Consider the following 144,179-nt stretch of genomic DNA (forward strand, 5'->3'; position numbering starts at 1 on the left):
CCCAGTATCCCTGTAGGGCCGGTAGAGAGATCTCGGTCCCATCTCCACCTGCCATCTGTGGGTCTTCCCAGGACCAGTCTGTGAGGTCCCTCAACATTTGCGAGTAAGGACCACCTGCGTCCACACCTGGCAACTTCGGCTGCTGCTGAGGGTCTGGGCCAGCTGCCCAGCATCCCGGTGGAGAGACCTCGGTCCCGTCTCCACCTGCCTGTTGTGGTTCCTCACAGGACCAGTCTATGAGGACCCCTACTTTGGGTTCCTCTGGCCGCCTCAAGGGGAAACGGCTTACCTCCTCGGATGCAGCCTCTGCTCGGCTGCTGTAACACTCCTTCCGCTGGGCAATTTCTCTCTCTTTCGCCAGTCGGAATTCTCGTTCCATCCTTGCGTGTCGCTTGGCTGTGACCTGGTTCCAGATGGCCTGGCATATATCCATGGACACATTATCTCCATACTGGTCCACTCGCTGCCTCACCTCGGCCAGCCAGTCATCTTCAGAGCCTTCCATACTTGTCTGCTCTAAGTCGCTGGATACCTCTGCTCCCAGAGGCGCTGCACGAGTGCTAGCGTTTGCCCTCAATTTGTAACTCCACACGTTACCGGTGTCTCTGAGCTGCTTCTCCTCGCACTAGGACGCCATCCCACTGCTTGCCACCAATGTAACGGATCTCCTGGCACCCCGACTGAGTACCTCCGTTGCTGGATGCTCCTAGCGTTTCCTGAGATCTCCAAGCACTCTGGCAGACACCACAATCACCGAACCAAAGCAGCATATAAATCCTCTTCAAGCCTGAATGCTGTAGACAGTTGAATAGGAAACCATATGAATAGGTTTACACTCCTAGCAGTCAAACTGGGACAGCATGCAATAAATCCTCCCCCAAGAATGAGACAACACTTCACCTTGAGGGTAAAAACAGGAACTCCCTTTATTTTAACACAAGCATTGATTTATACATATCTTCCAACAAGGTACCACCCACAGGCTCTGCAAAACAGCCAATCATATGTATCTACAGTATTTAAACCTTCCCAGCAATTGTACACAAAATCCCCTTCCCTCTGTCTGTAATGCAATAAACAAAACACAATGAGCATTGTCTGAGATGTAATTAACCAACACAATAAGCATTGTCTCAGACGCAATCCACAAAATACAATTATCAAACGTAATGGACTAACTTGAACCCTGGCATACACATATACAATTCAACCGAACACATAATAACATGCATAGTATTTAAGACAGCCTGAATGCAATCTGCTACACAGTCTTAAAGGGGCATTGCTCCTAAAAGTCAGACATGTCCACGGATGGCCATTAAAGGGCCAGTAGCAGCAATATAAAATACCACATGCCCAAATATTGCATTCAAACGTACCAAATCACCAGGGGCCATAGTCAGCAGGTAGGAGGCGGCCAGCCAGGCCTCTCCAATGCCCAGTGGCGAGGCGGGTTCCGCCACACTGTGCACAATGTTATTTTATATATGGTAATATTACACAATCGATGGTTTTATACAACTATAGATTTATTTATATTTACACTTTTTTAAAACAATCCATTTTAGTAATGTTATATTTATCATTTTTTATTCCCCTAACATTCCTTTCCCTGTAGCGTTCTCATTATGAATTATAATCGGCAGCTGCCTGTTCCCGGCATCACTGTTGCCCTGGCAACACCAGCGTCTTGCGATTCATGTCTCCTGACATGTGATCGGCACACAGGACCGACGCTGGTGGCCATGTGATCCTCCCCCGCCCAGACACCGGAGAACTCGCTTCTTCTGGCGTCTGGTTGCCTAGGCCGCAGTGCGGCAGACACGTGGTTTGCTGGGAGCAGGCGCTCAGTATCTGGGCGTCTGGCTCCCATGGAAATATGGCACGTGACCTGCTAGTTGCAGTCATGTCACCTTTGCAATTCGATGTAATCATGCTACCAGTGTGATTTCCTTTATAAATAAGCACACTTTTACAATATATAAGAGAAGCCTCTGATTAAATATGTTCAATTATTTTTATTGAGGATGTTTTTATGTATTTTTATAGGGATTTCTCTATGATCAGGGACCACCCCCTCCTCCTTCCCTTTTGACCTTTTTGTTTTAGGCTATTTTTCCATTTGAAATGTGTGTGTGTGTGTGTGTGTGTGTATATATATACACTCACCTAAAGAATTATTAGGAACACCTGTTCTATTTCTCATTAATGCTATTATATAGTCAACCAATCACATGGCAGTTGCTTCAATGCATGTAGGGTTGTGGTCCTGGTCAATACAATCTCCTGAACTCCAAACTGAATGTCAGAATGGGAAAGAAAGGTGATTTAAGCAATTTTGAGCGTGGCATGGTTGTTGGTGCCAGACGGGCCGGTCTGAGTATTTCACAATCTGCTCAGTTACTGGGACTTTCACGCACAACCATTTCTAGGGTTTACAAAGAATGGTGTGAAAAGGGAAAAACATCCAGTATGCGGGAGTCCTGTGGGCGAAAATGCCTTGTTTATGCTAGAGGTCAGAGGAGAATGGGCCGACTGATTCAAGCTGATAGAAGAGCAACGTTGACTGAAATAACCACCCGTTACAACCGAGGTATGCAGCAAAGCATTTTTTTGAAGCCACAAGATGCACAAGCTTGAGGCGGATGGGCTACAACAGCAGAAGACCCCACCGGGTACCACTCATCTCCACTACAAATAGGAAAAAGAGGCTACAATTTGCACGAGCTCACCAAAATTGGACTGTTGAAGACTGGAAAAATGTTGCCTGGTCTGAGTCTCGATTTCTGTTGAGACATTCAAATGGTAGAGTACGAATTTGGCGTAAACAGAATGAGAGCATGTATCCATCATGCCTTGTTACCACTGTGCAAGCTGGTGGTGGTGTAATGGTCTGGGGGATGTTTTCTGGGCACACTTTAGGCCCCTTAGTGCCAATTGGCCATCGTTTAAATGCCACGGGCTACCTGAGCATTGTTTCTGACCATGTCCATCCCTTCATGACCACCATGTACCCATCCTCTGATGGCTACTTCCAGCAGGATAATGCACCATGTCACAAAGCTCGAATAATTTCAAATTGGTTTCTTGAACAGGACAATGAGTTCACTGTACTAAAATGGCCCCCACAGTCACCAGATCTCAACCCAATAGAGCATCTTTGGGATGTGGTGGAACGGGAGCTTCGTGCCCTGGATGTGCATCCCTCAAATCTCTATTAAATGCAAGATTCTATCCTATCAATATGGGCCAATATTTCTAAAGAATGCTATCAGCACCTTGTTGAATCAATGCCACGTAGAATTAAGGCAGTTCTGAAGGCAAAAGGGGGTCCAACACCGTATTAGTATGGTGTTCCTAATAATTCTTTAGGTGAGTGTATATCTGTCCTAATCAAGTTATTTTAAGCAACCTTTCTCACCTGAAGAAGGGGAGTTTTGTTTCCCCAAAACGCGTTGTCAATCAATAAACCTAGAAGATTGCTACTAACTCCAACTGGCTGGTCAGTTTTTGCGCCAAAGGATGATCCTTTCTGTATTCGCATAAAACTGTCCTAGGAGAGTTATGCTCTGCCTCTGTTGGAACTGCTGTGTGTTCCTCTCGTCTCCCCTCCTCGGTTGGCCAAGGAACTACGTACTCTGCAGCCAGCGTTGTCAGCTGGAAATTTTTGGAGCAATTTTTCCACAAGGACCTTCTGGTATTGCACCATTTTGCTCATCCTCTCCACCACAGGACTGATAGATGAGAAGTTCTCTTTGAAGCGGGGGTCGAGAAGGGTGAACAACCAGTAATCGGTGTTGGCCAAAATGCGTACAACACGAGGGTCATGGGAAAGGCAGCTTAAAATAAAGTCAGCCATTTGTGCAAGAGTACAAACAGACAAGACTTTGCTGTCCTCACCAGGAAGATGACTCTCAATCTCCTCATCCTCTTACTCTTTTTCTACCCATCCATGCTGAACAGATGGAATAAAACTTCCATGGGTACTACCCTCTGTAGCGGAGGCAACCGTCTCCTGCTCCTCCTCATCATCATCTAAATCGCTCTGAGAAGAAGATCTAAGGGTGGCCTAGCTATCATCCTGTGTACTTTCTACCCCGATTTCCACCTCTTCCATATGCAAAGTGTCTGCCTTAATTGTGAGCAGCAAGCGTTTGGGTAGACACAGAAATGGGATGGTTACGCTGATAATAGTGTTATCGCTGCTCACCATCTATATTTATTCCTCAAAGTTGCGTAAAACCTCACAGAGGTCAGACATCAATGCCCACTTGCCACTTGTTAAGAGTGGAAGCTGACTGGAAAGGCAACAACCATGTTGCAGCTGGTACTCCACTTCTGCCCTCTGCTGCTCACAAAGCCTGGCCAACATGTGGAACGTGGAGTTCCAGCGAGTGCTCACGTTGCACAACAGTCAGTGAGCTGGCAATTGCAAGCGCTGCTGCAGAGTTTCCAGACCGGCAGAAGCTGTCGATGACTTGCAGAAATGGGCACACACGCTGCTCACCTTCACAAGTAGCTCAGGCAAATTGGGGTAGGTTTTGAGAAACCGCTAAACCACTAGGTTGAACACGTGGGCTAGGCATGGTATGTGTGTGAGCTTGCAGAGCTCCAAAGACGCCACAAAGTTACTGCCATTATCAAACACAAGCATGCCTGGTTCTAGGTTTACTAGAGAGACACAGCTCTGGTCCCTTATCCCTTGCCACAGCTCTTCGGCGCTGTGCTGTTTGTCACCTAAGCAGAACAGTTTAATCACGGCCTGTTGCTGCTTCCCCGGAAGTGTAGGTAATAGATACGCGGCACTCACCAGGGTCGATTAGATGCTTTTATTTTGCGGTACAGCAAAGTAGACTTGTGTGCACTGGCTGGGGAGCGGACAGGTCCAGGTGTGTCAAGCGGTGACGGCCGTTTTGCGCAAGTCGCGCTTCCTCGGACCGCTGCGGTCCGAGGAAGCGCGACTTGCGCGAAACGGCCGTCACCGCTTGACACACCTGGACCTGTCCGCTCCCCAGCCAGTGCACACAAGTCTACTTTGCTGTACCGCAAAATAAAAGCATCTAATCGACCCTGGTGAGTGCCGCGTATCTATTACCTACACTTCCGGTCTTGTACACTCGCATCACGCTGAGCACCACGCTGTCCGGGTCCTCACAGCCGCGGGTCGCAGGAGTTCCCGATCACTAGAGGTACGAGGGTTTTGCTAAAAGGAGTAGTGCCGCTGTTTTCCTCTGCTTTCCTCCTCCCCATTAGCCTGTTGCTGCTTCCCCACTGCAGTGCTACACTGCTTCTAGCTACTGACTAATGTCTGACTGGTGCTGCAAGATGATAAATCAGAGGTAAAAGTGGAGGAGGAGAATGGGGGGGTTGCAGCCACTAACATAGGTGGTGGCGGAAACCCTAATGGAAGTAGGGCCCATAATCCTTGGCGTTGGCAGCATCTGTGCCATCCCAGGGTATGGCTTGATCCTGGCCTCCACAACATTCACCCTGTGTGCCATCAGGGAAATGTAGCATCCCCGTCCACAAGCACTTGTCCGTGTGTCAGTCGTTAAGTGTACCTTCCCAATAACTGCATTGGTCAGGGCACAGGTGATGTTACTGTACACATGCTGGTGCAAGGCTGGGACTGCATACCGTGAAAAATATTGGCTGCTGGGGACAGAGTACTGCGGGACAGCCACCGCCATAATGCTGTTGAAAGCCTCAGTGTCCACAATTAGGGATGAGCGAACTCGAACTGTATAGTTCGGGTTCGTACCGAATTTTGGGGTGTCCGTGACACGGACCCGAACCCGGACATTTTCGTAAAAGTCCGGGTTCGGGTTCGGTGTTCGTCGCTTTCTTCGCGCTTTTGTGACGCTTTCTTGGCGCTTTTTGAAAGGCTGCAAAGCAGCCAATCAACAAGCGTCATACTACTTGCCCCAAGAGGCCATCACAGCCATGCCTACTATTGGCATGGCTGTGATTGGCCAGAGCACCATGTGACCCAGCCTCTATTTAAGCTGGAGTCACATAGCGCCGCCCGTCACTCTGCTCTGATTAGCGTAGGGAGAGGTTGCGGCTGCGACAGTAGGGCGAGATTAGGCAGATTAACTCCTCCAAAGGACTTGATTAACTGATCGATCTGCAGCTGTGGATCATTGAGCTGCTGATCCTCAATTGCTCACTGTTTTTAGGCTGCACAGACCGTTTGTCAGTCTCATTTTTCTGGGGTGATCGGCGGCCATTTTGTGTCTTGTGGTGCGCCAGCACAAGCTGCGACCAAGTGCATTTAACCCTCAATGGTGTGGTTGTTTTTTGGCTAAAGCCTACATCAGGGTGAAGCTGTCACACCAAGTGCATTTAACCAGCAATAGTCTGTTCATTTTTTGGCCATATCCCAGTCTAATTCTGTCACTAAATCCATACCGGTCACCCAGCGCCTAAATACTAGGCCTCAAATTTATATCCAGCTAAATCTGTCCCTAGTGCTGTAGCTGGGCGAGTTATTTAGTGTCCGTTCAAGCACATTTCTTGTTCTGGGTTGAAATACAATTCCCAATTTAGCAATTTCATAATTTAGTGGTTCCTGCTATATCAGAGCTATTTGAAATCTATCCCAAAAAGGGTATATAATATTGAAGGTGCACATTGGGTCATTCAGAATAACTTCACACACACCCGCTACTGTGTATTTCCAAGTCTAATTCTGTCACTAAACCCATACCTGTCACCCAGCGCCTAAATACTAGGCCTCAAATTTAAATCCCTCTAAATCTCTCGTTACCCACCGCTGTACTGTTGTTGCTGGGCAAGATATTTAGTGTCCGTCAAAGCACATTTTTTGTTCTGGGTTGAAGTACAATTCCCAATTTAGCAATTTCATAATTTAGTGGTTTCTGCTATATCAGAGCTATTTGAAATCTATCCCTAAAAGGGTATATAATATTGAAGGTGCACATAGGGTCATTCAGAATAACTTCACACACACGCTTCTGTGCATTTCCAAGTCTAATTCTGTCACTAAATCCATACCGGTGACCCAGCGCCTAAATACTAGGCCTCAAATTTAAATCCCTCTAAATCTCTCGTTACCCACCACTGTACTGTTGTTGCTGGGCAAGATATTTAGTGTCCGTCAAAGCACATTTTTTGTTCTGGGTTGAAGTACAATTCCCAATTTAGCAATTTCATAATTTAGTGGTTTCTGCTATATCAGAGCTATTTGAAATCTATCCCTAAAAGGGTATATAATATTGAAGGTGCACATAGGGTCATTCAGAATAACTTCACACACACGCTTCTGTGCATTTCCAAGTCTAATTCTGTCACTAAATCCATACCGGTGACCCAGCGCCTAAATACTAGGCCTCAAATTTAAATCCCTCTAAATCTCTCGTTACCCACCGCTGTACTGTTGTTGCTGGGCAAGATATTTAGTGTCCGTCAAAGCACATTTTTTGTTCTGGGTTGAAGTACAATTCCCAATTTAGCAATTTCATAATTTAGTGGTTCCTGCTATATCAGAGCTATTTGAAATCTATCCCAAAAAGGGTATATAATATTGAAGGTGCACATTGGGTCATTCAGAATAACTTCACACACACCCGCTACTGTGTATTTCCAAGTCTAATTCTGTCACTAAACCCATACCTGTCACCCAGCGCCTAAATACTAGGCCTCAAATTTAAATCCCTCTAAATCTCTCGTTACCCACCGCTGTACTGTTGTTGCTGGGCAAGATATTTAGTGTCCGTCAAAGCACATTTTTTGTTCTGGGTTGAAGTACAATTCCCAATTTAGCAATTTCATAATTTAGTGGTTTCTGCTATATCAGAGCTATTTGAAATCTATCCCTAAAAGGGTATATAATATTGAAGGTGCACATAGGGTCATTCAGAATAACTTCACACACACGCTTCTGTGCATTTCCAAGTCTAATTCTGTCACTAAATCCATACCGGTGACCCAGCGCCTAAATACTAGGCCTCAAATTTAAATCCCTCTAAATCTCTCGTTACCCACCGCTGTACTGTTGTTGCTGGGCAAGATATTTAGTGTCCGTCAAAGCACATTTTTTGTTCTGGGTTGAAGTACAATTCCCAATTTAGCAATTTCATAATTTAGTGGTTTCTGCTATATCAGAGCTATTTGAAATCTATCCCTAAAAGGGTATATAATATTGAAGGTGCACATAGGGTCATTCAGAATAACTTCACACACACGCTTCTGTGCATTTCCAAGTCTAATTCTGTCACTAAATCCATACCGGTGACCCAGCGCCTAAATACTAGGCCTCAAATTTAAATCCCTCTAAATCTCTCGTTACCCACCACTGTACTGTTGTTGCTGGGCAAGATATTTAGTGTCCGTCAAAGCACATTTTTTGTTCTGGGTTGAAGTACAATTCCCAATTTAGCAATTTCATAATTTAGTGGTTCCTGCTATATCAGAGCTATTTGAAATCTATCCCAAAAAGGGTATATAATATTGAAGGTGCACATTGGGTCATTCAGAATAACTTCACACACACCCGCTACTGTGTATTTCCAAGTCTAATTCTGTCACTAAACCCATACCTGTCACCCAGCGCCTAAATACTAGGCCTCAAATTTAAATCCCTCTAAATCTCTCGTTACCGCTGTACTGTTGTAGCTGGGAAAGTTATTTAGTGCCCGTCAAAGCACATTTTTTGTTCTGGGTTGAAGTACAATTCCCAATTTAGCAATTTCATAATTTAGTGGTTCCTGCTATATCAGAGCTATTTGAAATCTATCCCAAAAAGGGTATATAATATTCAAGGTGCACATTGGGTCATTCAGAATAACTTCACACACACGCTTCTGTGCATTTCCAAGTCTAATTCTGTCACTAAATCCATACCGGTCACCCAGCGCCTAAATACTAGGCCTCAAATTTATATCCCGCTGAATTTGAATACAATACATTGGGCCAAATAATATATTTGTTGTTGTGGTGAACCATAACAATGAGAAAAACATCTAGTAAGGGACGCGGACGTGGACATGGTCGTGGTGGTGTTAGTGGACCCTCTGGTGCTGGGAGAGGACGTGGCCGTTCTGCCACATCCACACGTCCTAGTGTACCAACTACCTCAGGTCCCAGTAGCCGCCAGAATTTACAGCGATATATGGTGGGGCCCAATGCCGTTCTAAGGATGGTAAGGCCTGAGCAGGTACAGGCATTAGTCAATTGGGTGGCCGACAGTGGATCCAGCACGTTCACATTATCTCCCACCCAGTCTTCTGCAGAAAGCGCACAGATGGCGCCTGAAAACCAACCCCATCAGTCTGTCACATCACCCCCATGCATACCAGGGAAACTGTCTCAGCCTCAAGTTATGCAGCAGTCTCTTATGCTGTTTGAAGACTCCGCTGGCAGGGTTTCCCAAGGGCATCCACCTAGCCCTTCCCCAGCGGTGAAAGACATAGAATGCACTGACGCACAACCACTTATGTTTCCTGATGATGAGGACATGGGAATACCACCTCAGCATGTCTCTGATGATGACGAAACACAGGTGCCAACTGCTGCGTCTTTCTGCAGTGTGCAGACTGAACAGGAGGTCAGGGATCAAGACTGGGTGGAAGACGATGCAGGGGACGATGAGGTCCTAGACCCCACATGGAATGAAGGTCGTGCCACTGACTTTCACAGTTCGGAGGAAGAGGCAGTGGTGAGACCGAGCCAACAGCGTAGCAAAAGAGGGAGCAGTGGGCAAAAGCAGAACACCCGCCGCCAAGAGACTCCGCCTGCTACTGACCGCCGCCATCTGGGACCGAGCACCCCAAAGGCAGCTTCAAGGAGTTCCCTGGCATGGCACTTCTTCAAACAATGTGCTGACGACAAGACCCGAGTGGTTTGCACGCTGTGCCATCAGAGCCTGAAGCGAGGCATTAACGTTCTGAACCTGAGCACAACCTGCATGACCAGGCACCTGCATGCAAAGCATGAACTGCAGTGGAGTAAACACCTTAAAACCAAGGAAGTCACTCAGGCTCCCCCTGCTACCTCTTCTGCTGCTGCCGCCTCGGCCTATTCTGCTGCTGCCGCCTCGGCCTCTTCCTCCGCCTCTGGAGGAACGTTGGCACCTGCCGCCCAGCAAACAGGGGATGTACCACCAACACCACCACCACCACCTCCGTCACCAAGCGTCTCAACCATGTCACACGCCAGCGTTCAGCTCTCCATCTCACAAACATTTGATAGAAAGCGTAAATTCCCACCTAGCCACCCTCGATCCCTGGCCCTGAATGCCAGCATTTCTAAACTACTGGCCTATGAAATGCTGTCATTTAGGCTGGTGGACACAGACAGCTTCAAACAGCTCATGTCGCTTGCTGTCCCACAGTATGTTGTTCCCAGCCGGCACTACTTCTCCAAGAGAGCCGTGCCTTCCCTGCACAACCAAGTATCCGATAAAATCAAGTGTGCACTGCGCAACGCCATCTGTAGCAAGGTCCACCTAACCACAGATACGTGGACCAGTAAGCACGGCCAGGGACGCTATATCTCCCTAACTGCACACTGGGTAAATGTAGTGGCAGCTGGGCCCCAGGCGGAGAGCTGTTTGGCGCACGTCCTGCCGCCGCCAAGGATCGCAGGGCAACATTCTTTGCCTCCTGTTGCCACCTCCTCCTTCTCGGCTTCCTCCTCCTCTTCTTCCACCTGCTCATCCAGTCAGCCACACACCTTCACCACCAACTTCAGCACAGCCCGGGGTAAACGTCAGCAGGCCATTCTGAAACTCATATGTTTGGGGGACAGGCCCCACACCGCACAGGAGTTGTGGCGGGGTATTGAACAACAGACCGACGAGTGGTTGCTGCCGGTGAGCCTCAAGCCCGGCCTGGTGGTGTGTGATAATGGGCGAAATCTCGTTGCAGCTCTGGGACTAGCCAATTTGACGCACATCCCTTGCTTGGCGCATGTGCTGAATTTGGTGGTGCAGAAGTTCATTCACAACTACCCCGACATGTCAGAGCTGCTGCATAAAGTGCGGGCCGTCTGTTCGCGCTTCCGGCGTTCACATCCTGCCGCTGCTCGCCTGTCTGCGCTACAGCGTAACTTCGGCCTTCCCGCTCACCGCCTCATATGCGACGTGCCCACCAGGTGGAACTCCACCTTGCACATGCTGGACAGACTGTGCGAGCAGCAGCAGGCCATAGTGGAGTTTCAGCTGCAGCACGCACGGGTCAGTCGCACTACAGAACAGCACCACTTCACCACCAATGACTGGGCCTCCATGCGAGACCTGTGTGCCCTGTTGCGCTGTTTCGAGTACTCCACCAACATGGCCAGTGGCGATGACACCGTTATCAGCGTTACAATACCACTTCTATGTCTCCTTGAGAAAACACTTAGGGCGATGATGGAACAGGAGGTGGCCCAGGAGGAGGAGGAGGAGGATGAGGAAGAGGGGTCATTTTTAGCACTTTCAGGCCAGTCTCTTCGAAGTGACTCAGAGGGAGGTTTTTTGCAACAGCAGAGGCCAGGTACAAATGTGGCCAGCCAGGGCCCACTACTGGAGGACGAGGAGGACGAGGATGAGGAGGAGGTGGAGGAGGATGAGGATGAAGCATGGTCACAGCGGGGTGGCACCCAACGCAGCTCGGGTCCATCACTGGTGCGTGGCTGGGGGGAAAGGCAGGACGATGACGATACGCCTCCCACAGAGGACAGCTTGTCCTTACCCCTGGGCAGCCTGGCACACATGAGCGACTACATGCTGCAGTGCCTGCGCAACGACAGCAGAGTTGCCCACATTTTAACCTGTGCGGACTACTGGGTTGCCACCCTGCTGGATCCACGCTACAAAGACAATGTGCCCACCTTACTTCCTGCACTGGAGCGTGATAGGAAGATGCGCGAGTACAAGCGCACGTTGGTAGACGCGCTACTGAGAGCATTCCCAAATGTCACAGGGGAACAAGTGGAAGCCCAAGGCCAAGGCAGAGGAGGAGCAAGAGGTCGCCAAGGCAGCTGTGTCACGGCCAGCTCCTCTGAGGGCAGGGTTAGCATGGCAGAGATGTGGAAAACTTTTGTCAACACGCCACAGCTAACTGCACCACCACCTGATACGCAACGTGTTAGCAGGAGGCAACATTTCACTAACATGGTGGAACAGTACGTGTGCACACCCCTCCACGTACTGACTGATGGTTCGGCCCCATTCAACTTCTGGGTCTCTAAATTGTCCACGTGGCCAGAGCTAGCCTTTTATGCCTTGGAGGTGCTGGCCTGCCCGGCAGCCAGCGTTTTGTCTGAACGTGTATTCAGCACGGCAGGGGGCGTCATTACAGACAAACGCAGCCGCCTGTCTACAGCCAATGTGGACAAGCTGACGTTCATAAAAATGAACCAGGCATGGATCCCACAGGACCTGTCCGTCCCTTGTCCAGATTAGACATTAACTACCTCCCCATAACCATATATTATTGGACTCCAGGGCACTTCCTCATTCAATCCTATTTTTATTTTCATTTTACCATTATATTGCGATGCTACCCAAAGTTGAATGAACCTCTCCTCTGCCTGTGTGCTAGGCCTAAATATATGCCAATGGACTGTTGCAGTGGTGGCTGACATGAAGCCTGATTCTCTGCTATGACATGCAGACTAATTCTCTGCTGACATGAAGCCAGATTGTCTGTTACGGGACCTCTCTCCTCTGCCTGGGTGCTGGGCCTAAATTTATGACAATGGACTGTTGCAGTGGTGGCTGACGTGAAGCCTGATTCTCTGCTATGACATGCAGACTGATTCTCTGCTGACATGAAGCCAGATCGTCTGTTACGGGACCTCTCTGCTCTGCCTGTGTGCTAGGCCTAAATATATGCCAATGGACTGTTGCAGTGGTGGGTGACGTGAAGCCTCATTCTCTGCTATGACATGCAGACTAATTCTCTGCTGACATGAAGACAGATTCTCTGTTACGGGACCTCTCTCCTCTGCCTGTGTGTGTGCTGGGCCTAAATATATGCCAATGGACTGTTGCAGTGGTGGCTGACGTGAAGCCTCATTCTCTGCTATGACATGCAGACTGATTCTCTGCTGACATGAAGCCAGATTCTCTGTTACGGGACCTCTCTCCTCTGCCTGTGTGTGTGCTGGGCCTAAATATATGCCAATGGACTGTTGCAGTGGTGGCTGACGTGAAGCCTCATTCTCTGCTATGACATGCAGACTGATTCTCTGCTGACATGAAGCCAGATTCTCTGTTACGGGACCTCTCTCCTCTGCCTGTGTGCTAGGCCTAAATATATGCCAATGGACTGTTGCAGTGGTGGCTGACGTGAAGCCTCATTCTCTGCTATGACATGCAGACTAATTCTCTGCTGACATGAAGACAGATTCTCTGTTACGGGACCTCTCTCCTCTGCCTGGGTGCCGGGGCCTAAATATCTGAGAATGGACTGTTCCAGTGGTGGGTGACGGGAAGCCAGATTCTCTGCTATGGAACCTCTCTCCAATTGATTTTGGTTAATTTTTATTTATTTAATTTTTATTTTAATTAATTTCCCTATCCACATTTGTTTGCAGGGGATTTACCTACATGTTGCTGCCTTTTGCAGCCCTCTAGCCCTTTCCTGGGCTGTTTTACAGCCGTTTTAGTGCCGAAAAGTTCGGGTCCCCATTGACTTCAATGGGGTTCGGGTTCGGGACGAAGTTCGGATCGGGTTCGGATCCCGAACCCGAACATTTCCGGGATGTTCGGCCGAACTTCTCGAACCCGAACATCCAGGTGTTCGCTCAACTCTATCCACAATCCTAAATGGCAACATTTCCAGGGCCAGCAATTTGGAAAGGTGCGCATTTAGTGCTATGGTCTGTGCGTGGGTGGCTGGGTATTTGCGCTTCCGTTCAAAGGCCTGGGGTATGAACATCTGTACGCTGCGCTGGGACACAAAAATTGATGTGCTAGCTGATGGTGCTGGCAAAGATCCAGGTGCATGGCGAGAGGCATCCGGGGCCTGCGTCTTGGACAGGGGATTGGCCAGCGCATAACACAGAGGAATAGGAGGCAGTGGTGTGACCTGCAGACACTGGTTGTGGACCCAGTCTTCGGCCCACCTATTAGAGTGCTTTGATGCCATGTGGCGGATCATGCTGGTGGTGGTGAGGTTGCTAGTGTTCACACACCTGCTCATTTTGGTACGGCACATATTGCAAATGACAATTCTTCTATCGTCCGCACTTACCTTAAAAAAGCGCCAGACTGCGGAACACCTACCCCTTGGCAAGGGAGATTGCCGCAAGGGGGTACTCCGGAGAACAGATACGGCCTGATGGGTGACCCGCCTTCTTCCTTTTGCCACACCACTGCCTTTTCCAGCTTGTTGCTGTGCTGCGGATCCCTCCCCCTCTGTACTTCTGTCCTCGCTCGGCATGCCACCTTCCCAGTGCCTCATCCACCACCTCCTCTTGCACTTCCTCACTCTGGTTATCCTCTTTACCTGTTGACCTAACAACAACCTCAGTTATTGACAACTGTGTCTCATCCCCATTATCAACCTAATGAGACACTAATTGCGGTTTACTTATTAGCAGCTGTGTCTCATCATCATCATCCACCTTGTGAAACACTAATTGCCGTTCCCCACCATCTTCTTCTGACTGTGGATGCTCCAGAGTTTGGGAATCAGGTCACAAGATCTCCTCATGTCCCTCTTCAAGCGGGCTTGGCGAGAGGCCTAAATTTATGGAATGGCAATGAAAACAGCTCCTCGGAATATCCGAGTGTGGGATCACTTGTTTGCCAAGACTCTCCATGGTGGGTGGAAGGAGTATCAGGGTGAGGATTCTGTTGACCAGACTCTTGGCTACTGAGACTGGACTTTGTGGAAGACAGGGTGGTGCTTAACCAACTGAAAGCATTATCTGCTGCAATCCAACTGACCACCTGGTCGCACTGGTATGACTTTGAGAGTGGTGTCCTGCGCCGCCCTGCAAACTGGGACATGAAGCTAGGTATCGTGGATGAGTGTGTTTATTACGCGCTGGCAGCAGACAGTTTTACCGCGCCCAGGGCCACGGCCTCTGTGTGCACCATCAGCAGCACGGCCACTTCCCTGTCCCTTACTGCTCTCCTTGCGCATACTAAATGGTATATGTGCTTGCAAGTGTGTCACACGTACAGTAGCGCAGATTTTGTAAGTGCATGCACAGATAAAGTACACAGAATGTCACAGATATTTTTAGGATGCCTACACGTTAAACAGGAGGTATAGCACAAGTAATGTCGCTGTCACCACTGCCTAATAAAAAATTACACTGAATGAATATCACTGATAGTTAGGATGTGCAAACGTTATACAGGAGGTATAGCGCAAGTAATGTCGGTGTCACCACCGCCTAATAAAAAATTACGCTGAATGATTGTCACTGATGTTTCAGATGGGCAAACATTATACAGAAGATGTAGCGCAGGTAATGTCACTGCCACCAGCAGCAAAAAAATGTGACTGAATGTCACTGATATTTCGGATACGCAAACATACAGGAGATGTAGCGCAGGTAATGTAACTGTCCACAATGGACATTGTCTGCAGAAAAAGTACACTGGATGTCACAGATATTTGTAGGCTGTGCACACGTTACACAGGAGATGTAGTGCAGACAATGTCGCTGTCACTAGCGTTGAAAAAAATTACACTGAATGTCACTGATATTTTGGATGCGCTAACGTTATACTGGAGATGTAGCGTAGATAATGTCGCTGCCACCAGCAGCAAAAAACTATTGACTGAATGTCACAGATATTTCACATATGCAAATGTTATACAGGAGATGTAGCGCAAGTAATGTAACTGTCCGCAGCAGACACCGTCTATGGAAAAAGTACACTGGATTTTACAGATATTTTTAGGCTGCGCACACGTTAGACAGGAGATGTAGTGCAGATAATGTCGCTGCCTGCAGCGGCCAAACAATTGCAAGCTATTTAGCGCAGGTTGCGCTAAAAATATATATTTCTGCCAGATACATCTATAGTCCTTAAAATTACTTTTGGGTCTCTAATAAGTTTTAGCAATTTAGTGCAGGTTGCATTAAAAATATATATTGCTGCCGCACACAATAGTTCTTAAAATCATTTTCCAAAATACTACCTGTACCACGGGCCACACAAGAAAGGCAGCGGGAGATTAGGGAGATTAACAAGTGGCTCAAGAACTGGTGTAGGAAGGAGGGGTTTGGGTTACAGGCTCTATCGTAGGGACGGGCTGCACCTCAATGGGGAAGGGGCAGCTGTGTTGGGGAAGAAGATGGCTAAAAGGTTGGAGGAGTGTTTAAACTAGGGACTGGGGGGGAGGGTAATTATGTTATAGGATGGGATGATAGTGCAGCTAGAGACCGGGGGCAAGGTAGTGGGACTGGGGGAGGAATGGAAGGAGGGACTAGAACAGTTCAGATGGAAAGGTGTAGGGTAAAAAATATACATAAACCTCTCAAATGTATGTATACTAATGCCAGAAGTCTGACTAATAAAACTGGTGAACTGGAATTAGTGATGTGTGATAGGACTATGACATAGTGGGAATAACTGAGACATGGCTGGAAGATAGCTATGACTGGGCAGTTAATGTACAGGGTTACAGTCTGTTTAGAAAGGATCGTCAAAACCGGAGAGGGGGAGGGGTCTGCCTTTATGTAAAGTCCGGTCTAAAGCCCACACTCCGTGAAGATATAAGTGAGGGACCTGAACATGTGGAGTCACTGTGGGTAGAGATACATGGAGGCAAAAACAATAATAAATTACTAATAGGAGTTTACTATAAACCACCTAATATACCAGAGTCCACAGAAAATCTACTACTAAATGAGATAGACAAGGCGGCAAATCATAATGAGGTGGTTATTATGGGGGACTTCAACTACCCAGATATAGACTGGGAAACTGAAACTTGTATATCTCATAAAGGAAACAGGTTCTTGGCAATAACCAAAGACAATTACCTCTCCCAACTGGTTCAGGACCCGACTAGAGGGACGGCCATACTGGACTTAGTATTAACCAATAGGCCTGACAGAACAACAGACGTGCAGGTTGGGGGACACCTGGGAAATAGTGACCACAAAGTAATAACCTTCCAATTATCATTCAAACGAGCGTTTCTACAGGGAGGAACAAAAATACCAAACTTCAAAAAAGCTAAACTTAGCCAACTAAGAGAGGCCATAGGCCTAACTAAATTGGATAAAGTCCTCACAAATAAAAATACAGCCACAAAATGGGATATCTTTAAAAGCATCCTAAAATCTCATTGTGAGAGGTACATACCGTATGGGAATAAAAGGTTAAGGAACAAAAAGAAAGCAATGTGGATAAACAGAACTATAAAACTAAAACTAAAAAAGCATATAAAACACTAAAACAGGAAGGTAGCACGGAAGCACTGAAAAACTATAAAGAAAAAAATAGAACATGTAAAAAACAAATAAAAGCGTCCAAACTAGAGACCGAGAGATTAATTGCCAAAGAGAGTAAAACTAACCCTAAAATATTCTTCAACTCTATAAATGTTAAAAAGTATAAATCGGAAGGTGTCGGCCCTTTAAAGTGTAATGAGGGGGGAGTCGCAGAGAGCGACGAGGAGAAAGCAAAGCTGTTAAATATTTTTTTCTCCAATGTATTCACTGAGGAAAATAAACTGTCAGATGATATGCTAAATTCCCCATTAAAAGTGTCCTTTCTGACCCAGGAAGAAGTACAACAACGACTTAAAAAGATTAAAATAGACAAATCGCCAGGACCGGATGGCATACACCCCTGTATTCTAAGGGAATTAAGTAATGTCATAGCCAGACCCTTATTTCTGATAATTGCAGATTCTATATTGACAGGGAATGTCCCACAGGATTGGCGCATGGCAAATGTGGTGCCAATATTCAAAAAGGGTCCAAAAACAGAGCCTGGAAACTATAGGCCGGTAAGTTTAACATCTGTTGTGGGTAAACTGTTTGAAGGTTTTCTGAGAGATGCTATCTTAGAGCATCTTAACGGAAATAAGCAAATAACGCCATATCAGCATGGCTTCGTGAGGGATCGGTCATGCCAAACTAATTTAATCAGTTTCTATGAGGAGGTAAGTTCTAGACTTGACAGCGGCGAATCAATAGATGTCGTGTATCTGGACTTCTCCAAAGCATTTGACACTGTACCACATAAAAGGTTAGTATATAAAATGAGAATGCTCGGACTGGGAGAAAACGTCTGTAAGTGGGTAAGTAACTGGCTCAATGATAGAAAACAGAGGGTGGTTATTAATGGTACACACTCAGATTGGGTCACTGTCACTAATGGAGTACCTCAGGGGTCAGTATTGGGCCCTATTCTCTTCAATATAGTTATTAATGATCTGAAGGCTTGCATAGTAAAATATCAATTTTCGCAGATGACACTAAACTGTGTAAAGTAATTAACACTGAAGAGGACAGTATACTACTACAGAGCGATCTGGATAGATTGGAGGCTTGGGCAGATAAGTGGCAGATGAGGTTTAACACTGACAAATGTAAGGTTATGCACATGGGAAGGAATAATGCAAGTCACCCGTACTCATTAAATGGTAAAACACTCGGTAACACTGACATGGAAAAGGATCTAGGAATTTTAATAAACAGCAAACTAAGCTGCAAAAAACAGTGTCAGGCAGCTGCTGCAAAGGCCAATAAGATAATGGGTTGCATCAAAAGGGGTATAGATGCCCGTGATGAGAACATAGTCCTACCACTTTACAAATCATTAGTCAGACCACACATGGAGTACTGTGTACTGTTCTGGGCTCCTGTAAACAAGGCAGACATAGCAGAGCTGGAGAGGGTCCAGAGGAGGGCAACTAAAGTAATAACTGGAATGGGGCAACTACAGTACCCTGAAAGATTATCAAAATTAGGGTTATTCACTTTAGAAAAAAGATGACTGAGAGGAGATTTAATTAATATGTATAAATATATCAGGGGACAGTACAGAGATCTATCCCATCATCTATTCATTCCCAGGACTGTGACTGTGACGAGGGGACATCCTCTGCGTCTGGAGGAAAGAAGGTTTTTACACAAACATAGAGGATTCTTTACGGTAAGAGCAGTGAGACTATGGAACTCTCTGCCTGAGGAGGTGGTGATGGTGAGTACAATAAAGGACTTCAAGAGGGGCCTGGATGTATTTCTGGAGCGTAATAATATTACAGGATATAGCTTCTAGAGAGGGGTCGTTGATCCAGGGAGTTATTATGATTGCCTGATTGGAGTCGGGAAGAAATTTTTTATTCCCCTAAAGTGAGGAAAATTGGCTTCTACCTCACAGGTTTTTTTTTTTGCCTTCCTCTAGATCAACTTGCAGGATGACAGGCCGAACTGGATGGACAAATGTCTTTTTTTGGCCTTATGTACTATGTTACTATGTTATATAGTGCATTTGTATTGTACAGCACTTGTGTGCGGTTCTGCTGAGATATCGCAGCTATACAGAGGGACAAACGCCATTGGAACAACTAATTGCAACTGTTGTGATATACCAGTTGCACTTGCCACCAAAAAACTGATTAAAGGGGTCTCTATACCTGCTTCCACAAATACTGATCTTCTATAGGGACTTTGTCACAGGGTCATTTTGAAAATGACAGGCAGAAGAAGAGGCAGGCCATTCCGCAGGGGTGGTAGGGGTTGGGCAGGTGCACCAGACCAGAGCCTAAGTGGGAAATTAGAGAAGGTGTGTGTGATTACGTCAAAGGTTGCGCCAGAAATGGTTGAGTGGCTCACTCAGCCTTCCGCTTCTGCACTCTCCTCATCCTCTCTATCTGCACCCTCCTCACTCTCTGCTGTGTGCACTCCCAAATACAACACCACCACCTCCACTCGGGTGTCATGCCCTGCTCAGGTGATGTGCGGAGGTCTGGCAGGTTAGCAGCAGTGTATAGTTTTTTGTTGGTTTTGGGTTTGGAGTTGAGCTGTATCTGCCTCCCTTCAGGTGCACTGGGTGGGGTCGTTTGTGTGCGTTTAAATTACGCCCCTTACCAGTGTCCTGTGTGGGTTATAGCTCCTATCTTGCTCTGAGGAAAGGTGGAGTTGCTGTTTCTGCTCAGCTACAAGATAAGTTGGTTTTTGTTTTCCCTTTTGTGTGTTCTGTCTAGGCTGTTAGAGAGACACCTGCCTCCTCCAGGTCCTGAGGAAGCAGGCTGTCTCTTCCCCTCCTTTCCACCATCGTAGGGACTTTAGGGAATCAACAGCCTTAGGCACAGGGGCACGTTTATTCCCATCTTTAGGGTCTGAACGTGGGCACAGAAGTCCAGGGAGAATTGGTTGGGAATTGTCAGGAGGTGACCTTTATTCCCAGCTTCCAGCCTAGACGCTTGTTTTGTGGTTTACTGTGTGTTTTTGTATATTGTATCCTACCCAGTGTGACATTATAACCCGCCAATAACTAGACTGCCATTTCTCAGCTGCTTTGAGATGGAGTCAATTGATGCGTTAGTTGATTGCATGCAGGGATTATCCCTAGAGGTTGTGGATTTGCGTAAATCTGTCGCACGGTGTCAGAATGCTCTGGCATCAGGTGCTATAGGAGGAAGTCAAATTTATGGAGAGCCTAGAGTCACTCTCCCTGATAGATTTTCAGGGGGTGTGGATGACTTTATTCGCTTTAGAGAGTCATGCAAGCTTTATTTTCGGCTGCGGCCGTCTTCATCTGGTGATGAGAATGAGAAAGTAGGGATAATCATATTGCGCAGTCCTGGGCCTTTTCTCTGCCGACCAGTTCTCTGGCTCTCCGGTTGGTGGATGAATTTTTAAAAGCCTTGGGATTAATTTATGATGACCCAGATCGGGTCTCGATGGCGGAATCTAAGTTGCGTAATTTATTACAAGGAGAACATACTGCAGAGGCATACTGCGTTGAGTTTAGGAGATGGGCTACAGAGTCTGAGTGGAATGACCCCGCGCCACGTAGTCAGTTTTGTCAGGGGTTGTCTTAGATATTGAAAGATGCCCTCGCTTTTCATGAATAGCCTGATACGTTGTCATTAGCAGTACGGTTAGATAGATGCATTAGAGAGAGGTGTAAGGTTCTTTCTGCGCGAGGGATCCCTTCTATGAGTGGTTTCGTCTCACCGGTTCCCCAGGGTAATATGACATGTAATTCTGGGGTAGGGGAGGAGCCCATGCAGCTGGGTCAGGTGTCTTTCCGTTCTGGTAATAGGAACTTTAGGAGGTTGTATAAGCTATGTTATTACTGTGGAGAAAGTGGTCATTTTGTTTATGCTTGTCCTTTTCTTAAACCGCATGTTGATGATAAAGAACCACAAAGAGGTTTACATAAAGAGAAAAAAAAAATCCCTGACTCTTGGTAGTGTGAATGGGGTGTAGGAGCAAGCAGGTATGCAATCTCCCTGCAATACTCGTTTTCTCCTTCCAGCTATGGTGGCACTAGACTCAGGAAAATTTAATTTTGAAGTATTCATTGTGGTGCTGGGGTAAACCTTATTTTTATCTTGAACTACTCTACCAAAACCTTTGACCGATATGACTAGGAAAGGCGTCGACTTCTCTGTCTGGTCGGATAAGGCATTGCAGGCCTTTTCGGCTATTAAGGAATGTTTTGCATCTGCTCCCATTCTGATGCAGCCTGATGTGTCTCAGCCATTCGTGGTGGAGGTGGATGCATCAGAGGTGGGGGTTGGAGCAGTGTTGTCGCAGGGTTCATCTCCTGGCAAATGGCGTCCGTGTTTTTTTTTTTCCAAGAAGCTCTCGGTCGCTGAGAGGAATTATGATGTAGGAGATAGGGAATTGCTGGATATCAAACTTGCCTTTGAGGAATGGTGTCACTGGTTGGAAGGGGCGTCTCATCCTGTTACGGTATATACTGATCATAAGAATTTGGCTTACCTGCAATCTGCCAAGCGTCTGAATCCTAGACAGGCTAGATGGTCACTGTTCTTTACTAGGTTCAATTTTGTGGTTACTTGTCGCCTGGGGGTTAAAAACGTTAAGGCAGATGTATTGTCTCGTAGTTTTCCTGGGGGAAGTGATTCAGAGGATCCTGCTCCGATTTTGGCTGATGGAGTGTTGGTCTCCGCTGTGTACCCCGAGTTGGAGATGGAGGTGTTGGGAGCCCAGGAGGGGGCTCCTGATTCTTGTCCCCCAGGGAGGTTGTTTGTTCCTGCTAGACTGCGATACAAGGTATTCAAGGAACATCACAATACTGTCCTTGCTGGACATCCTGGTGGCAAGTCCACCTTTGATCTTATTTCTCAGAGGTTCTGGTGGCCCGTGTTACGTAAGAGTGTTGAGGATTATGTAGCAGCTTGTGAGACCTGTGCACGGTCAAAGGTTGCTTACACTCGACCTTCTGGTTCACTTCTTCCTTTGTCTATTCCATCTCATCCTTGGATGCACTTGGTATGGACTTTGTTACTGATCTGCCGAGTTTCTCCGGGAAAACTGATTTTGGTGGTTGTGGACCGTTTTAGTAAAATAGCTCACTTTGTATCGTTAGCTAGTCTGCCCAATGCTAAGACTCTTGCTCAGGTTTTTGTTGATAACATTGTGAAATTACATGGTATTCCCTTGGATGTGGTTTCTGATAGGGGCACGCAGTTTGTTTCCAGGTTTTGGAGGGTGTTCTGCTCTCGTCTTGGTATTCAACTTTTGTTCAGTCGAATGGGCAGACAGAGCGTACTAACCAAAACCTGGAGACCTACATGAGGTGTTTTGTGGCTGAGAACCAGGAGGACTAAACCTGGAGACCTACATGAGGTGTTTTGTGGCTGAGAACCAGGAGGACTAGTCCTCATTCTTATCCTTAGCGGAGTTTGCTTTGAATAACCATAGACAGGAGTCCACGGGTAAGTCGCCATTTTTTGGCGCATACGATTTTCATCCTCAGTTTGGTACCTTTTCTGAGACTGGTTCCTCTGGGATGCCAGAGGAGGAGAGATTTTCTTCTGCCTTATCTTCTATTTGGTGGAGGATTGAAGTAAATTAGGAGAAGATGGGTGAGAGGTATAAGCGAGTGGCTGACAGGAGATGTATGACTGGTCCGGACCTGTGTGTGGGTGATCTGATGTGGTTATCTACTAAAAATATTAAACTGAGAGTACCATCTTGGAAACTGGGACCAAGATTTATTGGACCTTACAAAATATCTGCGGTTGTCAATCCAGTGGCGTTTCGTCTGGATCTTCCACAGACCTGGAGGATCCATGATGTGTTCCACAGGTCTTTACTGAAGAAATATGTGAAACCATCGCCATTGCCTCCTCCCCCTGTTCTGGTTGATGGCAATTTAGAGTTCGAGATCTCTAGGGTTCTCGGCTCACGTGTTCTTTGGGGTTCCCTTCAGTACCTGGTACACTGGAGGGGATACGGCCCCGAGGAGAGGATGTGGGTTCCGTCTGAGGATGTTAGTGCCAGCCGACTGGTGAGGGCATTTCACAGGGCCCACCCGGATAAAGTTGGGCCGGAGTGTCCAGAGGTCACCCGAAGAAGGGGGGGTAGTGTCATGCCCTGCTCAGATGATGTGCGGAGGTCTGCCTGGTTAGCAGCACGTGTGTAGTTTTTTGTTTGTTTTGGGATTGGAGTTGAGCTGTATCCGTTTCCCTTCAGGTGCACTGGGTGGAGTCGTTTGTGTGAGTTTAAATTACGCCTCTTACCAGTGTCCTGTGCGGGTTATAGCTCCTATCTTGCTCTGAGGAAAGGTGGAGTTGCTGTTTTTGCTCAGCTACAAGATAAGTTGGTTTTTGTTTTCCCTTTTGTGTGTTCTGTCTAGGCTGTTAGAGAGACGCAGGCTGTCTCTTCCCCCCTTTCCACCATCGTAAGGACTTTAGGGAATCAAAAGCCTTAGGCACGGGGGCAAGTTTATTACCATCTTTAGGGTCTGAACGTGGGCACAGAAGTCCAGGGAGAGTTGGTAGGGAATTGTCATGAGGTGACCTTTATTCCCAGCTTCTGGTCTAGACCCTTGTTTTGTGGTTTACTGTGTGTTTTTGTATATTGCTTCCTACCCAGCTTGACATCGAGTCAGAGGAATTATTTTCCCATCAATTCTAAGACATTTCTGATGTGCAGCCATTCTTGGCATCAGATGAGGAAGAGGAGGTAGCAACGGCCGCCACCCAGCGGTCTGACGACAGTACCCAGATCAGCCCAAGAAGGGTGGTCCCCTCTGTTGCTGCCTACTCCTAGATCTCTAATTTTAGTGGTGGTGAAGGTGACAATGATGACTTGTCGATGGACGTCATGTGGGTGCCCACAAGAGAGGATGAGGAGGGGAGTTCAGAGGAAGAGACGGAGCAGCAGATGGGGAGGAGAAGCAGGCAGAACTTGCAATGCACAGGAGGCAAAAAGCAGACTGCAAATGTATCTGGAGAGAGCCATCCACCATGCACAGTCACCTCTTGCGCTCCCAGGACGCTGGCACATGTCTCCGCAGTGTGGGCTATTTTTAACTTGTCAGCTGCTGATAATAGTGTTGCCATATGCAGCCTGTGCTGTCAACGCATAATTCGCGGTAAGCTCAACACTCAACTAGGTACGACCGCCTTAAGAAAGCACCTGGCCTCCCATCCGAGCCCAGTGGGAGAAACGCCATCAGAACCCACAAAGCCACACTCCTGGTGCTCCACGTCCTGCCTCTTCTCCTTCTCTTTCCTTGTCGCAATCATCTGGCTCAAGGCAGGCTTCCGTGGCCCAAATGTTCGAGCGTAAAAAAATGACAACGCTGGATAATCCTCTTGCCCAATGGATGACCTGTGGCTTGTCAGAACTGCTAGCCCGCCAACTACTGCCAAAAATTGGCGGGTTCCCGGAAGGAAATATTTCTTCCAAAAGTGCATCCCTGAACTATATGGCCATGTTCAGCGGCAAGTTAATATATCTCTGGCACACAGTGTCGGTTAGTGAGATGAGTAGTGTAGATCGGGAATTTTCCATACAAATGTTTTTTCAGGTCAAAAACAAGGCATATTCTGCTCATTTGTATGTCTTTACCATATGCCTATGTTTATGCAAATGAGTTTTTACATGACAAAACTGTATAGAAAGGTTATTGAATTTTATGTTAGGACACCCTTGTGTCACCCTTTTTGTCACCCTAATGATATTGATCTAGGTGCGCAGGTCCACCCAAGCCATCCAACAGATGTGAATCAACATTGAGGCTCACTGGCTCTCAGTCAGATGAGAGCTGGTTTGGAATGCCTCATAGTGCACAAGGCTGCCATTGTAAGGTATGCTGACTCAGCCTGTCATCTGTCTCATGGATAGATTGATGGCTTGCACATACCTGGCTTTTGGCATATAGCCTTTGTGTGGTTGTCTATTGTATGCCGTAGATAATAGGAGTCCAAGATGCATCCAGCCATCCTCTTAATGCTGGTTCCAAACCATTTTGATGGGGTTTCCATCTCTTTCTAACCTTTTTTTGTGAACCAGACATGCTCTTGTCTTCCAAGCACGGGGTGCCTGGGGTTCTCCCATTGACTTCCATGGTGCTCGGATGTAATCGGCCAGAGCAACCGAGCACACAAGCACTTTGGTGCTCGATCAACACTATTCTTTTCTGTAGGTAAATAAATAATTTTTGGGGCCTATAGTCCACTGGCCTGCTGTAAAATTTATATCCATTGACCATCTAATATAACTCCGGCCACATAATCACTTGATCATTTATGTACCTGAATGCATAATTTTGGGGGCCTGTAATCTAACTGGCCAACAGTAAAATTGATATACGGTGACCGCCTAATGTACCTCTAGCCAAATTATTAATTGTTCTTTTCTGTACGGTGAATGAATATTTTTTTTGGGCCTGTAGTCCACTGGCCTGCTATAAAATAGATATCCATTGACCGTCTAATATACCTCCGACCACATAATCACTTGAACATTTATGTACGTTGAATGCATAATGTTTGAGACCTATAATCTAACTGGCTAACAGTAAAATTTTTATACGAGACCGCATAATGTACCTCCAACCATATTATCAATTGTTCTTTTCTGTACGGTGAATGAATAATTTTTGGGGCTTCTACTACTGTGGCCTAAAAAAAAAAAAAAATTCTAGGCTCCAGCAGGGCACATTTCTGAGAATTTCCCTTTAAGACGCATAAAAATGGCCCCTGATTAAAATATATATTTTTTGGGGGGATTTTGTGCCATTGATCCCCCCTCTGGTATGTCACTGTCCATGTTGTGGGACAATTTGTGCACTTCTTGTAAGTATTTGGTGGCTGCATATATAACCTAAAGATTTTTCAGGTTCGCCTGCTATTAAAGTGAATGGGGCCCGCCGCGTACTTGCGGTTCGAACATTTGATCATGTTCGCGCAATCGCGAATCGTCCCGGATGATTTTCGTCCATCACTACAGAAGTTTAGTATCCCCCTTAGCTATTTTAGGGGGATATCTGTGTGTGCAGGTGACTATTACTGTGCATAATTATTAGGCAACTTAACAAAAAACAAATATATACCCATTTCAATTATTTATTTTTACCAGTGAAACCAATATAACATCTCAACATTCACAAATATACATTTCTGACATTCAAAAACAAAACAAAAACAAATCAGTGACCAATATAGCCACCTTTCTTTGCAAGGGCACTCAAAAGCCTGCCATCCATGGATTCTGTCAGTGTTTTGATCTGTTCACCATCAACATTGCGTGCAGCAGCAACCACAGCCTCTCAGACACTGTTCAGAGAGGTGTACTGTTTTCCCTCCTTGTAAATCTCACATTTGATGATGGACCACAGGTTCTCAATGGGGTTCAGATCAGGTGAACAAGGAGGCCATGTCATTAGATTTTCTTCTTTTATACCCTTTCTTGCCAGCCACGCTGTGGAGTACTTGGACGCGTGTGATGGAGCATTGTCCTGCATGAAAATCATGTTTTTCTTGAAGGATGCAGACTTCTTCCTATACCACTGCTTGAAGAAGGTGTCTTCCAGAAACTGGCAGTAGGACTGGGAGTTGAGCTTGACTCCATCCTCAACCCGAAAAGGTCCCACAAGCTCATCTTTGATGATACCAGCCCAAACCAGTACTCCACCTCCACCTTGCTGGCATCTGAGTCGGACTGGAGCTCGCTGCCCTTTACCAATCCAGCCACGGGCCCATCCATCTGGCCCATCAAGACTCACTCTCATTTCATCAGTCCATAAAACCTTAGAAAAATCAGTCTTGAGATATTTCTTGGCCCAGTCTTGACGTTTCAGCTTGTGTGTCTTGTTCAGTGGTGGTCGTCTTTCAGCCTTTCTTACCTTGGCCATGTCTCTGAGTATTGCACACCTTGTGCTTTTGGGCACTCCAGTGATGTTGCAGCTCTGAAATATAGCCAAACTGGTGGCAAGTGGCATCTTGGCAGATGCACGCTTGACTTTTCTCAGTTCATGGGCAGTTATTTTGCAGTTATTTTGCGCCTCGGTTTTTCCACACGCTTCTTGCGACCCTGTTGACTATTTTGAATGAAACCCTTGATTGTTCGATGATCACGCTTCAGAAGCTTTGCAATTTTAAGAGTGCTGCATCCCTCTGCAAGATATCTCACTATTTTTGACTTTTCTGAGCCTGTCAAGTCCTTCTTTTGACCCATTTTGCCAAAGGAAAGGAAGTTGCCTAATAATTATGCACACCTGATATAGGGTGTTGATGTCATTAGATCACACCCCTTCTCATTACAGAGATGCACATCACCTAATATGCTTAATTGGTAGTAGGCTTTCGAGCCTATACAGCTTGGAGTAAGACAACATGCATAAAGAGGATGATGTGGTCAAAATACTCATTTGCCTAATAATTCTGCACTCCCTGTAATATATGCCAGCAGTCCACCATCGGTCCTCTTGGTTTTTAATACTATGTATTGTGACCTGTGTTAAATGTCTTTTGTGATTTGTGTCAATCATGTCTTGTTGTGACTTTCAAATAAAATTGTTATTTTTTGATTACTTCAGTATTATAAGTGTTTTTGTACTTTATTGACCCACTCCTTCTGGTTGGTTTTCATGCTATAGTCATGGATGGGCCCTGGACTTTATTTTGGGCTATATATAGGTTCCCTATTTAAGAATATAGCAATATCTTGACCCACACTAGCTTTACTGTTAAAAATCGTTTTATGCAGGATAGGATGTATCAGATCACTGGGGGAACCATCACTGGTACCCCACAGATAACGAAAGCGGGAATCTCATGTCCCCATATCTCATCACTGCATCCCCACAATGAGGAAGAGCTTGAACAGACATCGATTCAAAGTGAATTGGACTGACAAAGAATGCTGGGTACAGCATCTTCAACATTCACACAGTCTTTGAACAGAGTGGCAACAAATATTCTTGACTGCTGCTCTATTCAAACTTGAATGCAGTGATGAGGAACAGGGGACATGGGACCTTTCTCCAGATGAGTGGATGCCCCTGTGGTGGGGATCCCAGTGATCAGACACTAATAGATGATGATAAATGACAAATTCGGTAAACCCCTTTAAAATAATTAATAAACCGCCAGTATATTACATCAAATGAAAGTGCTGTCCTCTGAATAGTGCTTTACTGTGTACTGGACCATGCTTCTTGTTTAAACAGACTTTGCTTATTTGCTGCCTGCCCCTGACCAGGACTATGTTCATGGACTTTGCCTCATTGCTGCCTGCCTTGACCTCAGCCTTTGTACCCTGACTACGCTTCTGCCTGATGAGCCTCTGGCCTCCCAACGCCCTCTGGGTGTACTTTACCACCTAGAGGTCAGTCTAGTGGCTCCGCACCCAGGTCCCGATTTCCTAGTATACTAAAACGTCCTCAGATGTAGCACCTGATAAATCCCTAGGGAAATTCTAGCCTTAAAATCATATATTGTGAAGAACAAGGGGTCTACTTAAATATCGCCCTCTGAGATAGTTGGTCTTGTGGGACAGTGAATTTGCACCTGTTGTTGTTTACATCAGCTGCCGTGACCAGGAACATGTGGTGTATGGGGAGGGGGCTCGTCTGCACTGGGTTCATGCAGTGAGCGGATGGACACAAGGCGCAATTCACAACCCAGTTGAGGATACAAAGTATTTTTTATTTTTTTACACCACTGGCTACACATGCAGAAGTGCTACCACTGGAGGACACTCACCGGCCGCATCAACATGCAGTGCGGACAGCCATACACCCCCCAAATAAGGGATTTCCAACAAGAGTGACCTCCAATTAGCCTACGGTGACAAGGATACAGACTTGATAAAGGGGTCTGCGTACCCCGAAACGCGTTGTCTTTGCTAATCAAAAAATAAAAAATACTTTGTATCCTCAACTGGGTTGTGAATTGTGCCTTGTGTCCATCCGCTCACTGCATGAACCCAGTGCAGACGAGCCTCCTCCCCATACACCACAATTCGCACCAAAGTGGCGGGTTGGCTCCCGCCCATGGTCAACTTGGACGTCAATCGGCTGCACCAACCCACATCACCCCACGATTTTACCTCCACCAGAACTGTACTACCAAAAGTACAATCTAACCAAGGTGAGTAGCAACCACTCACCCTGGCTAGGAACAAATAACAACATATCTTGTCAACCACCACCTATGAGCGCCTTCTCCCCTTTTCTTTTTGGCCATTTAATCACTGTGACCAGGAACATAACAGTGGACAGAGCATGAAATAGATTACGTACACTGTGTAATGGCCTTGCTGGTGTACCGCAGCTCAGCTTCCACTCAAGTGAATAGTAGTTGGTCTGCAGTACACCAGCATAGTCCCTACACAGTGGATGGAGCCTTCTGCTTATAGCTCCTTCCACTGTTATGTTTATAGTGCTGGCGGTTGCCACAAACAACTTTTCAGTGAGGGTGTTGTGTGTTGAACCCCAAATGATCTGATATAGATGACCTATCTAGAGTACATTCCATTTATTAGAGCCCATTGCAACCTGAATCTTATGGCACTTTTTCAGCATGGTTATGGACACATACTGATTTCAACAGGAGTTGGACACCTTATATTTATTAAATCCTTTATGGTTTATGAATAGTCCAGATGCAGTATTGACATCTACCCAAGGACTTTCAGCATTGTTACTGTATGCTGTTTTCATTGTTCAGTGAGACATAACAAAGATGTCAAGTGAACAATTAAGAAATGGCTTCATGGGACAGAAAGCCAATCTGTAGCTCAAACTTTATAATGCATGAACTGTAAAAAAAAACATCACTGAGTTGAGATTTTGAGCATAACCCTCCATTGACCTGTGCTTGTTTATATGTTAATTTCTGTACAGTTATTGTATGGATGAGTTGTGTATGAAATGTAAGCAATTTCAATGGTTTTAAACTATCAACTGATAGTATAGTATCAAAAGTGCCTAGAACTGCTACAGAAACAGAGTAAACAAAATAGGTGAAACATAAAAGATTTGTAGGAATTTGTTTTTGGGGTTGCTACTGGCTCTCCTTAAGGCCTCATGCACACGACAGTGTTTTTTCACTGTCAGTGATTTGGCTTCAGTGGTCCATGTCCGATTTTGCTTCAGTTGTGTTTCCTTGTCAGACAAAAAAAAGGAAGGTTAATGAAAAGTGTAATTTTATTGCACCAAGGTCTTGTAGAAAAAAAACGGACGCGGACACGGATGACATACCAGTTGTGCATCAGTTTTTTTGGACGGACCCATTGACTTGAATGGGTCTGTCCTCCGTTTTCCACTGACAAGAATAGGACAGGTTATATTTTTTTGACTGACTGGAATCACGGACGCGGAGAAAAAACGGAGGACTGTCAGTTTTTTTTTACAGCTCCATAGAAATGAATGAGACCTCCGCTAAACTGTGAAAAATGACGGAACGGACGCGGATGCACACAACGGTCGTGTGCATGAGGCCTAAAGGGGTTGCTTCATTTCAGACACTGGTGGTACATTGATATAGTATGCCATCAATGTCAGATAGGCGCAAGTCCACTATTCAAAATGAGTCACCCAAAGGGAAAGAGAGCATACTGCACAAGCAAAGACACCACTATGGGACTTCTGAAACTAGCTGCTAGCTATTTAGAGAGCATGCAGCACATGCACAGTGTGCTCTTCTTTGCTTTGGGTGACCCATTCTGGAGATAGGAGTGGTTCCTAGAGGTGGGACCCACACCTATGTGAAATTGGTGACATATCCTAGCAATGTCTCTATGACATTGCATGACGACCGCTTTAAGGAGACTAGCTGTGTATGGAGTGACAATGCTCCAAAATGTATCTACCAGAGTATGAGAACATTTTGCTTGTCACCTCTATTTGAAATGGCTCCCTATGAGTCAATTTTAAACTTTTTAACAAAAATCAAAACATAACAAAGGAAATGGCCAAGCCATATATTCATCTGCATGCAGCTGTTTTGGGTGTTTACTTCTTTTCAGTATAGAGTAAGATTCTGGCTCCGTGAGTAGGCCTTTTTACAGTAACATTTGATTATCAGTCATTCAAGTTGGTTTAACATGTAAACTTACCAGAGATTTCTTGTATCCCATATAAAAGTATGCCTATAATTCTGAGCATGGTTTATAATACTGTTGACATGAAGAGAGAAAAAAACTATTTAGATAAAGACAAACAGCTGAAAAGGACATTTGCAAGAAGTGTTGAGAGTTACCATCTGACACATAGCTGGTTCAAACCAATAAGCATCATGCAAAGTGTTCTCAGTAATGCAGACTGACATAGAGCAATTAGCAAAAGGGGTTTCCTCAGAATGCCCTTCCCAAATGTTCTTTCAGCTGGATAGCAGTCAGTGTTCTGCAATCACAAATCTGGTTCCAGTAGCTGCATATTAGCAGGGCCTATGGATGTTTCTATTTAAAATGCCTCCTTCAGATTCCCCTTACTAAGGCTTAATTATCTCAGGACAGAACAGAAATTGCCTATATCCATCTTTTCTCAATGTTTGTTTAGAACTTTATAGCTTTTCAATGGCAGAAGTATGTGAACCATGGGTGGACTGGGAACTTAAAGTGGCCCCATAAAAAAAACTAAAAGTTGCTCTATGTTGTAGGCGGGTTCAAATTGACAGAAGGCAGGGACAAAAGAAGCAGACAGGGCCTGCAATATTGTAGTGCAGCACAAAATACTGCCTCAACAGAGGCAAATACCACAGTGCTGCACAAAATACCACTTCCCTCACCACAGTATTCAAGTGTATCACTGTCCAGAGGGCAGTGATACAGTTGAATTCAGGAGGGCATCTGTGGCTGCTGGCCAGGTGTAGTGCTAGGACCACCAGGTACTTATAATTATTGCTGAGAGGATCAGATCATTATCTACCCAGCCAGCAACCACGAGGGGGGGCTTTGGTGGCCCCCTGGGCATCAGCCCACAGGTAAATTTCTATGTGAGGTCTTTAGCCAATCCGCCCCTGATGTGAACCGTTACTTTTAGTATCTAGTGTGACCCACTTGTAATGCAATTACTGCAACAAAATGTTACCAGTAATTGTTGATTAGTCCTGCACATAGGCTTGGAGGAATTTTAGTCCATAACACAGAGGGGGCACAGAGAGAGCATGTACTACCACAATGGGAGTACAGAAGATAGGCCTTTATTACTTCAAAGGGGACAAAGAGGGCATTACTACCATAAATGGGGCACAGGGCATTACTACTAAAGAGGGGCACAGAGAGCAATACTACTACAAAGGGGGCACAGAGGGTAATACTGCCAGAAAGGGGGTACAGGGGGCATTACTACTATAAAGGGGGACAGGGAATTCCTACTATAAAGGGGGCACAGAGGGCAATACTATTACAAAGGGGGCACAGACAGCAATTCTACTGCAAAGGGACACAGATGACATTACTACTATTAAGCGGGCACAATGGGCATTACTACTGTGGAGGGAGCACAACAGGCATTACTACCCCTACCTTATAAATAAACCTGATCTGGCCGCCATTTTACATTCAGGCTTTTGCCAGTGTAGGGAGAGGTTGCTGTGTGGACCAGTGACAGACTGTTAGGGACACCAAACACTAGCTAATAGGGCCACAAAAGTATTTTTAAGTACTGGTATTGCTATCGATAGGTGGGACTTAGTGAGGGGTATAATATACTTATAATATACTTTCTAACATAGAAAGTATATAATAGCGCATTTGAATTGAGCAGCAGTTGTGTGCGGTTCTGCTGCGATACTGCAGTTACACAGTATAACGCTATTGGAACAAATAATTTCTACTGGTGTGATATACTAGTTGCCCCCCCCCCCCCAAAACTGATTGAAGCAAGGGTGTTATATACCAATCATATACTTTCTATATAGTGCATTTGGGTAGTGCAGCATTTGTTTGTGGTTTTGCTGCGTTAACTCAGCTACACAGAGTAACAAACGCCATTGGAACAAATAATTTCTACTGGTGTGATATACCAGTGCCTCCCAAAAATAGTGAAAAAAAAAGTAGGCTACAGTAAAATTTTTCAGTGACCGCATAATGTACTTCGAGCCACATAATCACAATTTCTTTTATGTCAGGTGAATGCCTCATTTTTGAGGTCCGTACTCCTGTGGCGTAAAATAAAAATTTAGTAGGCTACAACAGGGCACATTTCAGAGAATTCCACTTCAAGACGCAAATGTCCCCTGATTAAGATACATATTTTTTGTTGGAATTTTGGTCATTGATCCACCTGTAGTATTTGGTGGCTGCAAATATGAGCTGAAGGCTTTTCAGGTTCGTCTGCCATTAAAATAAATGGGGCCCGCCGCAAACTTGCGATCGCAAACATTTGATCGCGTTCACATTCGCGAACCGTCGCGGCCGATGTTCGTCCATCACTAATCAACAACTCTTCTTCTTAGGTGATTTACAAATCTCCTTGGTTAATGCCATAATATACAACCACAAAGGTGTTGGAAGATCAGCCTTTGATAGATCCCTGGTCTTTAAAAAAGGTCAGACACACAGAAACGAGTTGAATGAGAGTGTAACAGCAGCTGCTGTGCACCGCTGCTCTCCTGCTTACCATTGTGTTCCTGAGCACTGTGTTCAGGTACTGTTTTTTTCTAGGACCCGCTCCAGATTCCTTTTAGCCCTGGCTACAGCATGCTTGCTGCTTCTTCCCTGCAGCACTTCCTTAAGGGCCAGAACGCATCACTTCCCTTGCTTTATGGGCTAGATCATGTGACCTCGCTGACTAATCCTAGCCTTGCTGCATGTATATAAGTGGCTCAGCCCCCTTCCCAGATTCCTGAGTGTCAAGGTCCTTGTGTCCTTCTGATTTATCTCCTTGTGTTACTATGTACCTGACCCGTGCTTGTGTTCCTGGACTCTGCTACCTGTTTGATGCCTGCTTGCCTTGACTCTCCTGTTGCTGGACTGCCTGACCTGTACCTGTGCCGCCTGCCCTGACCTATTGCTTATTTGACTTTGCCTCTGCCTCATCCTTTGGTCCTTCACTGTTGCTCCTGGTTATGACTCGGCCTGCTGACAACGTCTGTACCTCTGGTACCTTGCTCAGGTACCTCCTACTCTGCCTGGACCAGCTGCCTTGTGTGCTAATCTTCCTCAAGAGGTAACGACCTGGTGTTACTCTCGGGAAAGCCTATCCCCACTACCAGGGGTACTGTGAAGAACGAGGGGTTCACTTAGACAACACACTTAGAGGAGGTAGGACGCACATGTGTCAGGGAGAGGTCCCATCTTGACCTCCCCTTCTCTGACAGGATCACACAGCATTATATTGCTTTATAATGCTCTGTTTCCCTGAGAATCCTTAAATCTATTGTATTACTTTGACTGCATCAGGTCAGTGTAATTCAGTAGATTTTAGGACTCTAAGGGTTACTCAGCATTATGAATCAATATAATGCGGTGCGATCCTGTCAGAGGAGCAGAGACCAGGAAGGGACCTCTCCCTGACACAAGCTGTAAGTTCTCTTGCATTCAACTCGCTCTCAGTCATCCCACACCTTCAAATAATCTGCTAATCCTAAAGATTTGCATACTTTTGCCACTCACACACACACACACACACATTATATTGGATCATTTCCCCCCATAGATAAATGACCAAGTCTAATATTTTTGACTCATTTTTTATTTGCTTATCTTTATCTATTTTAGGACTTGTGTGTAAATCAGATGTATTTTTAGGTTGTATTTTTAAGTTCGAGACCTATGAAGTGCAATTAAATAAGAATAATCAGTGTTCTGCTGTAATTAGAATAACCCTGAGGCTCTTAATAAAGCCCTAAACTTGTGATGGTTTGCCGAAGTTATGAAGAGGTGGAGGTCTCTCAATAATAAATGTAAATCCAGAAATGATCTGCAGTACTCCTTCAGTTCCAAAAAATCATGTGTATTTATTCACCAAAATGCATCATAACAGAGCGACGCTTTGACTCCCCTCAGTCTATTTCAAGCGTTGTAGGTAATATAGTGCTGCTCCAAATTTGACTTTTTGTACAGTTCTAAATGTAAGACAACTTCTGAGCAGTCTCACATTTAGACCTTTTTCTACAGCTAAAAATTTTTAGACATAATGTGAGGGGGCGAAGTCACAGATAACGGTGCAAATAACCATGGCACTACTATTTGCGCCTGAAATAAGCCTAATTTATGCAGATTTAGTAAATGACCCCCTTAACCCCTTAAGGACCGGGCTCATTTTCACCTTCAGGACCAGGCCATTTTTTGCAAATCTGACCAGTGTCACTTTATGTGGTGATAATTTTAAAACGCTTTGACTTATCCAGGCCATTCTGAGATTGCTTTTTTGTCAGATATTGTACTTAATGACACTGGTAAAATGTAGTAAAAAAAAACATTTTTATTTATCAAAAAATACCAAATTTTCCCAAAATTTGGAAAAATTAGCAGATTTCCAAGTTTCAATTTCTCTACTTCTATAATACATATTATTACCTACAAAAATTGCTATTACTTTACATTTCCCATATGTCTTCTTCATGTTAGGATCATTTTGGGATAAGACATTTTATTTTTGGGGGATGTTACAAGGCTTAGAAATTTACAAGTAAATCTTGAAATTTCTCAGAAATTTTCAAAAACCAACTTTTTAAGGACCAGTTCAGGTCTAAAGTAACTTTGTGAAGCTTACATGATAGAAACCACCCAAAAATGACCCCATTCTAGAAACTACCCACCTCAAGGTATTCAAAACTGATTTTGATACAAACATTGTTAACCCTTTAGGTGCTCCACAAGAATTAATGGAAAATAGAGATACAATTTCAGAATTTCACTTTTTTGGCAGATTTTCCATTTTAATATTTTTTTTTCCAGTTACAAAGCAAGGGTTAACAGCCAAACAAAACTCATTATTTATGGCCCTAATTCTGTAGTTTACAGAAACTCCCCATATGTGGTCATAAACTGCTGTACGGGCACACGGCAGGGCGCAGAAGGAAAGGTGCGCCATATGGTTTCTGGAAGGCAGATTTTGCTGGATTGGTTTTTAGACACCATGTCCCATTTGAAGCCCCCTGATGCACCCCTAGAGTAGATACTCCAAAAAGTGGCCCCATTTTGGAAACTACGGGATAAGGTGGCAGTTTTGTTGGTACTATTTTAGGATACATATGATTTTGGTTGCTATATATTACTTTTTGTGAGGCAAAGTAACAAAAAATAGAAATTCTGAAATTTCATCTCCATTTGCCAATAACTCTTGTGGAACACTTAAAGGGTAAACAAAGTTTGTAAAATCAGTTTTGAAAACCTTGAGGGATGTAGTTTTCAAAATGGGGTCACTTTTTGGAGTTTCTACTCTAGGGGTGCATCAGGGGGGCTTCAAATGGGACATGGTGTCCAAAAACCAGTCCAGCAAAAACTGCCTTCCAAAAACCATATGGCACTCCTTTCCTTCTGCGCCCTGCCGTGTGGCCATACAGCAGTTTATGACCACATATGGGGCATTTCTATAAACTACAGAATCAGGGCAATAAATGTTGAGTTTTGTTTGGCTGTTAACCCTTGCTTTGCTACGGGGAAAAATGGATTAAAATGGAAAATTTGCAAAAAAATTGCTTTGGCACTGTTTTTATTTTTTATTATTTACAACGTTCATCTGACAGGTTAGATCATGTGCTATTTTTATAGATCAGGTTCTTACGGACGCGGCGATACCTAATATGTATACTTTTTTTTAATTTTATTTAGGTTTTACACAATATCATTTGTGAAACAAAAAAAAATCATGTTTTAGTGTCTCCATAGTCTGAGAGCCATAGTTTTTTCAGTTTTTTGGTGGTTGTCTCAGGTTGGGTATCATTTTTGCGGGATGAGATGATGGTTAGATTGGTACTATTTTGGGGTGCATATGACTTTTTGATCGCTTGCTATTACACTTTTTGTGATGTAAGGTAACAAAAAAATGTCTTTTTTGACACCGTTTTTATTTTTTTACAGTGTTCAGCTGAGGGGTTAGGTCATGGGGTATTTTTATAGAGCATGTTCTTACGGACATGGCAATACCTACCATGTCTACCTTTTTTTAATTTATCTAGGTTTTACACAATAATATCGATTTTGAAACAACAAAAAAACATGTTTCAGTGTCTCCATAGTCTGAGAGCCATATTTACTTGGTGTTGCACTTTTAGTGACGTAAGGTGACAAAACTAATGTTTTTTTTTTAGCACAGTTTTTTTTTTTTTTTTGACATGAGAGGTTATGTCATGTCACAATAATATCATTTTTGAAACAAAAAAAAATCATGTTATAGTGTCTCCATAGTCTGAGACCCATACTTTTTTTTTAATTTTTGGGCCATTGTCTCATGTAGGGGCTCATTTTTTGCGGGATGAGGTGACGGTTTGATTGGTACTATTTTGGCATACATGAGACTTTTTTTATCACTTTTATTACCTTTTTTGGGTGGGCAAAATTTAAATTTCCTCAGGTTTTTTTTTTTTTAATGGCATTCACCTTGCGGGGAAATTAACATGAAAGTTTTATAGATCAGGTTGTTACGGACACGGCGGTACCTAATATGTGTAGTGTATTTAATTTTTTTAATTTTTATTCAGTGATAAATGTGTTTTTCTTATCTTTGCTTTTTTTTTTTTTTTTTAATTTTTTAAATTTTTTTTTTTACCCAGACCCACTTGGTTCTTGAAGATCCAGTGGGTCTGATGTCTGTATAATACAGTACAGTACACTATATAGTGTATTGTACTGTATTTTACTTACACTTTGTCTCAACAGATCTCTGCCTTTAGCACAGATCTGTTCAGCACCATGGACAGCAGGATGCCTGAGAAGGCGTCCTGTTGCCATGGGAACCTTCCCCGTCTGCCACAACTGAGCATACGGGGAAGGGGAAGGAGGGCGGCTCCCTCCCTCTGTGACACCATCCTGTCTGTGGGCTTAAAAGGCACAGCAGCCCCCCGATGGGAGAGGGAGGGAGCTCCCTGACTGTTAACCTCTTCCATACAGTGGTCCGTATGGACCGTGGTATGGAAAGGGTTAAACGGCTGACATCACAGCACAGATGTCAGCCGTTTATACCAGAGTGTCAGAAATGTGCTGACACTCTGGTATACCCACTGGACGCCAATGAATATTCAAAAGGAGGCGGGAGGGGGACCGCAATCCCACCTGAAACCACCACCCGTTGGCATAAAATCATTCAGGGGTGAAGGGGGGGGTGAAAAATCTTTATTTTCGGCATTTTAAAGTTTCTGATCAGAAACTGCAGAAAGCGCTGCAAACTGCAGGTCTGAATTGACCTGCGGTTTGCAGCGATCGCCGATATGGGAGGTCACAGGACCCCCCTCAGCATTGACCCAAGGTGCCTGGCTGTGTTTAACAGCCGGGGTCTCAGCGCTGTCACCATGTCTGCAGACATGGTGACAGTTTAATGCCATGACGTGTATACTCGTCATGGAGCACTAAGTAGCAGTACTCCATGACGAGTATACTCGTAATAGGTCGGGAAGGGGTTAATGTGTGTTTAATGTGTAAATTTAAGACATAGTAGTGTATTTACAAATGACCCACTGCTAAATCCTGTTCTATTTAAGCTGTATATATACATGTACTTTTTATGTGTGTGTTTATATATATATATATGCAGTGGATATAAAAAGTCTACACACCCCTGTTCAAATGTCAGGTTTCTGTGCTGTAAAAAAATAATACAAAGATAAATCATTTCAGAACTTTTTCCACCTTTAATGTGTACTATAAACTGTACCACTCAATTGAATAAAAAAACTGAAATCTTTTAGGTGGAGGGAAGAAAAATAAATAAATAAAAATAATGTGGTTGCATAAGTGTGAACACTTATGCACACTTAGAACTGGGGATGTAGCTGTGTTCAGAATTAAGCAATCACACTCAAAATCATGTTAAATAGGAGCCAGCATACACCTGCCATCATTTAAAGTGCCTCTGATTAACCACAAATAAAGTCCAGCTGCTCTAGTTGGTCTTTCATGAAATTTTCTTAGTCGCATCCCACAGCAAAAGCCATGGTCCACAGAGAGCTTCCAAAGCATCAGAGGGATCTTATTGTTAAAAGGTATCAGTCAGCAGAAGGGTTCAAAAGAATTTCCAAGGCATTAGATATACCATGGAACACAGTCATCATCAAGTGGAGAAAATATGGCACAACAGTGACCTTACCAAGAACTGGACATCCCACCAAAATTGATGAAAAGAAGAGAAGAAAACTGGTCTGGGAGGCTACCAAGAGGCCTACAGCAACATTAAAGGAGCTGCAGGAATATTTGGAAAGTACTGTCTGTGTGGTACATGCGACAACAATCTCCCGTATTCTTCATATGTCTGGGCTATAGGGTAGAGTGGCAAGATGAAAGCCTTTTCTTACGAAGAAAAACATCCAAGCCAGGCTACATTTTGCAAAAACACTTCTGAAGTCTCCCAAAAACATGTGGGGAAAGGTGTTATGGTCTGATGAAATCAAGGTTGAACTTTTTGGCCATAATTCCAAAAGTTATGTTTGGCCCAAAAAAAACACTGCACATTACCAAAAGAACACCATACCCACAGTGAAGCATAGTGGTGGCAGCATCATGCTTTGGGGTTGTTTTTCTTCAGCTGGAACTGGGGTCTTAGTTAAGCTAGAGGGAATTATGAACAGTTCCAAATACCAGTCAATATTAGCACAAAACCTTCTGCTAGAAAGCTGAACATGAAGAGGAACTTCATCTTTCAGCATTACAACGACCCAAAGCATACATCCAAATCAACAAAGGAATGGCTTCACCAGAAGAAGATTAAAGTTTTGGAATGGCCCAGCCAGAGCCCAGACCTGAATCTGATTGAAAATCTGTGGGGTGATCTGAAGAGGGCTGTGCACAGGAGATGCCCTCGCAATCTGACAGATTTGGAGTGTTTTCGCAAAGAAGAGTGGGCAAATCTTGCCAAGTCAAAATGTGCTGTAATAAAATCAAAAGGTGCTTCAAAAAAGTATTAGTTTAAGGGTGTGCACACTTATGCAACCATAATATATATATACACTCTCTTCTTCACTCATGGTTGTTCATCTCCTTTAGAATTCAATTCAAAATTCTAACATTCATCACAAAGCTCTCCACAGTATTGCATCCCCCTTTATCTCATTTCTGTCTTACCACTCTATCCATTGGTAGGGTGGGGTCCAAAAAGTGGGTCAATATAGACTGGGTGACTTAAAAGGGTCATCTGAATTAATTTTAATAAAGGCAGGGGTGCTATTAGAATAATAATTATAATAATAAAAAAACATTCACTGTCCTAAACCCCCTCGGTTCCAGCATCACCTCTACAATCTTCACTGCTGCTGAAACCATGAGGTATGTTTACGCTGCACCAATTACGTGCCTGCATACCATGCATCACCACTGGTCTCAGCAGTATACGGCATGACCACTGATGCCAGTGATTAGCTACAGCATTCATATGCAAAATATGAGCACGTCGACACTACAGTTAGAAAAGCAAAACCCAGAAGGGAGGATGGAGTGGCAGCAGTGGAACTGATGGGAGCTCTGTATTGTAAGTATAAGTTTTTTTATAAGCCAATAACATCCCTTCCTCAGACAGCTTCTATAATAATTGATATTGTCTCCCCCAATTTTATACAAAAAGAAAAAGAGCTTTTACCACCTGTCACCCCTAATTCATAGATTGTAAGCTTGTATAAGCCCTTACTTTTTCATTAGAATTGTTTCTTAGTTTGTACTCCTTTTAATATGTGTTTTGTGTACATACACTCTCTAAATTGATAGGTGCTGTCGAATATGTGGCTATATAAATAAAAAATAATGAATGGAGCAAAATAAGTCATCTTTCAGTGAATTAACATTAGAATAATATGTATTCTTTTAACTAATGTTGAGCGAGCATGCTCGGCTGAACACCAGTTGGACTCGAGCATCGTTATGCTCGGCCGAACACCACATGTGCTCGAGCACTATGCCCGAGTCAGTGTATTTAAATCGAATTTAGCCTCTATTTCTATGCAGAAGATCGTTGTACAGTGAGGGAATCCCTCAGTGTGAGTCTGTGGCTTAGGAGTCTCTGCTCTGACTCCATATATAGATATGTCCATATATGGAGTCAGTGCTACCAAATATTAACGCAGATTTTTTTCAGGTGTTCAAATACTTATGTTCAGCAGTTCAAGACAAATACATTCTTTAAAAATTTTATTCTGTCTCTCAGAGTGGAAATACACACACAATGTGATTTTCAGACCCCTCCATTAATTCTAAGTGGGAGAACTTGCAAAATCGGAAGGGTGTTCAAATACTTCTGTTCTTTACTATATATATGTTTAGTTTAGCCTCTATTTCTGAAAAATGTTTGTGACCGGATTTGAACTCACAGCTTTTGCATCACAGCCCAGAGCTTTAACCACTGCACTATATAGCTGCATAGCCAGTCACCAAAAAATTAATAAGTGAATAAAATATGAGACTTCTACTGTACAGGGAGTGCAGAATTATTAGGCAAATGAGTATTTTGACCACATCATCCTCTTTATGCATGTTGTCTTGCTCCAAGCTGTATAGGCTCGAAAGCCTACTACCAATTAAGCATATTAGGTGATGTGCATCTCTGTAATGAGAAGGGGTGTGGTCTAATGACATCAACACCCTATATCAGGTGTGCATAATTATTAGGCAACTTCCTTTCCTTTGGCAAAATGGGTCAAAAGAAGGACTTGACAGGCTCAGAAAAGTCAAAAATAGTGAGATATCTTGCAGAGGGATGCAGCACTCTTAAAATTGCAAAGCTTCTGAAGCGTGATCATCGAACAAGCATTTCATTCAAAATAGTCAACAGGGTCGCAAGAAGCGTGTGGAAAAACCAAGGCGCAAAATAACTGCCCCTGAACTGAGAAAAGTCAAGCGTGCAGCTGCCAAGATGCCACTTGCCACCAGTTTGGCCATATTTCAGAGCTGCAACATCACTGGAGTGCCCAAAAGCACAAGGTGTGCAATACTCAGAGACATGGCCAAGGTAAGAAAGGCTGAAAGACGACCACCACTGAACAAGACACACAAGCTGAAACGTCAAGACTGGGCCAAGAAATATCTCGACTGATTTTTCTAAGGTTTTATGGACTGATGAAATGAGAGTGAGTCTTGATGGGCCAGATGGATGGGCCCGTGGCTGGATTGGTAAAGGGCAGAGAGCTCCAGTCCGACTCAGACGCCAGCAAGGTGGAGGTGGAGTACTGGTTTGGGCTGGTATCATCAAAGATGAGCTTGTGGGGCCTTTTCGGGTTGAGGATGGAGTCAAGCTCAACTCCCAGTCCTACTGCCAGTTTCTGGAAGACACCTTCTTCAAGCAGTGGTACAGGAAGAAGTCTGCATCCTTCAAGAAAAACATGATTTTCATGCAGGACAATGCTCCATCACACGCGTCCAAGTACTCCACAGCGTGGCTGGCAAGAAAGGGTATAAAAGAAGAAAATCTAATGACATGGCCTCCTTGTTCACCTGATCTGAACCCCATTGAGAACCTGTGGTCCATCATCAAATGTGAGATTTACAAGGAGGGAAAACAGTACACCTCTCTGAACAGTGTCTGGGAGGCTGTGGTTGCTGCTGCACACAATGTTGATGGTGAACAGATCAAAACACTGACAGAATCCATGGATGGCAGGCTTTTGAGTGTCCTTGCAAAGAAAGGTGGCTATATTGGTCACTGATTTGTTTTTGTTTTGTTTTTGAATGTCAGAAATGTATATTTGTGAATGTTGAGATGTTAAATTGGTTTCACTGGTAAAAATAAATAATTGAAATGGGTATATATTAGTTTTTTGTTAAGTTGCCTAATAATTATGCACAGTAATCACCTGCACACACAGATATCCCCCTAAAATAGCTAAAACTAAAAACAAACTAAAAACTACTTCCAAAAATATTCAGCTTTGATATTAATGAGTTTTTTGGGTTCATTGAGAACATGGTTGTTGTTCAATAATAAAATTAATCCTCAAAAATACAACTTGCCTAATAATTCTGCACTCCCTGTATAGGTCTCAGTAGAAGTACAGTATTTTTTTTAAGTATATGGCTATGCAGCTATTATAGCTGAGTGGTTAAGTGCCTTCGCTCTAATACAGAATGGTAAGAATTTGAATCCCAGCAGAACTTTTTCTGAAATGCAGGCTACATTAGATTTAAATACACTGGGGTGTCCCCAAGCACTGACTCCATATATGGACATAGCTATATATGGAGTCAGAGCAGGGACTTTTAAGCCGAATTAGAGTCCCGACACCCTCCCCTCTTCAGAACAGGGGGTGCCTGGGGTTCACCCATTGACTTCCATTGTTATCGGGTGCTCGGTAGAACACCCGAGCATCGCAAAGTGTTCTACACGAGCACTCGCTCAACACTACTTCTAACCCTTTTAAATCTTATCATTCCTTGCAGTGTTTGTATTGGTTGTTTTTTTTATTGGGTCTAACATCTTCTGCATCCATGTTTGGTCCGCAGACTCCTAATATGTCTCCTGAAAATGAAATACTTGCCTAGATGACAGAGCATAGCAGAAACATATGAGGAAACTGCAGGAATCTAGTATTGTCTTTTACATTTGAATTAATATTTGCCTTTTTTCTAAACTATTTCTTGAATATGCATTATTTGTGTTTTACATGTGCCATATAATTCAGGAGATATCCTGTGTTGCAAATGTATATGTGTAAATATATATATATATATATATATATATATATATACACATTTTTTATTTTTATATAACCATGCATTGCTTTATATTTTCAGACTTTGTTACGTTGTTGTTTTACATTTACATTTCCCTACAGAAAAACTGAATTCCATAATTGTTAATTTGGTAACTTATTAAATGCATGTTTTGCCAGTTTTAACCTGTAATCCTACTGCATTATAGTGGAGCTTATCTTTTGTGCTTCACGTTCTTACTGTCTTCTAATACAAGTGCACACCGTTTGATTTATAGACCAAATTCAAACAATCCCAAAATACCGCACAACTGAACTGTATGTGAACCTGCACAGAGTTTCCTAAAAGTAAAATTTATTTTCCTTGAATTTCCTCTACTGTTAGTATAGCAAACTTAAAATGATCATGAGGGTAACCATTGCTCCTATAAATCTGTAGCGGATGAGAAAGCAAGGTTAATATATTTTAGCGACTGAAGTAAAATTATAATAGTCAGTGATTCAAAGACGCTAAGGGCAGATACACTAGCAGCAGATGTTATGAGTACAACACACATCACATAGTACTGGAAATAGGAAAAAAGGTCAATGCTGCCTGTAGTATATAATTATTATTATGTAGTCATAACTATTACTGTATAACCCGCTGCTATAATGATTATAATTATCCTTGTATGATTTATAATACTAGAAATAAGCCTTATTGTTTAAAATGGAGTTGGAATTATGGACTACATATTTTTTACTGATACTGCCCATAGTGGAATTTCTCAATACACTTGCACAATCTAACCATGGTCAACATATTAGTGGAGTTTGTATGTTCTCCCCTTGTTTGCATGGTATTCTTCTGTGTACTCCAGGTTTCCTCCCCTTTTTCCAAATACATCCTGGTAGGTTAATTTGGAATTTAGATTATGAGACCCAAGGGGGACAAGGGTTGGTGTCAGTAATGAAATCTCTGTTCAGAGCTGCAAATATGTTGATGCTATATAAATGAATAAAATAAATAATATATAGCCCAAACTAAGCGGTCTGCTCACTTTTACAAGTACCAGCAGGAATAAGAATTGTCCACTCTTCCCACACACCATCCCATAAAGGAATTGTGTCATTAGAAAATGGCATATTGTTTAAATCAAGTTTTTATGTTTACCATATTTTTTTAAGAATTTTTGATGATGTTATTTTTAATTTTCCATATCTATAAACAAAAAACATAAAATCTTGTAGTTTTTGCACTGGCCACTAAGCCTAATAATAGGTGCCACGTCTTGGTTTGTACAGATCAGTTTACTGCAGTTACCTGCTTATCTATACACAGAGGTGATATAATTATAGGCATAATTAGAATGACAGATAAAACAGGATACACCATTCACTTGTATTTTCATAGGTCCCATGGCCATGGGGCCAACAGTAGGGATGAGCGAACTCGAACTGTATAGTTCGGGTTCGTACCGAATTTTGGGGTGTCCGTGACACGGACCCGAACCCGGACATTTTCGTAAAAGTCCGGGTTCGGGTTCGGTGTTCGTCGCTTTCTTGGCGCTTTTGTGACGCTTTCTTGGCGCCTTTTGAAAGGCTGCAAAGCAGCCAATCAACAAGCGTCATACTACTTGCCCCAAGAGGCCATCACAGCCATGCCTACTATTGGCATGGCTGTGATTGGCCAGAGCACCATGTGACCCAGCCTCTATTTAAGCTGGAGTCACATAGCGCCGCCCGTCACTCTGCTCTGATTAGCGTAGGGAGAGGTTGCGGCTGCGACAGTAGGGCGAGATTAGGCAGATTAACTCCTCCAAAGGACTTGATTAACTGATCGATCTGCAGCTGTGGATCATTGAGCTGCTGATCCTCAATTGCTCACTGTTTTTAGGCTGCCCAGACCGTTTGTCAGTCACATTTTTCTGGGGTGATCGGCGGCCATTTTGTGTCTTGTGGTGCGCCAGCACAAGCTGCGAACAAGTGCATTTAACCCTCAATGGTGTGGTTGTTTTTTGGCTAAAGCCTACATCAGGGTGAAGCTGTCACACCAAGTGCATTTAACCAGCAATAGTCTGTTCATTTTTTGGCCATATACAAAATCAGGGGCAAGCTGCGCCTGTCACCAAGTGCATTTAACCCTCAATGGTGTGGTTGTTTTTTGGCTAAAGCCTACATCAGGGTGAAGCTGTCACACCAAGTGCATTTAACCAGCAATAGTCTGTTCATTTTTTGGCCATATACAAAATCAGGGGCAAGCTGCGCCTGTCACCAAGTGCATTTAACCCTCAATGGTGTGGTTGTTTTTTGGCTAAAGCCTACATCAGGGTGAAGCTGTCACACCAAGTGCATTTAACCAGCAATAGTCTGTTCATTTTTTGGCCATATACAAAATCAGGGGCAAGCTGCGCCTGTCACCAAGTGCATTTAACCCTCAATGGTGTGGTTGTTTTCTGGCTAAAGCCTACATCAGGGTGAAGCTGTCACACCAAGTGCATTTAACCAGCAATAGTCTGTTTATTTTTTGGCCATATACTACATCAGGGGCAAGCTGCGCCCGTCACCAAGTGCATTTAACCCTCAGTAGTGTGGTTGGTCAAGCTGTGACACCAAGTGCATTTAACCAGCAATAGTCTGTTCATTTTTTGGCCATATACTACATCAGGGGCAAGCTGCGCCCGTCACCAAGTGCATTTAACCAGCAATAGTGTGGTTATTTTTTGGCCATATCCCAGTCTAATTCTGTCACTAAATCCATACCGGTCACCCAGCGCCTAAATACTAGGCCTCAAATTTATATCCCGCTAAATCTCTCGTTACCGCTGTCCTGTTGTAGCTGGGAAAGTTATTTAGTGTCCGTCAAAGCACATTTTTTGTTCTGGGTTGAAGTACAATTCCCAATTTAGCAATTTCATAATTTAGTGGTTTCTGCTATATCAGAGCTATTTGAAATCTATCCCTAAAAGGGTATATAATATTCAAGGTGCACATTGGGTCATTCAGAATAACTTCACACACACCCGCTACTGTGTATTTTCAAGTCTAATTCTGTCACTAAACCCATACCTGTCACCCAGCGCCTAAATACTAGGCCTCAAATTTATATCCTGCTAAATCTCTCGTTACCGCTGTCCTGTTGTAGCTGGGAAAGTTATTTAGTGTCCGTCAAAGCACATTTTTTGTTCTGGGTTGAAGTACAATTCCCAATTTAGCAATTTCATAATTTAGTGGTTTCTGCTATATCAGAGCTATTTGAAATCTATCCCTAAAAGGGTATATAATATTCAAGGTGCACATTGGGTCATTCAGAATAACTTCACACACACCCGCTACTGTGTATTTCCAAGTCTAATTCTGTCACTAAACCCATACCTGTCACCCAGCGCCTAAATACTAGGCCTCAAATTTATATCCTGCTAAATCTCTCGTTACCGCTGTCCTGTTGTAGCTGGGAAAGTTATTTAGTGTCCGTCAAAGCACATTTTTTGTTCTGGGTTGAAATACAATTCCCAATTTAGCAATTTCATAATTTAGTGGTTTCTGCTATATCAGAGCTATTTGAAATCTATCCCTAAAAGGGTATATAATATTCAAGGTGCACATTGGGTCATTCAGAATAACTTCACACACACCCGCTACTGTGTATTTCCAAGTCTAATTCTGTCACTAAACCCATACCTGTCACCCAGCGCCTAAATACTAGGCCTCAAATTTATATCCTGCTAAATCTCTCGTTACCGCTGTCCTGTTGTAGCTGGGAAAGTTATTTAGTGTCCGTCAAAGCACATTTTTTGTTCTGGGTTGAAATACAATTCCCAATTTAGCAATTTCATAATTTAGTGGTTTCTGCTATATCAGAGCTATTTGAAATCTATCCCTAAAAGGGTATATAATATTCAAGGTGCACATTGGGTCATTCAGAATAACTTCACACACACCCGCTACTGTGTATTTCCAAGTCTAATTCTGTCACTAAACCCATACCTGTCACCCAGCGCCTAAATACTAGGCCTCAAATTTATATCCTGCTAAATCTCTCGTTACCGCTGTACTGTTGTTGCTTGGAAAGATATTTAGTGTCCGTCAAAGCACATTTTTTGTTCTGGGTTGAAATACAATTCCCAATTTAGCAATTTCATAATTTAGTGGTTCCTGCTATATCAGAGCTATTTGAAATCTATCCCAAAAAGGGTATATAATATTCAAGGTGCACATAGGGTCATTCAGAATAACTTCACACACACCCTCTACTGTGTATTTCCAAGTCTAATTCTGTCACTAAACCCATACCTGTCACCCAGCGCCTAAATACTAGGCCTCAAATTTATATCCTGCTAAATCTCTCGTTACCGCTGTACTGTTGTTGCTGGGCAAGATATTTAGTGTCCGTCAAAGCACATTTTTTGTTCTGGGTTGAAATACAATTCCCAATTTAGCAATTTCATAATTTAGTGGTTCCTGCTATATCAGAGCTATTTGAAATCTATCCCAAAAAGGGTATATAATATTCAAGGTGCACATAGGGTCATTCAGAATAACTTCACACACACGCTTCTGTGCATTTCCAAGTCTAATTCTGTCACTAAATCCATACCGGTCACCCAGCGCCTAAATACTAGGCCTCAAATTTATATCCCGCTGAATTTGAATACAATACATTGGGCCAAATAATATATTTGTTGTTGTGGTGAACCATAACAATGAGAAAAACATCTAGTAAGGGACGCGGACGTGGACATGGTCGTGGTGGTGTTAGTGGACCCTCTGGTGCTGGGAGAGGACGTGGCCGTTCTGCCACATCCACACGTCCTAGTGTACCAACTACCTCAGGTCCCAGTAGCCGCCAGAATTTACAGCGATATATGGTGGGGCCCAATGCCGTTCTAAGGATGGTAAGGCCTGAGCAGGTACAGGCATTAGTCAATTGGGTGGCCGACAGTGGATCCAGCACGTTCACATTATCTCCCACCCAGTCTTCTGCAGAAAGCGCACAGATGGCGCCTGAAAACCAACCCCATCAGTCTGTCACATCACCCCCATGCATACCAGGGAAACTGTCTCAGCCTCAAGTTATGCAGCAGTCTCTTATGCTGTTTGAAGACTCCGCTGGCAGGGTTTCCCAAGGGCATCCACCTAGCCCTTCCCCAGCGGTGAAAGACATAGAATGCACTGACGCACAACCACTTATGTTTCCTGATGATGAGGACATGGGAATACCACCTCAGCATGTCTCTGATGATGACGAAACACAGGTGCCAACTGCTGCGTCTTTCTGCAGTGTGCAGACTGAACAGGAGGTCAGGGATCAAGACTGGGTGGAAGACGATGCAGGGGACGATGAGGTCCTAGACCCCACATGGAATGAAGGTCGTGCCACTGACTTTCACAGTTCGGAGGAAGAGGCAGTGGTGAGACCGAGCCAACAGCGTAGCAAAAGAGGGAGCAGTGGGCAAAAGCAGAACACCCGCCGCCAAGAGACTCCGCCTGCTACTGACCGCCGCCATCTGGGACCGAGCACCCCAAAGGCAGCTTCAAGGAGTTCCCTGGCATGGCACTTCTTCAAACAATGTGCTGATGACAAGACCCGAGTGGTTTGCACGCTGTGCCATCAGAGCCTGAAGCGAGGCATTAACGTTCTGAACCTGAGCACAACCTGCATGACCAGGCACCTGCATGCAAAGCATGAACTGCAGTGGAGTAAACACCTTAAAACCAAGGAAGTCACTCAGGCTCCCCCTGCTACCTCTTCTGCTGCTGCCGCCTCGGCCTATTCTGCTGCTGCCGCCTCGGCCTCTTCCTCCGCCTCTGGAGGAACGTTGGCACCTGCCGCCCAGCAAACAGGGGATGTACCACCAACACCACCACCACCACCTCCGTCACCAAGCGTCTCAACCATGTCACACGCCAGCGTTCAGCTCTCCATCTCACAAACATTTGATAGAAAGCGTAAATTCCCACCTAGCCACCCTCGATCCCTGGCCCTGAATGCCAGCATTTCTAAACTACTGGCCTATGAAATGCTGTCATTTAGGCTGGTGGACACAGACAGCTTCAAACAGCTCATGTCGCTTGCTGTCCCACAGTATGTTGTTCCCAGCCGGCACTACTTCTCCAAGAGAGCCGTGCCTTCCCTGCACAACCAAGTATCCCATAAAATCAAGTGTGCACTGCGCAACGCCATCTGTAGCAAGGTCCACCTAACCACAGATACGTGGACCAGTAAGCACGGCCAGGGACGCTATATCTCCCTAACTGCACACTGGGTAAATGTAGTGGCAGCTGGGCCCCAGGCGGAGAGCTGTTTGGCGCACGTCCTTCCGCCGCCAAGGATCGCAGGGCAACATTCTTTGCCTCCTGTTGCCACCTCCTCCTTCTCGGCTTCCTCCTCCTCTTCTTCCACCTGCTCATCCAGTCAGCCACACACCTTCACCACCAACTTCAGCACAGCCCGGGGTAAACGTCAGCAGGCCATTCTGAAACTCATATGTTTGGGGGACAGGCCCCACACCGCACAGGAGTTGTGGCGGGGTATTGAACAACAGACCGACGAGTGGTTGCTGCCGGTGAGCCTCAAGCCCGGCCTGGTGGTGTGTGATAATGGGCGAAATCTCGTTGCAGCTCTGGGACTAGCCAATTTGACGCACATCCCTTGCTTGGCGCATGTGCTGAATTTGGTGGTGCAGAAGTTCATTCACAACTACCCCGACATGTCAGAGCTGCTGCATAAAGTGCGGGCCGTCTGTTCGCGCTTCCGGCGTTCACATCCTGCCGCTGCTCGCCTGTCTGCGCTACAGCGTAACTTCGGCCTTCCCGCTCACCGCCTCATATGCGACGTGCCCACCAGGTGGAACTCCACCTTGCACATGCTGGACAGACTGTGCGAGCAGCAGCAGGCCATAGTGGAGTTTCAGCTGCAGCACGCACGGGTCAGTCGCACTACAGAACAGCACCACTTCACCACCAATGACTGGGCCTCCATGCGAGACCTGTGTGCCCTGTTGCGCTGTTTCGAGTACTCCACCAACATGGCCAGTGGCGATGACACCGTTATCAGCGTTACAATACCACTTCTATGTCTCCTTGAGAAAACACTTAGGGCGATGATGGAAGAGGAGGTGGCCCAGGAGGAGGAGGAGGAGGAGGAAGAGGGGTCATTTTTAGCACTTTCAGGCCAGTCTCTTCGAAGTGACTCAGAGGGAGGTTTTTGGCAACAGCAGAGGCCAGGTACAAATGTGGCCAGCCAGGGCCCACTACTGGAGGACGAGGAGGACGAGGATGAGGAGGAGGTGGAGGAGGATGAGGATGAAGCATGGTCACAGCGGGGTGGCACCCAACGCAGCTCGGGTCCATCACTGGTGCGTGGCTGGGGGGAAAGGCAGGACGATGACGATACGCCTCCCACAGAGGACAGCTTGTTCTTACCCCTGGGCAGCCTGGCACACATGAGCGACTACATGCTGCAGTGCCTGCGCAACGACAGCAGAGTTGCCCACATTTTAACCTGTGCGGACTACTGGGTTGCCACCCTGCTGGATCCACGCTACAAAGACAATGTGCCCACCTTACTTCCTGCACTGGAGCGTGATAGGAAGATGCGCGAGTACAAGCGCACGTTGGTAGACGCGCTACTGAGAGCATTCCCAAATGTCACAGGGGAACAAGTGGAAGCCCAAGGCCAAGGCAGAGGAGGAGCAAGAGGTCGCCAAGGCAGCTGTGTCACGGCCAGCTCCTCTGAGGGCAGGGTTAGCATGGCAGAGATGTGGAAAACTTTTGTCAACACGCCACAGCTAACTGCACCACCACCTGATACGCAACGTGTTAGCAGGAGGCAACATTTCACTAACATGGTGGAACAGTACGTGTGCACACCCCTCCACGTACTGACTGATGGTTCGGCCCCATTCAACTTCTGGGTCTCTAAATTGTCCACGTGGCCAGAGCTAGCCTTTTATGCCTTGGAGGTGCTGGCCTGCCCGGCAGCCAGCGTTTTGTCTGAACGTGTATTCAGCACGGCAGGGGGCGTCATTACAGACAAACGCAGCCGCCTGTCTACAGCCAATGTGGACAAGCTGACGTTCATAAAAATGAACCAGGCATGGATCCCACAGGACCTGTCCGTCCCTTGTCCAGATTAGACATTAACTACCTCCCCATAACCATATATTATTGGACTCCAGGGCACTTCCTTATTCAATCCTATTTTTATTTTCATTTTACCATTATATTGCAAGGCTACCCAAAGTTGAATGAACCTCTCCTCTGCCTGTGTGCTAGGCCTAAATATATGCCAATGGATTGTTGCAGTGGTGGCTGACGTGAAGCCTCATTCTCTGCTATGACATGCAGACTGATTCTCTGGTGACATGAAGCCAGATTGTCTGTTACGGGACCTCTCTCCTCTGCCTGGGTGCTGGGCCTGAATTTATGACAATGGACTGTTGCAGTGGTGGCTGACGTGAAGCCTGATTCTCTGCTATGACATGCAGACTGATTCTCTGCTGACATGAAGCCAGATCCTCTGTTACGGGACCTCTCTCCTCTGCCTGGGTGCTGGGCCTAAATTTATGAAAATGGACTGTTGCAGTGGTGGGTGACGTGAAGCCTCATTCTCTGCTATGACATGCAGACTGATTCTCTGCTGACATGAAGCCAGATTGTCTGTTACGGGACCTCTCTCCTCTGCCTGGGTGCTGGGCCTGAATTTATGACAATGGACTGTTGCAGTGGTGGCTGACGTGAAGCCTGATTCTCTGCTATGACATGCAGACTGATTCTCTGCTGACATGAAGCCAGATCCTCTGTTACGGGACCTCTCTCCTCTGCCTGGGTGCTGGGCCTAAATTTATGAAAATGGACTGTTGCAGTGGTGGGTGACGTGAAGCCTCATTCTCTGCTATGACATGCAGACTGATTCTCTGCTGACATGAAGCCAGATTGTCTGTTACGGGACCTCTCTCCTCTGCCTGGGTGCTGGGCCTAAATATCTGACAATGGACTGTTGCAGTGGTGGCTGACGTGAAGCCTGATTCTCTGCTATGATATGAAGACTGATTCTCTGCTGACATGAAGCCAGATTGTCTGTTACGGGACCTCTCTCCTCTGCCTGTGTGCTAGGCCTAAATATATGCCAATGGATTGTTGCAGTGGTGGCTGACGTGAAGCCTGATTCTCTGCTATGACATGCAGACTGATTCTCTGGTGACATGAAGCCAGATCCTCTGTTACGGGACCTCTCTCCTCTGCCTGGGTGCTGGGCCTAAATTTATGAAAACGGACTCTTACAGTGGTGGGTGACGTGAAGCCTGATTCTCTGCTATGACATGAAGACTGATTCTCTGCTGACATGAAGCCAGATTGTCTGTTACGGGACCTCTCTCCTCTGCCTGGGTGCCGGGGCCTAAATATCTGAGAATGGACTGTTCCAGTGGTGGGTGACGGGAAGCCAGATTCTCTGCTATGGAACCTCTCTCCAATTGATTTTGGTTAATTTTTATTTATTTAATTTTTATTTTAATTAATTTCCCTATCCACATTTGTTTGCAGGGGATTTACCTACATGTTGCTGCCTTTTGCAGCCCTCTAGCCCTTTCCTGGGCTGTTTTACAGCCGTTTTAGTGCCGAAAAGTTCGGGTCCCCATTGACTTCAATGGGGTTCGGGTTCGGGACGAAGTTCGGATCGGGTTCGGATCCCGAACCCGAACATTTCCGGGATGTTCGGCCGAACTTCTCGAACCCGAACATCCAGGTGTTCGCTCAACTCTAGCCAACAGAAATAGCTGAGCCAGCGCTTGGCTATTTTCGGCACTCACCTAAAAATAAATGGAGGTAGGCCGCACTTGCGCGTTTGGCTCTCCTTCAATTTGTAGAATCAGTTGTAGAGATAGGTGAAAGTCCCAGACTTGACCTCTGTCAGTAGACATCTTAAGGGCCATTTACACTGCCCGATGTGCGGGCAGGTTATTGCTACCATGCGTTGGTATAATTCACACCTGTGTAAAGGTGCCCCTAGTTCATTGGGTAATAGGATGATTTGTGCTACACCTAACCCTAAACCATCGGTTGCCGGCAGCAGCTCTGCTGCTGGCAAACAATAATTCTGTATTGGGACCAGTTATGGTATGAGCAATAACTACTCTATACTGTGGAGAAGATCACTGCATGTAAATGCAGCAGTCTTTCGTTGACAAGCAAGCAATTGTCGGGAAGAAACACTTCCTTCCCGAAAATCACTTGCTAAATCAGGCCCTATGTAAAGGTGCCTTTAGTGTTTACCTACAAACTACACCATCTTTTCAATGTTCCTAACATTTGTGAAGTAACAAATAATTTGATACAATGAATTATACAATTACAGTATCAACTATGTTTCAATTAGACTGTATGTATTCTAACAAAGTGTAAAGCAGGGATCAGCAACCTCCGTCACTCCAGCTGTTGTGAAACTACTATACCCAGCCTGCTCCAATCATTTTTAGGAGAGTTTTTAAAAGAGCAGAGAAAGTATGCATGCTGGGAGTTGTAGTTTCACAACAGCTGGAATGCCGGAGGTTGCCTACCCCTGGTATAGAGCAAGATGAAAATAAATACTAAATAGGGAGACAGTTTCAGTGGCTCCCAGTTTTAGTTAACAGGGGAGGGGGACACAATGATGTCCCCCTATGCCCCCTACCCTCCATCTTTATTGACATATGCAGGCTCTAGGCTCCAAGTACAAAGTAAGCTGCTGCCAACCACCTTTAACCTTACATTTGACTATCATTACTGTTGCAAGGTTTGCTAGTCCCATTGAGGCACCTGAATAGCCTATGGAATAGTAATCTACAATAGAGAAAAATATAAAATCATAGAAAAAAATTTAATGCATAAATATTTTTATTATAGAACATAATCTAATATGAGCAAAACATTTTACAGATGTTCATGTACTCAAAGAATAAGTGTCACATACAAGAATACGAAATATCAGTGTCAAAAGTACAGTATCAAGAGTATTTATCATTACTATGGTATTAAAGATGTATTCAGTAGAGATGTATTAAACAAAAATCCATAGTAGTCATTTGCAAAGACTACATCAATGTATTCTATGAAATGTGGGATTTCAATATTCTACAACTGGTACCATACCACTTATGGAATACTGACTGTAACCAACTAAAATGATTATCTCTTTAAATGTACAGATCTGCTAAATAATTCATTCTATAATATGCAAATATGGAACCAATTTCCATACAAATGTATTCATATGTCACTCTTATTCAGACAATTTTATTGAAATCAAGTTTGTTAGTCTCGACTTCTGTCAGCATAAACTATGGATTTCTTGGGTTTTGCTTGCATCCATGATTTCTAAAAAGATATCCACAATTTTGTATGAAAGCGGCAAATTGTATATTCCGCTGAATTTTAGTGTGTATTTACATCTAACTCAAATTTTTTTTTTTAGGGGAACATTATGTACAAAAGAACCCTATATCCAGTAGTCATTAGAGAGGCATAAACTGAAAGCTTGGCCAGATGTGGACTGAGGTATGGATATGTGTTTTGTCATAACTAATTAAGTGGCGGTTGTTTTCCTTCAGATAATGCATTTAACAATTAGGAAGTTGTATAGTAAAGTGCCATTGCACTACATTTATTAATTTGTTGGCAAAAAACTGATGGAGATTTCTGAAATCTCTTAAAATGTGATTTGTACCAATAATATAGCAAACAGTTCCACTAGCATTGCGCTTGTGATAATTCATAATATTTGTTAATTTACAGTATAGATTTTAACAAACATACAGCCGTATTGCAGAGTCCCACATATGTGTGTAAATGGAACACTTCAAACATCTGAATATATATATATGTAATGAATTGCAATGTAAGGTATTATTTATTATCTGGCTGGCAAGTTAATTTACATCCATTCACCCCTAGGTGGTGCTCACACCATATAATGTCTAGCTGAGGGTGTCTAGCTGAGAGCAAATTAGAATGTAATCAGAGTAAGGAGAAGCAAGTTCATGGAGGAGAGAGACAGGCTAAAGTCACCATGTAGCTGTGTTCCTTTCCTCCAGGTCCTGATCAAGCCTGGAGAAGATAACTACAGAAACCAAGCACCAGACAGTAAGTCTATATACCAAGATGCAGAGAGACTAGTGAGGGTAACAGCAATTTACGGACCTCATCAGCACAAGTGACCAGGAGTAGCTTTCCGAGTACCTGGACATAAATGGACAGTTAATGCACAGAATTGTCTTTATCACTAACTAAACCTTCCGGGTAGTAGTGAAAACCAAAAACCTTTCTAAAAGAGTTTCCTACCAAATAATGAAGCAGATGTGTTTGCCTGCCCTTAAAGGATAACTCCTAAATAAATAGTTAATAGCATATTTAGTGCCAAAATGCTGTAAAGAGTGAATTTAGGATTACCACCGGGATCCTTGCCTGTAAAGTATCAGCATTAGATGAATCCCCCTATTGACAACTGCCATTGCCTGATAATAGGATTACAAGTCAACTTGTTATTACTTATGCTATGCAAAACACTTTCCATTGATGAACTGTACCAACTGTCCAGAGACTATTGATTCTTCAGTAAATGTTCAACTGTTTTACAACAACCGACTCCTCACTCTTACTAATACACTCAATATTTGCACCTAACGGTTCTGGCGTCACGAACACAGGGGCCCAGCCGCAAAAGCACCTTACACCAATTACTATCAAGGGCGCCTCAACTTCCATCTGACTGGTGTTCCCTACAACCGAGAGTGCCCCGGAGGATTTCGTGTTGTACGCCAGCCCAGGGAGGCATCTGCTAACAGTGAGTTCATGATTATTGCACCCATCGGCCCACCGTGAACCTCACGTGTTCTCCTCTGTGGTTTAGTAGTGTTGCATTATGACCAAATTTCCTATTTTTCCTCCTAAAAATCCAAGAGCCTAACTTTTTTATATTTCTGTTGACTTAGCCTTATAACGATTTGTTTTTTAGCTGACCAGTTGTACTTTTTTATGAAGTTGTAAAAATAATTATTTGTGGGGCGAAAAATAAAAAAACATAATTCTGTCATTATTGTTAGGGTTAATTTTTCAGGTGATCACTATGCAGTAAAAACGACATGGTGAGCCTATTCTATGGGTCAGTATGATTACATCAATACAATTTATATGATGTTATTAATGTCCCCACAACGTTTAATTATTTTTTTGTAGATGGAGGTGTGGGATGGCTTGTTTATTTAAGAAATGAGCTGTAGTTTTTATTGATATCACTTTAGGGTACATTCAACATTTTGATAATTGTTTATTCCATTACAAGAGAATGAGAGGTGACAAAAATTGCAATTATTGCAATTAGGATTTTTAACCCCTTCAGGCCATTTTTCACCTTAAGGACCCGGACATTTTTTGCAAATCTGACATATGTCACTTTATGTGGTGATTACTTTAAAACGCTTTTACTTATCCATGCCATTCTGAGATTGTTTTCTCGTCACGCATTGTACTTCATGACAGTGGTAAAATTGAGTCAAAAATGTTCTATTTTGATTTATAAAAATTTTTTACATTTGCCAGAAATTTGGAAAAATGTGCAAATTTCCAGATTTCAATTTCTCTACTTTTATAATAGTAATACCTCCAAAAATAGTTATAAGTTTGCATTCCTCATATGTCTAATTCATGTTTGGATAATATTGTGAATGCAATTTTATTTTTTGGGGACGTTAGAAGGCTTAAAAGTTTAGAAGCAAATCTTGAAATTTTTCAGAAAATTCGAATACCCACTTTTTCAGGACCAGTTCAGGTTTGAAGTCACTTTGTGAGGCTTACATAATATAAACCACCCAAAAATTACCCTATTTTACAAACTAGACCCCTCAAGGTATTCAAAACTGATTTTTACAAACTCAACCTTTTAGGTGTCCCAAAAGAATTAATGGAAAATGGAGAACATTTTAAAATTTCACTTTTTTTGGCAGAGTTTCCATTTGAATCCCTTTTTTCCAGTTGCAAAGCAAACAAAACTTAATATTTATGGCCCTGATTCTGTAGTTTACAGAAACAGCCCATATATGGTCGTAAACTGCTGTATGGGCACAAGACAGGGCTCAGAAGGAAAGGAATGCTATACGGTTTTTGGAAGGCAGAATTTGCTGTACTGGTTTTTTGACACCATGTCCCATTTGAAGCTTCCCTGATGCACCTCCTAGAGTAGAAACTCCAAAAAAGTTACCCCATTTTAGAAATGACACCCCTCAAGGTATACAAAACTGATTTTACTAACTTTTTTAATCCTTTAGGAGTTCCACAAGAATTAATGAAAAATAGAGACGAAATTTGAGAATTTCACTTTTTTGGCAGATTTTCCATTTTAATCAATTTTTTCCTGTTACAAAGCAAGGGTTAACAGTCAAACAAAACTCAATAGATGTGGAGGTAAATCCTGCCATCCACTCTCAGAAAACATGTCGCCAAACTCAGATATAAAAGAGGGTAAATTCTTGGTAGCTACAACAGAAAAAGAAAAGATGTATTAAGACGATTGTCAATGCAATAATCACCCCGATCCAGAATCTGCCTAACTTGCCAATCGATAGTTGGATTGTGCTTGCTCAGACACGGTAAACCCAGAACCAGTGCAGGGAGGCCTTCCAACACAAAACACAAGATAAATTCTTAATGAAAGTCACCCATTCTTATTCTGATATCATGTACCACTTGAAACAAACTCTGAGCAAAAGGTGCAGAATCAATAGTGAATTTGTGAATGTTTTTTTCTAATACACTTGGTGACAACCAGTGCATACGGACAAACTGAGCATCAATCAGGTTCACGCCTGCCCCACCATTAATAAACACCTCAATACCCACAGTCTTAGACTCTAGCGCCACCTCGGCAGTCAGGAGAAATCGGGTACTACCAGTAAAAGACAAATGCACACTTTCTGACTCTCCTCTCACTCCTCCAAGAGTCAAATGAGAATTAAATGTCCTTTTATCTCCTTTTGCCGTTGCATGTCTGGACATACAATGATAAAATGTCCCTTTTTTTCTGTAGAAAAACGCACACCCTTCCTATTACCAGTGGATCTAGGTGTAGCTTCCCCTAACTGCATGGGTTCGTCTCCCAACCCAAAGCGTCCTTCAGCCTCTCAGATAATCCCTGACAGAACTGACTACGGAGAGCCAGATCGTTCCACTCAGTATCTGTAGCCCACATCCTAAGCTCAGAGCAATAGAATGCTCTCCCTGACGCAGGCTGCGTAACTTTGTCTCGGCCAGGGAGGTTAGATCTGGGTCATTATAGATGAGACCTAAAGCTCTGAAAAATTCATCCACCAAATGGAGGGACTGTGTTCCAGTCAGCAGAGAAAAAGCCCAAGACTGGGCGTCCCCCTTAAGCAACCAAATAATCACAGCCACCCTCTGACTTTCATCCCCAGATGAGTGTGAATGTAGCTTAAACTACAATTTGCACGCTTCCCTGAACCGAATGAAATCATAATTTCCCCCTGAGAATCTATCCGGGAGGACAACTTTAGGTTCAGGACAGGCCTGATAACCACCACTAGGATCAGTTATCTGTGGTCTCTGAATCTGTGAGACAGTTGTGCAGAGGTCAGATACCTCCAGAGACAGCCCCTGCAGCTGTCCGGCCAGTGCAGTGCTAGCAACCATGGCTGAACTGATATAGACAAACAAAAATGACGGTTAGTCAGTGGTTTATAATGTCACAGATGCGGTGAGGGTGGGAAACTCCACACCGAGCAGAGGAGGAAAGGGGATAGGAACTAGACCTGCAAACTAGGGTAAAGGAGAAGTTCACCTCCTAGAACAACCCTAATCCAAGTCCTCACTAACTATCAGTATGAACTGACCTCAATAGAAGGAAAGTTCATACACAGAAACCTGGAGCCCTAACACACCCTGAAGGGCCCTGGTATAGTGATAGGACTTGAGACAACCTTTTCCTCCACCAGAAGGATGAACAGGAGTCTCCCTCAGGCTAGATACAAAAGACAGGGAAATACAACAAACAAAATACAAATAGGGAAGACGACACTTAACTTCACGTGGAGCAAAGGCAGCGCCAGGAGCTCAACCGAGCTCCAACACAAGCTAGCCCAGAGTCCAGAAACTGAAGCTATATACCGCACCCCCAAAAGGGGTAAGCAGTAATAAATAGGGGAAGTTAAATGACCAAACCAACAACATCTGCCAAAGGTGTGGTCATTACCTAAACAACACAGACACAAATGATCCACAAGGAACCATTCAGATTAACCAATGTGTTGCCAGTCTCTCTGATCTCCTGTCATTTGTCACAGGAGTGTCCGTGACAGTTACCGTGCTTCTGGCCTTTGACAGCTCTATCGCATACTTGCCAACATTCCCAGAACTCCCAGGGGAGTTGGTAAATCTCCTGCACCACACATGAAGGACTGCTTTCTTCCCATAGGCAGCCCTTCATGTGCACTAACTGTATGTGGTGCCTGGATGCTGCATCAGCCCATACATACTCATAAAGGAATCGACACAAGTGTTCATAAAGGGCAATAGAATGTCAGGGAAAGCGGTGTTTCTATGCTTAAAAAAAGGCAGCATGCCACAATCAAGACCCTGCTACCCAAGTTCTAAATGTTGGGAAGTATGCTCTAGTGGTCTCATATTGTTTTTCAAATCACCACTTTGAAGTCATCACTGACCGCTCGCAACACCAGATCCCACGCCACTCTCCTCATCACTACTTGACCGCCTAGTGGATGAAAGGACAGAGGTAGGTTGAGCACAGGTGAGGGCACAGGGCTTGCTCCCAGGCCATGCCAACTAATGGTTGTGTCTGATGGTTGGCTGAGGGTGTCTGATGTAAGTTCCGACGAAGTCAAAGATCGAGTCAACCCTTCAAGAACCGCTGGGTTGCTGGTCACGACACAACTGCTAGCTGACACTGGGAGCTCAGGCCTCTCGAAGTGACCCCTGCTGGCACGGCCTCTTACTCTGCTGCGACCTCTGCCTGCACCAGAAACATTTAGCCAGGGCCTAGCACTTCTCTGTCTGACATACTGTTAGATCAAATAACCAAATGTTAGATCAAATATTTTTAATTTCACCAGTAATACACAGCAAACAGGGCTTTAGAATATATCACTGCACCGCTAAACGGCAAATAGGTCCTAATTTTTTTCTATTTTTACACAAAAGGCTTTTCAACAAATAAGTGCAACAATGAAAGGCAAATATATTTGTATGTGGCCAGTAATACACGGCAAACTGGGCTGTAAAATGTCTCACTGCACCGTTGAATGGCAATTAGGCCCAAGTTTTTTTCTATTTTTACACAAAAGGCTTTTCAACTGATAAATGCAACAATGACAGGCGAATATATTTGTATTTCCCCAGTAATACACGGCAAACTGGGCTGTAAAATATCTTACTGCACCGCAGAAAGGCAATTAGCCCCAAAAATAATTATATTTTTACACAAAAGGCTTTTCTACTGATAAGTTCAACAATGAAAGGTGAATATATTTGTATTTTGCCAGTAATACACAGAAAACTGGGCTGCAAAATATCTCATTGCCCTGCAGAATGGCAATTAGACCAACATTTTTTTCTATTTTTACACAAAAGGCTTTTCAACAGATAAGTGCAACAATGAAAGGCGAATATATTTGTATTTCCCCAGTAAGGCTACTTTCACACTAGCTTTTGGTGCAGATCCGTCATGGATCTGCACAGACGGATCTGTTGAGATAATACCACTGTCTGCATCTGTTGAGAACTGAGCTGTTTGTATTATCTTTAACATAGCCAAGACGGATTCGTTTTGACCACCATCAAAAGTCAATAGAGGACGGATCGGTTTTCTATTGTGCCAGATTGTGTCATAGAAAATGGATCCGTCCCCATTGACTTACATTGTGTGTTAGAACGGAACCATTTGGCTCAGTTTTGTCAGACGGACACCAAAGCGCTGCAAGCAGTGTTTTGGTGTCCGCCTCTAAGGCCTCATGCACACGACAGTATTTTTTCACGGTCCGCAAAAACAGGGTCCGTAGGTCCGTGATCCGTGACCATTTTTTCATCCGTGGGTCTTCCTTGATTTTTGGAAGATCCACGGACATGGAAAAAAAAGTCGTTTTGGTGTCCGCCTGGCCATGCGGAGCCAAACGGATCCGTCCTGAATTACAATGCAAGTCAATGGGGACGGATCCGTTTGACGTTGACACAATATGGTGCCATTTCAAACGGATCTGTCCCCATTGACTTTCAATGTAAAGTCTGGAGTCCCTTTTATACCATCGGATCGGAGTTTTCTCCAATCCGATGGTATATTCTAACTAGAAGCGTCCCCCATCACCATGGGAACGCCTCTATGTTAGAATATACTGTCGGATATGAGTTAGATCGTGAAAACTCATTTCCGACAGTATATTCTAACACAGAGGCGTTCCCATGGTGATGGGGACGCTTCTAGTTAGAATATACTACAAACTGTGTAGATGACTGTCCCCTGCTGCCTGTCAGCACCTGACCTCTTACAGGGGGCCTGTTCATCCTGAGCCTCCTGGTGCCAGACACCGATCATTAGGACATAGGCTGTAGTATTTTACTCTGCCGGCCATTAGTGGTTGTCACCCATCGTCTCCAGGGTAACGCATCAGGGGTTAATAGCCTCCATTAACATGTCCTTGTCGTATGAGCTTACAATCCTGTTCCTGTTCCTTCCCCCTCCTTCCTCCCCCTTCCCCTTACTTAGCAATAGTAAAAGATTCATACTTACCGGCGAGCTGCGATGTCTGTGTCCGGCCGGGAGCTCCTCCTACTGGTAAGTGACAGTTCATTTAGCAATGCGCCGCACAGACCTGTCACTTACCAGTAGGTGGAGCTCCCGGCCGGACACTAACATCGCAGCAGCCAGCAGGTAAGTATGAATCTTCTACTATTGTACTATTGCTAAGTAACCATGGCAACCAGGACTGCAGTAGCGTCCTGGTTGCCATGGTTACCGATCGTAGCCCCAGCGATTAAACTGGGACTCCGATCGGAACTCCGCTGCCACCAATGATCGGGGGGGGGGGGAGATGGGAGGCCGCACACTGGCCACCCATGTTGGTAATGCTATAGAGGGAGGGGGGGCCGATGGGGGGCGCACACTGTGCCACCATGAATTATTACAATAGAGGGAGGAAGGGGGGCGCAGGAGGGCGGGGGGGGGGGGCGCACACTGTGCCACCAACAAATTATTACAATAGAGGGAGGGAGGGGGGCGCACACTGTGCCACCAACGAATTATTACAATAGAGGGAGGGGGGTGGCCGCACTGGCCACCAATGATATTCAAACTGGGGAGGGGGGGTCTGCCCCCTGCTGCCTGGCAGCCCTGATCTCTTACAGGGGGATATGATAGTACAATTAACCCCTTCAGGTGCCGCACCTGAAGGGGTTAATTGTGCTGATCACGGCCCCCTGTAAGAGATCGGATGCTGCCAGGCAGCAGGGGGCAGTCTTGTACACAGTTTGTAGTATATTCTAACTAGAAGCATCCCCATCACCATGGGAACGCCTCTGTGTTAGAATATACTGTTGGATATGAGTTTTCACGAAGTGAAAACTTAGATCTGAAAAAGCTTTTATGCAGACGGATCTTCGGATCCGTCTGTATGAAAGTAACCTACGGCCACGGATCACGGACACGGATGCCAATCTTGCATGCATCCGTGTTCTTTCACGGACCCATTGACTTGAATAGGTCCGTGAACAGTTGACCGTCAAAAAAATAGGACAGGTCATATTTTTTTGACGGACAGGATACGCGGATCACGGTCTCGGCTGCAGAACGGTGCATTTTCCGATTTTTCCACGGACCCATTGAAAGTCAATGGGTCCGCGAAAAAAAATGGAAAACGGCACAACGGCCACGGATGCACACAACGGTCGTGTGCATGAGGCCTAATACTGAATGGAGATGGAACGGAGGCAAACTGAGGCAAACTGATGCATTCTGAGCGGATCCTTTTCCATTCAGAATGCATTAGGGCAAAACTGATCCATTTTGGACTGCTTGTGAGAGCCCTGAACGGATCTCACAAACGGAAAGCCAAAACGCCAGTGTGACAGTAGCCTAATACGCGGTAAACTGGGTTTTAAAATATCTCACTGCACCGCTGAATGGCAATTAGGCCCAATTTTTTTGCTAATTTTACACAAAAGGCTTTTTAACAGATAAGTGCAACGCTGGACAGCGAATATATTTTTATTTTGCTAGTAATATGCAGCAAACTGGGCTGTAAAATATCTCACTGCCCCGCAGAAGGCTTTTCAACAGATAATAAAAGGCTTTTCAAAAGATAAGTGCTACAATGAAAGGTGAATATATTTGTATTTTGTGAGTAATACACAGCAAAATGGGCTGTAAAATATCTTACACCATCGCTGAATGGCAATTAGGCCCAAGTTTTTTTCTATTTTTACACCAAAGGCTTTTCAACAGATAAGTGCAACGCTGGATGGCAAATATATCTTTATTTCACCAGTAATATGCAGAAAACTGGGCTGTAAAATATCTCACTGCACCGCTGAACGGCAATTAGACCAAAATAGTTTTCTATTTTTACACAAAAGGCTTTTCAACAGATAAGGGCAACAATGAAACGCGAATATATAATTGTATTTCGCTAGTAAACTGGGCTGTAAAATATATCACTGCACTGCTGAGTGGCAAAGATATTTTTCCTTTTTCCACTAATACACAAAAGGGCTTTAAAACAGACAGTGCCAACTCTAGAAACAATATATAGGGGGGGGGGGGGCACATAAGATACCACAGTCAAAAATGGTAGGGCAGTAATAATTTTCACCACTTAATCATACTACTGAAAAAACTAAATAAATAAGATTACAAAATACCAGAGAATTGCAGTATGCAGGGATACATTTATAATAAAACTATTTAATTAGGGTACTTTCACACTAGCGTTATTCTTTTCCGGCATAGAGTTCCGTCAAAAGGGCTCTATGCCGGAAAAGAACTGATCAGGCATATCCCAATGCATTCTGAATAGATAGAAATTTGTTCAGTTTGCATCAGTATGCCTTCCGTCCAGTCACTGTCAGGCGTTTTGGCCGGACATAATACTACAGCATGCTGCGGTATTATGTCCGTCCAAAATGCCTGATCAGTCGCCAGAATGCCGGATCATTAATTCCCATTGACTTGCATTAGTGCTGGATCCAGTATTGCAAAACAACTGAAGGATGGATCCGTCCATCCGGATGACAAGCATTTGTAGACAAATCAATCTACAAATGCTGTCAGTTGTCACACTGATCAGCAGATCAGGGAGGCAGCTCCAACGACAGAACTGCCTGCCAGATCACACTAACGCTAGTGTGAAAATAGCCCTAAAAGAGAAGCTATTCAGTCGTCTGCTGTGCCGTCCTCTGCTTGCTTCCGCGGATTCTTTCCCCTGCTTTTTGTCTCCCCTCAGTGCGCAGGTGCACTGTTATGGGGTATCTGTGGGTGACACACTGTTATGGGGGATCTGTGGATGACACTGTTATTATGCCTCTCATTAGCCCCCATTATTCCTCTCATCATCCCCATATCAGCCCCCATGCCTCTCATTAGCCCCCATATCAGCACTTATGCCTCATTAGCCCCCATATCAGCCCTTATGCCTCATTAGCCCCATTATGCCTCTCATTAGCCCCAATTATGCCTCTCATTAGCCCCCATTATCAGCCCTTATGCTTCATTAGCCCCCATATGCCTCATTAGCTCCAATATGCCTCTCATTAGCCTCCAATATGCCTCTTATTAGCCCCCATATGCCTCATTGGCCCCCATTATGCCTCTCATTGGCCCCCATTATGCCTCTCATTGGCCCCCATTATGCCTCTCATGAGCCCCCATTATGCCTCTCATTAGCCCCCATTATGCCCCCAGCAGCCTCATTTTTTATAAAATAAAAAAACACTTACCTCTTCTGCTTCTGGATGCCGCCCGCGATTTTCTTCCTCCTGCTGTCATCTGTGCTCTGAACTGGTGCGCACAAAAGGGCTTTAAAACAGATAACTGCAGCAATTATATTCTACTTTTGCCACTAATACACGACAATTGCACTTCACCACGTAATGGCTCATAAGCCCTTTTTTCCCACTAATAAAAGCCAAAAAATGCTTTAGAACATATAACTGCACCGCACTTGGGCAAATAAAACGTAGAAATATTTCCTTGTAATAAACCCTGGTAATGGCTGTATCAAACAGCACTTGCACCCCAATAAGAACGGTTTGCTGGAATTACAGAGCTGTATAATGGCAATTTGTATCGCCAGTCAGTGCTGCAAGGTGAAATAGGATTGTTCCTATTAACCAGACTGTCACCTCCCCAACACAAATGCTGTGGAATGATTCCTCCCTATCCTTTCCCTACACCATGAATAATCTTTCCCTGCACTTGTGAATCTTTTGTTTTTTTAGCACAATGACGATTTTTCTATTACTGTCCCTAGTGCCTGGAGACACGTCTCTTCCTGTAACTAAGTACGCTGGTGAATGGCAGAATCTAGGACACATAGCGGACAACAGCCAGTACGCCTTATTTCGACCTTTGATTCCGCGAATATGCAGGTAGTCTCGATCCTTAAAAGATACTGGCCCATCCTACATATGGACCCTGACCTTAGGGATGTGCTCACTGCACAACCAAGTATCACATACAGACAGGGAGTCTCAAAGACCGTCTGGTCCATAGCCACTATATAACACCAAGTGGAGTGGGGACGTGGCTTGACCGCAAACCATGCGGCATGTTTAGATGCGGCTCTTGCAAGGCATGCGCATTCATCTCTACCGCGAAGTCGATCACATGCTCGGTTACTGGGCATACTTTTAAAATCAGGGACTTCTATAATTGCAGGAGCAAAGGAGTGGTATACATATGCCAGTGTCCATGTCCTATGGAAAAACAATCAGAGAAGTCAGGTGGCGGATATGCGAACATGTGAACGACGTGGCCAAAAAGAACATCACTCCGGTCGCGTCACACATAAACGATGTCCACAGTGGGAACCCTAACTGTCTGAAGTTTTCGATCCTGGAGGCCATTCCCCTATCCCCAAGGGGTGGCGACTGGGATCGCAAAATTCTCCAGAAGGAATGCGTTTGGATCCACCAGTTCAAATCCCAGGCACCCCTCGGCATCAACGAGAGACTTACTTTCTCTTGCTTTTTATAATCTGTGGGGGAGGATGTGCTAGCACTGATCTTTCTGATCTTGAATAGGCCTGCCCGGTAGAATATGTAGGCCAGAATAAAATAACTGGATACGTGAAGTATCCAATCAATGACTGTATAGCGTCAATGATCAAATACACGCTTGATGATGCCCATCATCCAGGGCATGCACTTGAGTGAAACATTGTGTAACATGTTTTTTCATCTTCTATGGCTCACACTTACCTCCCTATATATACCCTATCCCCCTCGCTATGTGACTAAGGTAGCGTTGCTTCTTAATACACTGGGGGGTACCTGGATTAAACACCTACCATCTCCCTCCATCTATGACTGATGTAGTTTTACCATTGATCTCTCAGTAGAGATGAGTGCACCATGATGTAACATCTGTCATTGTGATGTAACATCTGCAGTAATAGTATCGACACCCCAGCGCAGTGTGGCAATTCCAGGATGTATTAGCTGTTACTTACATGCCCAGACAGACGGTGTCTCTCTATACCACATTGTTCTGAGAATATAGCTATGTACATGCCAGCGATCTGGTCCTACACTATACCTCCCAAAATTGCCTCTTAATTGAAGCTATTGGTGTATGTTGCAATACATCTTATCTATGTTTATCTAATACCTGGAATAACACAGATCTCAACACACCAGATTTTCATTTTATTTTTTCTATTTTTCTAATACTTTCAGTGGCTATCCAGCAATGTATATCAATGATTAATGTGGTATAGACCACCGGAAGCGCCTCTTCCGGTATCCAAGTAACAGGAATAACAGAATTAAGGACACTGTGGCCGAAAAATCCGGATGTGACATCACCATGCGCTCCAAAGGACCGGATGTGACGTACGCATTCTGTCCATGGGACGGAAGGGACGCATGGGGATGCACCTCAGTAATAGCCATAATGAGTGTGCATACACGGTGATCTATAAACCGGATATGACGATAGCCTGCGTTCCAAAGACCGGATGTGAGATACACATGCAGTCCATAGACCGAAAGTGACGCATGCGGATGCGTCCCGTAACCGGAAGTGGCATGTCTGGCGTCTAATTGAGTGTCAAGTTCAAACAGCTGATCATGGGGTACTTAGGGAAGCAGACAACTCAGTGTGTGATCATCTGGAGGCACAGGATGATACCAAAACGCAAGTAAACGTGAGTAAGGACCGTGTGATCTTATCTGGTAGGCTGTTACTTTGGCATGCAATGGAGCTTTATATTATATTTTTCACAGCTTCTTGGACATTGTGTTGGCCCTCATCTGAATGGGCTTCTGGTCTATCTGACCGTCTAGGATACTAAGTAAGTCCGAGATACCTAGTATAAGTAAATTTAAATCAAGCTCTTACCCTGATATTTCTCTACCTTCCATCTACAGGTGGGATATATCCAATGGTCCCCTTGGTCCAACACACATTATTGTCTGCGTTTCGTGTCCTGTGTCCTCCATCTGTATCATGAGTATATCTATATACTATCTTTATTTCATTATGACGGTTCACCCATGACTGTGTGTTTCTACCCCCTGATGAACCTAGAAATAGGGGAAACGCATCAGGGTTTTTGTGAGGGATTGTACTTTCTATCCTTTCTATCTACATGGGCTGTTGTCCATACAGGTATTTACCTACCTGTGACACAGAAGATACCCGTCATTTTACGGGGTACCGTGGTATTGTTTATTGAGAGGAGTGTGTACGTAGGGCAGTCAGTCCAGGTACGAGGACAGGGAGTCTCAACCACTAGGGGACGTCCCTGGGCTGAGGATGAATTCAGGGTGAGTGTAGGGACAGATTAGGTACTCCAATACTCCCCATTGATGCCCTGTGTACACCAACCTTCATAACCATATCAATGGTTGGCCACCCCGTCTAAAACATTTCTTACCTTTTGGACTATCATTTGTTTCACAAGACTTTTTCACTGGTGAATGACTAACGTGGTGTAATTTTATTAGTATAATTAAGTAAAAGTTATGTTTTAAAGGGTCAACTCTGCTGGAACACTCTGAATAGCAGAATCTAGGACGGCTGCCGTATTTATACGGCTGTGACATCACAGGGCGGGCTGGCTGCTGATTGGCTGCCTGCATGTCAGTATGGGGGATCCCACCTTCCCAGACTTCCTTTCTCCATGTCCTCAGACATGCAGCCGCCATTTCAGGAAAAATGCGTTTTGTTACTACGAAGCGCGAGGAAATTCGCAATTCAGTGTGAATCGAATTTTCCTGAAACTCATAACGAATTTCACTTCTTCAGCTTCAATTCTCTCTTCTCTAGTCATCACTCTTAAGTCTCATATTGTAAAAAAATATTACAGCAAAAATAGAGAGCATGTAGATCAATAGTTGATGATCAGTGACATCAATGGCTTTCCGTTATTTATGTGGTCCTTGTGTCTCAAGACTTAATATCTCAATATATGATATGAACATGTTATATTCTATTTTTAATTAAGGTCCGTTACAGGGCAAAAACCTCCATATCTATCTACAGTTGCAAGAAAAAGTATGTGAACCCTTTGGAATGATATGGATTTCTGCACAAATTGGTCATAAAATGTCATCTGATCTTAATCTAAGTCACAACAATAGACAATTACAGTCTGTTTAAACTATTAACACACAAATAATTAAATGGTACCATGTTTTTATTGAACACACCATGTAAACATTCACAGTGCAGGTGGAAAAAGTATGTGAACCCTTGGATTTAATAACTGGTTGAACCTCCTTTGGCAGCAATAACTTCGACCAAACGTTTCCTGTAGTTGCAGATCAGACGTGCACAACGGTCAGGAGTAATTCTAGACCATTCCTCTTTACAGAACTGTTTCAGTTCAGCAATATTCTTGGGCTGCCTGGTGTGAATCACTTCCTTGAGGTCATGCCACAGCATCTCAATGGGGTTGAGGTCAGGACTCTGACTGGGCCACTCCAGAAGGCGTATTTTCTTCTGTTTAAGCCATTCTGTTGTTGACTTACTTCTATGCTTTGGGTCGTTGTCCTGTTGCAACACCCATCTTCTGTTGACCTTCAGCTGGTGGACAGATGGCCCTAAGTTCTCCTACAAAACATCTTGATAAACTTGGGAATTCATTTTTCCTTCAACGATAGCAATCCGTCCAGGCCCTGAAGCAGCAAAGCAGCCCCAAACCATGATGCCCCCAGCACCATACTTCACAGTTGGGATGAGTTTTTGATGTTGGTGTGCTGTGCCTCTTTTTTTCCACACATAGTGTTGTTTGTTTCTTCCAAACAACTCAACTTTGGTTTAATCTGTCCACAGAATATTTTGCCAGTACTGCTGTGGAACATCCAGGTGCTTTTGTGCAAACTGTAAATGTGCAGCAATGTTTTTTTTGGACAGCAGTGACTTCCTCTGTGGAATCCTCCCATGAAATCCATTCTTGTTTAGTTTTTTTATGTATCCTAGATTCGCTAACAGGGATGTTAGCATATGCCAGAGACTTTTGTAAGTCTTTAGCTGACACTCTAGGATTCTTCTTTAACTCATTGAGCAGTCTGTGCTGTGCTCTTCCAGTCATATTTACAGGATGGCCACTCCTAGGGAGAGTAGCAGCAGTGCTGAACTTTCTCCATTTATAGACAATTTGTCTTACCATGGACTGATGAACAGTAAGGCTTTTGGAGATACTTTTATAACCCTTTCCAGCTTTCAAGTCAACAATTCTTAATCGTAGGTCTTCTAAGAGCTCTTTTGTGCGAGGCATCATTCACATCAGGCAATTCTTCTTGTGAAAAGCAAACCCAGTTTGTTTTTTATAGGGCAGGGCAGCTGTAACCGACACCTCCAATCTCATCTGATTGATTGGACTCCAGTTAGCTGACACCTCACTCCAATTAGCTATCGGAGATGTCATTAGTCTAGGGGTTCACATACTTTTTCCACCTACACTGTGAATGTTTACATGGTGTGCTCAATAAAAACATGGTAACATTTAATTATTTGTGTGTTATTAGTTTAAGCAGACTGTGATTGTCTATTGTTGTGACTTAGATGAAGATCAGATCACATTTTATGACCAATTTGTGCAGAAATCCATATCATTGCAAAGGGTTCACATACTTTTTCTTGCAACTGTATATCCCTTTAAAAGAAGTCAGGCAGGCGAATTAAACATTACACAAATGATCCGGAGCTAGATAGCTCCCACACTGTGCATGAAGTCTGAAAATTCTTGGCACTGGGATGCTGTCTGAATATGTTTAGCAAAGCATACTGCACTGTGCATTGAATGGTATATTTTTTATTTTTGCCTTCAGCAGCAAACAAATGACACAAGTGACTGAATGCTGTACCTTAGAAATAGTTGCTGAGAAGCCAAATTAAATGACTGTAAGATAATTAGTGCAAAATCCCAGGTGTTGCAGGAATAACACCAAGCATAATTGTAAAGTGCAAGAGTAGCAGTAATTGCTAAGCACAAAATCCCCTCAACAAAGAAAACTATTTAAAGCATGAATGAGTTATACCTAGTGGCACAACAAGGCACAAGGACTGGCATTACTTTTCTGTTTTCCAAGATCCCTGAAGTTAAAGACTCATTTGGATTAAACTCTCTCTAATGTTTGAATGCTGAATACAATAAATCAGTCATCAGGTCTGAGGGTTCTTCACACTTTGTCACAAATTTTCAAAATGTATAAGATAAATGTTGTCATTGTTTCTTCACAACTACAGCGGAGGTTCTGGCAGGAGTCTCCATTGCAGATTCCGGCAAAAAAAAGAGAACAAAACACCTACCTATAGTGAATGGGATCTGTCGGGCAGAGGGCATGCCTTGGAAATGCTGGATCCCGTGATTCTGCTATCCTATTCCTATGCCGGATGCTCACATTTCTGTGTTAGCTTCACCCACATGAAGTAATTAGTGAGGTCTACGACTTCACACACAGAAAAACATGAACTCTATTTTTAGTATTAATGATAATTGCCTTAACTCCACAGTTGATGACAGATGTGTGTGTTTGGCCTCATAGACACAACCGTTGTTTTGGTCCACATCCGAGCCACAGTTTTGGCGGCTCGGATGCGGAACCATTCACTTCAATGGGGCCGCAAAAGATGCGGACAGCACTCCGTGGGCTGTCCACATCGGTTGCTCAGTTCCGTGGTGTGAAAAAAAAATATAACCTGTTCTATTCTTGTCTGCGCTTTGCGGACAAGAATAGAAAGTTATATTAAAGGCTGTCAGTGCTGTTCTGCAAATTGCGGAATGCACACGGACGCCATCCGTGTTTTGCGGAACGCAAAATGCACAACGGCCGTGTGCATGAGGCCTTAGAAGAAGACATATATCCTTCCTTAAAGGTGTGAGAACAACACCCACCATGTTTGGTATTTTGATGTCATGGTTAGATCTGAAACGATTAATACATTGGTGTTTATATTTATTGTGAAATGGTTGGATGGGATGATACCACCACACCCCAGAAAGCAGTGGACAGCCCATGTTGAGTATCAGAGGGAGGAAGGAGTCATTGCCATGGTTCACCAGAGTAAGCGTGCAGATCATTGGATCGTAGGACCCACCTAGGAGGAGTTTGGAGGGTGGACAGTATTAGAGTCCCACACCTTCCTAAAGTCAGTAGGTTGAGGTGCAGTCAGCAGGATAGGGAAGAGCAGTAGGCACAGTGTATTAGAGCCTAGAGCACAGCCTAGCCAAGTCAGTCAAAGCTAAGCTTCCACAGTGGAAGTGGCTAGTATCAGGTGTGGACCACCAGGGCCAGCTAGAGACACTGTTAGTGTCAGGACTGTTCTGCCTATTAAGATCCACAACTGGAGGGCTGTGCTGTTTCCACCCCTCTATTTGCAGGTAAGCTATTGAACTCCTGAGTTCTGTCTGTCTGTTCTTTCATGCCTCAAAAAGAAAAAACCTCCTGCCACATTTTTACACTTCCCCCAGGGCTTCCCACTGTGCCTATAGGTAAATCTGGCCATGGTAGAAACAATGCTGCATCATATAATGAGTAATTTATAAATATATATACAAACACCATACTTCAATTCCTCTGGGTATACATACTACTGTTATGGTTTCTTCACCACATACTGAACCTTTTCACATAGTGTACCTCCACCTACATACCCATTCACCTCATGATTATCCTGATGCTCTTTCCATTTAGAGACATAAATCTGTTATATATCCACGTAACATCAATAAATCCTAAATTCAGCTGGCCTAGATGAGAACATATGTCCTGTGTTATTTATACTTACAAATATGGTTACATAGCCATTAAATATATTGATTATATAGCCCTACATATTTTTGGGATTGTTTCCCCAAGTTAAAGGTTTGGCCTAAGGGCTTATTTCCTGACAGATTTTCTGACCAATCATTGGTCAGATGGCCGTTTCTGCACACAGATCTTTTGTTATACACACCAACTATTGATCTGATTGGACAGAAATTGGTTAGTGTAATACAGCCCTCAAGGCTCCCATACACATTATAGTGTTGTCAGCTAAATTCAAGTATGATGTTGGCGCAAAGAAGGAGTGCTAATTTGACTACTACCAGGAGATGTCACTGCCAAAGGAATATGGATAAGGCAGATGTGTCTAGCTTTGACTTTTTCCTTTCTCCCCATTGAAAACAGATACATGTATGGCCAAGTTGAGTGTGTAATAGGGTCGATAACTGACCAACAGCTATTAAAGGTATATGAGCACCTATAATGTTTCTATTCCCTGACCAACCTCCCCTATAAAGCTGGGTTGGAAATGAAATAGTAAACTGTATAAAATGTTCAGTGTATGTAGCCTTGGAAAAGGTTTGATTTGTATTCCTTTCAAATAGCGATAGTATCAGCGATGATTGAATAATTAAAGGTTGCCCTGAACATGTCAATGAGAAAGCTTAGAGATCAGCCTTTTAACATGACTTTCCACAAACTATCATGTCAGCCAATTTATAACTCAGTGGCAAGAGGACAGAAGAGTCAACAGTCTCATTACCATAATCAATAAAATAATGAAGGTTGAAGAAAAACAATTAACTGCAGTTTTCATAAAATGAAGTATAATAGATACTTGAGTCAATTAGCCAATTTGTTCAACTTTGATGGATAAAAAAAAATTATATATACAGTCAGGTCCATAAATATTGGGACATCAACACAATTCTAAATGCTTTGGCTCTATACAACACCATAATGGATTTGAAATGAAACAAACAAGATGTGCTTTAACTGCAGACTGTCAGCTTTAATTTGAGGGTATTTACATCTGAATCAGGTAAACGGTGTAGGAATTACAACAGTTTGCATATGTGCCTCCCACTTGTTAAGTGACCAAAAGTTATGGGACAATTGGCTTCTCAGCTGTTCCATGGCCAGGTGTGTGTTATTCCCTCATTATCCCAATTACAATGAGCAGATAAAAGGTCCAGAGTTAACTTCAAGTGTGCTATTTGCATTTGGAATCTGTTGCTGTCAACACTCAAGATGAGATCCAAAGAGCTGTCACTATCAGTGAAGCAAGCCATCATTAGGCTGAAAAAAACAAACCCATCAGAGAGATAGCAAAAACATTAGGCGTGGCCAAACAACTGTTTGGAACATTCTTAAAAAGAAGAAACGCACTGGTGAGCTCAACAACACCAAAAGACCCAGAAGACCACGGAAAACAACTGTGGTGGATGACCGAGTAATTCTTTCCCTGGTGAAGAAAACACCCTTCACAACAGTTTGCCAGATCAAGAACACTCTCCAGGAGGTAGGTGTATGTGTGTCAAAGTCAACAATCAAGGGAAGACTTCACCAGAGTGAATACAGAAGGTTCACCACAGAATGTAAACTATTGGTTAGCCTCAAAAACAGGAAGGCCAGATCAGAGTTTGCCAAACGACATCTAAAAAAGCCTTCACAGTTCTGGAACAACATCCTATGGACAGATGAGACCAAGGTCAACTTGTACCAGAGTGAAGGTATAAGCATACCACCTCATCAGTGAAGCATGGTGGTGGCAGTGTCATGGCGTGGGTATGTATGTCTGCCTATGGAACTGGTTCTCTTGTATTTATTGTTGATGTGACTGCTGACAAAAGCAGCAGGATGAATTCTGAAGTCTTTTGGGCAATATTATTTGCTCATATTCAGCCAAATGCTTCAGAACTCATAGGACGGCACTTCACAGTGCAGATGGACAATGACCCAAAGCATACTGCAAAAGCAACCAAAGAGTTTTTTAAGGAAAAGAAGTGCAATGTTATGTAATGGCCAAGTCAATCACCGAACCTGAATCCGATTGAGCATGCATTTCACTTGCTGAAGACAAAACTGAAGGGAAAATGCCCCAAGAACAAGTAGGAACTGAAGACCGTTGCAGTAGAGCCCTGGCAAGCATCACCAGGGATGAAACCCAGCATCTGGTGATGTCTATGCATTCCAGACTTCAGGCTGTATTTGACTGCAAAGGATTTGCAACCAAGTATTAAAAAGTGAAAGTTTGATTTATGATTATTATTCTGTCCCATTACTTTTGGTCTTTTAACAAGTGGGAGGCACATATCCAATCAGTTGTAATTCCTACACCATTCACCTGATTTGGATGTAAATACCCTCAAATTAAAGCTGACAGCCTGCAGTTAAAGCACATCTTGCTTGTTTCATTTCAAACCCATTGTGGTGGTGTATAGAGCCAACAATGTTAGAATTGTGTTGATGTCCCAATATTTATGGACCTGACTGTATGAGTGAATATGTGAATATAATGTATAGTGAAATTTTTTTACACAGTTGTAAAAGGTCCTGAGTCTCCTATGCTTGCTGAACTGTATGACCGTCATGAAGAGTAGCTTGAATGGAACGCTGAGCGAGCATGACCACTGTAGCTTCATTTAAAGTCTATGGGACTGAAGACAGGACTATATAAAAGTACCAGTTCAGCTAGGCTAGGGCTATTTGGTGACATGTGATAGTATCACAGCAGTGGGTCAGTTTGCTTGTTATTGTCAGTTGTAACAGCTATGAAATCATAGATAAGTGTAGCAGGAAGATTACATTGTCAACAAGTTGCAGCCACATTGTGTATTAACAGGAAACTTTTTGGCTATAATATTTTTTATCCCATTTACCTTTAAGCTCTTAGAGTCCCAACATAGAGTTAAACAGTTGTAAAGTTGTAATGAACTGAGCACTAAATGAGCTTAAAGTTTACAATATGCTTAAAGAACTAAGATATTAATGACCTGGGGTCTTCTAGGACTAAGCTATTAATGACCTATCCATTAGATAGGTTATCAATATCTGATTGGTGGCAGTCCAACGCCGGGCACCCCTAAAACCCTACCAATCAGCTGTTACCTGCAATTGAGGTTCCAGGAAGTAAACTGTGTACAGGGCTGGAACATAATAGTTTTATGCACTGTGTAGTGGCCATTCTCAGCTCCCATAATCTTAAATAGGGACATCAGCTGCAGTACCCGAGTATGGCCACTACACAGCATACACAGCTGTGGCTTTCTGGATCTGTTCGCTATTTACTTCCTGCAACCGCAGATACAGCTAACAGCTGAGTGTGGGGTGTTATCTGCTATCAATCTGACACTGATGATCTAGTCTATGGATAGGTCATAAATATCAATCTGAGGAAAAGATTTTAATTCAGCACTTTATAGATATATAACTTGACAATTTGACTATAGGACTAACAAGGTTTTAAAGGCTTTTTTCACTAACAAGGTTTTTTTTCACTAATTCATCTATTATGTGGAGAAAATAATTTCTCCAATTCGTTGCGTTATTTTATTTTTGTTGTTTTACAGTCTGCATGTGCTTCCTAGGCAAAACAGGCTGTTCTGTGTGATTTTACAGAAAATTTGTCATCTGACAGGCTTTCTGTAACTCCTCCAGTCAACACACGGGAGTGCTCTGTAGCTTTATTATGTAACTGAGAGCAAGTCTCAGTTACATTTGGAAGCGCTTTGCGCACCTGCAGGGGCTGCTCAGAGAGCTTCAGCAGCAGGTGGACTCTTTAATATATATCAAACATGGGCTGAGAAAAAAAATTATGATTTTTTTTAACTAACTGGGAATAGCAGCTTTATAAGCAGATTAAATCAGTGAGTTTGCAAGTGTGCGAGAGTGTCATCTAAAGTGTGTTTTGTCTTAAATGGATTCGGTCACCTCTTTTTACCCTTTAGAGTTGCGGAAATGCACCACTAGATTGCCTCTAGCACGTCCGCAATATACCTGTCCCATATCTCTGAGTGTTTTTATTGAGTGTAAAAATTGATTTTAAATATATATGTGTATATATATATATATATATATATATGTAAATCAGCCTGGTAAGGAGCCCAAGGGAATGCACTAATCGTTTTGGAGCCCAGCCACACCCCCCCTGTGAAGGAGCCCAACACCGCCTGTATCCACGAATCTCCTATATCAGAATGTCAGATCGCCGAAATCTAGCGATGCGCGAGCTCGCGCATGCGCAGTTCCTTCCCTGAGGCTGATGCCAGCACAGGGAAGGAACACTATGCCGTCATTGCGCATGCGCGAGCTCGCGTATCGCGAGATTACGGTCATCTGACTTTCTGAGCAAGGAGGAGATTCGTGGATACAGGCGGTGCTGGGCTCCTTCACAGGGGGGGCGTGGCTGGGCTCCAGAACAGTTAGTGCAGCTCCTTGGGCTCCTTACCAGGCTAATTTACATATATATGCAATTATTTTTTACCCTCAATAAAACCACTCAGAGATATGGGACAGGTATATTGCGGACATGCTAGCAGCGATCTAGCCGTGCATGTCGGTATCTCTATAGGGTAAAAAGAGGTGACAGAATCCCTTTAAGTGTATAACTTATCATAAAGTGACATGAGATTCAGGGACCTTCAGAAGAAACTGCATTTATTAATTTGTTTATCATTTGCATTGCATTGTACAATTTATCTTATTTTTCTGGTGTAATCCCTATTACTAGTTATCTGCTCCATAATTGACAATGCAGTCCTGTGCATCTTGTGCATCTTATGCAATGTATGCAGTCCTGGAAAAGCCATTTGAGGGTGCATATTGCCGTGAAAAATGTGAGCAAATTGCGGGTTTGGAACCCCATATCCTGTATCTAAATGGGCGAATAGCAACACTGAGATACTTTGACAATATGAAAAGGAGCTTGTCGATCACTGCGCACTTAATGGGGTAAATGAGGGGGAGGTTGGTAGTATGGAGGAGCAGGAAAGCTAGCTGGGTAACACTTAGAAGGCAAGATAGAGGGAAGAGTGCAAGGAGGGCTAGCCCTAATCTGACACCCCCCAACAAGTTTGCAAAGTTGGCAGATGAGGATAATGTCAGTCTAGGAACAGCACTGCTTCCGTCAAAGGAATGTCATCTCCATCAAGGAGGGGACTAGGTGTGCAGGGCAGGCCAGGCAGGTGTTGGTAGTGGGAGATTCAATCATTAGGGGTACAGATAGGTTGATCTGTCACAAAAACAATGATTGTCAAGGGTGTGTTGATATATTAGGATTGCTAGACTACTCTTTTTTTCTTTTCTTGTTCCTGACCCTTTTCTTCCCACAGGGTATTTACCTATCACAGTGAGAGATTTGGATGCTTTTAAAAATATCCAATTTTGTGGCTTTCCAGACCTTATTTCACATCCACTGCATACCCCAGGGTCTTGGCATGATCAGAGCAGAAAGATTAAAGCAATAAAACTACCCATAATCCTGTAATAGTTAATGTCTGTAATAGTAATTGGTGCACAACTTTTGAGCAGCTATCGATCTATAAAATGTCCCAGCACTCCATTTTAGGACTTGATTGTCACTTCTAAACTTAGAGAACAATAGCTTGACTCTTACCTTTCAAGCTTGCCTGGGGAGCAACATTTACATTTTCAGAAAATAAATTTGTGTGGTTGAAAGAGTTGAAAATTTATTATAATTGATTTATATAGCAATGTCAGCTTCTGTAGAACAATAATGGGGTAACAGACTGGAACGATTACAAAAGATAATGCAGAGCCCTTGCCATGCAAGCTTACAAGAAATAGAGAATAGATACAAGAGTACAGGTAAAGGAATAAGAAGCTCTAGGAGGTGGAAATTAGAGAGTGGTAGTGAGGAAGTTGCGTGACGGGTGGTATACAGTATTTAAATAAAAAAATATATAAAGAAATATGGAGCAGAACTGGATAGGGCTTTGTAAGCTAAAGTGATGGTTTTGAATTGATATCATTGAGTAATTGGCAGCCAGTGGTGAAAATTATAGGGGTTCTGCAGTTTGTTTAAACTATCCTCTGGATAGATCATCAGCATCTGATCGGCGGGGGTCTGACACCCAGGACCCCTCCAATCATCTGTTTGAGAAGGTAGCGGTGCTCCAGGAGTTTACCGCAGGCCCAGTGACGTCACGACTAGTATCAATGGCCTGGGCGAGGCTAAGCTACATTCAAGTGAACAGAGCCTTGCCCCAACCAGGCCAGTTGATACTTTTAGATATGGTTGATCACAGCACTCATCTAATTACTGGCTTTTCACAGGGTGCTCATCTGTGTGGGTCCCTAAATCCACCTATGGGCCCTATTCTTGTTGCATAAACAAATTGACAGCACTCCATGGCCAGTTGATACTAGTCGTGACATCTCTCGGTCCAGATCTGGACCCTGTAACACCACTGTCCCTGCGTACGCTGGACAATATCTACACCTTTACCCCCTTATCATCTGCCAATTGGGAAACCGGTCCGTCCCACTTACAAACAAGTGCTCCACAGAACTGCCTGAAGTGTGATTGATCCACCCACACTCTGACTGGAAAGAGTCAGGATTTGAGCACGAGGGACGCCAAAGCAGCGGGGATTAAAGGAGAAAGCCGCACTTCACTTTGGAGGTAAGGGAATATTATAGCTCAAAACAGGTGGGACACCACCCAGAGCCGAATTCCCAAACAACTCAAATTGTAACTTACTTGTGGATTATACTACACAGAGTTATGGCATTGATACAGTGACAATATGAAGTACTGAAACGTACGGTGTAGATATATATAGCATATATTATTCATAGTAACCATCTGAATTGAGACAAGCAGTTTTTTTTCGGAGAAAGACTAAACAGTATGCTATACCAATAGTGGACAGTGATTATTATAATCGAACTACCCGGTCCTTGATTGTGGTGGACATTGTCTATGCTGCTAAACCTATGTGAACAATCAGTGTTCCTTCTCACGCCTGAGTGATAGTAATTACAATTCGTCATTTTATTTTATGGTTATTATTATTTATGTACATTTTAAGTGTTTATGACTTTTTTTTAAACCTATTGCAACTTATGAAATACTGAATTATCAAATAAAATCAAGTGTTTAAGCAAGTTCGCCAGATATATGAGTGCCATATCACTAACTACTATCTCTTTATTATCCTTTGGTGTTTTGGAGTTAACACTTTGAGATATTGAGCACCACTCCATCCTTCTGATTGGTAGAGCCACTTCATCCTATATATAAATCCATGCACATAAGATGTATGTCACTTGTACTCACTGATTTCAAGCTGACCATTTAGTGTGTATGGCGGTTTCTCAACTACACCACCACCACCACAACTACCACGACAGCAGATGTCAGGATAAGGACCCAGTAAATTGAATTTCAACTGCCCAATTCTTTTCTTCTTCATTAGATAATCTTCAACAGGCTAACTCTGCCAGTGCCTTTCTCATCCTCTTCCTACTTATAACACGTTACTCTACTTTCACACTCGAGTTTTGGCTTTCCATTTCTGAGATCCGTTCAGGGCTCTCACAAGCGGTCCAAAACAGATCAGTTTGCATCAATTCAGTCTCCATTCCGCTTTGGAGACGGACACCAAAACTCTGCTTGCAGCGTTTTGGTGCTGTATCAGTACATCTAATAGGAATAACAGAAGAACAGCACAACATACAGTTATAAGAATAGATGCTCCTGAGTTATTATTACATGAGGAATGCATGTAGTAACTAAAAAAAAGACATGTCAGAACAGGTGACAGGTCCTGCTTAAGCAGTACTGTACATAGATGAGTGCCAGGTTCTTTCCTGGGATCCTTATGTAGTGTCCCACTAGGTAAAGTTGGGCATTACACAAGGGTTAATATGTCTATTGCATTAATGCGATGTTTTATGTTCATTTCCCTGTGTTATCTGGGTATCAGGCCTGTTAGGGTGTAGTTCAGCCTCCTAGACGTTAGAGCTAGAGAGTCCTGAGTATATATAGGTAGGCAAACTAAAAAGACAGGGTGGCATTAGCAGGAGGTGCTCAAACCCACATGCAGTCGTGCATATTTACAGGGGAGCAAATCCTGCACTTGTGGCCCGTTGCTAATGGCAATCCCCAGCAAAATGCATACGGTGGAGGATGCCCGTGGCGAACCACAAGTACCACAATAGACATCTCACACAAGGTAGCAAGTGCGGATGTCATAATCAATATAACAATATAACAAAACAATAGCAAAGACATGTGCACTCTGCAGTCTCACTAAACCCTCAAACTGATTTTAAAATTGAGAGATTAGTCAACATGTCCTACGGTGTAGAACATGTCTAAGCCCTGGCACCACGCCAAGGTTTCTCAAGTAGCCCGGGATCTAACACTCTCCTACCTGAGCCGTATGGGCAATACCAGGAGCCAGTGGGCAAATTACAGGAGCATGAGGCCGACTTACAAACAGCTCACCAGTTACCTCCAGCATGTAGCCATGCTTACAATGGGAGGAGGGAGGAGTCTGCCCACTGGCTCCTGGTATTGCCCATACGGCTCAGGTAGGAGAGTGTTAGATCCCGGGCTACTTGAGAAACCTTGGCGTGGTGCCAGGGCTTAGACATGTTCTACACCGTAGGACATGTTGACTAATCTCTCAATTTTAAAATCAGTTTGAGGGTTTAGTGAGACTGCAGAGTGCACCTGTCTTTGCTATTGTTTTGTTATATTGTAATATATAGGTAGGCCCAGACAGGGAAGAGTTAGTGCAGTCCAGGTGGCTAGTAGTGTAGTCTAGCCAGCCTGAAGTTCCTGAGTCTATGTTAGCTCAGAAGAGTCACCCCATGAGAAGAGTTTTCCTCCTGGTAGAAACCTGCAGTTCCCACAAGCAGAGAAGAGCCAGTGTACCAGCTAATCAAGTAAGCTGAAGGGCAGAAGGGACATGGAACTAAGGCAAGTGATATATACCTGAGGAAGATTGCTACCAAGGATAAAAGCCAGCATTTGGGCATACGGGTCTTGGAATACAGCCAGCCAGAATAACTGAGGAATAGTGCAGCCTGGTATGGGAAGTGTTTATTGTTACCCTCTGAGTATCTTGCAAAGAACATTTGTCTGCCATTTATGAAGAGCCTGCTAATCGTTATTGCTTCAATGTGGAACTGAAACTGAACTGTACAAAGTTGAACTGTTGTTCCAGTAAAGCAAAGTTTGGTTTACCATACCACCGAGTTCCTCAATTACTACAACTATAAATTGGTGTGCCACCGTTACAGGCACTGGCGTCACGTTTCTTAAAGGGACCTTGCCCCAGGCACATTAAACACCTGCAACATCCAGGGCACCTCGTCCACCATCAGGCCTAGTCCCTATATACAGAGTGTGCCCCAGAGGACCCCTGTGCCAGCCTCTCTTTCACTGCTGTACGCCTGCCCAGGGTTTTTCTACAGAACTGTGAGTAACCCTCGCTTGCCCATAAACCGTGACCTCAGCGTTTCTGCTCAAAGATGGCTGCTTAACCTGACTGGATTATTAGTGCGCCTCGTTGTGCCCGTTTGGCACGAAAAAGACAAAGAGAAGGTACCGCCCTGTCTGGAAAGAGGATACCGCCTACCTGAATCCCAGAGCTCCGAGAGGCCGCACCTACGTTCTGACGCTGTGTGTGGGACTCCCGTCTGACGTATCCACGCATCTCGCTAGATTAGGGCAAGCACCGCCGGAGTAAGTACAAACTTTACCATTCACCGGCCCCTTCATATAATTGTACCGGGGAGGTCCCGACCCTTGCCAGGGGACCAGGGAGCGTCCCCCTATAGCAATAAGAGACTTGATCTGAAAGAAAAATCTGTCCATATAAGCTCCGGTCCGCTCCGCAGTTTCTTAAAGGGCCATACTCACTCCATCGCCTCCTTAGCAACGCTATGTCCGCACCTGAGGAAGCGGGGCAGGCGGCCCCAGATGTGCCTTCTGAAGTGCCCGCAGCTGATAATAGGGCGCCTGCCGCCGCAGCAGCATCAAGCCTGATGCCACTGACCGTGCCGTATTATTTTGGGGCCCCCTGGTTCCCGCGATATTCCGGTGAAGCCCATAAATTAAAGGACTTTAGAGACCAGATCCTGGCCTTATTCCGTCTCTATTCAATCTCTGCTGAACAACAAATGGAGATCCTCCTAGCTCAGTTAGAAGGGGCCGCCCGCAGGGAAGTCATGTCATGGCCCCGCTCTGAAAAGAGTAGCCTGGAACAGATTTTTGATCGCCTCGGCACCACGTTTGAGGCCAAATGCGATTTTTCAGCAGGAAGCAACAGCCTGGGGAGTCGCTCCGCGATTTTGCTCTGTCCTTGCAAGAAACCCTGAGGGCTGTGGTCCAGGTGGACCCCAAGAAGGCTGAGGACCAGGACAGGACTCTTAGAGAGCAGTTCATTGTGGGTATAAGTACTGAGCATTTAAAGGGCCAGCTGAGGATGCTGTAAGCTCAACACCCCAATTGTGCATTTTTGGACTTTAAAGAGTTGGCCATCAGTATCCTAGACCAAGACCCGGCCGGAGGGCCAGCAGCCTCCCCTGAACCTCCGGCTTGTCTGCCAAAGACTGTCAATGTGGGGCCGGCTGGAGTCAGTCAAGCCACTCAGTCTCCAGTAACAGATGTAGTGGCATCATAAATGGAGCAAGTAAACCATCTCACTATGAGCTTAGAGAACGTATGCAAGAAAATAGAGGAATGGGAGAGACCGTTGTTACTGGAAGATGAAGGCCCTTTTCCTCCAAGGTTCCCGCCTGCATATAGAGATGTATATCACAAAGAACCTGATGGACGACCGAGTTACCAGTCTAGAAATCGCAAACAGCCTGTCTGTCACTATTGTAAAAAATATGGACATACTGAATCAATGTGCTGGCAGTTAAACGGGCAACCCCTGAGGCAGAGGACCGCCCCTCGGGAGGTAGAACAGTAGGTCCAAAGGATCCAAGCTGGATGCCCAGATACATAGGATCTCGTCCAAAAAATTAACATATGTATCAACGGGATACCTTATAAAGCCCTGCTGGATACTAGGTCTCAGGTCACCCCCACATGGAATGAAGGTCGTGCCACTGACTTTCACAGTTCGGAGGAAGAGGCAGTGGTGAGACCGAGCCAACAGCGTAGCAAAAGAGGGAGCAGTGGGCAAAAGCAGAACACCCGCCGCCAAGAGACTCCGCCTGCTACTGACCGCCGCCATCTGGGACCGAGCACACAAAGGCAGCTTCAAGGAGTTCCCTGGCATGGCACTTCTTCAAACAATGTGCTGACGACAAGACCCGAGTGGTTTGCACGCTGTGCCATCAGAGCCTGAAGCGAGGCATTAACGTTCTGAACCTGAGCACAACCTGCATGACCAGGCACCTGCATGCAAAGCATGAACTGCAGTGGAGTAAACACCTTAAAACCAAGGAAGTCACTCAGGCTCCCCCTGCTACCTCTTCTGCTGCTGCCGCCTCGGCCTCTTCTGCTGCTGCCGCCTCGGCCTCTTCCTCCGCCTCTGGAGGAATGTTGGCACCTGCCGCCCAGCAAACAGGGGATGTACCACCAACACCACCACCACCTCCGTCACCAAGCGTCTCAACCATGTCACACGCCAGCGTTCAGCTCTCCATCTCACAAACATTTGAGAGAAAGCGTAAATTCCCACCTAGCCACCCTCGATCCCTGGCCCTGAATGCCAGCATTTCTAAACTACTGGCCTATGAAATGCTGTCATTTAGGCTGGTGGACACAGACAGCTTCAAACAGCTCATGTCGCTTGCTGTCCCACAGTATGTTGTTCCCAGCCGCCACTACTTCTCCAAGAGAGCCGTGCCTTCCCTGCACAACCAAGTATCCGATAAAATCAAGTGTGCACTGCGCAACGCCATCTGTAGCAAGGTCCACCTAACCACAGATACGTGGACCAGTAAGCACGGCCAGGGACGCTATATCTCCCTAACTGCACACTGGGTAAATGTAGTGGCAGCTGGGCCCCAGGCGGAGAGCTGTTTGGCGCACGTCCTTCTGCCGCCAAGGATCGCAGGGCAACATTCTTTGCCTCCTGTTGCCACCTCCTCCTTCTCGGCTTCCTCCTCCTCTTCTTCCACCTGCTCATCCAGTCAGCCACACACCTTCACCACCAACTTCAGCACAGCCCGGGGTAAACGTCAGCAGGCCATTCTGAAACTCATATGTTTGGGGGACAGGCCCCACACCGCACAGGAGTTGTGGCGGGGTATAGAACAACAGACCGACGAGTGGTTGCTGCCGGTGAGCCTCAAGCCCGGCCTGGTGGTGTGTGATAATGGGCGAAATCTCGTTGCAGCTCTGGGACTAGCCAATTTGACGCACATCCCTTGCTTGGCGCATATGCTGAATTTGGTGGTGCAGAAGTTCATTCACAACTACCCCGACATGTCAGAGCTGCTGCATAAAGTGCGGGCCGTCTGTTCGCGCTTCCGGCGTTCACATCCTGCTGCTGCTCGCCTGTCTGCGCTACAGCGTAACTTCGACCTTCCCGCTCACCGCCTCATATGCGACGTGCCCACCAGGTGGAACTCCACCTTGCACATGCTGGACAGACTGTGCGAGCAGCAGCAGGCCATAGTGGAGTTTCAGCTGCAGCACGCACGGGTCAGTCGCACTACAGAACAGCACCACTTCACCACCAATGACTGGGCCTCCATGCGAGACCTGTGTGCCCTGTTGCGCTGTTTCGAGTACTCCACCAACATGGCCAGTGGTGATGACGCCGTTATCATCGTTACAATACCACTTCTATGTCTCCTTGAGAAAACACTTAGGGCGATGATGGAAGAGGAGGTGGCACAGGAGGAGGAGGAGGAGGAGGAAGAGGGGTCATTTTTAGCACTTTCAGGCCAGTCTCTTCGAAGTGACTCAGAGGGAGGTTTTTGGCAACAGCAGAGGCCAGGTACAAATGTGGCCAGCCAGGGCCCACTACTGGAGGACGAGGAGGACGAGGATGAGGAGGAGGTGGAGGAGGATGAGGATGAAGCATGGTCACAGCGGGGTGGCACCCAACGCAGCTCGGGTCCATCACTGGTGCATGTCTGGGGGGAAAGGCAGGACGATGACGATACGCCTCCCACAGAGGACAGCTTGTCCTTACCCCTGGGCAGCCTGGCACACATGAGCGACTACATGCTGCAGTGCCTGCGCAACGACAGCAGAGTTGCCCACATTTTAACCTGTGCGGACTACTGGGTTGCCACCCTGCTGGATCCATGCTACAAAGACAATGTGCCCACCTTACTTCCTGCACTGGAGCGCGATAGGAAGATGCGCGAGTACAAGCGCACGTTGGTAGACGCGCTACTGAGAGCATTCCCAAATGTCACAGGGGAACAAGTGGAAGCCCAAGGCCAAGGCAGAGGAGGAGCAAGAGGTCGCCAAGGCAGCTGTGTCACGGCCAGCTCCTCTGAGGGCAGGGTTAGCATGGCAGGGATGTGGAAAACTTTTGTCAACACGCCACAGCTAACTGCACCACCACCTGATACGCAACGTGTTAGCAGGAGGCAACATTTCACTAACATGGTGGAACAGTACGTGTGCACACCCCTCCACGTACTGACTGATGGTTCGGCCCCATTCAACTTCTGGGTCTCTAAATTGTCCACGTGGCCAGAGCTAGCCTTTTATGCCTTGGAGGTGCTGGCCTGCCCGGCGGCCAGCGTTTTGTCTGAACGTGTATTCAGCACGGCAGGGGGCGTCATTACAGACAAACGCAGCCGCCTGTCTACAGCCAATGTGGACAAGCTGACGTTCATAAAAATGAACCAGGCATGGATCCCACAGGACCTGTCCGTCCCTTGTCCAGTATATACATTAACTATCTCCCCTTAACCATATATTATTGGACTCCAGGGCACTTCCTCATTCAATCCTATTTTTATTTTCATTTTACCATTATATTGCGAGGCTACCCAAAGTTGAATGAACCTCTCCTCTGTCTGGGTGCCAGGGCCTAAATATATGCCAATGGACTGTTCCAATGTTGGGTGACGTGAAGCCCGATTCTCTGCTATGACATGCAGACTAATTCTCTGCTGACATGAAGCCAGATCCTCTGTTACGGGACCTCTCTCCTCTGCCTGGGTGCTGGGCCTAAATTTATGAAAATGGACTCTTACAGTGGTGGGTGACGTGAAGCCTGATTCTCTGCTATGACATGAAGACTGATTGTCTGCTGACATGAAGCCAGATTGTCTGTTACGGGACCTCTCTCCTCTGCCTGGGTGCTGGGCCTAAATTTATGAAAATGGACTGTTGCAGTGGTGGGTGACGTGAAGCCTGATTCTCTGCTATGATATGAAGACTGATTCTCTGCTGACATGAAGCCAGATCCTCTGTTACGGGACCTCTCTCCTCTGCCTGGGTGCTGGGCCTACATTTATGAAAATGGACTGTTGCAGTGGTGGGTGACGTGAAGCCTGATTCTCTGCTATGATATGAAGACTGATTCTCTGCTGACATGAAGCCAGATCCTCTGTTACGGGACCTCTCTCCTCTGCCTGGGTGCTGGGCCTAAATTTATGAAAATGGACTGTTGCAGTGGTGGGTGACGTGAAGCCTGATTCTCTGCTATGATATGAAGACTGATTCTCTGCTGACATGAAGCCAGATTCTCTGTTACGGGACCTCTCTCCTCTGCCTGGGTGCCGGGGCCTAAATATCTGAGAATGGACTGTTCCAGTGGTGGGTGACGGGAAGCCAGATTCTAATTTTTATTTATTTAATTTTTATTTTTATTCATTTCCCTATCCACATTTGTTTGCAGGGGATTTACCTACATGTTGCTGCCTTTTGCAGCCCTCTAGCCCTTTCCTGGGCTTTTTTACAGCCGTTTTAGTGCCGAAAAGTTCGGGTCCCCATTGATTTCAATGGGGTTCGGGTTCGGGACGAAGTTCGGATCGGGTTCGGATCCCGAACCCGAACATTTTCGGGAAGTTCGGCTGAACTTCTCGAACCCGAACATCCAGGTGTTCGCTCAACTATAATCACAATCAGTCCAGACACTTTGGCGTGCAGAAGACTGAGGCCACCATTCGCAGGAGATTCTATTGGATCGGGATGAGAGAAGACATTGAGAAATGGTGCCGAGAATGCACTGCCTGTGCTGTGGGGCGAAGTGAACGCCATGACCAGAGGGCGCCTCTCCACCCTATCATGAGTAAAACTCCTTTAGAACTTGTTGCTATTGATCATGTGAAGTTGGAGCCGAGTCGCTCAGGGTTTTACTTATGCCATGACCATTATTGCTCACTTCACTAAGTTTGTCGTGGCAGTGCCTGTGAAAGACCTGACAGCTAAGACTACAGCGGAGGTGTTCTGGAAGCATTTCCTCCTGCCCTACGGCTGCCCAGAGAGGATCCTCACCAACCAAGGGTCTGCGTTTGAATCACAGTTGTTCCAAGAGATGTGCCTGCTGCAGAATTGCCAGAAAGTCCGGACTATTGCCTATCATCCGCAAGGTAACGGACTCTGTGAAAAGATGAATCAAACTCTCATTGAAATGCTGAGAGCAGTACCCCCTGAGACAAGGGGTGATTGGCCTACTCTGCTGCCACAACTCATGTATACCTATAACAACACAATTCACTGCTCCACCGGGTACACACCTTTCTATCTGATGTTCGGCCGTCAAGGGAGGTTGCCTGCTGACCACTCCCTAGATGTACAAGTGCCTGATGTCATCAATCCACTACCAAAGACTGATTGGTTGGTGGAGCATCAAAGATGTCTCCTCAATGCTAAAGAGATCGTTCAGGAGCGCATGGAGAATGCCCGAGAATGACAGCAAAGAGGCTATGACCTGGCCGCTCGTGCGGAACCCCTAGCTCTAGGAGACATGGTGTGGTTGAAGAACAACCATCGAACCAGTAAATTGGACAGTAAGTGGGAAAGGATTCCCTATGTCATTTCTGCCACCCCTAATGCTGAGGCTCACATTTATCAAATCTCCAGAGAAGGTAAAGGCTCCCAAGTTGTACATAGAAATCGTTTAAAACCCTGCCTAGAAGGAGAACCTGCAGCAGAGGACATTGAGCCGGAGTCTCCTGAGCCGAATTGCCAGCCCAACCTGCTGATCCTATGCAGGCTGTTGAGAACCTGATTCATAACAAAGATCCACTTTATTTGTTTCTCACACCCTGGTTGAATTTGGTGGTACCAGCTCCAGTTCCTGCTAGTCCTCAACCCCAGGACAATCCCAGAGCGTACCTGAAACAGCTCCAGAACCTGTGAGCTCCTCTGACCTTCCTGAGCCAAGGCAGGAAGAACCTTTGCCAGTAAGGAGGTCCACGCGGTCTACCAAGGGGCACCCACCTGTGAGATTTGGAGACTACATTATGGGCCCAGGTAGCCCCTCATGGGAAACCCCTGTTTAACCATCTACAAGCCCTGGGTACGGACTCATTTTGTTCTTTGAGCCTCCAGGAACTTATGTTATATTTACATTTTCTATCATTATGGACTATCCTGGTTATCCTTGACTCGCTGTACCAGGTCAGCGCCCCCTGTTCCCTTATACTATCCAGAGAGAAGAGAACGACGGCCCTTTTCACCGCACTTTCCAGTGGGACTGCTTGATATATTTATACTGCTAGTATGCCTGTTTTTCGTTTTGTCTTTCAGGTAGCAGTTTCCAGCTGGGGGGGCCCCTTATGTTGCGCCGAGGATGGGCAACGTCACAGCAATGGGGTATGTAGTGTCCCACTAGGTAAAGTTGGGCACTACACATGGGTTAATATGTCTATTGCATTAATGTGATGTTTTATGTTCATTTCCCTGTGTTATCTGGGTATCAGGCCTGTTAGGGTGTAGTTCAGCCTCCTAGATGTTAGAGGGAGCTAGAGAGCCCTGAGTATATATAGGTAGGCCCAGACAGGGAAGAGTTAGTGCAATCCAGGTGGCTAGTAGTGTAGTCTAGCCAGCCTGAAGTTCCTGAGTCTATGTTAGCTCAGAAGAGTCACCCCATGAGAAGAGTTTTTCTTAAAGGGACCTTGCCCCAGGCACATTAAACACCTGCTACATCCAGGGCACCTCGTCCACCATCAGGCCTGGTCCCTATATACAGAGTGTGCCCCAGAGGACCCCTGTGCCAGTCTCTCTTTCACTGCTGTACGCCTGCCCAGAGTTTTCCTACAGAACTGTGAGTAACCCTCGCTTGCCCATAAACTGTGACCTCACAATCGCAATACCCTGCAGGCCTGGCGTGCTGCACTTATAGCTACAGCCACACTAATTTGGAAATAACTACTCTGTAAGTACAGTACTAAGGCCACTTTAACACTTGCATATTTTGGTTTATATTTTGTGTCAGTATTTGTAAACCAAACCAGAAGTAGAACATGAACAGAAAAAAAGTATAGTAGAAAGATTTGCTCCTCTTACAAGTTATAGGCATGTTCCTGATTTGAAATGCTGGCAAAAAATAATGACCAAAATACTGTTATATGAAAAAGGCCCTGAAAACAAAATGACTTCCTTATAAAGTGGGAACCAGAGCAACTCAAATATGTTTGACTGTTGCCAAGAAATCAAATAACCTATCAATAACTAGACCTATCGTAAGTGCACACCCAAGAAATACAAATAAACCTACAAAGAACAAATACCCAGAGCAAAAACAGCCACAACAAATAAAAATATTTTTCCTCTACTCAATGCAATAAAAAATGTCTCCTGACAAAGCTATTGGCAAAAAGCATTGGGTAAGTGAGGGCTTCTCATGCAAGCCATTGCTGTTACATTCTCTTATGGTTAGGCATAATCAATGGTGGACGCTTTTGCACCACATTCATTAGTGGGCCATTTAATTTGCACTTTATGCACTGTATTTCATTGCTGTCCATTTTGAATGCCATTTTACTTGATTCCCCAAACTTAGACTATACATGTCCAACATTTACACCTTATATTATGCGCTTACTTGCCTGAATTGTGTTTGTCCCTCACATAAAAAAAGTAGTAGTATGGATTCCTCTAATTTGTAAACTTTCATACATGTATTTTAATTGCATTCAAAAAAGGAAGGATATTTTTATACTTTGTGACTGTTTTTGCGCTGGGCATTTGTACCACAGTTTTTTGTAGGTTTATTTGTTGCCAAGAAATGCTGCATTCAGCAAATTAAAAGGATGTATCCCAGATATATCTATTTTCAACATAGCTGCACATATGGCATAACATTAGTGAATTGAATCATGACACATATTCAGCTCTCATTTTAAGCAATTTTTGCATTATGCTAAAAACAAGGTCTCAGATCAACTTTGCTGACTACACTAGGCAAAATGATGATTGATGAACATGCATGACTTCTCTGACAATGCTCAAGAGAACAGATGCAGCCCACACACACTGGTACAGTATTTGTAGACACCTGGTTGCCTAGATAGAAACTCTGGAAGATAAGGTATATTTGGGGCCGGAGTGAAGCACAGCTGTTAATTTACAAATTATGCAGACAGGCTTGATATTATAAACCGCAATTAAACACACGTGCAGATATTGGCCACCTTGCCACAGTTAGGATTCGTCTTACTGCAAACGAGGCCATGTATTATGTTTAATTTTAATTATGTTAATTGTTACCTCTAAGTCCCTTGCAAACTGCATAATAATGCTAAAACGCTACCTGGGAGGGTTTTCAAAGGTAAATATTGTATATAGTATCTGACAAGCCGACAAAACAAGTAGGTTAAACTGTATTTATATCATACTGCAACATTAAAATGTGATTTATTGCTGTGGGTGTTGTAGGACAGTTGGGAGAATTCAAAAATATCTCTCAAATGGGTTGAAAAAGGTGTGTCCCAATTTTGCCTGCAATTAAGCTGAAAGTGGTATTCCTACTGCAGTTTATCGCATTCATATGAGTCTTTTATTACCTTTATTTAATATACTACCACAATGAATTAACACTCTAGAGCATCATTACTTGGTCATCTCGGGATAATTAGCAAGTGAAATTGCTGTCTCTTGCTAATTAGTTTCTCTCATCAGCAAGCACTGCATCAACATGTGCTGATAATGCCACAATGCTGATACATTCTACAATCTAATATCACTTGTCATTTGTGAAAATGATTTCTCAAATATAGTTCCTTGCTTAAATTTTTCTTTTATTTTGTATGTCTGTGAAGGTTCTCATTTATCCAGGTCATGGTATATCTGTAAAGAATAAATCAAGGCAACTGGACTTACTGTAGATTTCTTGAAAACGTTTCACTCGTTCTTCCAGCGAGCTTTCTCAATTCTGAGTGTTTTGAGTATCTGTCATCTATTCTATTTTAACATATGCCACACTGAAAAGAGTAGAATACACGTCGCATAGGTTAAAAATTTGTAATCTTTATTTAAAAAAAGCACAACTCAAACATAATACTAATATAAATGCAAATAATGACTGATGAGCATATAGTGAATATGTCCAAATTATAACACCACCTATTCTTTGTATGTATACCACTCTGAATGTAATGAGTCTATGGGACAATGCTAGTTCAGGGAACAGGGTGCCGTGAACTGAATATGCACTGAGCCAGAAGGGGGATCCACCCTCTGAATATCGCTCAGTGCAGAGTCAATGCACCACATTCCCTGAGCAGCATCAAGAATAATCCAGTTCAATACAAATATCTGAAGAAAGTAACCAGAGAAATGAAGTGAAAGTCGTACCAATAAGAGTCAGGATAGGTGGATGTTATCTCCTCGACGTACGTTTCGCCGTTCTGCGTCCACTGGTCTATCCTGAGGGCAACTCATCAATATGTATAGCTCAGACACCTTTAATTATTCCAAAACTTTAAAAATATGTCCACACTTGACTTGTCCACTGCAATCCTTTCCTTTTGAATGTACCTTTAACTTTAAACTCTTTCAATTCTTCTTTGCAAAAGTTCTTTAATTCCTACCTACCTAGGACCTTCTATGATCATGTCTTGATATCACATCACAGTGTATTTTAAATTAGAACTTTGACTAGGTCAGTTAGAAACTATGCTTTTTTTGTTTCCTGGGACATTTACTATGGGGCAGGCTCTTGTGGTTTGGACTGTTGTTTTGCTTCAAAACTCTGTTGCGCCTGAGCTTCAGATCATGGACTGATGACCACATATTCTTTCAAGATTTTCTGGTGGAGCACCGAATTCATAATTACATCAATTAAGTGAAAAGTATCCAAATTCCTCACTTTATCACCACCACAATTGACTATTGGAAATAGTATAATGCTCTTTTGGGAGACAGACACTTTTATTATCATATACAGGTCCTTCTCAAAAAATTAGCATATTGTGATAAAGTTCATTATTTTCTGTAATGTACTGATAAACATTAGACTTTCATATATTTTAGATTCATTACACACGAACTGAAGTAGTTCAAGCCTTTTATTGTTTTAATATTGATGATTTTGGCATACAGCTCATGAAAACCCAAATTTCCTATCTCAAAAAATTAGCATATTTCATCTGACCAATAAAAGAAAAGTGTTTTTAATACAAAAAAAGTCAACCTTCAAATAATTATGTTCAGTTATGCACTCAATACTTGGTCGGGAATCCTTTTGCAGAAATGACTGCTTCAATGCGGCGTGGCATGGAGGCAATCAGCCTGTGGCACTGCTGAGGTGTTATGGAGGCCCGGGATGCTTCGATAGCGGCCTTAAGCTCATCCAGAGTGTTGGGTCTTGCGTCTTTCAACTTTCTCTTCCCAATATCCCACAGATTCTCTATGGGGTTCAGGTCAGGAGAGTTGGCAGGCCAATTGAGCACAGTAATACCATGGTCAGTAAACCATTTACCAGTGGTTTTGGCACTGTGAGCAGGTGCCAGGTCGTGCTGAAAAATGAAATCTTCATCTCCATAAAGCTTTTCAGCAGATGGAAGCATGAAGTGCTCCAAAATCTCCTGATAGCTAGCTGCATTGACCCTGCCCTTGATAAAACACAGTGGACCAACACCAGCAGCTGACATGGCACCCCAGACCATCACTGACTGTGGGTACTTGACACTGGACTTCAGGCATTTTGGCATTTCCCTCTCCCCAGTCTTCCTCCAGACTCTGGCACCTTGATTTCCGAATGACATGCAAAATTTGCTTTAAACCGAAAAAAGTACTTTGGACCACTGAGCAACAGTCCAGTGCTGCTTCTCTGTAGCCCAGGTCAGGCGCTTCTGCCGCTGTTTCTGGTTCAAAAGTGGCTGTAGCCCATTTCCTGCACACGCCTGTACACGGTGGCTCTGGATGTTTCTACTCCAGACTCAGTCCACTGCTTCCGCAGGTCCCCCAAGGTCTGGAATCAGTCCTTCTCCACAATCTTCCTCAGGGTCCAGTCACCTCTTCTCGTTGTGCAGCGTTTTCTGCCACACTTTTTCCTTCCCACAGACTTCCCACTGAGGTGCCTTGATACAGCACTCTGGGAACAGCCTATTCCTTCAGAAATTTCTTTCTGTGTCTTACCCTCTTGCTTGAGGGTGTCAATGATGGTCTTCTGGACAGCAGTCAGGTCGGCAGTCTTACCCATGATTGCGGTTTTGAGTACTGAACCAGGCTGGGAGTTTTTAAAAGCCTCAGGAATCTTTTGCAGGTGTTTAGAGTTAATTAGTTGATTCAGATGATTAGGTTAATAGCTCGTTTAGAGAACCTTTTCATGATATGCTAATTTTTTTAGATAGGAATTTTGGGTTTTCATGAGCTGTATACCAAAATCATCAATATTAAAACAATAAAAGGCTTGAACTACTTCAGTTGGTGTGTAATGAATCTAAAATATATGAAAGTCTAATGTTTATCAGTACATTACAGAAAATAATGAACTTTATCACAATATGCTAATTTTTTGAGAAGGACCTGTACTGTGTTAACTGAAGCATTATTTTCCCAAACGTTTCACCTTTAGCTAAACAGTCCTAAGAATATTTGATTATTAATACATGAGAAGAATATTTGAAGAGAAGCTGTCATCACTCGTGTCTATTTTAGTGAACAATTGTTTTCCACATGAAATGAGAATTCTGGAGCATCTATTAGGACACTATGTTTTGTTATCCCTCTACTATTCAGATTAGAAATGTATTAATAACATTTCAAACTGGTTGTTAAGAGTTGGGCATGGATCTCGAAAAGTCTAACAGAGTCCAATTGTTCCTGCAGTGGCAGACCATGCAGAAACATGCCCTTTCCCTGTGGAATTGCTGATTGCTTATTCATTAATACATTTATAGCAGAAATTATAGACGAACAGGACTACAGACATCTATATAAAAAGAAATTCCAGAACCGTTAAGGAGCTTTTCACATGCAATAGATTTTGTTGCAGAAATTTCTGCAACTGAAAATCGGTTCCATTCAAGCATATGGATTTCTATAAGCCACGTGATGTAGTTACTAACATGAGCCTGTCAGGAGCCTTGGTATGGGTCAAAGTTAAAAAGTTATTGGGTATAAATTTTTCACTAAAGATTACCCCCATATGGGGGAATTTAAATTTAAGTGAGTTTCAGAGGTTAGATGATTATGTATTTTGGGAAAAAAATGGGATTAAGTACATTTCACAGATTGTGTTGGAAGGAAAGATTAGGACACTAGAGGAAATTGGGCTTAGTATAGAATTAGATACCCTCACACGGTTTAGATATTTCCGATTAAAACACGCATTCGAGTCAACCAAGAACAAAGAGTATTTAGTTACTGAACACTCAGAATTTGCTGAATTCTGTAATTACAGTATTGGGAGAAAAATATCAATCTCACAGATATATAAAAAAAATTAAAAGGGGGTTAGGGTGTGTGATTAAATTTAACAGTGAAAATAAATGGGCACTGGATGTGGACTCTAACACTTTAGATTGGAGATATATTTATAAAAGCATAAAAGGAAGCACATTATCGAGTAATTTCCGGCTGATACAGTTCTTTATTCTTCACCGAATTTATATCACCCCTTGGGTGCTGAGTAGGATGTATAAAACAGAGGACTCCAGATGCTGGAAATGTAAGGCGAACAATGCAGATTTTATACATCTGATCTGGTACTGTCCCCCTATGCAGGTTTACTGGACTCAAGTATTTCAGAAGCTCACTAGATCAATTGGGGGTTCTGTGCCACTAGAGATTTCGACAGCAGTGCTTGGATATATTAGGAAAAGTGGTCTGGAAAGAAAAAGTAAAATGAAGTGGACAAAAAACCTAATGTTGGCTCGGGTCGTAGTGGCTAGGGGGTGGGGAGCGTACAGACCACCAAACATTGAAGAGTGGAAGAATCTATGCGAAAGGGTGCAGAGATATGAATATGCCTGCAAAATAAAATGAATATGGAATGCAAACGGATAGGAGTAAAGAGCGATAAAAAGAAGTAGGAAGGAATAGATTAAATGAAGATCGAACCCATAGATAAAAGAATAGGTTGGAAACCCCCGATATAGGATCAGGAAAGTAATGTTCTAGATTGAAACCCACAAGACAACCAAGGGAGGGTGGGGAGGAAAGGGGTGGGGAGGGGTGGGGTGGGTAGGGGGGGGATTATAAATTTTCTGTTATATTCTGCTGATATGAGGAAAGAAACAGAATAAAGATTGGGATAGATTCTCAACAGGAATAAGGATAAATAGACATGAAATGCCTGTGAACGCTCTTGAATCTGTCAATGCGCATGTTATCTGTTCTTTCCTTTGTGTTTTATGGAACTTTTTGTATGATGAAAATGAAAATAAAAACAGTTTGAAAAAAAAAAAAGAAAGTAGTTACTAAAATGAGCCTGTTAGGAGAGGAGACAGGTCCTCTTCAAGTTCCAATTGTTTAGTAGCATTTTTAATTGCAATTGTCCCATGGAGATTATTTTTGCCCAGTTTTGTACCAATGGTGTATCAAAAAAATGCAGCACTTTGGAAAGCATTCAAGTGGCTTCCGGATCTTGGAGAAGTTTTGTTATGCCAGCTCTTCATGAAAGATTCACAATTGTCTAAAACATTCTGTATTTGAGATAACGGTTCTTTCTGTGGTTGGGTGTAGTTTCGGAACCCAAAACTGGGCATGTACATTCAATAGATGTTGGCTGTACGATTGTTCGCCCAACAGCTATCTCTTTCAACTCCCTCCCAGCTCCCCCATACATATACACGTTCAGCTCGGCCAGTTGTGTATGTGTATTCTATAGGGAGAGTTGTAAAAGCCGCTACAAAACACTTCTGGTGGCAATTTATCTCGCCATATTCTTCTCTCCTCCAACATCAACATCTTGGTGTATTTTTTGGTGAATGGAGGCACATTTAAGCCAGGTCCACTTTCCAGTGAAGTCACACCCCTATGTTGACAAGTCATAAAAAGGTTACAAAACACTTGATAAATGCAGTGCAAAACATGTATGTCAGTTTTTTGGCGCAATTGCAATTCCAATTGTGAATCTGCCTCTTTTTATTTACTTAGGTTGTTTTTCTCTCATATTATATTATTATCGCTCATATATGTTATGACTTTAAAAGAGTTTTCAGGCCCATTACTGAGTGATGAAGGGGGAGTTGCAGACAGTGATGAGGAGAAAGCAAAGCTATTAAATATTTTTTATCCACTGTATTCACTAAGGAAAATAAACTGTCAGATGAAATGCAGAATGTAAAAGTAAATTCCCCATCAAAAGTGCCCTGTTTGTCCCAGGAAGAAATACAGCGGGCATCTTAAAAAGATTAAAACAGACAAATCACCAGGATCAGAGTTCATACACCCCTGTATCCTAAGAGAATTAAGTAATGTCATAGCCAGACTCTTATTTCTGAGATTTAAGGACTATGCTGACAGGGAGTGTTCCACAGGATTGGCGCATAGCAAATGTGGTGCCAATATTCAAAAAGGGTCCAAAAACAGAGCCTAGAAACTATAGGCCGGTAAGTTTAACATCTGTTGTGGGTAAACAATTTGAAGGTTTTCTAAGATATGCTATCTTGGAGTACCTCATGAGGGATCGAGCATGTCAAACTAATTTAATCAGTTTCTATGAGGAGGTAAGTTCTAGACTTGACCGTGGCAAATCAATGGATGTTGTATATCTTGACTTCTCCAAAGCATTTGATACTATACCACATAAAAGGTTAGTATATAAAATGAGAATGCATGGACTGGGAGAAAATGTCTGTATCTGGGTAAGTAACTGGCTCAGTGATATTCATTATATTAAAATAGACAAATCACCGTGACCAGATGGCATACACCCCTGTATCCTAAGAGAATTAAGTAATGTCATAGTCAGACCCTTATTTCTAATATTTAAGGACTCTTTACTGACAGGGAGTGTTCCACAGGATTGGCGCATAGCAAATGTGGTGTCAATATTCACAAATCTGTTGTAGGTAAACTGTTTGAAGGTTTTGTAAGAGATGGCATATTGGAGTACCTCAATGAAAAAAAGCAAATAATGCCATATCAGCATGGCTTCATGATGGATTGGTCATGTAAAACTAATTTAAAATCAGTTTCTATGAGGAGGTAAGTTCTAGACACTGTGAATCAATGGATGTCGTATATCTTGACTTCTCCAAAGCATTTTACATTGTACCTCATAAAAGGTTAGTATATAAAATGAGAATGCTTGAACTGGGAGAAAATGTCTGTATGTGGGTAAGTAACTGGCACAATGATAGAAAACATAGGGTGGTTATTAACGGTACATACTCAGATTGGGTCACTGTAACTAGCGGGGTACCACAGTGGTCAGTATTGGGCCCTATTCTCATCAATATTAATGATCTTGTAGAAGGCTTGCACAGTAAAATATCAATTTTCTTGCAGGGAAGGGGACAGTGTACTGCTACAGATGTACAGGTCCTTCTCAAAAAATTAGCATATTGTGATAAAGTTCATTATTTTCTGTAATGTACTGATAAACATTAGACTTTCATATATTTTAGATTCATTACACACCAACTGAAGTAGTTCAAGCCTTTTATTGTTTTAATATTGATGATTTTGGTATACAGCTCATGAAAACCCAAAATTCCTATCTAAAAAAATTAGCATATCATGAAAAGGTTCTCTAAACGAGCTATTAACCTAATCATCTGAATCAACTAATTAACTCTAAACACCTGCAAAAGATTCCTGAGGCTTTTAAAAACTCCCAGCCTGGTTCAGTACTCAAAACCGCAATCATGGGTAAGACTGCCGACCTGACTGCTGTCCAGAAGACCATCATTGACACCCTCAAGCAAGAGGGTAAGACACAGAAAGAAATTTCTGAAGGAATAGGCTGTTCCCAGAGTGCTGTATCAAGGCACCTCAGTGGGAAGTCTGTGGGAAGGAAAAAGTGTGGCAGAAAACGCTGCACAACGAGAAGAGGTGACTGGACCCTGAGGAAGATTGTGGAGAAGGACTGATTCCAGACCTTGGGGGACCTGCGGAAGCAGTGGACTGAGTCTGGAGTAGAAACATCCAGAGCCACCGTGTACAGGCGTGTGCAGGAAATGGGCTACAGCCACTTTTGAACCAGAAACAGCGGCAGAAGCGCCTGACCTGGGCTACAGAGAAGCAGCACTGGACTGTTGCTCAGTGGTCCAAAGTACTTTTTTCGGTTTAAAGCAAATTTTGCATGTCATTCGGAAATCAAGGTGCCAGAGTCTGGAGGAAGACTGGGGAGAGGGAAATGCCAAAATGCCTGAAGTCCAGTGTCAAGTACCCACAGTCAGTGATGGTCTGGGGTGCCATGTCAGCTGCTGGTGTTGGTCCACTGTGTTTTATCAAGGGCAGGGTCAATGCAGCTAGCTATCAGGAGATTTTGGAGCACTTCATGCTTCCATCTGCTGAAAAGCTTTATGGAGATGAAGATTTCATTTTTCAGCACGACCTGGCACCTGCTCACAGTGCCAAAACCACTGGTAAATGGTTTACTGACCATGGTATTACTGTGCTCAATTGGCCTGCCAACTCTCCTGACCTGAACCCCATAGAGAATCTGTGGGATATTGGGAAGAGAAAGTTGAAAGACGCAAGACCCAACACTCTGGATGAGCTTAAGGCCGCTATCGAAGCATCCCGGGCCTCCATAACACCTCAGCAGTGCCACAGGCTGATTGCCTCCATGCCACGCCGCATTGAAGCAGTCATTTCTGCAAAAGGATTCCCGACCAAGTATTGAGTGCATAACTGAACATAATTATTTGAAGGTTGACTTTTTTTGTATTAAAAACACTTTTCTTTTATTGGTCAGATGAAATATGCTAATTTTTTGAGATAGGAAATTTGGGTTTTCATGAGCTGTATGCCAAAATCATCAATATTAAAACAATAAAAGGCTTGAACTACTTCAGTTCGTGTGTAATGAATCTAAAATATATGAAAGTCTAATGTTTATCAGTACATTACAGAAAATAATGAACTTTATCACAATATGCTAATTTTTTGAGAAGGACCTGTATGTGGATAGATTGGAGGCTTGGATAGAGAAGTGGCAAATGATGTTTAACACTGACAAATGTAAGGTTATGCACATGGGAAGAACAAAATACATGCCACCAGTACATAATACATGGTAAAACATTGGGTAACACTGACATGGAAAAGGACTTGGGAATATTAGTGAACAGTAAACGAAGCTGTGTAAACCAGTGTCAGGCAGCTGCTGCCAAGGCCAATAAGATAATGGGTTGCATCAAAAGGGGCATAGATGCCCGTGATGAGAACATAGTCCTGCCACTTTACAAATCACTAGTCAGACCACACATGGAGTATTGTGTACAGTTCTGGGCTCCTGTGAACAAGGCAGACATAGCTGAGCTGGAGAGGGTTCAGAGAAGAGCAACTAAAGTAATAACTAGAATGGGTGGACCTGAGTACCCAGAAAGATTATCAAAATTAGGGTTATTCACTTTTTCAGAAAAAAAGATGACTAAGGGGAGATCTAATAACTATGTATAAATACATCAGAGATCTCTCCCATCATCTATTTATCCCCAGGACCAGGGGACGTCCTCTGCGTCTGGAGGAAAGATGGTTTGCACACAAACATAGAAGAGGATTCTTTACGGTAAGAGCAGTGAGACTGTGGAACTCTGAGGAGGTGGTGATAGTGAATTCACTAAAAGAGTTCAAGAGGTGCCTGTATGTATTTCTGGAGTGTAATATTACAGGTCATATTTACTAGGATGGGTTGTTGATCCAAGGAGAGATTTTTTTTCCTTCCTCTGGATAAACTTGCAGGATAACAGGCTGAATTAGATGGACAGTTGTTTTTTTTTCAGCCTTACAAACTATGTTACTACTGATGACCTATTACTATGCTCTGCATAGGTCATCAGTATCTGGTCGGTGGGGGTCCGACAGCTGGGATACCTGCCGTTCAGCTATTTGAGAAGGCATCGGCACTTGCAGGCATGCCGCGGCCTTCTATCTGCTTTTCTTAGGCCATGTGACGACATGTTCATCTATCATACATTGAAGTGAATGGGGCTGAGCTTGGCAAGCATGGACCAGGCTGCTGTGCCCACAGGAGTGCAAAAGCCTTCTCAAACAGTTGATTGGCAGGGTCCCAGGTGTCAGACCCCCACCGATTAGGTACTGATGACCTATCCTGAGGTCATCAGTTCTAAAGTGTTGGAAAATCATTTTAACTTATAGGCTTGATATTTTAAACACAACTCAGTTTCATTACTATATATTTTAGTATTCCTAAATTTTGCCTCAGATATTCATTTTTTTGTGACTTTGATTTTTTATCAAAGATAATTGTGACAAAATACATAGACGATCATTTGAAGTATTTTGTAGTAATAAAGTGGAACAAAAAGAATTGAAAAGTCTAATAAAATGCGGTAGTTCTTAATACCTAAAAATATAAAGTAGGAAATCGACAGTTGCTGGTCCAGGTAATCAAATTGAATGTTGCAAAGGAGATATTGCAATACAGAACAGTCTAACCATAGGTATCACACACTTCTTGATGAGGAATTGGAGTATGTATTGATTCTCTTCAAAAGGAGATTGTTATATTTACATGATAACCATACATCCCATTTATTTTTGAAAGCCACAATGTTATCCAGAGAAAAAGCAATCATGGACTCATACCATCAATTATTGTTCACCCCTTGTATTACTCTAGCCATTGATGGCATGGCTGGAGTTCTCCAGTTACGGGCAATTTGTTTGCTCACTACAGTAAGCACATGGAGAATGATAGTTTTGTGGAATAAAGAAAATTGGCCAGAATTGATGTTCAGTAATGTCAATGGGGCCTCAAGAATTATTGAACCCATATAAATGATAAGTTTCCCAATCCTTTTCCAGAACCTCAAAATACATGGGTATTCCCACCATATATGTAAAAAGGATCCAAATTCCCAACATCTCCAACATGTACTGGGAACGTTGCTAAACAGGGGCATTCTTACAGGCACCATAAACCATTGATATAGCAGTTTCCTTGATATTTCAATATGATTTGAGAATCTGGAAATCTTGGGAATTACAGTAAATGCTTCCTGACATTCATTTTATGAAAAAGTAGTTTTAAGAGCAGATTCCCATTTTGTTTTATATTTCGCAAGGGAATCAGGGCCTGAGTTTATAAAAATCCTATAACAGTAATATATTCCCTTATTTGTGGTTGAGAGAGAAGTGAGCCAACTGCGTATTGGAGATTTTGGTGTTAAAGCAGGCCAGATTATCTTAGCTAAAGCATGTATGACTTGTAAATATTAGAGTTGAGCGGACACCTGGATGTTCGGGTTCGACGGGTTCGGCCAAACTTCACAAAAAAGTTCGAGTTCGGGACCTGAAGTTAACCTCAAACCCGAACCCCATTAAAGTCAATGGGGACCTGAACTTTGGAGCACTAAAATGGCTCTAAAAAGTCATGGAAAGGGCTAGAGGGCTGCAAAAGGCAGCAAAATGTGGTTAAGAGCATGGCAAGTGCTCTGCAAACAAATGTGGACAGGGAAATGACTTAAAATAACATTAACTACGTAAAAATAAAAAGTAATAATCTTGATCTAGTAGGAGGATGTCCATATGGAGTAGGAGGTTGAGGAGACGGTAGATGTGGCTGTGTAGGTGGAAGCGGCGGTGGAGGAGGTAGCCAACACTGTTTTTTGTTTTTGCTTTTTATTTTATTTTTTTATTTTATTTTATTTTTGTTCAAATTTGGGTAGACCCCAAAACATTGCGAAATATAAAAAAATAAAACAAAGAGAGAGTGCGCTGGAGTACAACAATGGCTGGGTGAGGGCCGGTATACATGTCTATTCTGCACAAGGTACGGACAAGTCCTGTGGGATCCCTGCCTGGTTCATTTTAATGAATGTGAGCTTGTCCACATTGGCTGTGGACAGGCGGCTGCACTTGTCTGTGATATCCCCCTCCTGCCGTGATAAACAAACGTTCAGACAATACACTGGCTGCAGGGCAGGCCAGCACCTCCAAGGCGTAAAGGGCAAGCTCGGGCCATGTGTCCAATTTGGAGACCCACAAATTAAAGGGGGAAGACCCATCAGTCAGTACGTGTAGGCGTGTGCACACATACTGCTCCATCATGTTGCTGAAATGCTGCCTCCTGCTAAGATGTTCCATATCAACTGGTGGTGCTGGTTGTTGTGGCGTGCTGACAAAGCTTTTCCACATTTCGGCCAAGCTAACCCCGCCTTCTGAGGTGCTGGTGGTGCCCCAGCTACATTGGCGACTACTTCCTCCTCCTCTGCCTTCGACTTGTACTTCCACTCTGCCCGCTGTCAGGTGGGAATGCCATCAGCAGCATGTCTACCAGTGTGCGCTTGTACTCGCGCATCTTACGATCACTCTCCAGTGACGGAATTAAGGACGGTACGTTGTCCTTGTAACAGGGATCCAGCAGCATGGCCACCCAGAAATCAGCACAAGTTAGAATGTGGGCAACTCGGCGGTTATTGCGGAGACACTGCAGCATGTAATCGCTCATGTGTGACAGGCTGCCCAGAGGCAACGACAAGCTGTCCTCTGTGGAAGATGTATCGTCTGTGTCCTCTGTATCCCCCCCCCAGCCATGCACTAGTGATAACAATGAGCTGGTTTGGATTCCACCCTGCTGTGAACACGGTTCCTCCTTCTCAATCTCATCCTCCTCATCCTCCACCTTGTCATCCTCCAGAACTGTGCTCTGGCTGGACAATTGTGTACCTGGCATATGTTGATGCAGGAACCCACCCTCTGGGCCACTTGTCAATGACTGGACAATTGTGTACCTGGCGTATGTTGATGCAGGAACACACCCTCGGAGCCACTTGTGAATGACTGGCTTGAAAACCTTGTAAATTATCCCTCTTCCTCCTCCTCCTGTGCCACATCCTCTTCCATCATCGCCAGCAGCGTTTTTTCAAGGAGGCATAGAAGTGGGATAGTAACGCTGAGAACGGCGTCATCTGCACTGGCCATGTTGGTGGAGTACTCAAAACAGTGCAACAAGCCACACAGGTCTCACATGGAGGCCCACTCATGGGTGGTTAAGTGGTGCTGTTCCGCAGAGCGACTCGCCCGTGCGTGCTGCAGCTGAAACTCCACTATCGCCTGCTCGCACAGTCTGGCCAGCATGGAGTTCCACCTTGTGTGCAGGTTGCATATGAGCCGGTGAGCAGGAAGGCCAAACTTACGCTGCAGCGCTGACGCTCACTGGCACCAACCACTCATCGGGGTGTTGTTCCATGCCGTCCACAGATCCTGCGAGGTGTGGTGTTTGTCCCCCAAACAGATGAGTTTTAAAACTGCCTGCTGTCGTTTACCCCTGGTTGTGCTGAAGTTGGTGGTGAAGGTGTTACACTGAGCGGATGAGGAGGCGGTAGAGGATGAGGAAGCGGAGTAGGATGACGAAGCAACAGGAGGCAAAGAGAAATGCCCTGCAATCCTCGGTGGAGGAAGGACATGCGCCAAACTGCTATCCGACTCAGGCCCAGCCTCTACTTCATTTACCCAGTGTGCTGTTAGCGAGATATAACGCCCCTGACAGTGCTTACTGGTCCACGTATCCGTAGTTAGGTAGACCTTGCCACAGACAGCGTTGCGCAGTGCACACCTGATTTTGTCCCCGTTTTGGTTGTGCAGGGAAGGGATGGCTTGCCTGGAAAAGTAGTGGTGGCTGGGAACGAGGTATTATGGGACACTCATAAGGCTTTTAAAACTCTCCGTCTCCACCAGACGGAATGACAGCATTTCAAAGGCCAGGAATTAATCCTGAAACATAAGTGGTTGGGCATCTTGGGGCAGGGCTATGTGGATGTCCTTGGGAAACCCTGCTAGCACAGTCATCAAAAAGCAGAAGAGACTGCTGCATGACTTGGGGCTCAGACTGCTTGACTGATTTGCAAGGGGGTGAGGTAAAAGACTGATGGTCATGGGCTGCAGGTGACAACTCTGATCTTTCAGCAAGGGACTGGGTGGGAGACAATGTGAAGGAACTGGAGGCACTGTCAGCCACCCAATCTATTATCGCCTGTACTTGTTCTGGCCTCACCATTTCTAGAGCCAGATTCGGCCCTATCAAATAACGCTGAAGGTTCTGTCGCCTACTCGCACCTGAGGAAGGTGTTTCACTTGTGCGTGTAGCTGGCACAGATCGACCATGTCCTCTCCCTGCAACAGGAGCTCCACCAGCAGCACCACGACCAGGGCCACGTCCCTAATTTGACGCTCTCCTCATTCTTTGCGTTTACCCATCAAACTAACAGATGGTTTAGGTCAGGTGACAATGTAACCACCAATAGTCAACAATGAAGTTCCCTGACAGTAAGGCAGTACCGGTGTCATAAAGAGGAAAAATTTATTGAGGTCACAACAGGCGAATTTTATACAATTACTTCACGGTCACAAAAAATGATCATTTTTTAACCAACAATGTAACAGTAGTATTGACTGGTTGTATTGGACTGTCAGAAATGCAGCAAAGGCCGCAAATGTAGTATCTAGCACAAAATAGGTGTTTTTTTAAAACCAGAATATAACAGCAGTATTTAAAGCTTGTATTGGACTGTCATAAATGCAGCAAAGGCCGCAAATGTAGCATCTTGCACAAAATGGGTGTTTTTTTTTTTTTTAACCAGAATATAACAGCAGTATTTAATGCTTGTATTTGACTGTCAGAAATGCAGCAACATCTGCAAATGTAGTATCTTGCACAAAATAGGTGTTTTTTTAAAACCACAATATAACAGCAGTATTTAACGCTTGTATTGGACTGTCAGAAATACAGCAAAGGCCGCAAAGGTAGTATCTTGCACAAAATAGGTGTTGTTTTAAAACCAGAATATAACTGCAGTATTTAAAGCTTGTATTGGACTGTCAGAAATGCAGCAAAGGCCGCAAATGTAGTATCTTGCACAAAATGGGTGTTTTTGTTAAACCAGAATATAACAGCAGTATTTAATGCTTGTATTGGACTGTCAGAAATGCAGCAAAGGCTGAAAATGTAGTATCTTGCACAAAATAGGTGTTTTTTTAAAACCACAATATAACAGCAGTATTTAACGCTTGTATTGGACTGTCAGAAATACAGCAAAGGCCGCTAAGGTACTTTATGGAAAAAAAGTTTTTTTCACCCACAGTTCAAAAGATGTAGTTACTGATTTTATTTCATTCAGATTTCATCAGATTTGCAATGCAGGCTGCAAAGGTACTTTATGCCCCCAAAAATTTGTTTTTTTTTATGTACAATGTCCCAGTTGTATTCACTGATTCTATTTTGCTATTAGATTTGCAGTGCAGACCGCAAAGGTACTTCATGGAAAAAATATATGATTTTTTTTTACCCACAATTAAACAGATGGATTTAACAGATTTTCTTATACTATCACAAATGCAGTGCAGGGCGCAAATTTACTTTTTATTATAAAATAATAATTTGTCTCCACAGAATCTAATGATGATGGATTTACTTGGATTGTACTTTACAGGAAAAAATGTGAATATGTCACCCCCTGGGTCCCTGAACTCACAGACGGATTACCTATATTATTTCCGCTTCCCCTGGCACATATGCAGTGCAGGTGCACTTAAAAAATGGGTATATGCTGCCCACTGAACTAAAAGAACAGGGTTAAATTATTGTCCCTGGCACATATGCAGTGCTGGTGCACTGAACTTGCACATAATGGCCGCCGACGCCCACCTAACTAACAGACAGATAAAACGTATTTTTCTGTGTCACTGGGCTCAGGGCAGGGTACAAAAATGTTGCACAGCACCCACAAAAAAAAAAAAATCGCTGTAGATCGCAGAGTTAACAAGTTATGATATCAGATAGATTCTTTCCTATTCTCTCCCTCACAGCAGCAGCATCCTATCCCTACACTAGTAAAAGCAGAGTGACGTGCGGTGCTACGTGACTCCAGCTTATATAGAGGCTGGGTCACAAGCTGCACTGGCCGATCACAGCCATGCCTTTAGTAGTTGGCTTCTAAGGGCACATGAGTTAAACGCTTGTTGATTGGCTGCACTGCAGCCTTTCAAAAAGTGCCATTAAATCACAGAACACTGAACTCGAACCTGAAGTTTTACTGCAATGTTCGGGTTCGGGTCCGGGGTCAAAAAATCCAGTTCGGGTTCGCTCAACCCTAGTAAATATGTAAAAGTTTAAACTCTCAAAGCTGGTAAGTCGGTTATCTGAGATTAGATCTGATAACTTACATATGCCTTTTGATCTCCAATTAGACAGATCGGTGTTTGGTATAATGGATTTAAGCAATTCAATACCTGCATCCAGAAAGTTCATGGAAAACAGTTTGCGTTAAATAACTACTGTCCACCAGGAATCCATGATTGCTCTTATAGTCAGATAAGAGCTAATAGGTGATATATGAAATAGTGTGGCAGCCTTTAATTTCACAGATATACCTAGTCTGCCTAGACTGTATGTTTCAATGTCAACCCAGTATTTAGATGTATCTCGAAGCCAGAGAGGTTTTAATTGATCTAATATCACAGCTCGATAATAGTAGCTAATAGAAGGACATCCCATACCCTCCATCTTAACCTCCTTATAAAGTATATCTGCTCTAACCCTTGGGGTTTTATTGTTCCAAATAAATCCCATTAATAAAGATTGAGTCTTTGTTAGAAAGGCGTTAGATAAGAGAATCGGGATGTTTTTTAAACATATACAAAATTTTGGGAATTAACATTTTGACAGCTGCAATCTTTCCAAACCAAGAGACTCCACCGGTTCTAAAACTAGTCAGTTCCTTCTTAATTTCCCCAAGAAGGGGTAAGTAGTTGGTCTCGAATAGCTTAGAGACAGGGTATGTGAGTTGTATGCCTAAATATGAAAGAGCGGAAGTTTCCCATCCAAAAGAGTACCGAGATTTTTGTTGTGATACTGTCTTAGATGAGAGACCCATATTTAGGATAGATGATTTGGATTGATTCAGTTTCTAATATGAAAGCTTACTAAAGTTGGTGAGTACCTTGATAATAGCTGAGAGAGACTCTGCAGGGTTTTTGCATATGAGAATAATATGACCCACAAACAAGGCTATACGGTGCTCAATTTGGCCTACTTGTATACCATGTATAGAGGGGTCAGCTCTTATTGTTTCAGCTAGATGGAAGCAAAGAAGTTGTTCCAGTCTGCTCCACATTAGTGAATTAGATCTACAGATCTTCTGGTGCCAACAATTAATTGTCTATGTTTTATAAAGCCCACCTGATCTTTTTTTATTAATCTTGGGAGGATGTTAAGCAATCTATTAGCCAATATTTTGGGGCAGATCTTCCATTTAGGAGGGATATTGGACGGAAATTTTCAGCTTTATCTGGTGTTTTCCCTGGCTTGGGGAGAGTGACAATTAAAGCATGAAGCATTTCCCTCGGTATGTTGCCCATGTTCATTTTATTGGTAAACACTAATAGTAAATGAGGAATAAGGAGGTGGTCCTTTTTTTATTTTATAAAACTCGTTGAAGAGTCCATCTAGACCAAGAGATTTATTTAATTTAAGTTTCTGAATAACCAATACGATTTCTTATGCTGAGATAGGGGCATTAAGGTAAATTTTTTCTTTCATTGAGATAGATGGCAAACTCAAAGCACTCAGAAAAGCTTGTATAGCTTTTTCATCTGGTTGAGGAGTCTGAGAATCATGCTTAAGGTTATATAAATCTGAATAGTACTCTGCAGGATTAAGCAGTTTGTTTCCTTTTTTATTGTAAAGATAAAGGATTTTAGCTTTTGCCATTTTGCTTAAAATTTTTTTGGGCTAACAAGCATCTCGCTTTATTACCCTATCCATAAAAGAGCACCCTGTTCCTCCTATACAAATATTCATACTGGTAATGGTACAATCTGTATAGCTGGGTTTGTAGGTCTTTGAGTTCACCTATCTGCTGAGGAGACATCTGAGTCTTGTTTTTGGATTCAAGCACTTTAATGCTTTTTAAAAGCTCCTCTATTTTTTTCCCTTTTTGTTTTTTCTTCATAGCTGCCAATTGTATGCATTTGCCTATTATCACTGCTTTGTAGGCGCACCAGTTAGTAAGAATAGATGTATACTCATGGTGGCTAAAGGTAAAGAACTCAGATGTCTCTTTTTCTATTCTCATGCATGACAAAAAGGAGTTATTGATTCTCCATGGAAATTGGGAAAATAAGTTGAATAGCTCCTTTATTGATATGGATATTGATATTGGTGCATGATCCGACCAGGTAATGCTTCCTATAGTAGATTTAGATACTCTCTGCAACAGTCTTTTGTCAATGATTGCCATATCTATTCTGGAATATACCTCATGAGTGTGAGAAAGAAACGAATAATCTCTTTCTGACGCATGTAAGATTCTCCATGTGTCATAGAGATCTTCTTTATGGAGAAAATTATATAAATCTGTGTTTTTTTCGTTAAGTTTAGATGGGACTTTACCTAATGTGGGAATTAATACCTTTTTGAAGTGTCCTATGAAAATCAAAGCTCCCTTTCCCTCTCTCCTTATATAATACCCAAGAGATGCATGAATAACCTACTCTGCTGCTTTTTTTTTGGGTGCATACAGTGATACAATGCAATATAGTAGATTATTGATTATGCAGTTTAAAATAATGTAGCGCCCATTCTTATCAGAGTTGACATTGACAATAGAGAATGCAACTGAGTCTCTTATAGCTATTAATACTCCACTTTTTTTTACATGAGTTAGGTGTAGTATATATATATGCGGGAAATTTTTATTCTTGAGCCTATAGGAGTCCTTCTGGTGCAAATGGGTTTCTTGTGCACACATCACATCACACTTAAAGGGAACCTGTCACCAGTTTTATGGTGTCCTAACTAAGGGCAACAAAAATAAGTGACTGATTCTCTTAGCAAAATGCAGGGTCACTTTCTTTAATTGACCCAGTCAATCTGCCAACATCTTGTATTGAAAAGCTCCAGCTGATAATGATGAGTCATGAAAATTCATGAGCTCCTGATCCTCCCCGCCTACCTGCTGCTGAGTGACAGTTTTTTTCCATATGAATCAGCAGCAGGTCGGCAGGGGAGTGGCTATAGCTCTGAATTAAATATACGCAGGACTCAATGACATCACGCTGGACTCAAATCAGCTCATTAGCATGCGGCATCTTTGTGTGTATATTATGAGGTAACCATCTGTCACACCAGTAAGTGAATACATCTAAGGTACTTTTTAGTAGTTAAGAATTGCATATAATTAGTTCGATTATAATCAAATATCCACATGACAGGTACCCTTTAAGTGATTTGGCCTCTTTCCACAAGAAGGACCATTTAATTGGGCTATTAGTGTATCTCCTAAGCTAAGGAATAAACGTACATATCTCCTATACATTCTGTTGAAAAACATAAAGTGTGCTGGACAGTATATATGCAAATAAAGATGTCACGAACATAAAATTTTCCATTCGCGAATGGCGAACACGAATTTCCGTGAATGTTCACGAACGGGCGAACCGGGCGAACCGCCATAGACTTCAATAGGCAGGTGAATTTTAAAACCCACAGGGACTATTTCTGGCCACAATAGTAATAGAAAAGTTGTTTTAAGGGAACAAACACCTGGACTGTGGCATCCGGAGGGGGGTCCATGGCAAAACTCCCATGGAAAATTATGTAGTTGACGTAGAGTCGGGTTTTAATCCATAAAGGGCATAAATCACCTAACATTCCTAAATTGTTTGGAATAACGTGCTTTAAAACATCAGGTATGATGTTGTATCGATCAGGTAGTGTAAGGGTTACGCCCGCTTCACAGTGACAGACCAAACTCTGACAGACCAAACTCCTCGTTTAATGCACCGCAAACAACCGCAAACAGTCCATTTGCACAACCGCAAACTCCCCATTTGCACAAGGTTGGATACCAAGCTAGCAATGTCCCGTTCCTTGTCCTCACTGACATCATTGAAGGTCTCTTCCTCCACCCAGCCACGTACAACACCAAGGGTCCCCGAAAGATGACAACAAGCCCCCTAGGACGCCTGCTGTGGTTGGCCTTCCACCTCCTCAAAGCCACCTTCCTCCTCTGACTCCTCTTCTTCAGACTCCTCTCTCTGCGTTGCCGCAGGTTCAGCAGTCGACGACGACAAGGCAGCTTCTGGTGGTGATGGTGACCACAACTGTTCCTCTTCATGCTCATCTATGGCCTGATCCAGCACTTTTCGCAGGGCACGCTCCAGAAAAAACACATATGGGATGAGGTTGATGATGTTGCCTTGGGTTTGACTGACCAGGTTTGTCACCTCCGCAAAAGGAAGCATGAGCCTAAAGCCATTGTGCATGGGCGTTCAGTAACTCGGCCAAAAAATCTGTTCTTACCAGTTTAATCTCTGTTTTGTCCTCTTACTTCCAATTTGGGGCACTGCGCGTACGGCTTGCAATGTACTGTGCCACCAGATATGAGTGGTGTGTTTAAGTAGTTCTATTCCTATCAGTTTAATCCCTATTACGTCCCCTATCAGGGGACGTGTATGGAATAGATTTTAGAAACCAGGAGATGGAAAAAGATGCTTGGTCGGTCCTCCTTCTTCCAATATGGGGCACTGCGCGTGCAATTTACTGTGCCACCAGATATGAGTGGTGTGTTAAGTAATACTATTCCTATCGGTTTAATCCCTGTTACGTCCCCTATCAGGGGACGGGTATGGAATAGATTTTAGACAACCGCAAAGAGTTGTCAATAGTTGACACACTTATAACATAAATTGTATTACTCTATGCATCAATCTTGGTGTAGTGATGACGTTTGGGAGATTGCAGGTAATGGGGGGTTTTCAAAGCCTATGGTCGTGCTGAGTTAGTTCAGTGACAGTTAAGTGACCCAGAAAACAATGATTCTGCAGTGTGGGCCCATTGTTGGCCTAGTAGGCTTTAATGATCACCTTAGATGATCACAAAGAAAATTAATGTTTTTTCTATCCAAAATTATCCAGCCGATCGCTTTTGGTCTGTTCACAATGAAGCAACGACCTTATCATCTGGGGTGTGCCAACATTGCCATTGCCAACACACTCATAGAGGTGGTCGCTTCATTGTGATACGTAAGCCCCTTCACCACAACAAGGTAAAGATCACGAAGGGGAATTGACACATGTATGTGCCTTTTTTTTGTTGTTTGGTTTTTGCAGCCACAGTGCTGCACCAGAGGCCAGAAAAATTACGCATGTACACATGCCTGAAAAATTAGGTATTGTTGCAGCCGCTGCTGTAGCAGCAGGCAGAAAAATTGATGTTTTCCAGGCAGAAAGTGCCCTAAAACATTGTGGCTTGAACCCTAGTTGGTGGCGGATAAGTCATGCAAGTCATCCAGCATTTGGAGATAAAATACAGCAGCGTGTAGACCAGCAGCGTTTTAGCCCATGGCAGCTCATCTCATCAGGCCTTTTTTAGTAGAATGGGTACTTATGCACAAAGCGTTGTACGATCAGATTACACACATGTGCCATGCACGGCACATGTGTCAACTTGCCCAAATTCAATGCCGCCAACAAATTGCTTCCATTCTCACACACCACTTTGCCGATCTCCAGTTGGTGCGGAGTCAGCCACTGATCCACCTGTGCGTTCAGGGCGGACAGGAGTGCTGATCCGGTGTGACTCTCTGCTTTCAGGCAAGTCAACCCCAAGACGGCGTGACACTGTTGTATCCGGGATGTGGAATAGCCCCTGGGGAGCTGGGGGGTGCAGTTGATGTGGAGCAAGACTCAGCAGCAGAAGAGGACTCAGCCGAGGAGGTTAGCAAAGAGTATGGAGTAGGAGGAGTAGAGGAGGTGGCAGCAGGCCTGCCTGCAAGTCGTGGCGGTGTCACCAACTCCTCTGCAGAGCCACGCATTCCATGCTTGGCAGCCGTCAGCAGGTTTACCCAATGCGCAGTGTACGTGAGATACCTGCCCTGACTGTGCTTTGCAGACCAGGTATCAGTGGTCAGATGGACCCTTGCCCCAACACTGTGTGCCAGACATGCCATGACTTCCTTTTGCACAATAGAGTACAGGTTGGGGATTGCCTTTTGTGAAAAGAAATTTCGGCCTGGTACCTGCCACTGCGGTGTCCCAATAGCTACAAATTTTTTGAAGGCCTCAGACTCCACCAGCTTGTATGGTAAAAGCTGGCGGGCTAAGAGTTCCGACAAGCCAGCTGTCAGACTCCAGGCAAGGGGGGACTCTGACATTGGTTTCTTACGCTCAAACATGTCCTTGACAGACATCTGACTGTGGGCAGATGAGCAGGAACTGCTCAAGGCGAGAGGCTGAGTGGCGGGTGGTTGAGAAGGGGCAAGGAGGAAAGCAGTGGTTGACGTGGCTGAAGATGCTGGACCAGGAGGAGGATGGTGGCTTTGAGTTTGTGTGCTGCTTGTACTCATGTATTGATGTGAGATCATGTGCCTTCGCAAAGCAGTTGTACCTAGGTGGGTGTTGGACTTCCCACGACTCAGTTTCTTTTGGCACAGGTTGCAAATGGCATCACTGTTATCAAAGGCAGACACACAAAAAAAAATGCCACACTGCTGAGCTTTGCAATGACGGCATTCTGGTGGTGGCAACAGCAAGCGTTGATTGGTGTGCTGTCTGGCTGACCCCGGGTGCCAATACATGCTGTCTGACTGTGCCACTAGCTCCTTGCGACGACCTCCCCCTGCTTCCAACTTGTCTCCTCCTCTTCTCTGTCTCCCCATCTGAACTTTCCCCCTGTTCTTCTTCTCTTCGAAGCAGGCACCCACGTGACATCCACGGACACATCGTCATCATCAACCACTTCATTTGTATCTGACAACTCAGCAAAAGAAGCAGCAGCGGGTACAACATCATCATCACACCGTACGTCCATGTGTGTAATGCTGCCTGACTAAGACATATCCCTGTTATTTACATCCTTTGGCAATAATGGTTGCGCATCACTCATTTCTTCCAACTGATATGTAAATAACTCCTCTGACATATCAAGTGAAGCAGCTGTGGTGCTAGTGTTTTTGGTGGCGGCAGGCGGGTGAGTGGTAACTTAAGAGGTGCCCGAAGCTGAGCTGGAGGAGGATGGTGCGTCAAGGTTCCGACGGAAGCTGTAGAAGATTGGGTGTCCTGTGTTAGCCAGTCAACTATGAACTTTTTGAGTTCAGGGTATGTGGCCTCTGAACACTGGGCATTATTCTAGGGCTAAAGGGAATCACAGCACCACGACCACGACGGCCCCTGCGGGTTGGCCTGCCTCTGCCTGTCATTTTTTTTAGATTAGTTTAGTTGTACAAACCGGATTCCAAAAAAGTTGGGACACTAAACAAATTGTGAATAAAAACTGAATGCAATGATGTGGAGATGGCAAATGTCAATATTTTATTTGTAATAGAACGTAGATGACAGATCAAACGTTTAACCCGAGTAAATGTATCATTTTAAAGGAAAAATACGTTGATTCAAATTTTCACGGTTTCAACAAATCCCCAAAAAGTTGGGACAAGTAGCAATAAGAGGCTGGAAAAAGTAAATTTGAGCATAACGAAGAGCTGTAAAACCAATTAACACTAATTAGGTCAATTGGCAACATGATTGGGTATAAAAAGAGCTTCTCAGAGTGGCAGTGTCTCTCAGAAGCCAAGATGGGTAGAGGATCACCAATTCCCACAATGTTGCGCAGAAAGATAGTGGAGCAATATCAGAAAGGTGTTACCCAGCGAAAAATTGCAAAGACTTTGCATCTATCATCATCAACTGTGCATAACATCATCCGAAGATTCAGAGAATCTGGAGCAATCTCTGTGCGTAAGGGTCAAGGCCGTAAAACCATACTGGATGCCCGTGACCTCCGGGCCCTTAAACGACACTGCACCACAAACAGGAATGCTACTGTAAAGGAAATCACAGAATGGGCTCAGGAATACTTCCAGAAACCATTGTCAGTGAACACAATCCACCGTGCCATCCGCCGTTGCCAGCTGAAACTCTACAGTGCAAAGAAGAAGCCATTTCTAAGCAAGATCCACAAGCTCAGACGTTTTCACTGGGCCAGGGATCATTTAAAATGGAGTGTGGCAAAATGGAAGACTGTTCTGTGGTCAGACGAGTCACGATTCGAAGTTCTTTTGGGAAATCTGGGACGCCATGTCATCCGGACCAAAGAGGACAAGGACAACCCAAGTTGTTATCAACGCTCAGTTCAAAAGCCTGCATCTCTGATGGTATGGGGTTGCATGAGTGCGTGTGGCATGGGCAGCTTGCATGTCTGGAAAGGCACCATCAATGCAGAAAAATATATTCAGGTTCTAGAACAACATATGCTCCCATCCAGACATCATCTCTTTCAGGGAAGACCCTGCATTTTTCAACAAGATAATGCCAGACCACATTCTGCATCAATCACAACATCATGGCTGCGTATGAGAAGGATCCGGGTACTGAAATGGCCAGTCTGCAGTCCAGATCTTTCACCTATAGAGAACATTTGGGCATCATAAAGAGGAAGGTGCAACAAAGAAGGCCCAAGACGATTGAACAGTTAGAGGCCTGTATTAGACAAGAATGGGAGAGCATTCCTATTTCTAAACTTGAGAAACTGGTCTCCTCTGTCCCCAGACGTCTGTTGAGTGTTGTAAGAAGAAGGGGAGATGCCACACAGTGGTGAAAATGGCCTTGTCCCAACTTTTTGGGATTTGTTGACACCTTGAAATTCTGATTCAACATATTTTTCCCTTAAAATGGTACATTTTCTCAGTTTAAACTTTTGTTCCGTGATTTATGTTCTATTCTGAATAAAATATTAGAAGTTGGCACCTCCACATCATTGCATTCAATTTTTATTCACGATTTGTATAGTGTCCCAACTTTTTTGGATTCCGGTTTGTACTATGCGTGCAAGCTACTGTGACACCAGATATGAGTGGCACTGTACACTGGCAGAAGTTGGCAGAGTAGACGCTCTAGGGCTGACACACACGCTTGCAGGCAACTGACTGCTATTCTATTGCAGTCAAAACATTTTTTTTTATGTAATATACTCTGACATCAGATAGGAGTTGCACTGGTGAGGTGAGACTCTGCACTTGCAGGGCCTGAAACACACACACTTGCAGGCAAGTGGGAAACTGACTTCTAATCTATTACAGTCAAAATTGTTTTTTTTTTATGTAATATACTCTGACACCAGATAGGAGTTGCACTGGTGAGGTGACACTCTGCACTTGCAGGGCCTGAAACACACACGCTTGCAGGCAAGTGTGCAACTGACTGCTATTCTATTACAGTCAAAATTGTTTTTGTTTTTTTATGTAATATACTGTGGCACCAGATAGGAGTTGCACTGGTGACACTGCACTTGCAGGGTCTGAAACACACACTCTTGCAGGCAACTGACTGCTATTCTATTAGTCCAAAATTTTTATTTATTTTTTTTTAATGCAAGCTACTGTGACACCATATATGAGTGGTGGCATTGGGCAAGTGGGCACAGTATACGCTGTGAGCCTGACACACTTTGGTAGGCAACTGCAACTAGATTACACAGGGGAAAAAAAAGGAGACTGATGTACTAGCCCTAAAAAGGGCTTTTTGGGGTGCTATCAGGACGCTGTCCTTACAGCAGAGATCAGATGAGTCTTTCAGGACTGGAGTGGACACTGAATACACTAGCCTAGCTATTGATTTCCCTATTAAATCAGCAGCAGCTACACTGTCCCTCCTCTCACTAAGAAAGCAGCTTCCGAATGAATCCAAAATAGATGCTGTCCAGGAGGTGGGAGGGAGGCTCTGCTGCTGATTGGCTTGAATGTGTCTGCTGACTGTGAGGTACAGGGTCAAAGTTTACACAATGATGACGAATAGGGGGCGGACCGAACATTGCATATGTTCGCCCGCTGTGGCGAACGCGAACAAGCTATGTTAGCCGGGAACTGTTCGCCGGCGAATAGTTCAGGACATCTCTATATGCAAATAGGTCCTAAACCATTGACCTGTTTAAAACTAAAAAAAAAAAGTTTTTCTCAAGCCACCCTGACTCACATAGTTTGTCTAGTGGTGACATTGGGGGGTTAGATAGTATCTCTGAGTGTTGCCACCCAGGTATCCTACCTAGCCTACCTTAATCAGATAATGAGAGAGAAAAGTAAACATGATGTGGTTCACAGAAAGAGAACAAAAACTGTGTTGTATCTGTAAAGAATAAATCAAGGCAACTGGACGTACTGTAGATTTCTTAAAAAAACGCTTCACTCGTTCTTCCAACGAGCTTTCTCAATTCTGAGTGATTGTACAAAAATTCTGGGAATAAATATGTAACTGAATCCACATCTGGTAATTATACCCAGCATTGGGTCAAAGGTGTTGATTCCATTATCCTAATTGGAGTCAGTAGGTGATAAAGACTTCTTAGAAAAAGGTGTCAAGACAGCATCGTATGTGGCAGACAATAGATGTCTAACCCCCCACCTCTATTCAAGCTTGGCTTCTCCATTTTTACGTAGATGGCTGATTGGTACAAACGAGGCGTGAAGGAGGCCATCTACGTAAAAATGGAGAAGCCAAGCTTGAATAGAGGTGGGGGGGGTTAGACATCTATTGTCTGCCACATACGATGCTGTCTTGACACCTTTTTCTGGGAAGTCTTTATCACCTACTGACTCCAATTAGGATAATGGCATCAACACCTTTGACCCAATGCTGGGTATAATTACCAGATGTGGATTAAGTTACATATTTATTCCCAGAATTTTTGTACAATCACTCAGAATTGAGAAAGCTCGTTGGAAGAACGAGTGAAACGTTTTCAAGAAATCTACAGTACGTCCAGTTGCCTTGATTTATTCTTTACAGATATATGCCATGACCTGGATAAATGAGAACCTTCACAGACAAAAGCTGTGTTAGACAACTTAGCTAGCAGTCCGAAGGACGTTTCATTCAGGTGGATCCTGGAATTCCAATTTCTCCCATCTTAAACTTTAACTCTTCAACCAGGTGAATGTTTTGGTGACTTAGAGGATCCCAGCAGAAGAATTAACCCTCACAGGGATGTATTTATTTATATATTAACAAAAAGGACGGACAAACACCAATCACTATGGTTAGTAAACCAACGGCTACCTGGCCACACCTGGGTAAGTGGGAAGGGGGAGAAAAAATACCCTACACTTGTACCCTAATCTACACCTCAGCCCAGGGACGGCCACTAATGGTGGGGACTCCCTGTCCTCGAACCTCGGCTAATACCTCCAAGTAGGGGCGCGGAGGATGACGATGGCCGGAGTGCCGGCCTGGTGGTAGACTGCCGCTGGCTGAGGTGATGGCCTGGTGGTAAATAACCAAGTGGACACACGGACAAACAAAACTACAGGGTGAACCATGTATACAGCCCTAGTGATGCTGATACTGATCAGAAGGTACACAGCTCATCAAGACTAAAAAGCACACCACACCCTATAACAAAAAGTGTGATATTAACACTAATAACGAAAAAAAAAAAAACGCGTTTCCCCCACGGTGTGGGTTCATCAGGGGGTGGATGAAAGACAAATAAACAAATCAATAGTAAAGATAGCCGAGTCCCAGAATATCCTGTGAGCCCCGCGAACGGGTGTCTTGTACCGATAAAGATACACCAGTATAAATTTAGTCAATGATATAGGTGTTTAGGACCCACAAATGATCGTGGTAAGAGGAGGAGGAGGACCGTCCAGTCCTGTGGCCCAGGAAAAATAGATAAATGAAAAGATATCTACTCAGTTATGGTCATAGGAACGGGGAGGCCTCTGTAGGACAAGCACCTAAACAATAATATTATGCTGTTGGTCATTATCCATACATATATATGTAGCCGCCACCAGTTGATACCTAGACCGCACACAAGACTCACTCTGTCAGCGAAGTGCCAGTCGTCAGTCAAGGACAGGTATGGTTAACAGATATAGCGCAGAGTGCTTGGGTGGCACAATAGACCACAATAACCGTGCCCAGCAATTCAGGTGCCCGGCCGGATTAATAAATTGCGACCTACAGCTGTGAAAAAGAAAACAGCTAGTGCCAGCAGTATATACAATTACACTCAAGAGCCGCCATAATAAAATACCCAGAGGGAATAGTTGTACCTCGAGATAGACTGCTGGATGGTCACATAACCAAATGGATTGGTCCCCACTTAGGTCACCTGCATCATACAAAACGCATATTAAATAGAGCTAGTCTGTCTTAGAGTTGGGCTAACAGCCCATATCTTACTCACAGTAAGTGTCAGTCCTCCATGATGTCTACTCCTCAGGTCCAACACTATGACCACCTTGCTGTCCTTATTTAAATCCCTCCCAGCCTATCCTGCGTACGTGCCAATAATGATGTTACATCCCCTACGGCCCTGTAATGATCGTCCACCTGTGTGCGTTCCAAGTTGGAACGCACGCGGAGGTGGCGACTTCCGGCGGATGTAGACGGAATGTTCACCGTCATGGCTAGACAAGAGCCGGTCTGTGGAGCGCAGGACATCACTTCCTGGTAGTTGAGACGCATACTCCTTCCGGTCTATGGACCGCATGGCTCATCTATACCAGTAACGGAGCCCTCGGAGGCACGCTCTGGAACCGTTGACAGGGGGGCAAATACTCACATAGGTGAGCGTGGCCAGTTAAATGTGAATAAGTTGCTGCCTACACATGCCAAATAAATTATGGCGGAATACACACAGGGTAGGATGGGACAGGGAAAAGATATGTAAGAACAATAGTGAAGGGCAGACCGTCAATGAAATGTATAAATGCCCAATCAGGATTAGGAGTGGGCATATAAATAGTTCCTAGTGAACCAGTCTATGTTTACTGTACACGATAAATTAACATTTAAGATGCTTCACGCACCTGGCTGAGTTTAATGGACAATTGAATGACCGATGACCTCACTGGTTAGGGACAAAAGAGAACAGATGAAAGAAAGAAGGGACAAAAGGAGGGTGGGGGGGTGGGGGGGGAGAGGTGGACAGAGATATCCAGCCGAGGGGATGGCATAGTGAATGGAATAATGGAAAGTTAGGGAAGAAAATGACCTAGACCTAAAGGATCACAGGAAGCATGAAAAGGTTAACCTTTCATTAAGCCCATGGGGGGGCTGGGAACGGAACCGATGGATCCACTCACTCTCCTTCTGTAGGATCCTCCTATCCCAGTCACCCCCACGGGGAGAGGGGGGTACCAATTCCAAAACCGTGAATCTAAGGGATCTTGGGTCCCCATCATGGAATTCATTTACATGGGTGGCTACCGGTGTCATCTCCTTCTTAACAATATCGTTGATATGCTCAAGTACCCTCCTCCTAACTTCCCTCACCGTCTTCCCAACATAGTCCTTGGGGCATGGACATTGACACAGGTAGATAGCACCTTTAGACCTGCAGATCTGAAAAATCCGGCCAGTCACCGAGCATGTAATGATCTTGGTGGTGGACATATACTCACAAGCCTTACACGAGCCACACTTGAAAACACCAGTAGGCTTACGATCTAGCCACGTACCTGCCAGTGGTGACTTTTCCATCGTTGAGGGAATTTTGAACCATTTGGCCACCAGTTTGGAAGCTGCTTGAGGGGAGTGTAGAGAATGAGATGATCCATTCCTATATATTATCAGTTTAACTGGGTAACCCAATCTGCATTGGATACCTTTTTCTCTTAGAATTTTCATTACTGCAGAGAATTCTTGCCTTCTGTTGAGAGTGGCAACTGACAGGTCTACAAACAGAGAATGTCAGCACAATTTTCTGGCAAATCAGTAGCATTTCTGGCTGCAGACATAATTTTTTCTTTGAAATGGTAAAAATTCAGTCTGGCCAATACATATCTAGGTGCAGACTGAGGCGATTGTTTCGGTTTGGGGGTCTATGTACCCTATCTATGATCATATCTCTTTGATCAGAGCCAGGTAGCAGGATGACAAAAAAGTAGATTAGAAAGTCCCTTAATTGTTCAGTTTGTACTGTTTCAGAAATCCCCCGAAATCTAATATTGTTTGGGCAGGATCTGTCCTCAAGATCCGCCACTTTAAGCTTAACTGTCCATGTCATCATACAAATCATTCTGCGCATCCACTAGTGAGTTATGTAGATTAGAAAATGTTTCTATTTTACCCGCTAAATGGGCCATTCTGTCCCCTATGTCCTTTATTTCTTTATAGATATTGTGTACTGTTTTTTGAAAGTCCGCTTGAATAGAGCTATGTAGCTCCTGTAACATGGCCCTCATGCTGGTTTCAGTAATGGCAGCGCCAATATTTTCTAACTCCATTCGGTTGTTGAGCCTGTGGGTGGCTGTGTTAGGAGATGAGACTGACCTGGTTGAGGGAGAGACCGATGGTGTGCAGAATCTAGGGGAGCCTTGTGGCATCTGGTAATCCTGATTCGCTGCACTTGCAAATGATGAGGCATGTAGCAAACTTTCTTCAGTAGCTACGTCATCCTCTCTCTGTGTAGTGCGGGCGCCATCTTGGGAATTGCTCGCCGACTGAAAGAAGGATGTCATCTTTGCAGGTTATGCCTTTTTCTGCCTTTCTTTCACCACCTCTGGAGGCCTGGGATGTTTAGCTAGCTGAGTAGGAGTCAAATAGCTAAGTTAGCCATCTTCTTTCTCTGCTTTGAGCTGCTTTCAGAGTAGGCTAGTGGCGGGGAAGATTCTTATACAGCCATCCTGATGGCATCCGGCCACACCCCCTCTAATATTCTTTAAAGGAAATGTGTCACCAAAATGTTTATCTGTCAGTTAAAACCAGACCACACATCTCTTTTTACCAATTTGTTTTAATTTTCTGATTGCAGATTTCTTTATTCTATTTCCTGAACATGATTATAGGGGTTGCTATCTTGTCCTAGCTTTTCATTGCAGTATTTAGAAAGCATTAATAAAATTGCTGTATGACAGCCTCATGGTCCAAAGACACAATAGTGGAGTCCTATGTGGAATGAAAAATGAAAAATTAGATGACAATCACCTATTGTTAATGGCAGATCATGTCTTATCAATACACAGAGGTGATACCATTACAGGCTGGATTTATATGATATATAAGCAGGTAACTGCAGTAAAGTGATCTGTACACACCAAAAAGTGACACCTATTATTAGGCTTAGTGGCCAGTGCGAAAAACTGCAGTATTTTTAGTTTTTGTTTAAATATAGATATCCACATAGAAAATTAACCTCACTGAAAATTATTTAAAAACTTGTTTAACATAAAAATGTGCTTTAAACAATAAGTAATTTTCCGATGACATTTCCTTTAACCACCTCCCGTCTCGCTAACGCCGAAAGGCGTGATTGCTGCGGAGCTGCCAGGTCAAACTAACGCCGATCGGCGTCATCTCGCGTGAGCCGAGATTTCCTGTGAACGCGCGCTCACAGGAGCGCGCGTTCACAGGATCACGTAGTTCACAAGTTCATCTGCAGCCTGCCGGCCGCGATCATTGGCTGGCAGGCTGTGGATTTTTGAAATGACCAATGAAATCGGTATGTCAGACGCTATTTTGAAAATAGTGTCTGATATAACTGCTACCTGCTCCTCTGGTGGTCCCTTTTGCTTGGATCGACCACCAGAGGACACAGGCAGCTCTGTAAGTAGCACCAAACCACCACACTACACATTAGACATTACCCTTTCATTTATTAACCCCTTATTTAGCACCTGATCACCCATATTAGACTCCCTGATCACCCCCTTGTCCACCCCCCTGTCATTGATCACCCCACTGTAAGGGACCCCCATCACCGCCAGGTATTTAGCCACTTGCTAGGTAGTTTAGCGCCCAGCCCACTGCACCGCAGTCACTGATTAGTCGCTGATTAGCGTCATCGCTGTCGCTAATCAGCACTAGCACTATATAGTATCTGTAAGTCATTAGGGTCACCTTAGGCTCTACAAAACACAGTGTTCGCTCGATCAGGCCTGATCTTGTGCGCACACTTGCGTTCAGTCCGCCCCACCGCAGTGACAGAATTTTTTTTTTCTGATCACTGCAAAAACACTGAAAAATCGCTCTGCCGCTATAAATTTTGAGCTTTTTGGATCTTTATTAGCGATCGCAGCTTTACTTCGCAAGCACTCCTATTTACTAGGTAGGTTTGCTCTTTTTCCTGGGTAGTCTCAGAGGAATACCCCCTAAATTTTGTGAACCCAAAATGTCAAACAAGGTGTATTCCGCTGAAGAGGCCTACAGGATTCTGGCCGTGATGGATGAAAGCAATGGGGACGCCTCACCCACTGAATCCAGTGGTTCAGAATATGAACCTGTAGACAGCAGTGGCACTCTAACCGCTAGCAAAGACGACGAGGTAGAGGTCCTTGCTACGGTCAGGCGTACCCGATCCCATGTCAGGGTTCTGCATACCCCGCATGATGAGCCTCATTTGCAGCAGAGTGGTGCTAGCGCTGATCTTGTTTATGGTGCGGCATACACCAGCAGCACAGCACATCTTGGACCTTCTACCAGCACTGCCGTATTCCCTGGTGAAGTGGCGAGCACCAGAAGGGCAGTTCCAGCTGGTACAGGGGCACATGCAATAACTCCCCCGTCGCAGCCACCGCGTTCACAGGCCCGTAGAACCCTTAGTCTCCCAGAGGTGCTGGCAAATCCTAATTGGCACTCCCCTGCTTCCGCCACACCCGTATTGCCCCCTTTCACCGCCCAGTCTGGAGTTCGCATGGAGACAGCTCATTTAGGATCGGCCCTTCAGTTTTTTTAGCTGTTCTTCACCGCGGATCTCTATGACCTAGTTGTGGCAGAAACCAACCGCTACGCCACACAGTTTATTACCGCCAATCCGGAAAACTTCTATGCCCAGCCTTTCCGGTGGAAACCAGTCACAGTTTCCGAGTTAAAAAATTTTTGGGGCCTTATCCTCAGCATGGGTCTAACTAAAAAAATGTATTGCGGTCATATTGGTCTAAAGACCCAATACATTACATACCCATGTTCTCTGCTGCAATGTCCAGGTAATGTTTTGAGGTCATCATGTGCTTTATGCATTTCGCTGACAATAACACCTGTCATCCAAGAGGCCACCCTGCTTATGACCGGCTCCACAAAATTCGGCCATTTGTCATCCAGATTTGCAGATGCGTATACCCCTAATCAAAACATCTGTATAGACGAGTCCCTAGTACATTTTACCGGGCGCCTTGGCATAAAACAGTACATACCCAGCAAGCGCGCCCGGTATGGGGTCAAACTGTATAAGCTCTGTGAAAGGGCCACAGGCTATACATATCGTTTTAGGGTCTATGAGGGAAAAGACTCAAAACTGGAGCCGGTCGGATGTCCTGACTACCTGGGGAGCAGTGGCAAGATTGTCTGGGACTTGGTGTCACCCTTACTCCACAAGGGGTACCACTTATACGTGGACAATTTTTACTCAAGCGTGGCCCTCTTTCGGCACTTACGTCTAGTCGGAATTCAATGCTGTGGCACCGTGCGACCTAGTCGCCGGGGCTTCCCCCAACGGCTCGTTAGTACCCGACTTGCACGGGGGGAGAGGGCTGCCTTGTGTGACCAAGAACTGCTTGCGGTGAAGTGGAGGGCAAGAGGGACGTTTACCTTCTGTCCACCAGTCACGCAGACACGACTGTCCAAATTGAAAGGGCAACTGGAGTCATTGTGAAACCCCTCTCTGTCGACGACTATAACCTTCACATGGGAGGGGTGGACTTCAATGACCAGATGTTGGCTCCCTATTTAGTTTCCCGATGCACCAGACGCTGGTATAAAAAGGTGTCTGTATATTTGATTCAATTGGCTGTACATAATAGTTTTGTTCTCTACAGTATGGCTGGGAGAACAGGATCCTTCCTAAAATTCCAGGAAGAGATCATTTTCGGAAATCCTGTATCCAGGTGGGTCCGTGCCCCAAGTCCCTGATGTAGTGAGCCGGCTACATGGCAGACACTTCCCGTCTATCCTGGTACCCCAACTCAACGTTCCCCAAGAAAAAGATGTTGTGTCTGTAGCAGGGGTGGAATAAGGCGTGACACCAACTTTTTTTGTCCTGACTGTCCTGACCAGCCTGCCCATGCATAGGGGAGTGTTTCTGCAAGTTCCACACTCAGGTACACTTTTAGCATAGGGATTGGTGACACAGGACAGGCACACAGGGGTCTTAGGGCCCTTTCACACAGAGCTGCCACAAACCTCTCCTTTCACCTGGGCCAAAGTGCATAATGTACTTTGCCACATCTCTGGGCGATTTGCGCTTTGCACATTGTCCCATGGCGAAGGAGAGGTTTGTCCTATAAAAAGGTAAAAAAAAAAAATGAAAAATCACCGGTAAGCAAAAAAGTTATTGTTCTGTTTCAAAAGTTTATAAAAGTTAATGTTCAGTTCAAATGTTATCTAAAGTTAATGTTAATAAATTTATTGCGTTGCGGCCTGTTTTTTTGTTTGTTTGTTTTTTTACCTTCTAGGTGGACCAAGCAATCAAGCAGCTGCAGCACTGATGTGCATTCTGACAGAAGCATTGCGCTGCTGTCAGATTACACAAAAGTCGGTATATGTGGCGCTGCAAGACGAGATTCCTCCTCTGCAGTAAAAAAGATACGTTTGCCGAGGCTTATGAGCTGAGGAGGCGGCAGTGTTCATATGGCAAACATTTTTTATAAAAAAATAAATAAATCCCTGCAATGATTTATTCATCCACATCAATTGATGTGAATGGATAAATCGGGTTTGCCAGGGCATACGAGCTAAGTGGGTATGGATGTTGGGCGGAGCTCCTATGTCCTGGCAGACGCCTTTCCCCTCCTTTTTTGGGGGAAAAGTTGTCTTTTAGAGAGATATTTCTCTCACCCAGCATGGGTATATGTAAAAAGATACCCCAAAACACATTGCCCAACTTCTCCTGAGTACGACGTTACCACATGTGTGACACTTTTTTGCAGCCTAGGTGGGCAAGGGGGCCCACATTCTAAAGAGCACCTTTAAGATTTCACAGGGCATTTTTTACACATTTTGATTTCAAACTACTTCTCACGCATTAGGGCCCCTAAAATGCCAGGGCAGTATAACTACCCCACAAGTGACCCCATTTTGGAAAGAAGACACCCCAAGGTATTTCGTGATGGGCATAGTGAGTTCATGGAAGTTTTTATTTTTTGTCACAAGTTAGTGGAATGTGAGACTTTGTAAGGAAAAAAAAAAAATTAAAAAAATCATAATTTTCCGCTAACTTGTGACAAAAAATAAAAAGTTCTATGAACTCACTATGCCCATCAGCTAATACCTTAGGGTGTCTGCTTTCTGAAATGGGGTCATTTGTGGGATTTTTCTACTGTCTGGGCATTGTAGAACCTCAGGAAACATGACAGGTGCTCAGAAAGTCAGAGCTGCTTCAAAAAGCTGAAGACTTTTGTACCATAGTTTGTAAACGCTATAATTTTTACCCAAACCATAATTTTTTTTGCCCAAAGATTTTTTTTATCAAAGAGAAAGATTTATATAGAAATGTAGTTTAAAAAAAAAATTACAACTGAAAGTAAAAAATGTCATTTTTTTGCAAACATTTTGGTAAATTTTGATTAATAACAAAAAAATGTAAAAATGTCAGCAGCAATGAAATACCAGCAAATGACAGCTCTATTAGTGAGAAGAAAAGGAGGTAAAATTCATTTGGGTGGTAAGTTGCATGACCGAGCAATAAACCGTTCAAGTTGTGGAGTGCCGATTTGTAAAAAAGGGCCTGGTCACTAGGGGGGTATAAACCTGTGGTCCTTAAGTGGTCAATGAACTATAGATGCATATAAATACACAAAGATATAAAAATATATATTTAATATCAATACAAATAATGGCAATTATTTGTGTTGTAATTGTATTTATTATTATTTATTTTTTATTTGTGTTGTCCCATTATGTATTTTCATATTACATATTTTTACAATTGGGGGTAAGGGCATGAATTAGATCCATAACAATTAATTCAGAATCAGACTATATCAATTAATTTTTGAGTACCAACACATGCAATAATAAACAATACATTTATCATACTATCCTATCAAGAGTAAGGACCAGCATGTAAAGGTCTGAAATGCTTATATTTGACTGCCCTGCGTATGTGGACGTTTTTATACTGCTGTGAATAATGGATTCCTTGCTGTCAAGAGCTGGATTTTCTCTCTTTTGTTTAGTTTTGCAGCAGCCGCGTCCAGGCTTTCTATCCGTGCTCTGGCAGGAGAAGCAGGTGAGAGCTGCCTTTTAAATTAATTAAATACTCCTTTTAGTAGTGTATTACCAATTTTCTGACATTCTAAAACAAAAAAAAGCTAAACTATGGTAATCCACAACATGTAAGACAAATTCAACATTTTCAAGATTAAAAAGATCAAAGTTGTAGGAAAGCAGTAGGAAAGCAGTCAAGATAGACAATTATTGCTCATTATTTCTGCAAGCATTTGTGGGTATGATTTTTTCTTTTTGTTGTTGTTTTATTTTAAATATTTCAAATACTTTTCGCACAGTCCACACTTTTTTTTTTAATAATAGTAAAGTGTGTTTCCTGCTTTAAATGTGAGCATAGTGGAATAGCTCCAAAGTCACTCACAGTCATTAAAAGTTGTAACTGATAAATTGCTTGAGGGAATGACATTAACATATTTTGCAGAATCATCTCTTTTTTGATAGAAACATAATTAGGACTATCAAAGGTTACTTCCCCTCATACATGGTGATATATTTATTAATACATCTAAATTCCAGCCCTGTGAATACTAGTAGAATTCTATGGGGGAGAATTATCATCTACATGCGCCACTTTTGTGACGTAAAACAGGCGCAAACACAGTATATTTTCATTTGCGCCTGTTTTCATTTGCAATTGAAGACTGAAATCTACAGCAGCTCTGAGCTACCATAGATTTCATTCTGGCCCACAGCCTGCCGGATGATGCTCCTAATATACGATGAGGCCTGCGCCTCGTCATAAATTAGTCGCATCGTCTGGCAGAGCAGAAGACTGGTGCAAAACGCTGGTCTTTGATAAATCTTCCCAATGACTTTCATGTTCTTGGCAAAGGAATACTTTTGTGATCAATTAAATATTTGACACTGAAAATAACTTACATCTAAGGCTATGTTCACTCTTCATTGTGCGCCCAGTTTGGTGCCTTTGTCACAGAATTCATTAAAAATGGCAGAGAAAAAAGTTGTGCATGCACCATATTATAGTCAATGGGGTCCGATTGGCTCCGTTTCCTTTAGTTACAGATGTAGCAGGGTTAACACACATGCTTTATGAGACATGTAACTCCGTTTACTTTACTGAGAGGGTAGTGGATGCATGGAATAGCCTTCCTGCAGAAGTGGTAGCTGCAAATACAGTGAAGGAGTTTAAGCATGCATGGGATAGGCATAAGGCCATCCTTCATATAAGATAGGGCCGGGGCTATTCATAGGATTCAGATATATTGGGCAGACTAGATGGGCCAAATGGTTCTTATCTGCCGACACATTCTATGTTTCTATGTTTCTATGTTAATTGAAGACTGAAATCTACAGCAGCTCTGAGCTACCATAGATTTCATTCTGGCCCACAGCCTGCCGGATGATGCTCCTAATATACGATGAGGCCTGCGCCTCGTCATAAATTAGTCGCATCGTCTGGCAGAGCAGAAGACTGGTGCAAAACGCTGGTCTTTGATAAATCTTCCCAATGACTTTCATGTTCTTGGCAAAGGAATACTTTTGTGATCAATTAAATATTTGACACTGAAAATAACTTACATCTAAGGCTATGTTCACTCTTCATTGTGCGCCCAGTTTGGTGCCTTTGTCACAGAATTCATTAAAAATGGCAGAGAAAAAAGTTGTGCATGCACCATATTATAGTCAATGGGGTCCGATTGGCTCCGTTTCCTTTAGTTACAGATGTAGCAGGGTTAACACACATGCTTTATGAGACATGTAACTCCGTTTACTTTACTGAGAGGGTAGTGGATGCATGGAATAGCCTTCCTGCAGAAGTGGTAGCTGCAAATACAGTGAAGGAGTTTAAGCATGCATGGGATAGGCATAAGGCCATCCTTCATATAAGATAGGGCCGGGGCTATTCATAGGATTCAGATATATTGGGCAGACTAGATGGGCCAAATGGTTCTTATCTGCCGACACATTCTATGTTTCTATGTTTCTATGTTAATTGAAGACTGAAATCTACAGCAGCTCTGAGCTACCATAGATTTCATTCTGGCCCACAGCCTGCCGGATGATGCTCCTAATATACGATGAGGCCTGCGCCTCGTCATAAATTAGTCGCATCGTCTGGCAGAGCAGAAGACTGGTGCAAAACGCTGGTCTTTGATAAATCTTCCCAATGACTTTCATGTTCTTGGCAAAGGAATACTTTTGTGATCAATTAAATATTTGACACTGAAAATAACTTACATCTAAGGCTATGTTCACTCTTCATTGTGCGCCCAGTTTGGTGCCTTTGTCACAGAATTCATTAAAAATGGCAGAGAAAAAAGTTGTGCATGCACCATATTATAGTCAATGGGGTCCACAGCCTGCCGGATGATGCTCCTAATATACGATGAGGCCTGCGCCTCGTCATAAATTAGTCGCATCGTCTGGCAGAGCAGAAGACTGGTGCAAAACGCTGGTCTTTGATAAATCTTCCCAATGACTTTCATGTTCTTGGCAAAGGAATACTTTTGTGATCAATTAAATATTTGACACTGAAAATAACTTACATCTAAGGCTATGTTCACTCTTCATTGTGCGCCCAGTTTGGTGCCTTTGTCACAGAATTCATTAAAAATGGCAGAGAAAAAAGTTGTGCATGCACCATATTATAGTCAATGGGGTCCGATTGGCTCCGTTTCCTTTAGTTACAGATGTAGCAGGGTTAACACACATGCTTTATGAGACATGTTATCTTAACTAAATGCAACTAAATGCATTAAGCAATTGCTTTTCAATGGCTTTTGTTTCAAGATAACTCAACGAGAAATTTGAGCTACTTTTGTGATCAATTAAATAACAGAAAATTCAATTAGACTTGTCAGTAAAAGCAAAAAAAGGAAGAGACCACTGTGGTACTCGGCAGAAGTGGCCCAAATCATTAAAAATAAAAAGCTAGCATTTTGTAATTATAAAAAAACCCAGAGCAATGAAGATAAGGAAATCTACAAGATTAGGCAGAAAGAGGCCAAGCAAGTTATAAGAACTTCTAAAGCGCAGGCAGAAGAAAAACTAGCTCAGTCTATGAAAAAAGGGGATAAGACATTCTTCAGATATATAAATGAAAAAAGGAAATTAAAACAAGGAATAACTAAATTAAAAACAAAGGACGGAAGGTATGTAGAAGAGAATAAAGGGCTAGCCGACTGCCTTAATGAATACTTCTGTTCAGTTTTTACAAAAGAAAAAGAAGGAGAAGGACCTCCACTAGAAAGGATGACTAATAAATCGTTTGATGCATGTGTCTTTACAGAGGAAGATGTTCTAAGTTTGCTGTCTAAAGTGAAGACAAATAAATCACAGGGGCCTGATGAGATACACCCAAAATTATTAAAAGAGCTTAGTGGTGAGCTGGCAAAACCGTTAACAGATTTATTTAACCAATCATTAGTAACAGGAGTCATCCCGGAAGATTGGAAATTGGCAAATGTCGTGCCCATTCACAAGAAAGGTAGTAGGGAGGAATCGAGCAACTATAGACCAGTGAGTCTGACATCAATAGTAGGCAAATTAATGGAAACCCTATTAAAGGATAGGATTGTGGAACATCTAAAATCCCATGGATTGCAAGATGAAAAACAGCATGGGTTTACTTCAGGGAGATCATGTCAAACAAATCTTATAGATTTTTTTGACTGGGTGACTAAAATAATAGACGGTGGAGGTGCAGTAGACATCGCATATCTAGATTTTAGTAAGGCTTTTGACACTGTCCCACATAGAAGACTTATCAATAAACTGCAGTCATTGAGCATGGACTCCCATATTGTTGAGTGGATTAGGCAGTGGCTGAGTGACAGGCAACAGAGGGTTGTAGTCAATGGAGAACATTCAAAACAAGGTCATGTTACCAGTGGGGTTCCACAGGGATCTGTACTGGGACCAATTTTGTTTAATATCTTCATAAGTGATATTGCAAAAGGCCTCGATGGTAAGGTTTGTCTTTTTGCTGATGACACAAAGATATGTAACAGGGTTGATGTTCCTGGAGGGAAACGCCAAATGGAAAAGGACTTAGGAAAACTAGAAGAATGGTCAGAACTCTGGCAACTGAAATTTAATGTGGATAAGTGCAAGATAATGCACCTGGGGCGTAAAAACCCAAGGGCAGAATATAGAATATTCGACACAGTCCTGACCTCAGTATCTGAGGAAAGGGATTTAGGAGTAATTATTTCAGAAGACTTAAAGGTGGGAAGACAATGTAATAAAGCAGCACGAAATGCAAGCAGAATGCTTGGATGTATAGGAAGAGGTATAAGCAGTAGAAAGAGTGAAGTGCTTATGCCGCTGTACAGAACACTGGTGAGACCTCACTTGGAGTATTGTGCGCAGTACTGGAGGCCATATCTCCAGAAGGATATAGATACTCTAGAGAGAGTTCAGAGAAGAGCTACTAAACTGGTCCATGGATTGCAGGATAAAACTTACCAGGAAAGGTTAAAAGACCTTAATATGTATAGCTTGGAAGAAAGAAGAGACCGAGGGGATATGATAGAAACTTTTAAATACATAAAGGGAATCAACTCGGTAAAGGAGGAGAGCATATTTAAAAGAAGAAAAACTACCACAAGAGGACACAGTTTTAAATTAGAGGGGCAAAGGTTTAAAAGTAATATAAGGAAGTATTACTTTACTGAGAGGGTAGTGGATGCATGGAATAGCCTTCCTGCAGAAGTGGTAGCTGCAAATACAGTGAAGGAGTTTAAGCATGCATGGGATAGGCATAAGGCCATCCTTCATATAAGATAGGGCCGGGGCTATTCATAGGATTCAGATATATTGGGCAGACTAGATGGGCCAAATGGTTCTTATCTGCCGACACATTCTATGTTTCTATGTTTCTATGTTAATTGAAGACTGAAATCTACAGCAGCTCTGAGCTACCATAGATTTCATTCTGGCCCACAGCCTGCCGGATGATGCTCCTAATATACGATGAGGCCTGCGCCTCGTCATAAATTAGTCGCATCGTCTGGCAGAGCAGAAGACTGGTGCAAAACGCTGGTCTTTGATAAATCTTCCCAATGACTTTCATGTTCTTGGCAAAGGAATACTTTTGTGATCAATTAAATATTTGACACTGAAAATAACTTACATCTAAGGCTATGTTCACTCTTCATTGTGCGCCCAGTTTGGTGCCTTTGTCACAGAATTCATTAAAAATGGCAGAGAAAAAAGTTGTGCATGCACCATATTATAGTCAATGGGGTCCGATTGGCTCCGTTTCCTTTAGTTACAGATGTAGCAGGGTTAACACACATGCTTTATGAGACATGTTATCTTAACTAAATGCAACTAAATGCATTAAGCAATTGCTTTTCAATGGCTTTTGTTTCAAGATAACTCAATGAGAAATTTGAGCTAAGTGCTACATCTGTATGTGCTAAATCCGGCAGAATCATTATTTTCATTGTTCTGTTCCTATAATGTGAAAGAGCACTAAAGAAAGCAGGGGGACATGCATTTCAAGCAATAAATATGAACACGTATGAATAGGGGCGTAGCTATAGGGGTTGCAGTGGTCACAACTGCAACTGGGGCCCCCCTTGCCACTGGCACAGCTTACATTTTTGATTCAGGTAGAAGAAAGGCTAGATGCCCCCTACCCCTTGCCACAAGGCACTGAGGGAAGGGGTGCCGAAGCTGAAATCTTGTACCATGGACCATGAGCCTTTAGCTATGTCCCTGCATATGAACATGTATAAGAAGAGATGAGTAAACGTCTTGAAATTCAGTTGTGAGTTATGATTTTTAACAAATTGGTCTCTCTTTGTCTCTCACTTTCAAATGCAAAAATGTCAGTAAATATTGTCAGAGTGGTACTGACATAAATAACTATGGGTAAATGCATGGTTGATGGTGTTAACAAACAGCCTGTTTAAAAACACACTGCATTGTCAGATTTGTTATGCTTTAAAATTTAAAAATGTTCCTAAAATTTCCCCTTATATGAGGTGATTATACACACATAGTAGTATTAGGTAAGACAGTGGCTTGTCCTAAACAAGAACCAAATATTCTTCCTTTTTTGGGGGCGCAAGCAGTAGCAGTATGGAAGGCTAGGAGATGTCCCGCTTTGTAGGGGTATTAGTAACAGCAGTACAGTATAGAACCTAACAGATAAGGCCGTAGAGGTGCATCTGTGTAGGGGTAGTAGTAGCGGTAGTAGGTGGAGCAGTATCAGCAATACAGCATGGAACATGATGAATGGGCAGACAGCGGCAGTGGCATGACTGGGCTGGCAATTAATAGCCTTTGTCAGCTATGGCAGATGTATTCATTGGCATCAGCTGAAGGTATCTGAAAATCCTCATTGATCCATGCCTAATTTTTTTCACAAATGTAAAGCTTTAAACTTTAGTGTGACAATGCCACCTTCTGGGCAAAATATCCTGTGTGACAGTACACTAGAGGCTGGACAAGACAGTAAAGTGCAGTTCTGGCCACTGTTCTAGTCTGCCTCCCCATAAATCCACAGGGTCAGGTAAGAAATATATGGAAGCTGTTCTGCTTCCACCATCCCTTGCATCAGCCTGAGCATTTTCTCCAATATAATTATGTGGGTGATGACATAATTGATGTTGCTGTTGTCCCTACTCACAAATTTGGTGGACTCTTAAAGGGGTTTTCTGGGTTCAGAGCTGAACCCGGACATACCTCCCATTTTCACCCAGGCAGCCCCCCTGACTTGAGCATCAGAGCAGTTCATGCTCCGATGCTCCCATTTGCTCTGCGTTAAATCGCGCAGGGCAAAGGCATTTTCAGGAGTTCTGGTGACGAACCAGGCTCTCCATGGGGCTGCCAGGAAGCCCGGTGACATCACTGGCACTGATGGGTGGGCTTTAGCGCTGCTCTAGCCAGTAAAATGGCTAGGGCAGCACTAAAGCACGCCGATCAGAGCCGATGATGTCACCGAACACGCTGCCGGGCGGAAGATTACGCCCGGCATTCTGTTGTTGTAATCAAAAGAGCCTGTGCCCTGCGAGATTCAGCACAGGGCAAGGGAGCACATAGAAGCATGAGATGCTCCAATGCTAGCATCAGGGGTGCTGCCTGGGTGAAAATATAGGTATGTCTGGGTTCTTTAAAAGGGCCTAAGTAGGCAACACATTTTCCTGATGTCTAAGATCAAAATAACAAATGCTCCCTGCTGGGGTTGTCTGGCACATGATGTAATCATTGATGACTTTATTAAGAGGATATAATATAGAGGCAGTAGCGGAGAAATAAATGCAGCGGCACTCACCAGTGTGATGAAAATCAAGCGGGTACTTTATTCCAACAGGCAGGGGGCAGACAATTCTAGACACGCATGAGAAGAGTGACGGCCGTTTCGCGCTAGCAAGCGCTTCCTCAGGCTCTGCTTCGGCGCATGTGTTGCGCGTCACCCTTTTATATCGCCAATGATCGTCAGTGCTAATTGACAAAGCAGCTCTGCCTTCATTAAAGGTCAGTATAAATGTATCAAAACAAGCAATCAAAAAACCAACAAATAACAGGCAATATAATATAGTGACACAAATAATCAGTGTTTGCAACAATGTATAATTACAGAAAGGAACTTAAACCCAGTTCACCCAGAGCCTGGGTGCGCAGGATCCACCTCGCTTCTCTCTGCAGGAGGAGACGGTGTCTGTCTCCCCCCTGCAGAGGGGTAGGCACAGTCTCAAGCCCCATGAAGGAAATACAATCAGTTCTGCCTCCATGTGTGTTCCTTCTATGAACCTGGGGCAGCCTTTACCAGTTTTCACAGAATTCAAATGTTCTCTGACTCTCTCAAAGAGGCACCTGATCGTTTTCCCAACATAGAATCGGCCGCAATCACACTGCAGCAAGTACACTACATAGGTACTCCTGCACTTAATAAAGCTTTTGACCCTGTGTTGGGTGCCACCGAACTCGACATATTTCTTTTGAGAGTTGTTTGCACAAAATGAGCAGGTGCCGCAACGAAAGTTGCCAACTGGGATACTGTTCCTAAGCCAGTTACCCCTTTTACTGGTCTGGAACCTGCTCCTTACAAGCCTATCCTTGATTGTGTGACTTCTTCTGAAGGATATGATAGGTTTGTGATCTGTTAATTTGGCCAAGGTTGCATCTCTCCTCAAAATGTCCCAATTTTTATGTATCACTGAGAGTATACGTTCGGCCATGGGACTATACTTAAAGGGATTCTGTCACCTCCCCTAAGGCAAAAAACGATTTAAAACCAGCCATGCAGCACAGCTTACCTGGATTAGGCTGTGCTGTTCAATCTTGAAATCCGTCCAGCAGTTAGTTCAAAAAACGAGTTTGATCAATGAGGAAATGTGTCCTGAAGGTGCCCAGAGGGGCGTTTTTTTCTTCTGAGAGAGCCCAGTCCCGCCCCTTTTTCAGTGCCCAGCCCGCCTTCCTTTTACTTCCTAACCGCCGCCCCCAGCCTGCCACAGCCTCTCCTGCCTCTCCTCCCCCTCCCTCTTGCCGAACGAAGTCTCGCACAGGCGCAGTACCCACTGAGGGCTGCGCCTGTGCGATCATCAGGAGACTGAGGGCGGCAGCTTCATCTTCGTCACTGGGCATGCGCCGAGCCCAGTGACGTCCGATGTTCGCTCTTCCCTGCTGACTGAGGGAAGAGCGAGCATCGGACGTCACTGGGCTCGGCGCATGCCCAGTGACGAAGATGAAGCTGCTGCCCTCAGTCTCCTGCTGATCGCACAGGCGCAGCCCTCAGTGGGTACTGCGCCTGTGCGAGACTTCGTTCGGCAAGAGGGAGGGGGAGGAGAGGCAGGAGAGGCTGTGGCAGGCTGGGGGCGGCGGTTAGGAAGTAAAAGGAAGGCGGGCTGGGCACTGAAAAAGGGGCGGGACTGGGCTCTCTCAGAAGAAAAAAACGCCCCTCTGGGCACCTTCAGGACGCATTTCCTCATTGATCAAACTCGTTTTTTGAACTAACTGCTGGACGGATTTCAAGATTGAACAGCACAGCCTAATCCAGGTAAGCTGTGCTGCATGGCTGGTTTTAAATCGTTTTTTGCCTTAGGGGAGGTGACAGAATCCCTTTAAAGGAGAATGCAAACCTAGGATCCCCTCTAACCTCCCCCTTCTGATTTATTCCTTTCTTCTCTCCACATGTACCACTCCTTAATAAATCCTCCTGGGAAAAGGACTGCACTCTTTTAATATCTTTGTTGAGCAGATCCTCTAGATAGCCTCTGGCCAATAGACGCTGCCTTAAATCAAGTGCTTGTTTTTGGTACCCACTATTCCTGCTGTTAATGCGCCTGAGTCTAATGAACTGGCCGTATGGCACGGCCTTCTTGACATTCCATGGATAAAAGCTGTCGTAGTGGAGCAAGGAGTTGGTCGCCATGGGCTTGCGGAAGCCCTCCGTGACCAACTCATCGCCCTCAACCACGACAGCCACATCCAGGAATTGTAGACTCCTCCCCCCAAAATTTAGGGCAAATGTCATTCCCATGTCATTAGTATTGAGATACTTGACAAAATCTTTGCATTGAATTTCTGTACCCTCCCACACTATGAAAACATCATCCACAAAGCGTAAATACATCTTTAACCTGGATAAAAATGGATTAGTCATGGAGTATACATACTTGTCCTCCAACCTGGCAAGGTACATGTTAGCAAACGTGCAAGACACGGGGGTCCCCATAGCCGTACCCAGCTTTTGCCTATACCACTCATCTCCAAACTGAAACACGTTATTAGTTAGAATAAACTCGAGTGCCATACCAATGAAATCACAAAAAATGGGACTTTTTCCAAGGTTGGTAACGATGTCAAGGACCGCCTCCACACCCGCATCATGTGGGATGCGGGTGTAGACGCTCTCCACATCGAGAGATACCGACTGGTACCCTTCCTGCCAATGTAAATCCTTGAGGGCCAGTAAAAAGTCGTTGGTGTCTCTAAGATACGCGGGGGCACCTACCAGGGCTGGCCTAAGAAGCCAGTCAACATATTTAGACAACGGTTCAGTCACTGAGCCAATCCCCACGACAATGGGATGTCCCGGGGGGTCACTCAGTGACTTGTGAACCTTTGGTAGGAAATACCAAGACGGTTTTGCTGGAGATGAGGGGATGAGCTTATCCAACATATTCTTGGGAAGGAAATCTACCTCTACATATTTAGTTACAAGGGATCTGAGCAACTGCTGGGTACTGGGTATGGGTTCCCCCCCATATCCTCTCATAAGTACGGGGATCCCCCAATTGTCTTAGGGCCTCCCCTATATAATAATCTCTGGACATGAGAACAACATTGCCCCCCTCGTCTGCCGGTTTTACCACCACATCACTTTTAGAGCATATCCACTGAAGGGCTTTACTTTCCTCAGCAGTAATGTTAGGTTATGCTGAGGAATATATAGCAGCTCTAATGTCTCTCATGACTTGATGCTGAAATATGTCGGCGGGCATAGGGGGGCAAAATGTGGATTTAACTCCACCTGTAAATGGTTCCGAAGGTACCTCACTAGTAGGTTCTAATGCAGTCTCGCTACCCATGAGGAATTCTAGACAGGTCAATTCATCTATATCAAATCTAGTGGAAATGTGGAATCCTAAGGGATCAGGGGCTAAGGGAATCTCTCCCTGTCTGTACACAACTTTCTGTGGTGTCTCCCTGAACAATTTATGTAAATGGAGCTTGCGAGTGGCTTTAAACAGGTCTAATTCAAATGTAACAACATCAAATTGCTTAATTAGGCTGTAGCCCAGTCCTTTACTAAGGACCTTTTATACAACCAGGAGGCAGTTCATGTTCTGTGAGGTTGATGACCAAGTTCTCATCAGGTGGTGGGCAGATAGTTACTTTCTCCAGGACACTTGTTTCTTCTCCCTCTCTGATTTTCTGACTCCTCTTCCTCTTTGCCTTTCTGCTGCCACGTCTGACCTTTTTCCTAAAGGGTCACTTATTTCCCCTTCGGTGCCCACACTTGATTGGCATCGTCCGACACACTGGAATTGGAGTCAGTGGTTCAATAATCATTGTTCTGATAACGGACTGGTCTTCTCTTCTGTTTCCTGAAATTTTTTCCTGTATTCCAGTCAAATATGTGACCTGACTCGTAATCCTGTTTGTCCCTCACAAATTTATCCTTTTTTCTTTCCTTAACTTCGGCTTGTATAATTGAGTTTTTTATTTATTTTCTTATCAAATGCCTCTGAGAGGTTGTCCGGCAACCTTGAGTCCAGCTCAGCTCTCGCTTTGCTGAGTTCATCCTTTACTGTATCATATTCTTTTACATCTCTTTGCAAAACTGTGTCAAGAATTTGTAGGGAGAAATCTGCGTGCAGTTGTTGCCACACTTTTACAAATGATGGATCATCCCCATATTGCACTGGATACTTGTAAACCCTGAGACCTCTGGGCACCCTCCCACATTTTTTGTAGGAATTCAATGATTTTACTGTCCAAAACAGCCTTATTTCTCTGTCAGCTAATTGCATGACTTTTGCTTCCAGTGATCGGGTGCTGAGGTTCTTCTGCCCCTTCTCTGCCTTCCGCAGCCATAGTAAAATGATCCGAATAATAGCTGTAGTTAGTGGTGCTGCTGTAAATTGCGACGTGCACAAGCCCCAATATAGAGGCTCACCCAGGTGTGGATATGGTGCTCTTGTCGTGTTTGACCCACCCAGTCAAAAAGAAAAGTGAATAAAATCAAGTTAATTAGAGCGACAGGCACTTAACATCTGGTACCACTCGGAGGTTTCATGAAAAAAGCAGTAAAATGGTAGCAGATAAAAGGATGGCGAGTAAAAGGGTATATGGACTAATCTTATACAGTCCTCATGTACCGTGGTCTCTCAAATGAATAGCCACCTCTGGGGTGTTGACAGTAAGTCACAAATATGCGTGGTTGCTAATGTACAATATGGCCTCCTAGGCTCTGGCTAGTGGTGGCCCTATAGGTTATAACAGACAATAGGGACGTGTCAGTATATTCCCTGGGGTATAGATGCTCCTCAGGGTATCTGATATATCCCGGGGAATCCTCAATATATTTAAGCAGTGATTGTAGGAGTGGCTCACTTCCAATTGATTATGGTGAGGTGCTACTAGCTAGACTTGAGGACACCCTACCGCAATCGAAAAAATCTATTTCTGGAAAAGGGATAAGCGAGCACTCACACTATGGCTTCAAATGAGATTGATTTATTTATAAAACAATAGTGAATGTAAATAAAGTATTTAAAAATATATTAAAATTATAGCAGCATAGGTGATAACAATAGCAGCCTTAAATGATAGCCGCAATCCAATGTCACAATAATGGCAGCAATAGGAGGTCACCTTAATATTCCTGGTATGTTGGTTCCAATTAATATAGATCAAGTTGATAGATAGATAGATAGATAGATAGATATAACAAGTGAAATGATATAAGTGGTAAAAAAGTGAAAAAAGTGAAAAAATTGTGGAAGATGTTGAAAAAATTCTAATAAAAAGAAAGATAAAAATAAAAACTCCAACACAATTCCAAAAATGGATATACAATTGTCCTAATAATAAATGTCAACAGTAATCCTGGTCACATGTGATTGGTGTAAAAAGATCTCAAAAGATATAATTAATGTTTGGTAATTAATATCCAGTGCATTAGTTGGTTATATTGATGTTTATAGTCACAAAGATGGCGGTTGCGTCTTGGTTTTCCAATTCGACATATAGGTCTTAGTTATTAACTTGGATTATGAGGCAGTAAGTGTAATTAATCTTACCTCCTTCTGTATATTTCGGAATGGGCTGCTATCAAGTTGACCCAAGAGGCGAATGGTGCGAGTGGTGCGGAAGGCGCTGTGGCGTCTCACTTCACGTATCTCCAACTGGCACCAGAGTATCGAGATGGTTCAGGTGAGACTTTTGCTTTCTCTTTGCTGACGTATTCCCAGTATTGGTAGGTAGCGAAGGTCTGAGACATTGAATTACATGTTCGGGTCCTGTAGACTTAACATTGCATGGCCATGCTTTTTCGTTATTTTTAGTGGAGGTATTACAAAGATATCCGATATGAATCTACCAGACGCGTTTCGGGATGATTCCACATCCCTTCCTCAGTGGTCATATTTGGATCTTTGAACCTCCTTATTTTATATCCTTCTGGATACTCCGTAAAATATGGTAACTGGATTAGAATCCAGCTTTAACCTGCGTCAAATGGATGCTGTAATTTTAATGCGGTACTGTTGCGGTTTTTCATTTGTATATGCGTTTTTTTGTAAAAATAGATATATCATGTTGCGATAGATAACTGTATGTAATAAAAATTCTATATGACATACAAAACTATATTCATTTATAACTTTTCCCTAAAAGTAAATATAAAACCTTTTATTATATATAAGATATCTCTAAAATTGCACTAAAGTCTTCAAAAGTATATATCGTGCTAACCATTGAGATTTGTAGAGAGATATAGATAATAGTATTGATGGATAGGATGTCTGCTAGAGGATGTATTCCGTCTCATCCTATTATGAGATATTCAAAAATAGACTATGCGTCTATGATGCAGTATTGGTGTAATGTTTATATATATATATATATATATATATATGTATATATATATATATATATATATATGTGTGTGTTTCTTATCCAATGAATGTAGTTTATTGCTATAAGTGTCTGAATCTAATACATTTGATATAATGTATAGAATTGCCAATTCTATATCTATTTTCTATCTCATTTCTTAGAACAAACAATCTATTTTTATATGTAGAATATCACTAAAATTGTATTAGGTGCTAAAGGAATAATAGCATTTTAAATATATAGGGAGCAGGTATTGCATAGATGATGTATTGTTCTTGTCGTGTATCAGGATAGGTAAATCATAGAAATAGGAAGAGGTCCCAAATCAGAGGGAAGCTCACAGTGCCGGTAAACGGCCAGACATGTGATCTACCATCAGACATTAAAGAAAACCGAATAGTTCTATTTCGGAATTCAGTCCTAATGGTAAAAGGGACCCAAATTCATATATCTTATATATTTTTTAATGTAATTTCCTCCTCTCCAATGTTTGGGCATTGAATTAAATATATGACCCCCGAAGAATTACAAGAAATACAATCTTTGATTTCCCAAATAAAAGAGTTTTGAGTGGAATGAACCTCTAAAGTTTTCCGTGGTTGGTTATTCATTTTGCATCCTGTACATCTTCTACATTTGTAAAATCCTTTCATATTCAAAAAAGTGCCTAGAGTGATGTCTTTCTTGATCCTATTTGGAACTGATGGGGCTATCTTCAAGCCTAAATTAGGAGCTTTTGTGAAAGTTATCTTTGGTGAATGAGGTATAAGGTGTCCTACTGTTTTATCATTTAGAAGATGTAATTTAATTATTCTCTGTAATTTCTTATAATTATCGTTAAAGTGGAGGATAAACCTGATATCCAAAAATTGATGTTGAATTCTTTCTTGTTGTTTATCATTAAAAAAGGATTTCCTTTCTAATTTCCTTACAGTATTCAGTGCTTTATCTATAGATTCTACAGGATAGTTTTTACTTACGAAATATGATTTCATTTTTATAGCTTCACCTTCAAATTGATGATCATCTGTGCAGTTCTGTCTAATTCTACGGAACTGTCCAGTGGGAATATTAATCAACCACCTGGGGAGGTGACAACTAGAGAATAAAATAAAATTATTTTTTGCCATAGGTTTATGGTAAGTACTACAGTAATATTTATTACCATGTTTGTTTACTAATAAATCTAAAAACTCAGTCTGATCTTTGATATTTGAGATGTAAATGTTATTCATGTCATTGATATTTAAAGAATTCTTCAAGTTGTGACTCTCCCTGTTTCCAAATGAAAATGACATTGTCATTTCCTCAATATTTTTAGTTGGAATGAAAAGAAGTGTTGTTACAGGCTGCTATGTAGCTGCTCTGTTACCACTCTTGATCATTACAAAACACTATCTCTTTAATTAGTGGAAGTTCATTCATATGAACAATGCCATGTTCTCCGCCTCGTGAAAATGCAAGGTATGGATGGCTTTTCTGATAAATAATTGCTGCTAGGTATATTTTCTTCGAGGCTGAGCACACACACCATCATGTCCCACTAGGTGATACAGCAGTGACTGAACCACCAGCATCTTGGCCAGGTGGGTGTTCAGTTAGCACACCATTGGATTCCTGCGCTAATATAGTTGTTTTACTGCCCACACATTCCATTTTGGATGACTGGCAATGGAGCAGAGAAGGTGCAGGAGAAGGAGTAGCTGAACATGTTGACTGTGATGATGATGAAAATTTGGCCTGGCTACTAGAAAGACAATGGGGAGGAGGAAGATAGTCTTAATCAGACTACTGAACATTTTGATTTTCCCACGTGAGCCTCTGATGCGGTTTCATGTGTTGAAAGAGAGCTATAATACCTACATTTGTTACTAAATGGCCACATCTTATTTTCTGCCAGCAGAGCTTGCAGACGGTGATGATTTAGTAGACAGGCACTGTGGAGAAAACAGATTTTTCAGAAGACAATTTTAAACATTTTTTTATTTAAAAAAAATATTCTCTAAATATTTGACACGTCAGGTACACAACTTTGATAACTGGATTTTTTGGAAGATGACAATTTTTGACAATTATTTAACAAACATATTCTCAATTGGAGAAAGTATTCTACAGGGTGGGCCATTTATATGGATACATACAAAAGTTGGATTCAAAATGGACGACTTTAAAATGGCCACCATGGTCACCACCCATCTTGAAAAGTTTCCCCCCTCACATATACTAATGTGCCACAAACAGGAAGTTAATATCACCAACCATTCCCATTTTATTAAGGTGTATCCATATAAATGGCCCACCCTGTACAATATACAACATGTCAGGTACCTCTAATAGATTTTGCAAGATAGTTTTCATAA

Source organism: Bufo gargarizans, chromosome 3 (genome assembly GCF_014858855.1).
Source record: "Bufo gargarizans isolate SCDJY-AF-19 chromosome 3, ASM1485885v1, whole genome shotgun sequence".
NCBI classification, from domain to species: Eukaryota; Metazoa; Chordata; class Amphibia; order Anura; family Bufonidae; genus Bufo; species Bufo gargarizans.